At 33.3% G+C, this 121,896-nt stretch overlaps 12 protein-coding genes across 23 annotated transcripts; 6 read left to right on the plus strand and 6 right to left on the minus strand.

Annotated features, from left to right (window-relative positions):
- The first annotated feature begins 18,364 nt into the window (after positions 1–18,364).
- On the plus strand, positions 18,365–23,737 carry LOC110600235 (auxin response factor 2A). Of its 2 annotated transcripts, none has more exons than XM_043950233.1 (15): positions 18,365–18,950; positions 19,063–19,175; positions 19,434–19,529; positions 19,610–19,666; positions 19,777–19,929; positions 20,071–20,155; positions 20,313–20,403; positions 20,491–20,655; positions 20,943–21,083; positions 21,243–21,318; positions 21,401–21,572; positions 21,661–22,583; positions 22,665–22,855; positions 22,963–23,140; positions 23,289–23,737. In XM_043950233.1, the coding sequence occupies exons 1-14, from the start codon at positions 18,806–18,808 to the stop codon at positions 23,138–23,140; spliced, it is 2,586 nt and encodes an 861-aa protein (XP_043806168.1). In that variant the 5' UTR covers positions 18,365–18,805; the 3' UTR covers positions 23,289–23,737. The 2 variants fall into 2 exon arrangements, with proteins under 2 accessions (XP_043806168.1, XP_021592726.1); XM_021737034.2 differs by having other exon boundaries at positions 18,366–18,950; positions 20,943–21,062.
- A 642-nt stretch (positions 23,738–24,379) lies between these two features.
- LOC110600237 (transcription factor ICE1) lies at positions 24,380–28,308 on the minus strand. The gene is made up of 4 exons (XM_021737035.2): positions 26,965–28,308; positions 25,563–25,784; positions 25,286–25,456; positions 24,380–24,962 (listed from the first exon to the last, which is right to left on the minus strand). Exons 1-4 carry the CDS (start codon positions 28,066–28,068, stop codon positions 24,882–24,884), a joined length of 1,578 nt encoding a protein of 525 aa, XP_021592727.1. The 5' UTR covers positions 28,069–28,308; the 3' UTR covers positions 24,380–24,881.
- Positions 28,309–33,930: 5,622 nt separating this feature from the next.
- Positions 33,931–41,043, plus strand: LOC110600322 (chaperone protein ClpC, chloroplastic). 2 transcript variants are annotated; one of them, XM_021737154.2, is made up of 10 exons: positions 33,931–34,077; positions 35,228–35,816; positions 36,254–36,369; positions 36,462–36,584; positions 36,663–36,848; positions 37,410–37,625; positions 38,047–38,264; positions 39,037–39,112; positions 39,202–39,291; positions 39,487–41,043. In XM_021737154.2, exons 2-10 carry the CDS (start codon positions 35,249–35,251, stop codon positions 40,666–40,668), a joined length of 2,775 nt encoding a protein of 924 aa, XP_021592846.1. In that variant the 5' UTR covers positions 33,931–34,077; positions 35,228–35,248; the 3' UTR covers positions 40,669–41,043. The 2 variants fall into 2 exon arrangements, with proteins under 2 accessions (XP_021592846.1, XP_021592845.1); XM_021737153.2 differs by having other exon boundaries at positions 33,999–34,162.
- Positions 41,044–41,945: 902 nt separating this feature from the next.
- LOC110599805 (dual specificity protein phosphatase PHS1-like) lies at positions 41,946–44,459 on the minus strand. Its single transcript, XM_043950169.1, is given in 7 exon segments — positions 41,946–42,649; positions 42,652–42,722; positions 42,833–42,969; positions 42,971–42,991; positions 43,442–43,669; positions 43,840–43,986; positions 44,337–44,459. Coding segments are annotated over 7 exon segments (891 nt in total). The 5' UTR covers positions 44,346–44,459; the 3' UTR covers positions 41,946–42,371.
- A 2,676-nt stretch (positions 44,460–47,135) lies between these two features.
- Positions 47,136–50,069, minus strand: LOC110631292 (serine carboxypeptidase-like 45). 2 transcript variants are annotated; one of them, XM_021779062.2, is made up of 10 exons: positions 49,526–50,069; positions 49,279–49,380; positions 49,080–49,175; positions 48,721–48,813; positions 48,546–48,625; positions 48,163–48,444; positions 47,944–48,068; positions 47,736–47,861; positions 47,542–47,659; positions 47,136–47,452 (listed from the first exon to the last, which is right to left on the minus strand). In XM_021779062.2, the coding sequence occupies exons 1-10, from the start codon at positions 49,785–49,787 to the stop codon at positions 47,303–47,305; spliced, it is 1,434 nt and encodes a 477-aa protein (XP_021634754.1). In that variant the 5' UTR covers positions 49,788–50,069; the 3' UTR covers positions 47,136–47,302. The 2 variants fall into 2 exon arrangements, with proteins under 2 accessions (XP_021634754.1, XP_021634756.1); XM_021779064.2 differs by having other exon boundaries at positions 47,736–47,828; positions 49,526–50,051.
- A 5,043-nt stretch (positions 50,070–55,112) lies between these two features.
- LOC110600055 (coiled-coil domain-containing protein SCD2) lies at positions 55,113–62,165 on the minus strand. Of its 4 annotated transcripts, none has more exons than XM_021736750.2 (17): positions 61,596–62,165; positions 60,943–61,112; positions 60,250–60,325; positions 60,097–60,138; positions 59,950–60,012; positions 59,713–59,762; positions 59,609–59,636; positions 59,264–59,338; positions 59,068–59,178; positions 58,932–58,992; positions 58,322–58,438; positions 58,114–58,232; positions 57,876–57,921; positions 57,274–57,315; positions 57,146–57,186; positions 56,462–56,588; positions 55,113–55,595 (listed from the first exon to the last, which is right to left on the minus strand). In XM_021736750.2, exons 1-17 carry the CDS (start codon positions 61,956–61,958, stop codon positions 55,456–55,458), a joined length of 1,671 nt encoding a protein of 556 aa, XP_021592442.1. In that variant the 5' UTR covers positions 61,959–62,165; the 3' UTR covers positions 55,113–55,455. The 4 variants fall into 4 exon arrangements, with proteins under 4 accessions (XP_021592442.1, XP_021592444.1, XP_021592446.1 ...); XM_021736752.2 differs by having other exon boundaries at positions 60,943–61,167; positions 61,596–61,735; XM_021736754.2 differs by having other exon boundaries at positions 60,943–61,093; positions 61,596–61,734.
- A 9,282-nt stretch (positions 62,166–71,447) lies between these two features.
- LOC110599951 (mitochondrial phosphate carrier protein 3, mitochondrial) lies at positions 71,448–74,050 on the plus strand. Its single transcript, XM_021736596.2, has 6 exons — positions 71,448–71,913; positions 72,696–73,057; positions 73,142–73,185; positions 73,298–73,512; positions 73,589–73,713; positions 73,803–74,050. The coding sequence occupies exons 1-6, from the start codon at positions 71,581–71,583 to the stop codon at positions 73,846–73,848; spliced, it is 1,125 nt and encodes a 374-aa protein (XP_021592288.1). The 5' UTR covers positions 71,448–71,580; the 3' UTR covers positions 73,849–74,050.
- Positions 74,051–74,212: 162 nt separating this feature from the next.
- Positions 74,213–81,398, minus strand: LOC110599950 (poly(A) polymerase I). Of its 2 annotated transcripts, XM_021736594.2 has the most exons (14): positions 81,191–81,391; positions 81,029–81,107; positions 80,809–80,937; positions 80,537–80,634; positions 78,479–78,562; positions 78,119–78,252; positions 77,936–78,008; positions 77,799–77,844; positions 76,854–76,963; positions 76,646–76,753; positions 76,517–76,576; positions 75,942–76,003; positions 74,789–75,101; positions 74,213–74,572 (listed from the first exon to the last, which is right to left on the minus strand). In XM_021736594.2, the coding sequence occupies exons 1-14, from the start codon at positions 81,269–81,271 to the stop codon at positions 74,375–74,377; spliced, it is 1,575 nt and encodes a 524-aa protein (XP_021592286.1). In that variant the 5' UTR covers positions 81,272–81,391; the 3' UTR covers positions 74,213–74,374. The 2 variants fall into 2 exon arrangements, with proteins under 2 accessions (XP_021592286.1, XP_021592287.1); XM_021736595.2 differs by lacking the exons at positions 74,213–74,572; positions 74,789–75,101 and adding an exon at positions 75,113–75,200 and having other exon boundaries at positions 81,191–81,398.
- A 17,330-nt stretch (positions 81,399–98,728) lies between these two features.
- LOC110631241 (transcription factor bHLH137) lies at positions 98,729–101,225 on the plus strand. 2 transcript variants are annotated; one of them, XM_043950182.1, is made up of 8 exons: positions 98,729–99,234; positions 99,358–99,528; positions 99,611–99,676; positions 99,846–99,857; positions 99,952–100,035; positions 100,180–100,362; positions 100,455–100,580; positions 100,671–101,225. In XM_043950182.1, exons 1-7 carry the CDS (start codon positions 98,860–98,862, stop codon positions 100,545–100,547), a joined length of 984 nt encoding a protein of 327 aa, XP_043806117.1. In that variant the 5' UTR covers positions 98,729–98,859; the 3' UTR covers positions 100,548–100,580; positions 100,671–101,225. The 2 variants fall into 2 exon arrangements, with proteins under 2 accessions (XP_043806117.1, XP_021634687.1); XM_021778995.2 differs by having other exon boundaries at positions 98,730–99,234; positions 99,789–99,857.
- A 5,416-nt stretch (positions 101,226–106,641) lies between these two features.
- On the plus strand, positions 106,642–111,912 carry LOC110600094 (sialyltransferase-like protein 2). 2 transcript variants are annotated; one of them, XM_021736817.2, is made up of 13 exons: positions 106,887–106,901; positions 107,048–107,121; positions 107,247–107,280; positions 107,385–107,438; positions 107,556–107,633; positions 107,916–108,016; positions 108,480–108,672; positions 108,764–108,854; positions 108,934–108,998; positions 109,472–109,626; positions 109,727–109,808; positions 110,124–110,233; positions 111,368–111,912. In XM_021736817.2, exons 4-13 carry the CDS (start codon positions 107,400–107,402, stop codon positions 111,558–111,560), a joined length of 1,107 nt encoding a protein of 368 aa, XP_021592509.1. In that variant the 5' UTR covers positions 106,887–106,901; positions 107,048–107,121; positions 107,247–107,280; positions 107,385–107,399; the 3' UTR covers positions 111,561–111,912. The 2 variants fall into 2 exon arrangements, with proteins under 2 accessions (XP_021592508.1, XP_021592509.1); XM_021736816.2 differs by lacking the exon at positions 107,385–107,438 and having other exon boundaries at positions 106,642–106,901; positions 107,247–107,336.
- A 1,504-nt stretch (positions 111,913–113,416) lies between these two features.
- LOC110599640 lies at positions 113,417–114,879 on the plus strand. The gene has a single exon (XM_021736122.2). The coding sequence runs from the start codon at positions 113,712–113,714 to the stop codon at positions 114,663–114,665; it is 954 nt and encodes a 317-aa protein (XP_021591814.1). The 5' UTR covers positions 113,417–113,711; the 3' UTR covers positions 114,666–114,879.
- A 2,280-nt stretch (positions 114,880–117,159) lies between these two features.
- On the minus strand, positions 117,160–121,662 carry LOC110599639 (long chain base biosynthesis protein 2a). Of its 3 annotated transcripts, none has more exons than XM_043950394.1 (12): positions 121,322–121,662; positions 121,179–121,244; positions 120,510–120,598; positions 120,214–120,359; positions 119,981–120,105; positions 119,804–119,897; positions 119,554–119,717; positions 119,196–119,357; positions 118,387–118,513; positions 118,091–118,257; positions 117,829–117,936; positions 117,160–117,559 (listed from the first exon to the last, which is right to left on the minus strand). In XM_043950394.1, the coding sequence occupies exons 1-12, from the start codon at positions 121,445–121,447 to the stop codon at positions 117,443–117,445; spliced, it is 1,491 nt and encodes a 496-aa protein (XP_043806329.1). In that variant the 5' UTR covers positions 121,448–121,662; the 3' UTR covers positions 117,160–117,442. The 3 variants fall into 3 exon arrangements, with proteins under 3 accessions (XP_043806329.1, XP_021591813.1, XP_043806330.1); XM_021736121.2 differs by having other exon boundaries at positions 117,160–117,458; positions 121,322–121,659; XM_043950395.1 differs by lacking the exon at positions 117,829–117,936 and having other exon boundaries at positions 117,160–117,458.
- Positions 121,663–121,896: the final 234 nt, after the last annotated feature.

The raw sequence follows: 121,896 nt of genomic DNA on the forward strand, positions 1-121,896 counted from the left end.
TTTGCGGATGTGTGTAGATTATCGTGCTTTGAACAAAGTGACGATAAAGAACAAATATCCTGTGCCTCTTATCCAGGATCTGATGGACAGATTGAGTGGTGCTTGCTGGTTTACAAAGCTGGACCTACGGGCTGGGTATTGGCAGGTTCGGATTGCTGAGGGAGATGAAGCGAAGACTATGTGTGTCACTCGCTATGGGGCTTATGAATTTTTAGTTATGCCTTTTGGATTGACAAATGCTCCTGCTACATTTTGTAATCTCATGAATGATGTTCTGTATGATTTTCTTGATGATTTTGTAGTAGTGTACTTAGATGACATAGTTATCTATAGTAGGAACTTGAATGAGCATTTGATGCACCTAGGGTTGGTGTTGGAAAGGCTGCGGATGCACAAACTCTACATCAAGATGGAGAAGTGCGAATTCGCAAGACAGGAAGTCATGTTTTTGGGCCATCTTGTAGGCCAGGGTAGGGTGAGGATGGACCCAAGGAAGGTAGATGCCATTGTGGAGTGGCCTGTACCAACTGGAGTCTCGGAGTTGCGGTCATTTCTTGGGCTTGCAAACTATTACAGGAAGTTTGTGGCTGGGTACTCCAAGAAAGTTGCACCGTTGACAGATCTTCTACGGAAGAATGAGAAATGGCAGTGGGGGAGTCATTGCCAAAGTGCTTTTGAGAAGCTGAAAGCTGCTATATCTTCAGAACCTGTGCTAAAGTTGCCTGATTTTTATGCACCATTTGAAGTGCATACTGATGCTTCTGATAAGGCTATTGGAGGGGTGCTGGTCCAGGAGGGACATCCCGTTGCCTTTGAGAGCAGGAAGCTAAATGAAGCTGAGCAGAAATATTCTGCCCATGAGAAGGAGATGGTTGTTGTTGTCCATTGTCTCTATGTGTGGAGAGTTTACTTGCTGGGTATGAAGTTTGTTGTTAAAACTGACAACGTTGCTAACACCTTCTTCAAGACTCAGAAGAAGCTATCTCCCAAGCAGGCTCGTTGGCAAGAATTTCTGGCTGAATATGATTTTGTGTGGGAACACAAGCCAGGCAGGCATAATCAGGTTGCTGATGCCTTAAGCAGAAAAGAGGTAGTGGTTGCATTGTATAACACTACTCGTGTCCAGTCTGATATGATGGACAGGATTCGTAGCCATGGCATGGAGGATGCTGGTTACAAAAAGCTGGTTCAGCAGATTAAAGATGGAGTTGTGAGAAGATATTATCTGGAGGATGATTTCTTGATGGCTTCAGGTGGCAGATTGTTTGTTCCTAGTGTTGGTGGCCTAAGAAGGGAGATTCTTAGGGAGACACATGACCCTCAGTGGGCTGGACATCCAGGAGTGAGGAGGATGATGGCTCTTCTTGGTAGGAACTATTTCTGGCCGAAGATGGAGGAGGATGTTGTGGCTTACGTTCACACTTGTCTAGTGTGTCAACAAGACAAGAGTGAGCACCAGAAGCAGGCTAGTTTGCTTCAACCATTAGCTATTGCGGAGAAACCTTGGGAGTCCGTGTCTATGGACTTTATTGGGGGATTTCCTAAGGTAAGTGATATGCCTTCTGTTATGGTTGTGGTGGACCGATTCTCCGAGTACGCAGTGTTTATTCCTGCCCCTTCTGCCTGTCCATCCGATGTTGCTGCTGACTTGTTTTATAGAAATGTGGTGAAGTACTTTGGCTTGCCAAGAGACATTGTGAGTGACCGAGATGCACGGTTCACTGGGCGATTCTGGACTGCTCTATTCAACATGATGGGGACGGAGTTGAAATTCTCCACTGCCAATCATCCCCAAACTGATGGGCAGACTGAGAGAATCAATGGGTTGCTTGAGGAGTACCTTAGGCACTATGTGAGTGCAAGTCAAAGGAACTGGTTGGAACTGCTGGATAGTGCACAATTTTGTTATAATTTGCACAAATCTTCTTCTACAGAAGCGAGTCCATTTGAACTTGTTCTGGGGCATCAGCCCAACACTCCTGTGGAGATGGCCAAACAGGGGGCTGGTGGCAAGTGTCCTGCTGCGTATAAGTTCGCCAAAGGCAGACAGGAGTTACTAGAGGAAGCTGGTGATAGCCTGAGGAAAGCCTCGAGGAGAATGAAGAAATATGCAGATAGGAGAAGAAGGGACGTGGAGTTCGACATTGGTGAAAAGGTGTTGCTGAAGTTGACTCCGTAGATTTGGAAGAAGATAAGTAGTAAAACTGTGCATAGGGGATTGATCCCTAAGTACGATGGGCCATTTGAAATTGTGGCCAAGGTGGGCAAGGTTGCCTACAAGCTGAAATTGCCCGAGAGATTGAAAGTTCATCCAACTTTCCATGTGAGTTTCCTTAAGAAGTTTCACGAAGATGTCGCTGAATCTTCAAGGAGCCAAGCGAAGAGAGCTCCGCCGGTTGTGAGGAAACAGTTCGATGATCAGATTGGGGAGATTCTGGATCATAGGACACTGGGGCAAAGCAAAAAGAATAGGAGAACAGAGTTCCTTATTCAATGGAAGGACAAGCCAGTTTCAGAAGCTACTTGGGAAAGAGATACAACCTTGTGGCAGTTTGAAGAGCAAATAGAGGATTATTTGCGAGCCCTACCAACGAGGACGTTGGCTCCTTTTGGTGGGGGTGGTTTGTTAGACCCTTGAGCCGGTTGGCTTGAGTTGGGGTGAAGTTGGGCCTTGATTTCACCACAACTGGGAGTGTGCAGGGGTGCACTCAATTGGCAAGGCTGTGTACTTGGGCAGGCTGGAGGACTGCTGGGTGCAAGGGCTGGACTCTGGGTGTCAGTTTGGTCCATCACATTGGGATGCTGCTACAGTGGGGATTGGAAGTTACTGAATGCAATGGAGTGGCCTACAAACGTGGGGAAGTGATGCTAGAGTGGGGCATGTTCTCCTATGATGAGTAGTGGCCATGTTCTCCCAAGAGGGATAGTGGGTAGTTATAACTCCCATAATGGGAAGTGGGTAGTTATAACTCCCATTATCATTAGTGGGCGGTTATATAACTTCCATGATGAGTAGTGGGTAGTTATATAACTTCCATAATGAGTAGTGGGCGGATTTTTCTCCTTAGTAGTTGGGGGTGTCAACCACAACTTCTTGTAGGCTGTTGCTGTATCCTATATATACTCATACATATGTAAATGTGTGGGGGTTGGCTAGAGAGAGCTAAAAAGAGAGCACTGCTAGAACATTTTGGAAGAGTTCTGTGAGAGGTGTCTTGTATTGTTTCCTTTTAGTGAATGAAAGGTTGGGAAAGTTATTTCCTGTAAATACTGTTGTCTTGCACTTTGTTGATTGAGATTTTGTGTCTTTCGAACCTCACTTTGTGAGATTGTATGGCTGAGCCAAGTGGGATCTCTTGGTTGCCTAGCAGGTTTTCTAACAGTTTGGTCCACTGCGTGTGTTTCGACTTAGAACCCTGTGAAAATAGCAATGGTTGATGGTTGTTTCTGATCTTTTGGTATTTCTTATTTGTGGGTTCCTGTTGAATGTCCTCAACTATCGTTTCTGGCAGTGTAGTGGTCTGTTGGTATCCTTTACGGCACGACTATTTAGGTCTGTTGGTATCTTTCCCGGTAGATGCATATATTGCAATATGGTCGGCAGTGGTATGGGGTGTGCATGACGTTGCTTTCCAGCTGTCGCTTGAGGGATCATGTTGGAGTTGGAGGAGTGTTTCGGTAGGGCTGCTTTTGGGCTGGGTTCTTACTGGGTTGGGCTTTCTATGTTTGCAAATTGTGGACCTGGTCTGTGATATGAGGCTTTGTACTTTATGTTGATACTGTTTATTGTACTTACTGCTATTAATCCGTTTGAATAGAAATGGTCATGGTCCGGTTTCAATTTAAAATCAGTGGTTTGATTTATTTTTCAAATCAAATCAGAACTGATCTAGTAGTGGTTCAAAATGGTTTTATTTTTTTAATAGTTTCGATTCAATTTTTAATTTAATCAATTTAGTTTCACTTCAATTCATAGTCCGAATTAGACCGTGGCCATGTCTAGTTTGGGCTTTGTTAAAATGCAAATTCTTTATTGTACTTATTCCTTTTAGTCCGTTTAGATTTTGTTTGGTTAAAAAAAAAAATTGTTAAATAAATTAATCAATTTTAAAATTAAAAATTATTTTAAATCATAATCAATATTTAATTGATGGATTAAATTAATTTTTTTATTAAACCTAAAATTTAATCACTCCTATTTGAAATGGCTTATGCAATCAAAAAAATAAAACTTGGAAAAACGCAATGTGAAAGTAAAATCTATTTTCTTTTATTTTTTTTATTACTTTTAGTTTAAATATTTATAAGATTTCTAAGAATAATTTATTTATTTTGAAATTTTAATTAACGTTGCAGAGCACAACATTTAATGAATACAAATAAACTTGATCTCTTATAGGTTTTAAGTTTTGATTTTTGGAAGCAAAAGAATGGAATTGATTTTTTTTAAAAAAAAAATAAGTTATAAGGGGTAAATTGAATTTTAACATATAGTTCAATGATGGATTCATGCCTTCTAAATAACTCGTTTTCGAATGATATTTAGGAAATTTTAAAGGATTATATGGTAATTTTGGAGCATATAATTCTTCGAAAAAGTAACTAGTCTATTTAATAAAACAAATCTTTAATACTCCAATATGTATTATATAATTACCCAAATGCCTTTAACCTTCTTTAGTACATGTGGACAGAAGAAACACACTAACAGAAAAAAATAATAATAAAAAAAAAAATAAAAAAGGCAATTTATACATAAAATTTCCACGTTTACTTTTTTTTTCTTATGTTGAAAAGGAGATGAAGAAGAATTGAAAAAGGGTGTGATTATGTGCTAATAATTCTGATAATTATTAAATTAAACATTTATGTGTGAATTTATATATATATAGTTCAATTTTTAATAATATTTGTCCATACATAATTACAATATAGTCCTTGATTTATTTATTTATTCTAATATTAGAGGTTTCGATTTTTTATTATAGTTAAATAAATTGTTCAAGTCATGGACTGAACGTCATACTCATATGTACCATGTCTCAAGGAATCTTTGCATGCTTTTATTTAAATCTAGAACTCAGATTTTTTTTTTTTTAATTTAAAAATTTTCATTTTAGAAGAAATAAAAATTTTGTATAATTCTATAAAAATTTAATTTGAATTATTTTTTTTATAAAATAAATCATGTTAAATGAGAAATAAATGTTTTTACTTTCTGGACAGTATATATCATATTCATTATAATAGACACTACTAACACGCTTTTATCTTAAATTGAAATGTGTAGACTAAATTAAATAGAGAGTACTTTAAAAAAGTGAAATAAAATTATTTGCCCATTAAAATTGAACCCCAAACTTTTTTCATGTAAAAGGAAAAGCAAGAGAAAATATTTGATAAAATTATTATTCCAAGAAAGTGGGAAGATGTAACTGTTAGTGAGAATTGGTTCCTGTTTTCTCTCAAAAAGAGGTTGGTCATCGTCGGTGAATTTTATATTGGAATGTCAAAGCTTGATTATACCTAAATTCAACTACGCGAAACGAAAGGAATAAATCTATCCGCCCTACAAAAATATAATATTATTTTACTTTTTTTAATATTTTAAAATATAATTTATTTTATTAATTTAATAATATTAAAGAAAAGAGAGAAAAAGAAAGAATAATGGCAATGCTGTTCCAATGGAAATAAAGTTATAGTTGATTTCACTTCATAATGGCTCTTCCTTGTTTGTTTTAACTTTTCCTCACATCAATGAGGATTCCCTCCATCATTTCCTTTATTTATTTATTTTTTTATCATGTAATTTTTCATTATATATTATCTTTCAGCTTCGGTGGTTCATGGAGATGGAGACAAGGCGAAAGCTTGCCTCACAAGCACTCGTTACTGCTATTTTTATATTTATTAATTGATTATTAATTTAAATGGATAATTTAGTAAATTACTTAATTTTTTTTAATTTTTGTAAATTTGGAATATTATTCATATTATATATAAAAATAAAAAATAAAAATTTAATCACGGTCAAGGAACCTGCTTGGCGGACGTAATCAACTCTCCAAAAATCGTTTACAACAGCAATGTGGAGAATGGCCAAGTAAGTAAGGATCACGCTAAATTGCTTTGACGACGTACAACGTGTCAGGAATTGATTGCTCATATTGGGAACCAAGTTAAAGCCTCATTTGATTCAAAATAAATTATTTTTCAGAAAATTCATTTCTTAAAAAATATATTTATTAAGAAATTATTTCAAAAAAATATGATATAATTTATTTAATTGATATATTAAATTTATGAAAAGTAAAATGGTATTAATGGAAAGTGACAATAAAAATAATATAAATGCTTTTCAATACTAAATATTCATCAATTTTATATAATATATTTTATAATAAATTTAATATTTAAATTACACAATAATCAATATATATTATTTGAATTATCATAATTTCAGTAGAAGTATTTATATAAAATATTAATAAATTATAAATGAAATGAAAAAAAAAATAATTAAAACGAAATTGCAAAACAAAGAAAATTTTAAGTTTTAATAGTTCATAATATTAATCAAGAAATATTAGCTAAGATAGATCCTAAAACAAAATTATATACTTATACAAGAGAGGGATAATGAGTGTGGAAAAAAAAAAGAAAAAAATAAAAATAGATTTATTTTCACACTTCTAAAGAATTTCTACTTTTTTATCTAATTTTTTCCAAACAAACAAGGTTCTTGTTGTAATTGAATAAAATATTTTAAAACAACTATGAGCAGATGAAACGGCGGTTTGGATTCCGTACGCAAGTTGAAGAGAGCGCTGAGCTGGCAGGCAATGGAATTCGTTAAGACAATTTATTTATGAAAGAAAAAAAAAATTATAGAATAAGCGTCAACAAAAATACGCGTACACATGAGTATTTTTTTAATTTTTTTAATTATATTTATTTTAAATATATTAAATTTTATAAATAATTAAAAAGTATTTTAAAAAATTAAATAAAATTATAATAATTAATTTATATGTTATTATATTTTAAAAAATAAAAATAATAATAATTTTGAAATAATTAAGAAAATAAAAATTATCAGCCTGAAGGAGTAAATTTAAAGAGAAAGAGAGATCATGGGGTGTTGGTCTGTGGGTTAGGGACCAAAGAGAGAGAGAGATGAAGGGATAGTCCGAATTGCAGAGGACAGGGGAGGCAGAGAGAGGGTGGGTCCAGCGCTTCGATTACTGCAAGCTACACGAGGGACAATCACAATTTTGTGGGTCCTATTGAGTCGCTTCATAAAATATTTTCGGCTATTTCTTAGATTATTGATTATATTTTACTAGAAAAATTATTACCTCTAGTCAAATTAATTATTCAATTTATTTACTTTTAAAAATAAATAAATTAATTTTATTTTTTAATTTTAAATCATTAATTATTTAATTTATATATTTAAAATTAAAAAATCTATTTATACACATTTCACCTTATAATTTTTATTTATTTTACTTTTCACATATAAATATATTTTTATATTAATTTTTTAATTATATTATTATAGTCTAAAATAAAAAGTGATTAATACATATTTTAAAATAAATAAATAAAAATTATATTATTTTTAAACACACTATAATTACAATAAAAAAAATTACTAATAAAAAAATGATGGAGACTATTTACATGAAGGGTTATGTCTCTGCAATAATTAGCTGTGGCTTCTATATTAATATATTGTCAATAAAAAAATTTAAATAAATTTTTATAAAATTTTAATTTATTTTGAAATTAAATTTTTAAAATTAAAAGAATTAAATTTTTTTCATTTTAAATAATATAATAAAAAAATAAATCAATTAAATTAAATTATTAAGAAAAGGACGAATGAATGAGAAACGTGGTCCACGCTTTAATTAATTCCATTTTCTCTCTTTGTTTTGGCCGTGGCCTTTTATTTTTACATGCTTTTTAGCACGTTAAAGCAGGACATATCACTCGTTTGATATTCATTTAAAACGCGCCTTTTTTTCCCCTAAACGACAAATTCATTAAATCCGTTTAGGTGAGCATGGAAACAAAATGGTGCTGCTCTAAGGATTACAAAACGTTTAAAAGATGGACTTCAAGAAATTAGATTAAAAAGTAAAATGGTATTTACTTTCTTATTAAATTTAATTAAATAATTTTAAAATGCTCATAATTAAAATGTGTTTGAATTTAATTTTAGAATATTAATTATGAAAATTTAAATTTTATATAGGTTTTATTTAATCAGAATAATTCAATTAAAAATTCAAAATTTTTTATGTTATATATATTTTGTTCACATTTTCTCCTCACTTCCTACGAAGTCAAAGTCATTTAATTATTTAATAGAAGGAAATTAAGTTATTATCCACTAAATTATTTTTTAGGAAGCAAAATTTTCAAAAAAAATTATTTGAAACAAACAAGGTGGTCTTAATTTCATAGAAACTAACACCATGTTTGGATTAGAGGAGAAGGGCAAGAAGAAAATGGAGAGGAGGGAGTGAATTATTAAATTTATTTTTCAATTTAATATTTACTGTATATTTTTTTTATGTCACTTTACTTAAATTATTATTTTTGACAGTTATTAAATTTTAATTTATTTTAAAAAAATTATCAATATTTAAATAATTAATTGAAACATTCATTTGAATAAAATTTTCATTAAATTTCTTACGAAACATATTTATATTATGTCACATATAATTTAAAAATTTTTTAAATTAAATTATTTTGTTACATCATCACAAAATCTCTTTTTGCATGAGATTCACAAATCTTTTGATTTTTAAAATTTTTAAGCCACATATAACATGCCATAGATACATTTTGTCAAAAATTTAAATAAAAATTTATTCCGTGACTATTTCAATTAACCATTTAAATATTAATTATTTCTTCAAAATAAATTAAAATTCAATAATTGCCATTAAATAGTGTTTTATATTTAGTAACTATAAATAAAAATTACTCGATAAATATTGGATAAAAAACAAATTTAATAATTCACTCTCATTTTTTCTCTAACTTAAAAAGAGGGTGGAAATATTTAAAATTATAAATATATCTATATGTTTGTTATATTCTTTTAGAATATTTTGAGTTAAAGTTATAATTTTATTATTTTTTTAAAAAATATTATTTATACTTCCTATATTCCTTAGTAAATGTTTTTCTAATACAATTTTTATTACAATCTAAGTGTCCATCTATAATTTTAAGGAATTTTCTAATAATAATTTCCAAAAATATAATTTATTGATATTAGTACATACAATAATAAATTATGTAAATTTTCACATTTCATAAAAAGATATTTTAATAAAATATTAATTTATTATAATTATTATCCAAATAAAATTAATAAAAAACACTTATTAAAAAATAATATTTTTTATCTTAATATCTAAACCTATCAATAGCTTCTTTTTTTTTTTTCTAATCATTATTTTCTTTTATTTTCTTTCCGTCCAGTCTAAATAACAATTTTGGGTAACGTAAAAAGTTTTATGGGACAAAGGTTCCAGCATTGGTTGCTTCGGACCCTACACAACACAACTGCTAACAGACAACACGGGTGGGCCCCACCTACTTTCCACGGCTCCACCCTTGCTCTTACACGTGACTTGCTCTCTCTGCAACTTCTCGCTACGTCTTCTGCCCTTTCTCTCTCTTTCCCTTTTATCTTTTTCATTTCCTTTTGTTTTTCGTCGCCTAACATCCGGCTTTTTCCCGCGTTATTCATCCTCTTTCTCGTTGTGATTGGGAAGTATAGTTAGAAAAGAAAAGAAAAGAAAAGAAAAGAAAAGAAAAGAAAAAAAGATTAGGAAGTATAATTACAGTTTTTTAAACAATTCATGATTTTTTTTAATCAAACATAACACATATATAAAATATTGTTTTCAATATTACTGAAAACCAATATTATATACCATTTATGTATTATTATAATTAAAATAATTTTAAATAATTTCAAATTAATATTATTTTATAAAAATATATATTTTTTACCGCAGTATTTTGAGTGGTAGTTTTTAATTTTTAATTTTTAGTTATTTAACAATATCATTTAACAAAATAATGAAGAGGTATGGATTAATATTCACATGAACTATTTAACTTACTGTATTAAAATTAAATATATCATGTGAATATTTTATCTCATGAAATTAAATTTTAATTAATTAACAAGGAGATTTCCAAATCTATTAAACGGATAAATAATATCAACGTTCAATTACATTTTACTATTTTTCTTAAATAATTTTTTTATTAATAGTTAATTTTTTAAAATTTATAATTTCCAAAATTATACTTTCTCCGATGTGACACATCATTTCAATTGTTAATAGTTACTACAATACTGTTCATGGTGGAAATTACCTCCTAGGTTAATTTGACGCTTAATTATCCAAATTAAATTATCACACATGTATTTATTGATTTTTTTTTGAAATCAATAATTTTAATTTAATAGATTTTTTTACAACAATTATTTTGTTTGAAACAAAATAATTAAAAAAATTTAATTTAAAAAATTTATAATTGTTTTAAGTAAAATCTTATATAATATAATAATAATTTATTTAAAATTTGAAAATTAATTATGCCAAAGTAGAAGGTAAATAACTTAGTATGCCGGAAAGCTATGTGAACTTTAATAAAAAACATATTATAAAAAGCAATATAAAATATTATTTTAATTACATTAATTATATATTTTTTAATTTCACGTGAAAACAACAAAAATATTTACTTCATCGTTTTCAAAAACTTAAATAATAAATTTTTTTATATAATTATGGCCTTTATCTTAATTATACATAATAAATTAATATTATTATAAAATATAATTAAATATTACATAATGATAAAAAAAAAACACGTCTTGGCACTCGAAGACAGATCATATGATAAGTATTTGATCAAATGATATTCGGTACCATTTAGAAAAAAAAAACTCGAATACTTTAGATCAGTCTCAATATGGCTCTTACATAAAAAAATTCAGACGTTTTAAGTTGGTCTCGTTTCAACTCAATTCGTTAAGACTCGCTCTCTCAATTATAGGGCAATGACTTCATAGAAAGCTATCGCCAATAATTACGATCCAGTATATTTTTTTTACGACTATAATTACGAGATTTCCGACAAATTAGTTAGCGAAATCCCTTATCAATGAGCCGGTCACATTATTGCCGGATTTTCAAAAAATACTGCAATTAACTACACCTTATTTTATACAAGCTAATGATCATATAGACAAAAATATGCAATTCTTACACAATTACCGTTGAGTTTTAAACAATTCTTTATATTCTCCTTATTCTCTAATTTACTGACTTGAGCGTTATAGTGACTACTGTAGGCGTCAACCATCTCACATTATCTTTCTTGCAGGTTTAACCAATTACAATATAGTTTTATTTTTTTATTACATCATTTAGTTCTGCTGCTGGTAGTTCCATTAAATTCTCTATGTGCATTTGGATTAAAACCGGTATTTTATTTCATTTATCTTAAAAAAATATTTTTTTCTCTCTTAGAAAATAGCTCGTGATTCACAAGCTGCTGCTAAGATTACTACCAATAGCGGCAACTGCGGTCTTCATCAGATGGCCAGAGGTGATAATGAAGAGGCCGATTTTCTAACCAAAATAGCGACAACAAAGGAAGGAGAATCGTAGATAACATTCGTGTATAAATTTTTGACACAAGATGATCTGCCAATCGACAAATGGTCAGTTAAACAGAAAATAAATAAATCCTCTAAATATGCACTAATTAATGGTCGATAGTACAGAAGATCCTAAACTCAATCATGGTTACAATGTGTGATGGAAGATGAGAACCGAGAAATCCTTAAAGACATTCATGAAGGTAATCGTGGAAATCACGAAAGAGCTCGGACGATCGCCTATAAAGCATTCGAACAATGATACTACTGGTCCATGATAATACAAGATGTAAAAGAACTTGTCCAGAGGTTTATTAATGTCAAACGCATGCAAGCACCCCGAGATCTCAGACAATTCAGCAGTAGAGCCATGTCATGTGTTTTTAATGTAGGAGACTCGGTCCTTAAAAGAACAGATGTAACAAACACCGAGTCTGGTAAGTTCGATGAAAACAATAAAGGACCATTTAAGGTCCCAAAAGTTATTCGTTTGGGGTCTTATAAACTGGCCAAGTTAGATGGTCGAGTCATTCCCCACTCTCAAAATATTTGAGAAAATTTTATCAATAGTAGTTAACAATGTATTTTTTATGTGTTATGTTCTTCAGTGCCAATGAATGATTGGGGTTACCTTCTTCAAAAAGATCAAAAAGTATTCCTAAAAGGCCACAAGGCAGCTTCAGCTAGACCATCTAGGCATCATCCCTCATAACAAGACATCTTATGCCAGGTCACAATGCAAGAATTTACCGGGCTATCCGAGTGTTAGTCTCACTAAAAGGCCACAAGGACAAGGTAGCTTCAGCAAAGCCATCCAGGCATCGGTCGCACATAATAAGGCATCTCATGCGAGGCCACAAGGCAGAATCTGTCAGGCCATCTAGGTGTTAGTCCCACTAAAAGACCACAATGCAGCTTCAGCCATGCCATTCGGGTGTCAATCCTACATAACAAGGCATCTATGCCATGCCACAAAGCGGAAATCCGCCAGGCCATTCGAGTATTAGTCCCATCAAAAGGCCACAAGGCAACTTCAGCCAAGCCATCTGGGCGTCGATTCCGCATAACAAGGCATCTCATGCTAGGCCACAAGGAAGGAATCTGCCAGGCCATCCTGGTGTTAGTCCTACTAAAAGGCCACAAGACAAAAATCAGTCAGGCCATCCGGGCATCGATCCCACATAAAAATGCATCTTATGTCAGACCACAAGGTGGGTTCCAATAGGTCATCCAGGTATTAGTCCCACTAAAAGGCCACAAGGCAGATTCAGCCAGGCCATTCGGGCATTGGTCCCGCATAACAAGACATCTCATGGTAAGCCATAAGGCGGGAATCTGCTAGACTATCCAGGTGTTAGTCCCACTAAAAGGCCATAAGGCGAAAATCAGCAGGCCATCTGGGCATCAGTCCCTCATAAAAAGACATCTTATACCAAGCCACAAGGCAGGTTCCACTGGGCCACAATTCGGACATCGGTCCCACTAATCAAAGCAACTTATGCCAGGCCACAAGGCAGGTTCTGTCAGGCCAACTGAGTGTTAGTCTTGTTTCACAAAAAGTTTATAAGGCATCTCATGTTAGGTTCCAAGGCAGGTATACGCTAGGCAGACCAACTAGGTGTTAATTCCGTTTCACACTAAGTTTTTAAGGCTTTTGATGCCAGGCTATAAGGCGGGCTCCACCAGGTCACAATCCGGTCATCGGTTCCACGAATCAATGCAACTCATACTAGGCCATAAGGCGGGTTCTACCAAGCCAACTAGGTGCTAGTCCCGTTTCATAAAAAGTTTTTAAGGCATCTCATGTCAGGCCACAAGGCGGGTATTCGCCAGGTCGACCAACTGGGTGTTAGTCCTGTTTTGTAATAAGTTTCTGAGGCATTTGATGCCAGGCCACAAGGTGGGTATGCACCAGGACGACCAATCGGGTGTTAGTCTCGTTTCATAAGAAATTTCCAAGGCATTTGATGTGAGGCCATAAGGCGGGTATGCACCAGGCCGACCAACTGAGTTTTAGTCCCATTTCACAATAAGTTTCTAATGCATTTGATGTCAAGCCATAAGGTGGGTATACGCCAGGCTGACCAACCAAGTGTTAGTCCCATTTCACAATAAGTTTATTAGGCATTTGATGTTGGACACAAGGCGAGTATACTTCAGGTCGACCAACCAGGTGTTAGTCCCATTTTACAAAAAATTTAAGCATTTCATGCCCAGGCCACAAGGTGGATATGAGCCAAGCCACGTGACTGAGCATTGGTCCCATTTCACAAAAAGTCTCTAAGGCAATTTTCATTGCTCTTACAGCCACCCCCAAAAGTCCAAAACTTTTTGAAGGAAGAAGGCCCATTGACGATTGGCAAAGGTAGGACGGGCTGAGTGAGCGAATGAGGTTCACAAGGAGGAAAATGACCAGAAGCTCGTCAGGATTAGAAAATGCTCGGAAGCATACTAGGGCTAGATAATGCCCAGAAGCTCGCTAGGACTAGAGAATGCTCGGAAGCATACTAGGGCTAGATAATGCCCAGAAGCTCACCAAGGCTAAAGAATGCCTAGAAGCGCGCTAGGATTGGAAAATGCGTGGAAGCTCACCAGGGCTAGAAAATGCACGAAAGTTCGCCAAGGCTAGTTGAGGCAAGGAAAAGCCCAAAAACTCACCAGGGCGTTACCATATTGCTCGGATCAATTTTGGCCAGAAAATGGATAAGATCTTGGAACGAGCTGGTCGATAGGGGCAAGTAAGAAAAAAGTAAGGACAACGTGTGCTCAATCCAGATAGAAGCTGACTTAGCTCCACATACTGAACTAAGGCCGCGCGGTTCTACTTGGTATGATTTACACTCTAGACCATGACATATTTCACGAGCAGACCACTATAAGAGTATCTACAAGGTTAACGACTAGGTGTCAGTCCTAGTTTATAAAATTCTCAAATCATTATCATGACCAGGTGTTAAGTTCAGTTTGTTATTTTATTTTATAGCCACAAGGCAATTGTCATTTATGGGCAGGAGCAGACAAAGCGATGTGAGTATGGAATGCCAATCCAAACAAGCCATATGCCCCACATCATGAAGACGACTGTCACTTTCGAATCTAAATAATTGAAGACCAACGTGAGACTTCTGATATTATATAAAAATTGCCTAAAGAAGGCTATGTGCTGGCACTCGAAGATAAGACCACGTGGCAAGGGTCTGATGAGATGATGCTTGATTCTATCGAGAAAAAAGAAGACCGGGATACTTCGGGTCGACCTTAGTTCGACTCTTAGATAAAAGACCCATACGCTTCAGGTCAGCCCTAGTTCTACTCAGTTCGTCAAGGCTCGTCCTTTCAACTATAGGGCAAGACTCTATGGGAAGTTATCATTAATGGCTACGATCCAACAAATCTCTTTATATCTATAATCACGGAATCTCCGACCAATTAGCTGGTGAGATCTCTTATCATCGAACCGACCACATCATTGCTAGATTTCCAATAAATACTATAATTAACTCCATTTTCTTACAATATAAAAGTTAATGATTACAGAAATAAAGATACGCAATTCTTATAGAACTACTATTGGGTTATAAATAATTTCTTACACTATCCTTATTTTTCAGTTTATTGATTTGAGCGTAAAAATGACTGCCGTAGACAACAACCACTTCATATTCTATTCCTTGTAGGTTTAACTAATTACAGCACAATTCTATTTTCCAGTTACATTAATAATAATTTTAATATTATTATAAAAATTATAAAAATAATTATTATAAATATTATTTTTATCAATAAAATTATAACAAAATATATATTAATTAGATAAAATTCAATCCTTTTGCTTACTACATTATAATTAATCAAATTTATAATATTTTTTTTAAAAAAAATTATTAATCAATCCAAATTAAATATAATAAATAATAAAATAACATAATCTCATCGATTTGATTTCGTTATTCAATTATAACTGATGAACGCTGGATTTTACTACCCCGGTCTGAGGCCTGACCCATGACGACAGTTCTTTACCTGAAGGCTCTTAAGTCCCCCGCATGGATCAGGTCCAGCTCACTCGGCTTTAAGATCGGACTCCTTCTTAAACCTCTCAAATCGGGCCGGCCCAGTCTTTACGACCCTCAGCTCAGATCTCCCTTGGGCTTCAGTCCTAATCTCACCTTCCAGCCCAGTCCAGAGGACATAAGGTGGCCAGCCTATTCGCTTTGTGTGTAATACCCGGCTAGAATCCGGCACCGGAATTTCTGTTGTCTGGTGGAATCCGGGGTGTTGGGATTCTCTTTAAGGGTAGGAGTTATGGTTTCTAAGTGTTATGATGTATTTTATGGTTTTACAGTTCGATAGTTTTGAGTTGAAATGAACCAAGGCAGAGGAGCCACGTTCGGCCGCCGAAGATAAGTTCGGCCGCCGAAAGTGCCCAATGTTCGGCTTCCGAAGTTCAAGTTCGGCCCCCGAACGTTGCATGGTCTTGTAGGTGATTGGGCAGCCGAAGATGAGTTGTCCATCTAGCTGAGTCATGGCTTTTGACAGATGTTGGCCTCAGATTCTTGCCATGAAATAGGCCACGTCCCTCATGACTAATCTGCAAGTAGTCTTGAGCTGCTCATACAGAAGAGTGAAGTTTATGTTTTTTTTTTTTTTTTTCCAAGGTTTGAAAGTGTGGAACAAAAGCTTAAGGTGGTGAGAGTTTAAGAAGAGTTGGTCCGTTTTTCTTGTTCAGAGTGTTCATCTTCTTGTTACAGGAGGTAAGTGATGCTCTTGAACATGTTTTTATGTTGTCTGAAGGTTTTTATGGGATTTGTGGAAGGAGATGCATGTTTAGGTTATTAATGATAGTTTTGATGAGTTAAGATCATATTTTACTGAGATGTTTTACTATTCTACTCACTGGGCTATAGAGCTCATCCCACTCCCTTAACCCCAGTTTTGCAGGTTCAGTGTACAATGTACAGGGACAGTCCAGCAGAGTACAGGAAAAGTAAAGAGATCTGTAATAGCTTAGAGTGGACATGTAATATTAAAGAGATGTAATAGTTGTTGCTTGACCTAGTGATGTATGTTTTGTCCATGATCTATATATGTATATATGTTTCCTGTATGTGAAAACCAGGCTTAACAGGTATGAGTTAACCCTTCTAGAGCAAGCTCTAGTCAGGGATACAGAGTACAGAGTACATGAGTACAGAGTACAGAGATAGTGCATGCACAGGTTAAGCCTTGGTTCAGAAAAGAGTTTTATTTTCACAGAAAATGTATGATCATGTATGAGGTTTACAGGTACACAGAGAGTATAGCAGGCTTGCTACGGGTTCTGGCGGCCTTAAGCCGACCTGAATCCTAGCGCCGGTGACGGTCCATTTTGGGGTCGTTACATTGTGGGTCCATCCGCATGCGTACCAGGGGGAATTAAATGGCCGTTACGTATAAAGCAGAGATCTGATATTCTCATACGTCCGTATCCGTATGGCAGAGACAGGTGGCCCAATGGCAGTGAGGTCGTTGCACGGACAGATAAAAAGAAAAAAATAAAAGGAGAGAAGTATTCTCCTCCTAGATCAAACTTATACAATAATTGTACAACCCTATTTTTCTAGATATGATATCATCAATAACTAAACAATACTAATCTATAAGTGATTATAATACAAACTTAATCATATGGTACTAATGAACCAAGATTCCATTTAGTTATAGTTATCAGACAAAATTATTAAAATGTTATTTTTTTTATATTTAAATTATTAATAATATAAAATAATTATTATTTTATTTCAGTTATTTTAATTATACTGATAATTATATAATTGATTAAATATTTTAATTTTGATTAAATTTATTTATTTTTAAATATTCACATTTAGTCCAATTAACCTTTTTTAAGTGTCGATAAAATTTTAAATGGTTGAAAATGAATTTCAATGCAGCTTAGATTGATTGACCAAATATCACACAGCTTTGGAACCAAGAAAGAATATTCACACAGACTCACTCACGTGAAGCAAGTGTTACATTGGACAGTTTTTAAATGTGTTTTTCAAGTTGAAATTCAATTAGTTTTTTATAAAAAAACTCGAAATTCAATCAAAAAAATATATTCTTCGCGAAAAAACAGGAACTAATTGTTAGTACGGAAAAAACCACGAAGTTTTGGTTATATAACTTTCTAGCGGCCACTAAACGGGCGACAAGTGCAATGCTTATTGTACCCTTCTGCCGCAAGCGCATCGAAGCGAGGGTCACAGCCAAGTAAAAGAAATCACATACACAAAATGAATCATGCCTAACGCGAGCCGAGACGTGTTAGCTACGCACCCGGAGCCTCTTTGCCTCCCGAACCCACCTCACATCGTTAATAGCGCGACAAGGCCATTTCCCCATAAAAACCAAACAGCTTTCCCGCTAACGTCAAAGCAAACGGCCGTTACTTAAGCAAAGCTCTCATTGGTCACAACGAGGATAAACCTTAAACAGCGAAACAAACGTCGTTTATGATGAAAGCGGCCTTTATTAATTACCCGCGATCCTGTCGCTTTTATTTAATCTGGTCCAGAGTGCAGTGTACCGGCTAAAAAGGTTAAGTAACCGGTGAGTGCCGGTCTTGTAGAGAGACTGGTTAAAAATTGACCGCGGTTGAAATGATTGCAACACTGCAAGAAGTTCTGAATTCTGACCACACTGGTTAAGTCTCGACCCGGTTACACGGACAAGAATGATAGAGAAGAGAGAGACAATATACTGAAGAAGATAGAAGAGAGCAGAGGAGAAGTCTGGCTTCTGGTTCTGGCTACTGCGTGTACCTGCTGCTAAGCTGCAAATTGCAATAGCTAGGTGGAAGAAACCACTGTTCTGACACAGAAGTACGATAAAGTGACTGAAGGAGAGAGAGAAGGGGAAGCAAATTGGTGGTTGAAGCAGCAAGTTTGTCGGTGAAGTTGTATAAGCTTTGGTTCTAGGCTTCAGACTGAAGATTTGCTTCTATCACCAAGGTATAAATCTAGTGATGGTTGATTAGAGAGAGAATTTCTTAGGTTGTATGAAGTATAGCTTTTAAATGAGAGATCGGAGTTGAGGAAAGAGGGATTTATGGATTCTACGGAGATTTCAACAAAGGGTAACGGTGGAAACGCAAGGGGAGAAAGCTTCTCTTCGGGTCATAGCGAACCCAACGACCACAGGAACACCATGGAAGGGCAGAAAAGTCATTCTACTCGTCCCATCTCTGCAAGAGGTAGAAATTCATACCGATTTTCTTATGTTTGATGTGATCCGAGTCTTTTATTTCGTTTTTCCCATTGCCTTGCTTTATGTTCTCTGTCTATGTGGCGGCGCGTGTGGTTCAGACGCTGAAACAGCGCTCTACACGGAGTTGTGGCATGCCTGTGCCGGTCCTTTGGTAACCGTTCCTCGGGAAAGAGAGCGCGTATTCTACTTCCCTCAGGGACACATCGAACAGGTTTGATTCAATTTTCATCATCTGCTTTTACCATTCTTATTACTGAAGAATTTTCCTTTCACAGCTAAAAGTTAAGCGGATTGACCTGCAATTTATGGGCTGTTTTTGTTTATTGTTGGATTGCTGGCTTTTATTTTTCTTTTTAAGCTTCAATGTATAATGTAACCTGAAATTGGATGTACGATTGACAAAGAAATTTGTTTATTCCCCCAACTTTTTACTGATTTACGGCTTATTATCTTGTTATTAATGGGTTAGGTGGAGGCGTCCACAAATCAGTTGGCAGACCAACAAATGCCAGTTTATGATCTTCCATCTAAGATATTGTGTACTGTGATCAACGTCCAGTTGAAGGTAGGATGATGATATAGAGTAGGTTTTTAAGAGGGATTTTAGTATCTAGACTTAAGTTTTGGTGTAACTGTTGATTGTAGGCCGAACCAGACACCGATGAGGTATTCGCGCAAGTGACTTTGCTTCCTGATCCCAATGTAAGTGTTCTCTAATTATTGTTTTGTGGTTAAGGGTTATTTTAGAATAAAGGGAGCGATGTGGAATTGGATTTTACATATCTGACAGTCGAGTGGTTTCTTATTGTCAGCAAGACGAAAGTGCAATAGACAAAGAGGCTCCTCTACCTCCACCACGATTTCGTGTGCATTCATTTTGTAAAACCTTAACTGCCTCAGATACGAGCACCCATGGTGGGTTTTCTGTGCTTAGACGACATGCAGATGAATGTCTGCCGCCTCTGGTTAGTAACAATCAAGTCTGCTTGTGACCCTTGATCCTAGTGTGTCGTTCTTCTTTTTCTACTCTCTCTTATTCTCTCTTATGTAGTAACTTCTTCTAGTTGAAGTTGAATTCTGAGTTGATGTTTAATGGTTTACAATAGGATATGTCAAGGCAACCTCCCACGCAGGAATTGATGGCGAAGGATTTGCATGGAAATGAATGGCGTTTCAGGCATATCTTTCGGGGTAATGATCCTAATATGACTGAACACCCTGGTTATGAGTTCTTTTGTGCTGTGAACTGAACTGTTTATTTATGTTAAACAGAAAAGGAAAAGGATTATATTCTTCTTGTAGCTCTGTTTTATGCTTGTTTAATTCTTACGGTTATGTCAATTACTAGGTCAACCACGGAGGCACTTACTTCAGAGCGGATGGAGTGTATTTGTTAGCTCCAAAAGGCTTGTTGCTGGGGATGCCTTTATATTTTTAAGGTTTCCTTCTTACAGTTTATTGTGGTATTTTAACTTGGTAAAGTTTCTGGATGGGCGTGACATGTGGTTTTGTCATTTAACTTGTAGAGGTGAGAATGGGGAACTTCGAGTTGGTGTTAGACGTGCTATGAGGCAGCAGGGTAACGTTCCTTCATCTGTCATATCTAGTCATAGCATGCATCTAGGTGTGCTTGCTACAGCATGGCATGCCATCTCTACAGGAACCATGTTCACTGTTTATTATAAGCCAAGGTATGTGTTTTATTTGCTTCATTGCACTAAACATAGTTATCAAATTAAATGCAGGTTGGGTGATTTGTGATTTGATTGGCTGATAATGCAAATTTATGCTTTATCCATTGTCCTCTCGGTTTTGGCCAATCAGCTAATAAAACTGGTTCCATTATAAACTTATTGCAACACAATTGGAAGTATATTATCTATAACTCAATTGGTTGATGTTATGACAACCTAACTTGCAATGTCCTTTATTTATTTGATTTTAAATACCAATATAATTTGTTAATATGTTGTTACAGGACCAGCCCTGCTGAGTTCATTGTTCCAGTTGATCGGTACATGGAGTCTATCAAGAACAATTATTCAGTTGGAATGAGGTTTAAAATGAGATTTGAAGGGGAAGAAGCTCCCGAGCAAAGGTTCGGCTTGTTCTTGTTGAGGTTCTCCTGTGGAAGTTGCTGTCTTTTTTGGTTTTTTCAAATTTGTATTTCTATCCCCTCCTTCCTCCTCCAAACATCACTCCTCCTCTCCTCCTTTATTCCATGTATAAGTTGGGGCTTTTCTTTCCAATATAATCATCTGTGATCTTCTTATTGTAGATTTACAGGCACAATTGTTGGAATTGAAGATGGTGATCCCAAAAGGTGGCGAGAATCTAAATGGAGATGCCTGAAGGTAGCATCCAAAGTCATTATGAGGTGTCTTATATGTCTTTTTAAATTGCTAAATTAAATAGCCTTTTCATTGTTACCTCTAGGTGAAATGGGATGAAACTTCTACTATACCTCGTCCTGAGAGAGTTTCACCATGGAGTATAGAGCCTGCCTTGGCTCCTCCTGCACTGAATCCCCTTCCCATGCCCAGGCCTAAAAGACCCCGATCCAATATGGTTCCCTCATCCCCAGACTCCTCTGTTCTTACTAGAGAAGGTAAGGGTTTCCTCTAATACATTTTCATAGATCCTTGTGTATAGATCAACTGGCTTCTGATTTACAATTGATTCCTTTTATGGGTTAGGTTCATCCAAAGTGACTTTTGATCCTCAACCTCCAAGTGGATATTTGAGGGTCTTGCAAGGTCAAGAATTCCAGACCTTGAGAGGTAATTTTGCTGAGTGCAATGAATCGGACACTGTTGAAAAATCTGTGGTGTGGCCATCTTCTTTAGAAGATGAGAAGGTTGATTCTGTATCTGCTTCAAGTAGACATGGATCAGACTGGATTCTCTCTGGGGGACCAAAGCCAACATGCACAGATTTGTTATCAGGCTTTGGGACGCATGTTGATTCCTCCCACAGGTTTGGTGCACACATTGTTGATCAAACATCAACAGCTGCTAGTAGAAAACTTGTATTAGAACAGGAAGGCAAGTTTAACTTGCTTGCAAGCCCATGGTCCTTGATGTCATCTGGTCTCTCTCTCAAGTTATCAGATTCTAATACAAAGGTTCCTGAGAAAGATTGTGATATGGCTTTTGAAGCACGAGGAAATATCAGATGCAGTGCATTTAATGAGTATGCAATGCTTAATGGTCATAGAGTTGAGCAGTCTCATGGAAATTGGTTAATGCCTCCCCCACCATCTCATTTTGATAATCATGCTCATGCAAGAGAGCTAGGTCGAAAACCAATTTTGGTACGAGAGCACGAGATTGGGAAATCCACTGATGGAAAGTGCAAGCTGTTTGGCATTCGCTTGTTTAATAATCCCGTTATGCCAGAATCAGCAGCTTCACATAGAAACTTGGTCGATGATCCCATGAGTTGTATACATCCGCAGAGTCACCAGCTTCATGTACTGGACTCAGATAGGTCAGAACAATCCAAGGGTTCTAAAATGGCAGATGAAAATGAATATGAGAAACAATTGCAAGCTGGTCTCCTGCACACGAGTGTGAATCAAAGCAAAGTTCAAAGTGTTTCAACTAGGAGTTGTACTAAGGTAATTTTCTGCTTTTTTTTTTTTTTGTGGTTGTGTTGATATCAGTCAGGTTTAAAAAGTACTGAAGTTTGTTTACTTCAGGTTCACAAGCAGGGGATTGTACTAGGGAGATCTGTTGATCTTACCAAGTTCAACAACTATGACGAGTTGGTTGCTGAATTGGATCGCTTGTTTGAATTTGATGGTGAACTAATGGCTCCCAAAAAGAATTGGCTAATTGTATATACCGATGATGAGGGAGATATGATGCTTGTTGGTGATGATCCCTGGCAGTAAGGATTCTATTTTGTTCATTGTTTGTTCTTTCAATTCAGATACTATTTGCATATTCTTTTTCCTGATTGTCGCCTTGCTTATTTGTGAATGATGTGAAAATCAGGGAATTTGTTGGAATGGTTCGCAAGATCTTTATCTATACCAGGGAGGAGGTACAGAAGATGAATCCAGGGACCTTAAATTCAAAGGGTGATGAGAATCTCTTGGATGCGGAGGGTATGGATGCAAAAGAATTAAAATGTTTACCACTTCCTCCGGTGCATAATACTGAAATTTGTTAGGTTGGTTCCTCTGTTTTCTAAGTAACTTAATATGTTTATGAAAAAGTTGTTAATGCTCTGATGACTTTTTCCTATTACCAGAATTATTTTCTGGAATGTATCTTAGTGTCGGATGATTTTTGTGAATCGGTGTTTGTTCCTTTGCCAGGTTTTTGTCAAAAGCGAGCAGGCGAGTGTGTTATGCTTATTTCAACTGAAAAAGTTGGGATGGGTGCAAGTCTTCATCGTTTAAGATGGTAGGCTTGGTGGCGTTTCAGAAAAAGTTGGCAAGAATGATATGATGCCCGATTTTGGAACTGTTAATGGAGTTGGTATTTTGTGGTGTCCAGTTACAGAATATATATATATATATATATATAGATAGATAGATATATATACCCCTCTCATGCTATAAGCATGGCAATAGTAGCCCTGCGTATTTTTAAAGAATTCCACCCTGTACATAGTATGACCCTCTCCTCTGCCTACCTTTCAATGCAAGTTGATACATCGTCTAGTGGTTTTTTGCGCAGGCCTACAATGTTCTAATGTTCATTTTGTTGGTCTCGCTCTCTCTCTCTCGCTCGCTATATATATATCTCATCTGTTTTACTTGCTGATGCTGCTCATTTATTGGATATACAAGTAATTGTTTTGAAGTTACAATGAGTTGCAAAGAGAGTCATGAATTGTATTTTTTGTTCATATGGTAACCAGCGAGTGGTTGCATGAAAGAGTGACCCGTTCCTGTTTCCTATTGAAACCCCAGTTCTTATTTCCTTTTAAGTCCTCAACTACTTTTGCATGTGCGCTGTTCCCTTTGGTGGGGAGTCGCATTAATGGGGAATTAAGCTGTGGCCACTCATAGAGACACAAGACAGGGCTTTGTTGAACAGCGATTGGTTTGTTAATTAGTGTGTGTATATGTATATTTGCCCTCTAAATCTCAGGCTGATCCCAATTGCTTTCAAATCCACGGCAACAATTGCTTCTTAGCGGGTGATAACAGTATTAAAGTTGAACAAGGGTGATACAGGGTTTTAACTCCGTCAATTCCTTTATCTCCTTAATTTTAGGGTTTGAACCTGGAAGGTATTGATTGAAAAAGCGCAACAATTGCTTAATGCATCTGAAATTGAATTAGTTGTAGAATTTTTGGATTAGTTGTTCGGAATCTTTCTTTACATTTTTTTCCCTTTTGTTAGGAATTTTAAATTTATAAGATTTTAATTTAACTAAAACTTTTTCTATGTTTTTTTGGTTTAGAATCGAAGAATTTATTTTTTAGCTGAAAAAATTTTGTTGCCAAACAAGTTAAATTTTTATATAATTTTCCAACAATTCATTTGAAATTATTTCGGATTCAATGTTTTTCTCCTAAAATTCTTGTGACGGTCTCTATCAAAATTTTAGTTAGAAGTGGGTAAGTACGATCAACTTTGAATGCGTTCTTGCCTACTCTTACCCTTTGTCAAGTATTCTTCTTACTTGATTTGTTTTCATAGTATTGGATCGTCCGTTAATAAGATGAATGATATTCGTGCTAATTGGGCCATTACCAATCAACAGGAATAAGAGCATTTCATTTATAAGATTAAAACACAGAAATTGCAGAATTCTGATTTTTCCAATGAATTCTCGGCCACAAACTGCTATATTTAGTTGGTATTACAGCAGTCCTCTTGGCATGAGAAAGAAGGCAACTACTGCATGACCTCTCTCTCTGTCGAATAAAATATCAGCTCCAAATTCAGTAAGACCACTATATCATCCCATGGAAGCCTGCAGAGTCCAGGAGTATTGCTTTGATTTCTTCAGGATGCACATCTTGCCCTTTGATTTGCTGGGGAAAAAATAAATACCTCAGTAATCACGTGGCTCTGTGTGTATATATTTCCAGATGAGCTTAAAGGAAAATCACATCTTTATTTATGCGCATTTAAAAATTGTGGAGTTCAACTTGCAAAGACGCAAAGAATAAAGCCATGGAAAGAAATATATCGTTTACGTAAGGTTAATGCTGGAATCCAAATGGATCAGAAACAATTCAACATGTCAAATGCCTTGAAGTTTGACAGCCCACATACACATATAGGATTAGTGATTGCTTAGTAATGCTTTATAGTGTTAGCTTCGCTAAGGATTTGTTAAAGAAGGAAAATGTACCTCAGCTTGGAAGATATCCATGGCAAAACCGTTGAAACAACTGATGACAGCTTGCTGGATGTCTAGGCCGAGGTTGTCCAAGGCCCTCATGGTGGAAAGCAATACACCTGGTCTTCGTCCACAAAACATATGAATGTTTACAGCTCTTCCTTCTCTCACTCTCACTTCAACCTATAAACAAAAACCACATATTCAAGCTAACGTTGAAGATCAAAAAGAAACAAATACTTGCTTACTATACCAAAAATGTTTCCCTGAAGAAAAAAAAAATAATTACCCTTGCTGGTTGACCATTTGGGCTTGGCAATGAGCTGGGGCATAGTTTATCCTTGATATGGCTGGGCAGGGTTGATGGAGTAGGTGTCAAAGGGTGAAAGCTTGTGGGCGTCAAAGAAGAGCCAGGAGGAGTTGACTCCAATTCATTATGGAGGTCGTTGATCCTCTGCAGAAGTTCCTTCAAGTACTCAATTGCATCCCCAAGGATTGATGCCCTGTCCATCTGTCACCACAACAACGTTGTAACTCACATTATGTCATTTTAATGAAGCATAATCGGACGTTCAAAGCTCCACATGTGTTTATTCAGTAGCTCTTCTCAAACAGCAGCATGACACGGTCAACTAAAATAATTAACATTAAGTCCTTGATTCATGGTTTGTTTATGGAGTCAGTCTTGTCTGATTACTGCTGAAATTTTTAACTTTTTGTTAAGAATTCAGCAAGTTCTTTAACAATGGTCCACAGTTTCTATCATATCTGTACTGCCTCACAATACTCTCCTGTCCAAGCTGAAACTTGTCACAGATTTTGAGAAGAGGAGGCTAGTTTGAGTCAAATCAGATTCTGGGAAATAGATTTTTTTTTTTTTAAATGAGTTCTTCAGTAACTTGCCTGAATTTATATAATTATTTTAATAAAAAAACAAAATACATTTCCAGAAAAAATAAGCCATTTGGCATTATTTGAAGGTTAAAAAAATATATATATTTTAGAAGCTGTTGCAAAAAGTAGTTTTGAAAAGGTTGTTTTATTATTGAGAGAATTACTATCAACTCTCCAAGTTTTTAGGAAAACACACCTCTTTTCACAAAATGACTAAAGAGTTTGAGTTTATTGATCGAGTAATTTTGAAATAACGGCAAACTAGTGAAATTTTTAAAAATCTAGGGACTTTGATTAGAATTCTCTATTGTCTTTATGATTGACCAACATTTTAAGTGAGCAAAAACAATATGATGTCTAACTTAATCCTGGAACTTACCAAATGAACACTTGGCTATGCTTTATGATCTAACTTATAAAAAATTGAGGTTGTCCACTCTTTTTCTGATATGAGGAAACACTCTGGAAATTCATAGACATTAAGTGTAATCTCTTACTTTTGATGTTGAAACCAACTTGCTTTTTCATCTGTTCCAAGTTTCAACCCTCGTCCTATATGTCTTATAAACTAAAAACACAGCTGTGTCTAGCAGAGAAGAACTGTCGGGAGGAAGGAAGGAAAGGAGAACAAAGATAAAAAGATTGTGTAATGCCACAACTTCATTGATGAAGCGACTAGTATGTAATATTTATTCTATGCCAGTGACCCGACAAATAATGGAGAATGTGAAGTGTCTAAATGTAAGCAACACATTTACTTGGAATTCACAAGAAAATGGTGGAAAAGAAATTCTTACCTTGCTTATCTTTGGAACTACAGACCTTAGCATGTATAGTCTATCATTGAGCTTCTTCCGTCGTCTCCTTTCTGCCATCAAATTCTTAGCAGGAAGCCCTTTCTTCTTCCCCTTCTGATCCCCAACACCAACACCACAGCCAGTGATACTGCTATTTGCATTTGAGCTATTTCCTCCATTTTTACCAATCTCCTCCATTTTAGTATTCTCCGTCAACTCATCAGAATCATAATTCAAACCCGAACCATCAATGCTTACATCCTCCAGAACGTCATCTACGTTACCCAGTTTTCTCTTCTTCTCATTCTCTCCGCCAAACTGAGTCATTTCTCTTTTCCCTTTGTCAATCTCAATCCCACTTAAAGCCCCCAAGTTCTTCCTCAAAGCTGCTCTCTTTTGAAACAAAGTAGGCTGTGCACCTATTGAAGGGAAAGTTTCAAGAGGTCTCAACAACTTGGACCTACTTGAAAACAGCGTATTCCCTGAGCTCTCATCAAAACCCCTAAACCCTGTAAAGTCCGGACCATTTTGTGGCAATTGGAGCATGCGGGTAGTTGAAAAGGGTGGATCAGAGCATAAATTAGAAGTGTTAATTTGATTATTTGAGCTAAAACCTATGTAGTTGGCTAAGACCCCAGCAGCGTTTGTAGTTGTAGTAGTAGTTGCCTGGTTCTCGAGGAACCCAATTTCGCCCAAATCAAAGCCATGCTCTAAAGGGTTATTAGAGACTACGTTAAGGAGAGAAGATAAGGTAGGCTTCGAGTGCATAAAGTGGTGCACCTGAGATGGGTCCAGATTATTGAAAATAGAGGAAGTTGGAGAGCAAGAAGAGGAGGAATCCACAGAGTGAAGCAAGAGATTATCTGGGTCAGCAAGATTTGGTGAAAATGTGATGTCTCTGATGGTATCTTGATGATTGTGGATACTAGTATTAGTGACGTACCAGTCGTCTTCTACTTCGAGCATGGATTTGAAAGTAGAAAGCGAACCCATCTCTTGCTTGCTCTCTATCACATCACAGCCATTGTTAATGTTGTTGTTTGCGGTGGAGTCTTGTGCTTCTTTCTCTCCCATCCAGACCGTGCCGTTTAGTCCAGACAGCATTTTGGGTTCTGAATTTTCTGTTATGTTTTCTCTGGAAAGTGAGGGAAGCAAAACAAATTGCTGAGAAAAGGGTGAGATAAGGAAAAAGATTGAAGAGAGAGAGAGAGAGAGAGAGAGAGAGAGAGAGCAATGGAGAAGAGGACGTTGCAGAGGGAAAGGGAAATGGCTTTTTGTTGTAAGAAAATTGGGTTGTGAGAGCTGAGAAGGATGTGACGCGCTTCACTGACGCTTTGAACGTTACACTGATCACTGCTTTAAGCAAGCTTCGTTCTCACAAATTTTTGTGTTTTATCTGAATATACTTTCTTCTTATTATTAAATTAATAATGCATAAATTATTAAATATAAAAATTTTTATTAAATTGTTGTAAATAATATGAAACGTAAGAAATGAAAAGATTGTGGTGGTTGTCTTCCTCCACCAATCGTATGCCAATGAAGTATTCCAGCTGGTAGTTTGTGTGTATATATACAAATATTTAGTATAAGGAAGTGGGGCCCAAATCCCAATTGGCATTTGTCATATAACAGTAATCATCATGATTATTATATCTTAGTTTGTCTGATGTGGAAAATCAGCAAATAAACATGTTACGTGGATGTAATCCTTATTATTACCAAAACTACCATTAAAATTAATAATTACTGTGCTTAATAATGTTCAACTTTAACTAAAAAAGTTATAACTTTAATCATAAATATATGACAACCCAACTCATTATCCTATCCCTCTCTAAATTTTCCCCCTAATATTATAAAATTTTAATTTCTTTCCAATTTTAGCCTCCAGAATTTTTTAGAGAAAATAATTTCTAATATTTTTCATAAAAGATATTTTAAAAAACTTATTTTTATTATTTAATTTTAATTTAAAATATATATTAGTAAATTTATATACAAATGTAGTAATAAAATTTTTAAAATATAAAAAATTACTTAAATATTTTTTTTATGAAATAAACAGAAGCATAATGTTTAAGGTCATAGGCAAATCAGGGAATACCTTATCATTTGACATTTAAATGTAGAAAAATTGATTATTGAATCCCATAATTTAATGAAATAATTATTTAATTTATTTATTTTAAAAAACATATTAAATAGTCTTTGTTTTTTTAAATAGTTAACTATTTAATTTACATTTTTAAACTGTCAACTATTTAATTATTTTGTTTATTAAAACCATTAATAATGATTAAAACAATTAAAATATTATTTTTTCTAATTAATGTTTATAATTTCAAAGTATAATGATTATTCTACAATTTTAAAATTATAATTATTCAATAATTTTAAAATAATAATTAATTAGTGAGTATAATTTACATGAATAACTAAATAATTAATGATTTAAAAAATTAACAACTAACTAATATATTTTTCAAAATATAAATTAAATATCTAATTTTATTAAATAGTGACTTTCTCTTTTAATTTTTATAAAAAGAGAATTTCAGGAATTAATACCATTGTTCTTGTATCAGCAACCATATTATAGTTAAATTATGAGATATAAATAGCAAAATTTATAATAAAAATTAGCAAGCGAACTCGAAAGGAAAGGGATTAGAAAGAAATGTTAACATAGGAGAATAAAAAGATAATAGGAAAATTATTTAATCTATTATATGGTATGAAAAAATTAATTAATTAATTTTTTAATTTTAAAAATATATTTAATATTATTAAAAATTTAAAAAATCTATTAAAAATTTATTTCATCAATTTGATCCGTTAGAAAAGTAATAATAACGGTATTTCAAATTAACTTTTGAAATTTTTTAGTAGAATTTTTAAAATTATAGTGGTATTTTAATAAATTTTTAAAAATTAATTAATTTTTTTATATTATATAGATTATATAGTAATTTTAGCAAAATAAAAAGGCTGAGAAGTCGAGTATCTCGTGAAGCTTTTAACTTCGCCGCACCTAGAAACCCAATCAATACCTTAACTTTGTTTTTTCTTTTTAGGATTTGGTTGCTCAACCGTTACTTTCCCATCCCTACACTTCTCTCCTTTCCCTATTTTCTCTTACTTCATCCATCGCTGCCCCTCTCTCTCTCTCTTTTTTACATATATATAAATAAATAATAATTAATTAATTAATTAAATAAAGTTTGTCGTCGTGTCCAAATAAATATAAATTTTAATTTAGTGAATTGTCTACTTAATTCATTGAATTTTATTTATTTAACTTTATGTTTAAATTTGATAATTATGCACATATTTTAATAAAATATTCATTTTGTTTTATAGTTTTTTTATTTTTTAAATTTCTTTGAAATTATTATTTATTAGATGAAATGAAAATATAAAATATATTTAAAAAAGATTTAAAAGTTAGTACCGCGTGGGAAGGAGACGCCACACGAAGGCCAGACAATAAAGAAGAGGTGGACAAGAATCTTGAATAAGATGCAGTTGATTTGGGCATTTGTTTAATTACTGGCTTGGGAGTACTGAATGGCCTTTAATTTTTCTCGCGCAAACCCCGTGAATTTGGGACATTGAAAGCTACCCTTGATTTTGGGTTACCCCACCCTCCAATATTTACCATTTTATATACAAGCATTTAATGAATACCTTACATAAATATTTAATTTAATATTTTAAAAAATAAAAATAAATAATAATTTTAAGATCAATAAAAATTAATTATAAAATGGAGATAATATATAATAACAATATTAACGGAAAGGGTGGCATGAAAGGGAAATGCTTAGTTTTGATTTGGTGCAAATATCATTGGAGGAAATGGAACACTCTCGTGGAAATAAATATAGAAAATCTTGATGCCTATGCATATCATATTATCCAATTATGTGCTTGCGTGAATTAAAAATTCAAAGCACTGCTTGTAAGTGGATATTTATACAGAGGTTAGTGTTATTGAACACTGCTTTTGATCTTGTGAGGCAAATGCATACAAGGAATCTCTTGCAGTAGGGATTGAATTACTCGTCAATTATCAGGATTTGTTATTTGGATGTACAACTTACTTTCTCATGAATGGTCTAGATGCCCTCCAATGATCCCACCTTTGTTGTCTGTTTGGTTCAAGTAGCTTGGGAGATTTTGCCATCATTGTTGGGGAAGTGACGAGAATGGATGCATTTTAAGATTTGCAGAGCTTTACAATTGTGAGTAAGAAGAGGAAGGAAAGTGAGAGATTGAGATAAGTTAAGAACCTAAAAGATGGATAATGATATTACTGAAATTATTTTAATTATATGGTCGAAATGAATCTGTAATGTGATTGGTCCATTTACAAAATAGATAATATTAGGTGATTGGCGTTTACGGCAATCACTCTAACACTCTAATCAATAAATTAAATATAAGTGCGAATATAACGTTTAAAAGTTAAGAGTATTTGTGTGAGAATAATGTATTTTTGCATATATAAACTTTTATTTTTATATTGTAAGAGATGTTAATTATAATATTTTCTAATAATCCTATAATGATATGGTCGATTAATTGACGAAGGGTACTGTCGGTTAATCGATCGAAATTCTCGCGATTACTGACGTAATAGCAATCTGCTAAATTAACTTTAATGGTAACTTAATGTGAAAACTCGGTCTGTTTTAGAATATACGAGTTTTGATGAAAAATCGGACATTTCGGTCATCTAGACCTTCCATTTTTCAGATAGAATTTTATATTAATTTATAAGACGTTTGTCACGTGATCATGTTTTATGATAACAATTCATTGCTTATTTTGTGTCGTTACTAGAGAAATTTTTCATTCATTCTTTTATCAAAAGGGAAAATCTAGTTAAAAATGATAGAAGAGTATTTTCAAATCAAAAGCGAAAATTTAGTTAAAAATGATAGAAGAGTATTTTCAATGGTAAAATAAATAAAGAATTTTGATTTTGATAAAATTAAAATTTAAGGATTAAATAGTTTAATTTTTAAAATTAATGTATCAATTTATAATTAGTGACAGAATGGAGAGGTTAAGTAATAAATATTCATAAAAATAACAATATAGAAATATCTAAAGCAATTAAGCTACACAATGTGGATAGCCCATTAACAATCCTTAAAATTTTTCTTTGTTTAACTCCAGCTTTCGTCTAACGTCGAATGATTTGACTTTAGTTATAGAAACAAATCAAATTAAACATTTTTTTAATAAAAAAAACTCATACTTGTCTTCACTTCACCCAATAATTTCAACCATTTGATGTGTGGTAATGTTCAAACTCAAATCCTCACTTCAATGAGAAGATCAACAAAATTTGGTATAAGGCCAATATTTGGTCAAAAAAAGATTGTCAACCATTAGAAATTTAAATATTAGCAATCAAAACTAATAAGTTAAATTGTTAATCACCTGATAGAAAATTCATAATCGCTAAAACAATTGAGATTTTAATGGCAAATTGATATGGTTAATTAAAATAAAATAATGTCATATCAAAATAATTTCGAAATATATTAAAATAAATTATTCTATTTGTGTTTTATTGATTATATTTTTTTTAATAAAAGAGAAGTTATAATAAATTAGATATATATGATGGGATATTAAAAACACTACAATTAGTAAATTACAGAATGAGTGTAAATTTGAATGATACAATGAATAATAAGAAAATTTATTATATTCTAAATATATAGAATACTATGAATATAAATAAAATGTAAGCAAATTTTGCCTTTTTTTATTTTCCTTTCTTTTTTTTCCTTTTAATAAGAATATGTTAGAATTTAATATTATTATAATTAAATTGAGTTATAAAATATTAATAGCGGCAATTGAGTTAATTGCTATAATCATTTTAATGATTAAATCTTTTGATGATTAAATCAGTGAAGAAAAGTAAGTTGATATTAAAAATAGTCTTAGGGCTTTCAATTGCACTATGTTTGGTGTTATACTTTTTATCTACTTAGAATCATGTCAATAATTTATAATCATGATTTGGAATAATCAATATTTTGATTGTGTGGACTGTGAATCTTTGAATATTTGGAGTTCATCTTAAGGGGATGATTTTGCAATTAATTGAAATACCATCTGGAATATTCAGATGAATTTGGGGGAGAGAAGTTTCAAACTCCAAACATCGAAATTAAGTGTGACGATTCTGGTCATCAAATTACATAACCATTTAACGGAAGAGATTATAAAAACAGGAGATTCCGGTGGAGTTGCCAAACAAGGTCAAATATTGGCGGCCGATCCAATAATTATCAACAACTGGGACCCACCACCCATCTCATTCACTGACGTTTCCTAAAAATGTAAGGCCCTACTTCTTACAAGTTGCTCTTCTCTACCCCCACCTATAAGCTCACGTATCACTCATCCTTTTTTCTAGAAAACATATTTCAATACCCAATGTGATTTATGCTTTTAGCCTTTATTCTATTAAATACGAGCTAAATAGATGATAGATGAGAGAATTACAGATACTCGTAAGCATAATAATTTTTTATTTATTTATTTTAAACTATATATGAAAGATATATTATTAGTAATTTAACTAATTCGAGTAAATATAACGTCGTTTATGTCAAGGGAGATTCGGTTCACGTATCGTATACTACTAATCTACAGCGACGGAGCAAGAAAGGGCCAAATTAGGCACATATGGAAAACGTAAAAAATCTAGGGACTCGACGGGATTCCGGAACCTACCCGCTTTAATTATCGGCAATGGTTTAATCTATAAACCACGTGTAATATTCTACGAATCTGACGGTGTGGAGGCGCCAGTGACATTGCATCGAAGAAGCCAATGTGGCTTTTACCGGATGAAGGTCCTTGAAACGCTGATGGGATGGTATACGGTACGGATACGGAGGAGACTAAAATGGATAAAATGAAAAATGAAAAAATCTAGAGAGGAGAGTAACAAAAACAGCGTCTAATATTATAAACCACACCTATATATCTAATTATCTATCCTTCCTTCTCGGCCGACCATAAAAGAGGGGCCTCTCTCTTCAACGAAGGAAAAAAAAGAAAAAAGAAAGACCTCTTCAGGTCTCTCTCTCTCCCTCTGGATTTTTATTTTTACTTCTGTTCTTCTTGATCGTTCTTCTGATCGATTTAATTCTTGGAATTTTTGGTAAGCTTGTTTGATTTTTTGTACTTCTTGCATTTCTGCTCTGGAACTTAGGGTTTTTGACCTGCTGTTGATTAGATGTATCCCTGTTTCGATGCTCACAAATTTTTTTTTTTTCTCCCTCTTTTATTTTGTAATTAATCATGTTAGCTAAGTTTCCGATATATCTATCCTTATTATACTTGAGCTCGAAACTCTTTAGTTTTTGTTTTGCTATATTTCATCAGCAGGATATAAATTGGTGGATTTTCTTTCTGTTAGATTTTGCCTTCCGAATAGGCAGGTGGCACTTTTCTTTTTTATAAATTTTATCTTTACTGAAATGTTTGCGGGCTTGGTTTGATACTGGTTGCTTTTTAATATTGAATTTATAGTTTCAAAAGCTGATAGAAATGAATTCTGGTCATAATCATACCTGGGTTGTTCTCAAGAATTGAAATGAAGAATGTAAACCCCTTAGGTGCTTAGTGATGAAGAAGCTTCAGTTTATGTATTGGTAGTTATTCTATTAGAGTTCATAGTAATACCCTTTAAGGCCACTTGTGCTTTCTACTTTCTTATAGCCCCCTTTTGGGGCATGGCGGTCTATATGTCTTAGTCCTTTGATCAAAATTTGCATCTCGAACAAAATTTTCTTTTAACCCTGACTTGCATACCGTGCATGCACTTTTATAGCTGGATTTCTTGGCAAATTTATTTTTCTTTTGCTAACCGAGTATAGATAATGCGATAATTTTGTGTTTCTCTGTTGAAACTGATTAATGATGATGTAGTTCTTCTTTTTTTCATAGTTTTTTTTTATGTACTTCACTGAGTCCTGACATTGGAGTCTTGCTCTATGAATTTGTTATAACAAATATAATTAGCAACAAGGGAGAGTTCCCATTCTGAATAACATCTTTATTGAGGATTTTGTTGGTGTATTTTAGTGGTGCTCTTTTAATATAATTGCAGCAGGCCGACTGCTATTTCATATTTCACTTTTCACAATAATTAGGGGCCTGAGTTTTTCTTTATCTCTTCATATAAAGTGTTTTATTTGCTAAGATGCAAAATAATGCAATGCAGACTGTTCTTGTGGGATATCACATGGCAAGGCTTCTGGTTCATTCTACTAATATTCCTGCCATAGCTTCTGGTGTAAAGCATGGCCAATCTCAAGAATCTGAAACATCAAGAAGGGCAACCACTAAAATGATGTGTAGTTCACGATCACCAACATTGGTATTGAGAGGATTCTCAGGTCTGCGAAGTTCAAACTCTTTAGATATGTTGCTAAGATCCGGACAAGATTTCCATTCCAAGGTTGGAATCACAATGTCCCGCAGGCAACAGAAGGCAAAGCGGTTTTCACCTAGGGCAATGTTTGAACGCTTCACGGAAAAAGCAATTAAAGTAATCATGCTTGCCCAGGAGGAAGCAAGACGGCTTGGTCACAACTTTGTTGGCACGGAGCAAATTTTGCTGGGTCTTATTGGTGAAGGAACTGGTATTGCGGCAAAGGTGCTCAAATCTATGGGAATCAATCTCAAGGATGCACGTGTAGAAGTGGAGAAGATAATAGGGAGGGGCAGTGGATTTGTTGCTGTGGAAATTCCATTTACTCCTCGTGCAAAGCGTGTGCTGGAACTCTCACTTGAGGAAGCCCGCCAGCTTGGTAGGAATCATTTTCTTTCCTTCCTCTTTTCTGGCATGGACTTCAGAACTAGGGTTTAACATGTTGCAGAAACTAGGTGTTTGGCAATTATCATATGTTGCCCCCTGGATTGTAGTGCTTGCCTTTAAGTTGAAAACCTTGTTTAATTTTGCTGTGTGTTTTTATACACTGAATTCAGTAAATGTAAATCTCAAAATGTGACACGGGCATTCTTGGCATGTATGGTTCACTATATCCAATTCATGTATGAATTTTCAGTACTTTGTGGATTTGTTCTAATTTTTGCATAAATCTTCATACAAATGCTTGCATTCTGTTTATCTTTTTCTTTTTTTTTGAAAGGGTACAAATGCTTACTTTCAACTCTTTTTTATTTATTTTTCAATTTTTTTTAAACGTGGTTATCTTATCTAATCCAATTTCCACAAACCTTTCAGGTCACAACTATATTGGATCTGAGCACTTGCTTCTCGGGCTGCTACGTGAAGGTGAAGGTGTAGCAGCTCGTGTTCTTGAGAATTTAGGTGCTGACACTAGCAACATCCGCACACAGGTAAGAAATGCATATTTGATTGTTGTAGAATCCTGTGATTGCCTTGGCAAATTGAAAGTTAATTGAATTAAAAATCTTACCAATTCAATTAGGTCATTCGCATGGTGGGTGAAAGCACAGAAAATATTCCTGCTCCTGTTGGACCAGGAGGTGGCAGCAATAAGATGCCTACACTTGAAGAGTATGGGACTAATTTGACCAAGCTAGCAGAGGAGGTAAGTGAATGCTAATCTGTTTTGCTGACTACGTTACATTTTTGGAGTTGTTCTTAGTGGATTTTTTTCTCCTTTCAGGGTAAACTGGATCCAGTTGTTGGAAGACAGCCACAAATAGAACGTGTCGTCCAAATCTTGGGTCGGCGAACTAAAAACAACCCCTGTCTTATTGGAGAACCGGGTGTTGGAAAAACAGCAATTGCAGAAGGTCTCGCTCAACGTATAGCAAGTGGTGATGTTCCTGAAACAATCGAGAGAAAGAAGGTGAGTGTTGGTTCAATCTCTTCAAATGATTCATCTGCAGATATTTTCGTTTCATTTTTTTGGAACTATAACTTGGTTATTGATAAAAATGGTTCTGGTGTAGGCCTTGGTGACCTTATTTGCTAAAATACTAGGTTTAATTTGTTGTGCTATTTTCTGATTGAAAATTTCATTGTGGAAATTGGTTATTTTGTTTTTCTTTCACATCTTCATTGTATAGAATGATTCTATATTTCAAATTACCTGCTTTTGTTACCCTACAGTTGAGATGACTGCTGGTTCTAGTATCCGCACGTGGCTGTCAGTTAGAAAAATGCTTGAGATGGGTACCTGATTGTATTGGACATTAGGGATTAAACTAAGTGTGACATGAATTCTCTTTTCTCTTTGTGCATGTTCACGCACTGGCTTACTGCATGCATTCTCTATCTTTCCTACTCGTACAGTTCTAATAAAATTTTTTGGGAAATGTATTTTGTCCTTGTGGCAAAAAACTTATTAGCTATATATTTGTGGCTGTGTGTGTGCTTGTAATTGATTTATATGTATTTTGTGATGCAGGTCATTACCCTGGATATGGGTCTTCTTGTTGCTGGAACTAAGTACCGAGGAGAGTTTGAGGAAAGATTGAAGAAGCTAATGGAAGAAATCAAACAAAGTGATGAAATAATTCTTTTTATTGATGAAGTGCATACATTAATTGGAGCTGGAGCAGCAGAAGGTGCAATTGATGCAGCTAATATCTTGAAACCAGCGCTTGCGAGAGGTGAATTGCAGGTAACTTTAATATCTATGATTCCACGACTTGTTTTGGAAGGGGGGGGGGAATAATTTAACTATTTTTAAGCTGAAACTGTTTGGTTTTGTTGTAGTCTGTCCTATACTAGTATTTTTCTTCTGCTTTTCTCTCTTTTTTTTTTTTTTGGAAACATTAACTGGTAGCTCATTTTCCCAGAAGTCAATGAGTAATTTTTGGACTTGAATATGATGATTTCTTATTTTCATGCCTGATCAATTTGGACCAGTCACAGATAACCACAAATTATTTTTCTTTTACTTCACTGAATTGTTTTCTTGTTTAACTACAAGAAAAGAAAGTGATGTAACATTCTTCCTTCCAATTCTGTGGCCAAGTTGATGATCTGTTTGCAGTTGAAACCATGTCCAAAAAATTTCATATTTTTCTTAACTTCTCCAGTGTATTGGAGCTACCACATTGGATGAATACAGAAAGCACATTGAGAAGGACCCTGCTTTGGAAAGACGATTCCAGCCGGTCAAAGTGCCTGAGCCATCTGTTGATGAAACAATTGAGATTCTGAAAGGGCTGCGAGAGCGATATGAGATCCACCACAAGCTCCGTTACACAGATGAAGCACTAGTATCCGCTGCACAGTTGTCATATCAATACATCAGGTATGTGATCCATGTAATACATCTATTTTGACACCTCATCTTTCTTCTGATTCTATGCGATAAGTCTTGTTGTTTCCACAGATAGTTAATAAGAGAGAAGTAATAGCTTATGCTTTTGTGAACATAATAGTATGTATATGTTGATATTGTTTGCACTCTTTTGCGATATCATGAAGCCTCGCAAAGGAACTCAGATAAAGGATTAAAATAATTTGGGAGAAATCAAAATATTTGAAATCGCCATTGTTTTTAGGGACATCATTATTCATATGTATTGGCATTCTCTTGGATTGCGATTGTTGCTCATACCCTTATGATTTCCTGGTAGTCACTGTTGTTGTTCTTATGATTCTTATATGAGCATGTAGAACAAATAATGAGTTTCTTGGAATCTATTTTTCTAGCATATATAGCGTTAGTTCCAAGTTTGCAGTTGTGATGCAGTCCAAGGAAAAGAAATGTGGAAGTTATTTTGATTTATTTCTCAATTTTTTAATTTGTCATTTGTTGTTGGATTTATGAATGTTATGTAATTTCCTGTTTTAGGTAACCTGGGGTTTAATGTTATTTGGGAATAGGGATTCCCTTTTTAGTTTTTCTGTTCGTTCCTATTTGGTACGAATGTATATCTTCCAAATACATCATAATCCTTGGTATTTTTTTTTTCTCATTTCATCATCATTTTTTTTTCCTTTAATTTCTTTTTATATTGTTCAAAATTATTCTTCCAGAAGTTCTCTTCTTTTCTCATTTAATTTATTTGTTTCTTCAGTGATCGTTTTCTGCCTGATAAGGCAATTGACTTGATTGATGAAGCTGGTTCTCGGGTTCGCCTTCGTCATGCACAGGCATGAGCTTGTACTTCAGTTTTCCTGGAATCACCAATCTTTCTTTTTTTTTTTTTTCTGAGTTGCTCATTGTCCAATCTGTTTTGCAGGTTCCTGAGGAAGCTAGGGAGCTTGAGAAAGAGGTCAGGCAAATAACAAAGGAGAAGGATGAAGCTGTCCGTAGCCAAGACTTTGAAAAGGTAGTGTGTGCTTTGCTGCTTGCACCTTTTAGTTCTCGAGGAATCTGCCCATTTGTTTCTGTGGAGAAGAGTTAAGGTTTCCGACACATGCACCCACACCCTGAGTCCTCTCTGATCCACTTCCCTTTTTATCCATCTATGTAGCGGATATCTCCCATTCTATTCCATTGAATTACAATGCATAATCCTGAACAGGCTGGTGAATTACGGGATCGTGAAATGGACCTAAGGGCACAAATTGCAGCTATCGTGGAGAAAGGCAAGGAGATGAGTAAGGCTGAGACTGAGGCAGGGGATGTAGGTCCTATTGTCACTGAATCAGACATTCAGCACATTGTTTCTTCTTGGACCGGCATTCCTGTTGAGAAAGTTTCAACCGATGAATCTGATCGCCTCTTGAAGATGGAAGAGACCTTGCACAAGAGAGTCATCGGTCAGGATGAAGCTGTCAAAGCCATTAGCCGTGCTATTCGCCGAGCCCGTGTTGGACTCAAGAACCCCAATCGTCCAATTGCTAGCTTCATATTTTCTGGTCCAACTGGCGTAGGGAAGTCAGAACTGGCAAAAGCACTAGCTGCTTACTACTTTGGCTCTGAGGAAGCCATGATCCGCCTTGATATGAGTGAGTTCATGGAAAGGCACACCGTCTCCAAGCTCATAGGTTCACCCCCTGGTTATGTTGGTTACACCGAGGGAGGGCAGTTGACAGAGGCTGTTCGGCGTCGGCCTTACACTGTAATACTCTTTGATGAGATTGAGAAGGCCCATCCTGATGTCTTCAACATGATGCTTCAGATTCTTGAAGATGGAAGGTTGACAGACAGCAAGGGTAGAACAGTGGACTTCAAGAATACCCTTTTGATAATGACATCAAATGTTGGAAGCAGTGTTATCGAGAAGGGAGGAAGAAGGATAGGATTTGACCTTGATTATGATGAGAAGGATAGCAGTTACAATCGAATAAAGAGTCTGGTGACAGAGGAATTGAAGCAGTATTTCAGGCCAGAATTCTTAAATAGGTTGGATGAGATGATCGTGTTTCGGCAACTCACTAAGCTTGAGGTCAAGGAGATAGCTGATATAATGTTGAAGGAGGTATTTGACAGGCTGAAGGGCAAAGACATAGAACTTCAAGTGACAGAGAGATTTAGGGAGAGGGTGGTTGAAGAAGGATATAACCCAAGCTATGGGGCAAGGCCATTAAGAAGAGCCATAATGAGACTGCTGGAGGACAGCATGGCTGAGAAAATGCTTGCAGGAGATATCAAAGAGGGTGACTCGGTTATCGTAGATGTTGATTCTGATGGGAATGTTATTGTGCTCAATGGCAGCAGCGGATCTCCCGAGTCATTGCCAGATGTGTTGTCTATCGTGTAAGCCCAAAGCTCTGGCTCCCTTCTCGGAAACCTTTGCCCGTGTTTTGCCTGTACTGCATGGTTTAAACTTAAATTTGGCAATGTAGTTGTAGTCTGTTTAGGGAAATGGCCACTTGGCAGTGGAATTGAGCCGTTGATTAATCGCGGGCTGGGGTTTGAAGGCTGTAATCATATCAACCATGAATAGCATAAATAGTTAGGTTTGCAGATAAAGTGGAATCCTGGCATTTGGGTTGGCTCTTATAATAAACGGATATAGTCATGGGTGAGTCGTAATTTTCTTTTTCGTTTTTAAATTTATTTTTTTAATTGTGTCGTGTAACGGAAAATTGTGATATCAACATGCAATGCAATACAGTGTTTATTCCTTTTCCTAGATGCGAGGGGCGTAAGATTTATTTTGACCATTAAAATGTAATCTAATAGTTTGTATAGATTTTGAAATTTTTTGGGTTTAATAAGCTCTTTAAATATTAAAGTAGATTAATTAATATTTTAAAAATAAATTAAAATAAAATCTCTAAATTTTAATGTTTTAGTTTCTATACATATTAATTACAGTTTGTGATTAACATTATTTATTGATATCAGTTCAACTTATATTTTTTACTATATTTTAACAAACTAATTAAAATTATATCGTATTAAATCTTAGTAATGGTCCTATAATGAATGAAATAATTTTTTAAAGAAGTTTTTGAATCATTTAAACTGACTACAACTTATCAATTTCCTTAATTATAGGCTAAATGCTTATTATGATGTTGCAAGGATACATAAGGTAGTTGATGAGACTTTATACACAAAATTTATTCTGACTGAAGTAGAATTTCAAGCAAATTATAATGTAATTTTTTCAAGCTCCGTTTATCTCATACAAAATATTATTTTTTATCATTTGAAATATTTAAAAATTTTAATTAATAAAAATATTAAAAAATAATTAAAAATAATTTTTCATGCTTTTAATCCTTAATAGAATTTTTATATATAAATTTCATTTTTTAAAAAATAAATTATCTTTCAAGATTATATTTAATTCATTTTAATAAATTACCTAAAAATATTTATTAAAAAATATTTTTTAACAATATTTTTTAATATAAATTATTTTTCATAAATAAATGAAGACTTAATTTATTTTTAAAAGTTGAAAATTTTATTTATTCTATTTTAAAATTTAAAGGATATTTATCTTTCAAGATTATATTTAATTTATTTTAAATATTTTTTAATAAAAATATTTCTTAATTGTTTAAATATGTTCTTAATTATGCATACATTAAATAATTAATAAATATATTATATGGTAATATGACATAATATCAACGTATCGAAAATCAAAATCATTGAACCGAAACCACACGCTTCTATTCAACTGGAGGCGGAAGCTACCCAGCTGCTACCGACCAACAAAAGGCTCGTAGCATTTCAACGTCGCACTGCCTTAGGACAATTCTTTATGACAAGTGATGACGCAATGGCAAAAAGCATGTGAGATACGCCATCATCCGCATCCATTCCATTGTACAGTTGAGAAAGTGTTTCCATCAGAGAATAAGGTGTTTCTCATCTTCTTGATCTTGATCCTCTTGATGTTGAATAAAACAGAGGGTAGATTTTCCATTTGCCAGAACTCTGGGGCTTTAGAAACGTAATTTCTCATCGAATCCATCGCTTCAATATTCAAGGATTTGGATTTGCCTATTCCATAACTGAAGAAGACGGTGTAGGACTCGCACTCCCAACTCTAGTCCTTTTTAGAGCATCCAGAGCATTTTGTATCTCCATTCTCATGGCACTATCTACACTTCCTGAAGATAACCGCTTGTGAGATTTTTGCAAATGAAGCTTCAGCGAACTGCTGCTTAGACCAGCATTCCTCCCACAGATGGGACACACTTTCATTGTCGGCTTCCGCTGTTGCCACTCCATTGATACCTTCCCATGTAGTTTTCTGTCAAGATCCAATAAAATTCTTGAAATCCATCATTCGGCTGAGCTCGGCGATGCACTCGTCTGAGGGCATTCCATGCATCTAATAAAGTCAAGTTCCTGCATCAACCAGAAAATGCTCAGCGTGCAGAATATGTATAGGAGCAGCCAGAGTGGAAGTTGGACTTTCCGCCTGGCCACTTTATGTCTACCCAGCAAGTTTCTCTTACTTCTTAAGCGTCAAGTAAGCAAGAACCAATGTGGCACTTCTACTCTTGCCTTCAAAGCAATGGACTAGAACCCTCCTGCCTATTGATTCTACATGATCTATAAAATCAGAGGCTTCTTCAAAGATAGAGCTGATATTTTGTATCTTCGTTGTCACATATCTGTTCAGGTAAGATGATTACTACTATCAGTAAACAATTCCAAACATAGACCAGAACCTGCTAAATGAGGACTTCAAAAATATCAATGATCATTAACACCATATCAAAATCGTTAACCACCATATCTCATGCAATTTTCCTGAAAGGATGAGGAAAATTAAGGACTAAACAGGGTAAAAAAAGACCAAAACCAGAAGCTTTTCCATAAAGTATCAACTATTGGAGGGAAGTGTGCAAATAGTTACAAATTTACAAAGAAAAAGACTATAAGTACTGCAATTAGTTATTGTAGCTCTTATGTCTATTGATTTCTTTGCTTGATTGTTGTTGATGACAAAAAGGAATCTAACGAAACCATGATCCAGGGTTAAAAACATAAAATAAAGCAGCAACATTGCCCACTAAACTATAGACCTAGTGAAGTAATTGGAGGAAAAAAAAATCACTCACAGAATAATTTTGATAATCAAACAGATCAGGGTACTGAGAATCTGACTGTCCAATTTCATTGGCACACAGACACATTATATGAGTAATTCCTACATGTTGTAAAGTGTAAGTGGATCTAGCAGCTAGTGCCCCACCAATGAACAAGCTATTTGTGATTAATGATGGTTTCTCTGTATTTGCAGCATCAGAGATCAATGATATTCTCTCAAGGATGTGTTCTAGTCTGACCTGCAAATCAATTTAAATGACATGGGGTTTAGACTCGGGAAAAATAAGAAGGGAAACAAGAGGACAGAAAAGACCATCTTTTGTGAGATTAATAAACTATATTGCACATAGAATTTAAAGAAGTCCTGCATCTGTGTAGATATGCACCTATTTGTTAAGTGGATATTTACCTTCAACTCATAAGCATCAACAACAGAGTTGTCATCGCTGCCCTCAAAATATCCTGTATTGAAATTGTTCTCTTGACAGAGTTTGATAGCATCATTTCCTAGCATTTCATTCCATTGCTCCAGTTCTTTATTTGATTCAGCATCGACCTGGCATAATGGTAACAGTTCAAACAATAAGACATAGGCTTGTAATAGAATGTTTAATTAAGGAAAAAGCAACTACTTGATTACTCTTTCTTTCTATTTCTTTGTTTCTTTCTTTCTTTTTCAAATAGACTACAATTTTTGGTGGAATTTTGTATCTTGAATAAGAAGCAACTATATATACATAGACAAGTACTAGTTCCTCTAGCAGAGAACTGCTCCTCTGTTTGGGTCATGTTTGAAAGATCATGGAGTTACAGCTGTGCCACACAACATAACAAGACATAGCATGCAAGCAAGAAAACACACAGTATATTCTGTGGAAAAATGAAATATTTTGTTATGTATTATACCACAAGCATCCTTTCTTGCAAGCAGTTACTGGTCCATATTTAAACAAGTGGGAGATCAGTTGGAGACTGAAAAAAAAAATCCATGCATTACCTAGAAAAATCTCCAAATCAAGGGATATGAGACTTTCCAAACTAAAATCTGAAGCACTAGGAACTTGACTGCCAAAGTAAGAAGTTTCAAACGGAAACATTATGCCCTCGTTTGGTATGACTTTTTTAAGAAAAAAAATTGAATTCTATCAATAGAATTTAATTCATTTCTATTCAGAAAAAAATTCATTTGTTTTTAAATTGATTTAAATATAATAGAATTCAATTGTACTATTTTATATTAGACAAATTAATAATAAATTCAAATTCATTTAATTTTCATCATTCTTATTATTTTTAAACTAAATATAAATATTTATTCTTATAAACAACAATTATTTTTAACACATCCATTGAAAAATCATTATCAACATTTTTATAACATTTAAAATCTGAATTTTACATAGCTTTTTATCATTAAAATATAAAGATTATTTTTTTTAAATTAACAAAATAATATAATAAATTTTTTAATATTGATTATAAATGTATTAAATATTCATAGTCAATATTAAATTAAAATAATTTTTTAAAGAGAAATTATTAATTAAAAAATAAAAAATAAATTTAAAATTAAAACAAAAAAAAAAAGACTAAAAAAAAAGAGTTTATCACAACACTTTTATGGAAATGCACAGTGATAAGAGTAGAAAGATGGAAGACCCGGAGGATTTTCGAGCCCGTGAAGGCGGCGGGAACCCAGAGGCGCGAGTTTCCTGCTTCTTTTACGAACCAACTCCAGCCATTAAGCAAATCGATGAGCCGGACCCGTCGTTATATCTCCCAACACATACAATACCTGCATTTCCATAATTTCCCATTTCCAAATATGGAAAGTTATTCATTTAAAGCCACAGTTCAGTGGCTTCCTCCCTCTGCAAAGCAGAGAGTAACAAGGAAAAGAACACATATTTACCCGGGACGTAACGGTGAGAGGTAAAGCCGTGTCAGGCTCGTCGGATCCCAGGTCCAGTTCCCTCTCCTCCTCTTTGTCCTGCAATTTCCATGGATACAAATAAACCGTAAACTCCGCTCTTGGGATGAAAATGTGGGATGTTATCAATCCCCAATATTCCTAGATCCTTAAAACTCGAGGGCTTCCATCTACATTAACAATGAGAATTGCATGTATGCATAGGTGCAATGATGATTTATGCTCAGAGAAAAGGGTTTTACCTGGGCCTGTAGGGTGCTGTCGATGATTGATACAGAGCTTCCCTTTTGCTGTTTTGACATTTTATTTTTCTTGGGTTGTTTCGATTTTATATTTTCTTTTTGAAATTGGGATGGCGGATGGCATCCGAACTGATACCAGCAGCAGCTCGAGAGAAAAAGCAGGCACTTGCTTTGAAAAAATTATAACTTTATAAGAAGGTGAAATTCAATTAAAATTCGACCATATAATAATATTAATGAATTACTAAATAATGATGAATTAAATTAAATTATTAAAGTTAGCATAAATTATTAAAGAATTTAAAAATAATATCAACCCGATTCGGTTTAACATGGCCACGGTTCGGTCACCCTGAAAAACCAATTTGAGAAAAAAAGCAGCGCTATTGCTTTTTCTGTGTGGGGTGGGCAGTTGATTTTCGGATAAAGGAAAGAATTTTTCCTTACTGTGCACAGAAACCAGGCAGGGTCCACGAGAAATCATACAAGGGGAAGAAGATGTTAAAAAGAGAGAAGGGCTTTGTTTGGTTTTGTGCATTCATGACCATCACACTGTAGAATGGTCCATTGATGGTTTGCTGGTCTTGCTTATCAATGGTGACCTTGGTTTCCTACCCAAAACAAAAATTCCCCCCTCTATTTTTTTGGGGTTATTGGAGAGGATCGGCTTTGGCTCATTATGTTGTTATATTATTTTTGAGCAACTACTAATATCCTTATTTACTCTCTTACATGTTAATATGATATGCGATCGAGAATAAAATTAGTATATGTTTATGTGAATTTGGTTTCAATAATTCATTTTCTTTGCCTTTATTCTTTTTTTTATTTTGTCATTTCGTGATTTGTAATTGGCACTGACATGTATAATATGATATTATACTGTTATCATGAAATTTCGTTATTGTGCAGAGCCGTAGTCAAATAACTATTTAATTTCTTCTAGTGCCTATATTAGCACAATACTAGACATATGTGATCTGTTGTCTTATCGATTTATAAGTTAGCTGAATTGAATCCCTTCCTATTGAGCTCCGACACACAGATCTATTGGTATGAAACTCGGGCCATGTTCATGAGAGTAGACTGACGTGCTGGGCTGTTAGAAAGCTCAGACCTGACTTTTTCTGTGTTTGAGGTCTATCGGTTATCACACGTGATCAGCGTGACTATTATTCCTATTCCTTATAAACCGGTGAAGTTTGGAACTTCCAACTGATCTTGAAATTTACCATTACCTACGAGAGTTTGATATCTCTGCAATTCAATTGCATGGAGAACAATTGGCAATTTACACTGAGACAGTTGAGTAATGGATGGATCTGCTCGCTCACAAGTATTGCTTCTTGAATTTATTCAAGTTACCAATGCCTTTGCTATTACAGTGTTTCCAAATTCATACCAAATTAGTGGACAAACATGTGAGCCTCAAGCTGCTTGTGACTAAATCAGTTCACTATGGAATCATTTTACTTAATCCAATCTACTCTAGTTGCTAAAACAGAGCATTCATTTTAATAACACTCGCAGAAATTCTTCAATTCAAAGATCCTTTCTATTGAGAAAATCTCATGATCACACATACACTTTTCTTTCTCCAAGCCAAGACAAAGAATGCTTTGGTGACTACAGCAACTAATATATATGTTACTTGTACATACATCTCTCATCATTATACGACTTTGGGCCTCACCACAACATCAGAAAACTTCTGATAAATGTTGACCTTTCAGGAACGACTTGAATAGCACCAGTGATCTCTCAGGCTGCGAGTATGGAACCTCATGAGAAGCACCTCTGATTGTGGCAAATGAGAGGACGTCGCCATAAACTTGAGTCCATCCACCAACCTACAAGGTAGAATGGAGCCAATATCTATCTGATATGATTTCTCACCGCTTATGCTTGATTAGCTTTGTGTTATGAGATATTGTATTACCTGTTTTCCTGCAAACCAAGCTCTGTAAGGTACAGTTGTGTGGAGTCTTAAGTCCTTTGCCAGTCTATGAACAAGTGTGCGGCTACCAGTCAGTGGAACCACAGAATCTTGATCCCCACTGTATAATTTATGTTATAAGAATATGTTTAACACCTTAATAATCTAATTAAGAACTGAGTTAAGACTGAAGTTACCTGTAAACCAACACTCGAATTCCAGCCTTGACAAGTGATCCAACAATATGGATTGTGGGTATCTCTAGGTTAAGCACCTCATAATCCAGAATGCTGTGATTAAAAAGAAGAAGAAGAAATGAAGAACTAATGCTCAGGCAACTTTACAGAGGCAGCTAAAATGGTTGTTTTTTCAAAAAAAATACTGGCAAGGTACAAGAGAAATTACTTGCTACAAGCTTCCCATTTGCCAACTCCAACAAGCCGGGCATGGAAAGCCTTCTGCACATCCTTTCGATTCAGATAATTCATGGTTTCATCATCAACGCATACATCTATCCTCTCAGAAAATTGCTGCCATTGAAGAATTACAAGCAAGAGGTTGACTTTAGAAAGAGTAAATGGACAAGAAAGTTGGAAGAGAATTGATTTTGCAGGGAGGACTTACCTGTGGTCTTAACACCTTTGACTGTGAGAGAATGGATGGAATACAAACATCAAGGGTGACATCATATTTGTCCACAAACCTACTGGTTTCTTTGTTAACCAGGTGCATAACGCGCGAACAAATAGTTGAAACTGAGTCTCTGTAGTATTCACTCACATATCTTGAATAGTTACAAGCAGCAGTGAACATTCTATATGTTGAATCTGATATCAACCCATGAGACCACAAGTACTCAGCTCTTGAATTCAAATCTGTAGCAAATTCTAAAACAGGATTACCCAACTGCAACAATGGAGATAATATGTTAGTTCAAAGGCTTAAGCATTCTAAGTTGTCCTAATTTCAGTGGACCTAACAATCAAATGAAGAAGGCTGTTGCTTACTGCAATGCCTTTCAAGTGGAATAACTTTTCCTTTCTGTTAATTTCAATCATAAGCTTTGCAAGTTGAGGAATATAGTGACCTGGATGGTTGAAAAGAAATCAATCAGCAGCATAAAATCACTCATATGTCGATGGATTACAAAAGATGGAAATTGAAGTATACAGCTCTACGTACCTGCATAACTCTCTCCAGTTATAAACAAGTCCCTATGCCTATACTCGGGGAACTTCTTGAACCAGCGTTGCAGGAATACAACGTTGTCCCTGGCTTAAGAATATAAAAGGGAAAGTAACTTTAGAAGGTTCAGATACACTTGCAAATCAGGTATCCAAAACCTAAACCTCCCAAAGCGCAAAAGATTCTTTTACTGTGGGTGGGAAGTAACACTAAGGGACAAAACACTGTTTTATCAGTAATTTGATAACCATATTCAGGTGAAACGTTTGCTTTTTTGTCTCAGTGGGAAAAAGAAATGGGTAACAATTTGGCTACTGCCTCTGCTGCAAATGAAGGTGCTGAATTTGATGAGTTACCTGTTGCCTCGTCATCTACTGCAACATAGGAGGAGCTATCAATGGCGTAAGAGAATCCCACTCCAACTGGTGTCTCCACATATAACATATTTGCTTCTGAAATGTATAGTACATGCAAATTGGAAAATGTTGCTTTCTGATCAGTTTAAACAGCTGCATTTGCAAGAAAATAGAGGCTTGATTTGATAGAGTTTTATACCTCTGTTCCAGCTGTATTCATTTCTCACCAAAACCTTCCCACTTGGTCTAAAGGGTCCATTTTCAGAGAAAGCCCCTACTCCCAGAGAAGAACAGCCAGGCCCTGCAATAGCCAGAATTAGCTCATCAAACACCATTTCATAATTAATTGAAAATCCACATTTTCAATTCAAAGGATGTAACTTTGTTTTGTTTCTTAACACCACGTTTCTCTCGTTTGAGTGAATTTTGAACCCATAAATGCTAACCTCCATTCAACCAGAGAACCAAAGGCTTTGAAGCTGGACCTGTTTCTGCTTCAACAAAGTAATAGAAAAGAGCTCTATGCTTCTTGTCATCCACAGTGACATAACCTGAAAATTGTTGAAAACCCACATGGGGTTGTCCAGGAAGCCTGAAAATCTTATCAGAATGAGACAAAGACGATGAAGAAGATCCCTCCCCCATAGAAATGCATAGGTGAACCACCAGTGAGGCCACTGCCATGGCTCTCAATGCTTGAGAATACATAATTTCAGAAATCACTTGAACAAACCACTTTTGGAGAAGAAAGACCTGTTTAAAATGTTGCTCAGTGGAGGACACAGTGGAGTGAGAGTGGGGAGGCACTAAGTAAACACCTAGGCTTGTGATTTATTATCGTTATAGTTGTTGCTTTTTGTTTGCAGGCCAGGAGATGGTGTGTTGAAAGAGATGTGTGAGAGACTCAATGACTCAAGAGCCTTGGGTCTGAGCTTGCCAGGGTAAAAGCCGAGTCAGCATATATATGGTTGGCATTTTGAAAAGGAAAAGAGAGAATGGAATCTGAACCTGCTTTAAAAGAGACCCAAAAAAGAATTTTCACTCAGAAATCACAATTCTCTGGTAATTTTGTTTTATTGTGTTTTTTCATTAGTTCTAAACCAACCAGACAAATAGGCATCCACAAATACCACGTATCATTTTAGGTTGTAGTAAAAGGAGGGAGAAATGGTATGTTCTTACACTTGGAAAGTGGCCTTAAAAGATTTCTTCCATTTCTCAGGAAAAAAAAAATCTAAGAAAATGGCCAAATATTATATTATTTCTCAAAAGAAAAGAGAAGAAATCTTCTTTGAAAGAATATGGCAGCATCTTTCATGGGTATTGGCAGGATATGCAACTGTTTTCACAGTTAACTTTTTGTTTTTCCAAAAATGGAGTTGATTGATTTTTTATTTTTGAAAATTACAATCTAATCCCTATAGTATGATAAAATTAACTGATTAATTTCTATACTTTCAAAAAGATATACTAAATAATTCACCTAGTTCTAAAAGCTTAACTAAAATTTCTCTCCTATTATTTTTTTTTTGGCATTGTTTACAATTAGCATATACAGTAAAAAGTGAGAGAAAAGCTATAGATAACGTATAAAACTATATGTAATAGTATTAAAATTTAATGGGATGGATTTTTTAGTTGAATTTTTAAAAATATAAATATTATTTAACATATTTTTAAAAATTTAAAAATAAACTAAATTAATTTTATCCTATCACAAGAATTAAATAGTACTTTTTTTAAAAAAAATTTTCTTTTATCTCCAATTCAATATCAAACCTTGTTTTCTTTTTTTTCTTAGGCATATTTGGTGATCTGATGTTAAAATAGCTTTTGTTATTAAATGTGATAATTTTTAAAAAAAAAATCCCTTAATTTAATTTTTCTTAAAGCGAATGGGGTGCATTGATGAAAGGCAAAACCAATGATTAGAGGTTAGTTTTCTTTTTCTATACAGAAATCACACACTAGATGGTCTTTTCAAAAATTAAAACAACATCAACTCAAGGACCTCAGCCTCAGTCTTTTCTTGCTCTCTGTTTCTCACATTTTCTTTTTGTACTTATCCCACATTGGATTTTTTTTCTCTCATAGACCTTACACTGAAATGGGTTAGTGTTCTTAATATATAATACTCCCTCCTTACAATTTTTGTCCACCATCTTTAATATAAAATGGAGATATTAAATTTTATTAAATATAAAAAATAGTTTGAAAGAATTAATTAATTTATATATTAATTATTATAAAAAGAAATAGATAATATTTTAAAATAATTAAAGTTGAATAAAAGTAATGAAAGAAAGATTGTAATATATTCTCTCCTCTCATAATTTTTATTTATTTATTTTTATTATTTTAAAATTATTATTTATTTTCTTTTTCTATATTATAATATATAAATTGATTACATAATTTTATTTTATTTTATTTTTAATAAATTTTTTAAAATATTTTTTAGTATTTAATAAAATTTAATATTTTAAAATAAATATAATTAAAAAATTAATAAAAAATTATATTTTTTAATATATGTGAAAACTTAAGGTGCACAAAAATTTTATAAGGAGAGAGAAATACATTAAAGCCTCCAAATTTATTTGCTGCAAAATTTTATTAAAAAAAAATAAAAGAAAGGGTCCACAAACACACCACATGTTCCCCATCAAAGCTGCAATAACACCCCATCATAGATTGTTTATAATGGGGTCCTCCACCTTTCTTACATAACAAAAACAACTTAGCAATTTTTTGTCTAGAAATCATTGGTTGTTTTTTATATATAATTCACATGTATTTAGAAAAAAAAAAGACAGTTTCATAAGCTTGCAAGATATGGATCAAACTAGAAAATGTGAAAAACTCAAAGCTAACATGAATAATATCATATAATAATGTACAAAAAGAAAAATGAAATAGTAATGCTCATTGTTTGGAATTAGGACCACTCTCTGCTCACACAGAGAAGATAAAGAAAAGCTAAAGAAGAAGCCAACTAAGAAAGAGCAACAGGAACAGGACAAAATCCATTAATTCCCTTGTGTCATGTTTGGCATGGTCGTGCTGCTACCCAACTTGCAAGAAATGGACCCAAATTTTACAAAACACGAGGCCCTTCACCTTCATTTCTATCGTTACTTATCACTGTCTCTCTTCATTATATCTAAATAAAGTTAATTAAATTGTTGGCAAATTCTTTTCAATTTTTAATAATTTGGAATTGGGAAGAAGATATCCCAGTTTCAGCTCTTTCTTTCTTATCTTTCAGATTTATTTATAAAAACAAGACAGAATGTTTACTAGAAAAGAAATTTTATATTTACATAGTACTTATCATATAGTTTTTCCTGAGAAGAAATGAGATGTTGTCCTGTTTATGGTTGTAAAGATTTGGGTAAATGTATATTAAAAGTAAAATTATGGCTAAAAGAAAGGTTACTTAACGATTTGGGCCACTTTTTGAAAGTGTTGAACTATTTTTTTTTTTTTTTTCAAATGAAGAATGAGAAATGGTTGGGAGCATCAAGATTGGAAAATGTGTTATATAAGGGCTGAGAGTGGAAATTTATGCTGGCCTCTGAGTTCTTGCAGAGGAAGCAAAGGTTTACTTTTCTTCTTTCTTTCTTTCTTTCTTTTTTTTTAATCGTTTTTTACTTTGGTTCTCCTTACTCTCAGCTCCTCCTGATGTTAGTTTATATTCGTAGTGGGACAAAGCTCATCAACTTTTTTTATTTTATTGAAAAATTGTTGCCTTTACTGGGGTTGGCGTGGATGATTTCACATGCTACATTTGCCACCCGCATCAGAATGGATCTCCATCATCCATTATATTTTCTTACATATTTTTTTTAAAAAAAGTAGGCTCCTATGTTTTAAATAATTGAGATTACATCTTAACAAAATTTTCTTAAATAGGAAACTTCACAGAGATGAAAAGAGCAAAAGTTGTAAAATAAAGATATATCTATTCTGACACGCTTTTCAAATTTTAGGATTACATTAATTCATTACAATTGATGACAACTACTAAATGGGAGCAAATTTGAAATGATAATTACAGGTTTTAGCACCCAAATTGTTTGGCAAGCCAGAAACTTGTCTAAAAAAATTACAACTATTAGAAGCAAATTGTAATTTTTATAAGGGAAAGAGGATACTGTAGATTTATGTTAATATTGGACGATGATTCAATGTGCATGAATTTTTTTAGCCATTGAATCAACATTGATTTCTCACTTTATCTAACCATCAGACTTAATGTTACTAGCAGTTACCTATTTATTTTTTACTTCTGAGCAAGTAGGAATGGAAATACTTGTTTCAACCTCTAGCTGAAGACGTCAACAACAGAAATTTTAAACATGAGAATCATTTTCAAGTTTAATTCCTCGTATAACTATTAGCAAACATTTGTCTACTTTAACAGTTTGTTATGGTTATTGTCATTTATTTATTGAATCAGTAGATATGAGAGGAAATTTGATTATGAAAAACCCTGAAGCATGAAATGGCATTAGAGTTAGCATGTGACAATTAGATACGTGAAGAATATGAAAACTTCTTTTTAGGGAGTCATTATTGAACTGGCTCCCAAGTTCCATCACTTTTCATAAGTATGACTGGAATTTCGCCTTCATTATATCTTTGAAAGATCCTGAGGCACTTGCCCCATATTAAATAAAATCATATTTAATGTTAGCATTCAGCATTCAACTCGAGGAAGTGTTTGATATATTGAACCAAGACAGCTCCTTTTGGAACAATAACAATATGCAACATCTTTGTTTACCTCCTGCATGATCTAATATATATATATATTTCAGATGCTCAAAGTTTGTTTTTGAACGAAAATCACGGGAAATTCCTTCCGTCAAGACAAATAATAATAATAATAATGACACTTGCTCAAGAAAAGAGAATGCTCAATTTGCCCCATATTGGCCTCGAAATTTTTTGATTTCCCGTGCTGAAATTATTTTCCTCCAAAAAAGGAGTTCTTCAGCGGGGAAAGCATAATACATGTTACAAGGCTTCAAGACATGATTTTGCCACAAGCTTGGTCTGCAATAGGCTAGAAAAGAATATCTCAATCCAAGATATTCAAAAGCTCAAAGCTACAAACCTGCCAAGGAAGGCAAGAGAAATTCAGCAGAAAATCTTTCACCGTCTATGTCTCCAAGGTATAGCACCAGTCGGCAGAAGACCCCAAAGAGATCAAACTTGTTATGCAGTCCGGCATCAGAAGATTATAACCAAAGCTCATAACTCACCAACACCGAAGCATAATTGCGGTGTCCCAGAACCCAGATTAACCACAGCAGCCTTCCGCTAACTGGTGCTGTTATTTAGCTCATAACCTACGTTGCGACGCTAACTTATAATCTACCAACTGTTCCTTTCAGAAAAAATAATCTACCATCTGTTGGTTCTATGTTACGGCAGAGCACAAAACATATTATGGATCGACTATAGGACTCCAGAGTCGCCAAAGAGCAGCACAGAACCAACAATCCCAACTCACCGCTTCATATAGAAGCTACCAACAGATGTAGGCCAACAACTTGGGCCCAAGTCAGCCGGAACAAGTTAACTTAAGCCCCATAAACTAAAATCCAAGTGAAGAAATTCCCTGGAAACTAGAAAGCACAGGAAGACGTCGTCTTCAATCATATTCAGGCGATTATTTATATATATATTTCTTCCTCGACTGATGTCAAATGTTGATGAATTATTTCAAAGATTCAGTTGAACATAACTTTCTCTATAGTAACTCCAGGGTTTTTAATAGTTCTAGCCCTAGATATCCCATTATGCTGGAAGAATATACATTTCGAAATGGTCTCAATAGACTAAACAATAATTAAGTTTCGGACACAGCGTCACATAACCACGCACAAATCCTGAGCTCGGACGTAAAAAATTTTAGGAAATTACAAAGGGCAGCTTAATTTAACAAGAAGCGGGAGCAAAGTTGAGAAGAGGCACCGAAAGATATGCCTTTATAAACGAGTGGATCTAGACTTGTCTGCTTGATTGATCCTGTAAATATGAAAAATCTTTAAGAATAATCAAGAGTATTTCACTCCCCATATACAACCTGTCATATTAACATCTTTACGGGCCCCATGGCTCTGTCAAGAGATTACAGTAATTATAGCACTGATTCTAGCATAAAAAAATTAACTATATCGCCAAATATGGCATTGCCACGTGAAAGAAAAATTCCTATTTGAAGGAATTATATCAAGTTTGCAACAAAATTGAATGTGGAAAGAAATATGAAATACGGAAACTAAAGAAAAATTACAATCACAATATTGACACAAGCAAGCTACAAGGATGTAAAAGGGATATACGTAACTTGTGAAAGTGACAATCAATAAGAAGTCTCTGAATCTGCGGTAGGTTTATGATTAGAAAATAAGCTTGAAGAGGGCAGATCAATTTCTTTCCTAGATGCTTCCCAAAGTTGTTGCTCTATGCTCAACTTCCTCAGCTCTAACAAGCCTCGCTCAACTGCAACAATGACACCAAAATGAAACATCAAAACAGTGTAATTGTTTCTCTAGGGAAGAACAGAACTAAGAATTAGGTAGCATCCATCTCTATTCACATTCCATTTACAAATTGAACCAAACATGTCCTTAGTTCTTAAGGCTCATAAGACATTCAACATAAAGCATCCATTTCGTATATTATTTTTGTTAACTTTAGCAGTGATATATGAGATAGAAACATAAGATGGCAACACCTTTCTTTTTCCCTTTCATTTTCCACTGATCTAAATAACACACAGAATAAGCTAAGAGTGTCAAGCACATGTGATGAGAACCATGATCTGAGAGGTGATAACATAGTTGAGAACATTTTAATTTTCAAAATGAAGTGCTTTCTCTCTCTCTCTCTCTCTCTCTCAGAGTGTCAAGAACATGCAATGAGAACCATGATCTGAGAGATGATAACATAGTTGAGGACATTTTAATTTTCAAAATGAAGCGCTCGTATCCTTGAGTTTCTTCAAAGAAACAATAGGCACAAACTTCAGAATAAAACATCATAGATTGTCCAAATAAATTAATGTACCTCATAAAAAAATCAATTCACATTATGACCTAGTGAACATTATGGTATTATGTTCACAGCTACCATAGATAAGCTCTATTAAGTAGGTTAGCTGTGTTATGTAGGTTCTATCACTCCAACGCCTCACTTCACTGGAGATGCATGAAAGACAAGTGCATTTGACATAAAGAATCTTGGATTATATGTAGCTAACCAAAGCATCAAGGAGACGAGAAAATCCAATATTATTTGTGCTTGTTTACTTGAAATATTTTCTTTACCACAAGTAAATAGTAAGAAACATAAAAGGGAAGATTTACCATCTACAGCATCATGTGAAGTTGGTGACTGTCCACTGCGACTGGTCCAAAACTGAAGCCGCTCTTCTGCAATATCCTCTTCCACACCATGCACTTTGGCTCTTCTCCAAAAATATGTTAGCCACGCCTGCACGTATGGTCCTCATTAATCAACATAAATATAGTACTAATCAACTGCACAATGTACCAAGAATTCCATATCATTATTATACAGAAGCCATGCTGATGTAGACAAAGAAACAAAAGAATCAAAATAACAAATTCTCAAGAAAATATCATCAAATTTTTTATTAATTCTCAATCATAAACATAATAATAAGCTCCTAATAGAAAACCTAGGTATAGGTATCTTAGTTTATCAAATTAAAAATACTATAATTAAACTAGGAAAATAATAATAAACCCAGAGATTCCTAAATAATAGGAAACTTCCTAACTAATAAAATCCTAAACTGAATTATCTTGGACTTGCTTAACTGCATCACATGCTCACTAATGAAATCTTGTACTTTGCAACTAAATAATTTTAAAACATCATAAGCCACATAATCTGAGAAGTTGTCTGATGAGCAAATAAAGCAGAGCATTGCATTGCATGACACCATAACCATGTCCAATCGGTTTTATATCATGTCAACGATAACATTGCCAAGAAACAAAATGGAGAGTAACCAGGCGACTGACCTCTTTGAAAATAACATCTTCAGCCTCCTCGTCACTCAATTCTGCAATTAGGGAGGGGATCGAGGTATTAACAGGAATGATATTGATTCACAATGCATTTACAATCATAAAAAGATTATGCCTATTACCAAAGGCCTCCGTAAACTTGGGATCAACTGCTGACCTCAAACCTGAAAAAACCAAACAAAAAAAAAAAGAGAAGGTAAAATTTCATCCTAGTGGCTTCAGATTCTTTTGAAGCTAAAATTCAAGATATGAAAGAAATTCTTAAAAAGTGATAGGAACTCTCGAAACAAAAAAACACCATACTCCTTGTTGTCTGTGTAGTGTGTTATATGATATATGTTAGTGCATAAAATGTGTATCATATATATACACATTAGTAAATTTACGTATTATATATTATGTATAGTATATAGCACACAGTGTATAGACAATAAGGGGTATGATACCAGCATCTCGCTGATTAAACGTCTTATATTTTATCAATTAGTTCAAAACAAAATCCATCAATGATATTGCAGATATTAGAATAAATAACTAGAACAATCCAAGAGAGAAAAGCAAAAGAAGCATTCCATCAAAAGGAAAAGCGCACAACTTTAACAAAACATCTATAGTTCAAACATAAAAGTAAAGAAAAAAAATCCAGCGAACCAAATTGATCATAATGCAAAAAAAACCTATGGATGACAGGCACATATAACAGAGATGGACCATCAAACCATACTTGGTCGTCTGTGCAGGGCAAGTGCAAGCACAACAGCATCTTCAACCTTAAACAGAGGTAAGAAAAACATAATTAGAAAATGTTGAGGAAATACTATCCAAAAGAAATTTTGTGTGTGTGTGTTCTCAAGATTACTAAAGATATATGATACTTTCTAAAAATTAGGGTTCAAAAAATAATAGAACTAAGTACACATTAATAGAGTTTTTAGCTAAAACTTTTAAAGTTTATAAACAACCTTTAAAGAAGCCAATTCCCTCAATCCCATTTCAACAGAAAGCATACTCTCAATATTTCCTTCTCCTGTTAGGTCACCCATATCACGAGCAGGTTTACTCCTATCTGGATCATCACTACCTGTCCCATTCAATATAATATTTTAGCCTAACAGCCAGCTACAATGGACAATAACAGCAAATAAGTTAATAATAAATTAGTAAACTAACCTCTATCCAAAGACTCCTCCTTAACCTTTTGTCCAGCAGAAATGACAATTTCAAATGGAAGAGGAGCTAGAGCAGACCAATGCTCATGCTTTGCTACAGCCACATCAGCACAAATGCCTAACAGCCATAAAAGAAACTATCAGTAGAGAAGAAGGGTGCATAAATGTGTCTGCAATTAGAATAGAGCACTTTTTCCCCAAAACAACAAAGCTTGCATAATGAAAAATGAAGTTATCTGTCAGAGGTACAGGAAAGTCAAATTAATGGTGCCTAATAAATGTCATGATACCAGACCAAAAAAGTCAACAGACAAGCAACACATTGAATGACAATATTACATGTTAACAACAAAACAGGCAACAAAAGGATGATGACTCACTAGTATTAACCAAAAAGAGGGGGAAAAAATACTATTCAAAGTCAGTAAATCATATGCAGATCAGGTAGTTGGGAGATCTATCAAGTCACACACTTCACAGTTCTAACAAATTATGCAGAATTAATCATCACTTAATGTCACTACATCTAAGTGCCTCATCAAAGAAAGAAGCACAAACTAAAAGCACGCACTCATTCACTCTCTTAAATAAAAATGGATCAAGTTGATTACCCAGCTGTACAGCTAAGCCCCAGTAGCGAGCAAGCCAACATCTCTTCATGACAACTTCCTCCTAGAAGGCACATGAAGCACATTATCAATCTATACAGAAAATCATATATCTTACTTCAATTTCAATGCAACAAACCATCTCTTCCTGACTCAAAATCATTCTCTGTGTCATTGTTCGAAGAGCTTTTGCTTCAGATTCTGCTTCTTGGAACTGGTCCACAGCTGCAACAGCTCCCTCTTTCAAGCTCTGATTTAAGTAAAGAAGGCAATATATGACATTGTAAAACAAACTGACAAAACTGAACTAGAACAATGGTAATATCATAAATTACCTCAAGCTCAGCACGAAGGGCTGCAATTTCTTCATCTCTCCCATCTTTAGTTTGTTTTGCAGCCTTAAGAGCAGCCTGTGATAACAAATTTTAAATAGTTCAGTGAAACAGAAACAGGAAAAATAATCAAAATTTTAGTGCCAAAATATGAAAGAGTAGGAGGGGAGGAAGAATCAATGTTAACACAAAGCAGGAAAATTGTGTGAACATGGGGAAGAAAAGCTCTCATAATGGCCTATTATGATCCAGGTCATGTAAAATAAAACAATTGAAATATATATATACATATATGCACAATAGTGAAAATCACATTTATTCCACAGCGATATGGTAACCCCAGCTCACCTCTCTTTGACGAAGTGCTGCTTCCTTCCTGCAAAATATAATAAAAATTCAGAACCGGAACCTCAAAATAAACAGCAGCACAGATAAAACCAACTAAGCTGTACCTGCTCAACAGTTTAGCTTCCAGGGACACACCTTCTCCAAGTGCAGCAACCTATGGATATAATTGGACAAAGATCATATGAATATCCTATTTTATCATAGGAAAGGGACAATACCCTTTTTCACATCCATGGTTAAGACCCAAAACCAACATGCACTAATAAAGAAAAGAAACTTCAACAACTTTGCGAGTGTCAACATGATCCAGTAACAAAAACTTCATATTAACTGCCAATTACCTGTTTCTCAAGCTCCCTAGCTCTAGCTTCTGCCTCATCATGCCTTTGCTCTGCATGACGAAGCTGTGCAGCAAGCTCAGGCGTAAGTTTTAAACATCAAAGAACATGGTTAAAGCAACCAATTATATTTGGATGGAAATTGCTCACCTTATCAAGTAAAACTTCATTCTCTTCTTGTAACATATCAAGCTGCAAAACTTAGCTGTTAGCTTCAAGCATATCTCTTGGCTAACCCATCATAACTCCATTAAGGCACAGACATAGTATAAGTTCTCATGAATGATTTGTGACATGACATACCTCATCACGAAGTGCTGAAGCTTCACGCTGATCACCTGCATCTTTTGTCTTGAGTTGTCCCACATCTGAACTAAACCTGTAATAGTTGGCAATGAATTTTTTTTTCAATAAATAAATGCAGCACCAATTGAATGTGAAATTAAGCACATATAGAGGCTTGCTAACCTCACATCACACTGAAAATTAAAAAATTGACTGATGGATGACCTTGTTACACAAGCAAACACCTTTATGAAGGCCCAAGCACACATATGAATCCACAACTAATAAGCCATGCAAGGAAAATGTAGAAACTAATGGCATTTGTGGCATTGTGCATTAAAGATGCAGATTAGAAAACAATAAATTAACAGGACATAGTTTAGAAGTGCATTTTAAGATAACCCCTATTAATGGTCAAAAGTGCAATCAGAGATCAGCAGAGCTTTGGTTATTCAATGAAATTGCTCCAATTTAAAATATGCACTGTGGTAGAATTACACTAAGTGAACTTTGGTTCTCCTTCTGGACATTGTCACTAAAATTTCACCTCTCATTAGGAGCAGATGCCAACAAACACATCCATGCCTCCACACATGAAGTTAAAATCAAAACCAATTTCACAAAAAAGCCTTAAAGTAGGTGCAATAAGCTTCATCCACATCCAGTAGAGAAAAATATGAAGAAATAATTAAAGAGAGAGAGTTCGTTAACCTTTTTTCTTTATTCCTATTAGAAGGAGGCTCAATGGGAGGTATAGAAACGGGAGTTCTCAATGTCGGTTTACTCGGTGGTACCAATGTCGCCGTACGAACAGACATTGATGGCCTTCCAGCAGACGTGGAGCGCACAGAAGGAACATGTTCTGCAAAGTTTCGACCTAACTAATTAAAATACCAAAGCTCCAATTAGCCAGAATCAGGTCAACCGCAACACCATCTGTATAAGCAAATCATCTCAAACAAAATCTTCAAATTTAAACAAAAAAAATACAATGATAACAAAATTGTATCTCCAAATTCAAATATTATAGCACGATTAAACTTGGAAGTATATTTACATAGAAATATTATTATCTTTATTTTTTAACTTTTTTAGTTGGTCATAAAGTTAATAAATCCCCACAAAATACTTCAAATAGCCACAAAATGCCGAGATCTATATATTACTACTACAATTGCTGCTAGCACTACTACATAGATGTATCGTATATCTAGGATGTTTCAACCTATATCACCCAAAAATAAATAAATAAATAAAAAGAGAGGAAGAGGCCGCTACATTCAAATAGCATCAAACTATAATATTGACTTCTTTAATGACTATTCAAATTCAATGCTTATAAGGCTTTAAGCTCTCTCAATTACCGCAGGAGATGGAGATCTATTAGGTCTGGCAACCGAAATAGCTGGTGAAACATTATTACTTGCGCTGTGATTAAGACTGCTGCTAAAACTCGACGGCGCCGGGGGAGGCGGAGCGCTGAATCGGAATCCTAGATCGTCATCCTCCTCATCATCATCGGCGGTCTGCGACGCCATCACTCGAGCAAGCCGCTGAGCAGCGGCCTTCGCGGCAACGTTTTGAGTGCGCTTGATGGTAGACATACCTGTCCCAAGCCGCGAGCTAGGGTGAGCCGGAGACATCGCCGGCGAGGACGATCCCGTGCTGCTAGAACCACCACTCCACTGCCGCGAGTAGACCGGGCTCCCCGTCCTCCTACGATCCATGTGAAGATGTATTTATATATATATGTGTACAAATACGTGCGAGTACGCGACAGTGAAACGAGGTTTCGAAAAGCTAGATTTCTTATCGGGAAAATCGAAGGAGAATCAGGCAGAGAAAGTGGGGGAGAAAGAGACGGGTGGTGTGTTTTATGTTTTGAGTCGGAGTCAATAGGAAGAGGAGCCGAGCTGATGATGAAATGAATTGAAAAATGAAATGCGGAGGTTGCACCAACGGCGCGTCGTTTGATTCGGGGTTGAGGTGGGCTGATGAGAGTTTCGCGGGAGAGGATTTTGCCCGACTGTCTGCTGAGTGGAAAGTGGAGGGACCCAGTCGTTAGTAGATCTAAGCGAAAATGTGGTGACATGCCAGCATGCGCTCCTTGGAGAATTTATTTTATGCTGTTTGTAGGCAAATTTACATATAATTATTTTTACGTTCATATGGAAAGATAATTTAATAAAAATAAATAAATGTAAAGAAATAAAATTATGAAATTATATTACCCATATTATTCTTTTATTTTTAATAAAAATACTTCAAAATATAGTAGTTAATTTTATTTTTTTATATATTTTTAATGACCGATTATTAATGTATAAATTTTATATGGTTACTCAGTATAAAAAAATTATACGTTATCATTGTAATTGCATATTGACAATTTTATATAAAATAACAATTTAAATAGGTATAAATATATATATTAAGATACAATACATAAATTTATAATTTTATATTTTTATTCTTTTATTTATAACACAGTACTTTAATAATTTTTTAAAATAAAAAAATAATTATTTTTATTTATATAAATCCTTTTAGAATAAATTTAACATGAGAAGTTAATTTAAGAGTACAACGTGCCCTATAAAAATATAGAGTTCGAAGTACTGCTATCAATATATTATTTATATTTAAAAGTTACATATCAAGTATCTCATAAGTATGGTCACATAGTCTTACTATAACAGTTTTGTCTATGAGACCTACCATTTGATACCCTATACATACTATTATAACTTCTTATTTAGTTGACCTAATTAAGATGGACATGTAACCTCATAAACATGGACACAGAGGTTTGCTATCACAATTTTGACCTTTGAATCTACCGTTTGGCATCATGTACCTACCGTTATAACGCCTTATCTATCTAGTCGACCCTATTATGTGTTTATAAAAGCTGAGAACCTAATTAAAATTGATACTCGATTTTGTGAAATTATCAGTGAATGTTAACATGTCTATATCTATTGCATGTACTAAGTTACAGTGATTTGTTATAAATATAAGATGTGTAATAGTAGCAAAAGAAAATGTTTTTATTGAATATGAAGAAAATTCTTATCGAACACAATTATATATATGGTACTCATATCTCATATCAAGAAGTTTGACAAGTATCATATTAACTATACTTTTACATACTTGTAATCGTTTATTTAATTATTTATACATATGAATACACTTGCGTCATTTTATTATTTGTTTGCAATAACTCACCGAGTATTAACTCAGCGTGTTGGTTTTTATCCCATACAAATTGTAGATAAAGTAGGCACAACGGAGGTCGTCAGAGATTTACATCAGACTTCAAGACCATTATCATAACCGGTTATTTGAGTCTCGTGTAATAGTACAGTTATATTTTGGTATGTACATATTAAATAGTGGATTATAAGGGTTATATAAGTCAAAATACAACCATATATGGATAAAAAAAAAAAGAGTTATGCATTTGCACGTGATGATACCTATGAAAAAATAAGAGATGATATTGTTATGAAATGTATGCTAAATTAAAAAATAATAAGATATCAAATCAAAGTTGATAGTATAATCATAAATGTATTTTTTATATGTATTACAGGTTGAAATACGCATATAATAAAAGAAACTCTGTTAAAATTTTGATAAAATTTTACATTTATTTTAATCACTTTATAAAATTTATTTGAATTACCTAATTGGTAATTAGAAATTACTTAATTTTAATATATTTAAAAAACAATAGTTTGAGACAATCGTTAGTCTGTTTACAATTTGATAGATAAAAAGTGTTACAAAATTTTTCAAATTTCAATTGAGATATTGCATAATCTCATTTTTTAATTTAATTTTTATTAAATAACTCATATAATTGAGAGTAAAAATGATAAATTCAAATATTTTCTTTTCACTCTTTTTCTTATTGAAGAAGAGAAAAATAAATTTAAATTTTTTCTTCATTATTTAAAGTATCGAAATAGAAATATTTCCTTCAATCATTCTCATTTAAAAGGAAAATTATATTACTTAGATAATATTACAATTCCTTAGATAAGATTGCAATTATGTTGATGTAGAATTCAAATTTAAATTTGTGAAGAGATAAACTAGTATTTCACTCTCACCCTTTAAGCCTTCGAAAAGAAGGAAATAAAATTATTGTTTATTTATCTAATTTTTTAAAATTGTTCTTTCATCCAAATAATGCAATAAAAATAAATGATCTTTTTTTCATTTTTTTCCACTGAAAGTTTGCTAAATATAATGATAAGGGAGAATTAAAATAAGAAAAATAATTTAAATTTGTTTGTTAAGTTCATCTCCTTTATTTGGATTTAACAATGTAAAAGGAATTGAAAAGAAAGTTGTTATATCCTCTATATTTGAACCCAAGTTTAAAATTAAAAAAAAAACAACTAAATAATAAATTTCCTGCTTTATTAATTCTTATTTTATTCTAAAATCAAAAATAAAAAGTTGTATATATTTCCTTTTAGAATTCCCTTGCTAATGCGAAAATAACAATATTCCACTCGTTGTTTAGGCAACCTCAGCTTCCGTAATAAGCGTCATAGCCACTTGCAATTATCCGTTACTTCCGCAACCAATAAACAAAACTTGAAATCTAATCAACCTACCTACCTTTCTAAGCAAAGAAAGAGCGAGTAGGAAATAATTAACGCAACATAAACCCATTAAATTAATGATCCCAACACAATTTAGGCTCCAGCTTCTGCTTTCTTTTGGACAAGTTTGTCTATCAAATCTGCTGCTTCCTTGGTTGTTGTTATACTCCGGGAGCTTTCCTCCTCCACACTAATGTCAAATTCTTCCTCTAACCCCATCACTATCTCCATCTGCAGCAAAATAGTTTCCTTTTTAAAAACAGAAGTGGCTCAATAGCTAGGAGGTGATGAGTTTTAATTAAATTGAGCCACATAGACCAGAGGAAAAAGGGCTCACAGTGTCAAGGGAATAGAACCAAGTTTCGGGGTGAGCTAGATTTCGGGAGACAAGACCAGCGGTTTCCTTACAATATCCTAAACGTTTTGCACATTCTCTAATTTTGTCTGTTAATAATATATGTGATTATGTAGAATAAAGAATTTCACATAGCCAATACAAAAATAATAATAAAAAGAATGAAGGCGAGAAGATAGAATTACCGCACAAGAGACGCTAAATGGTGTGACCCTTAAAGAAGGGAAACCACTCTTTGTCCAACTAACTGAAACTAACTTGAAATTAATTGGCGCCCTATCTACAAAACATAATTGCTCAAATTCAAAATTCATATTTATAGTTTTGTCGATACATTCAGTTTTATATTTTTACCCTTTGATTTAAAATAAATATAGATATCAACTTAATAAAAGGAGATGAAAGCTACAAGCAAAGTAATGCTTCACTTGGTAGGTGTTGTTGGACCGGCAACGGCGAAGCAGAGGTTGGGAACTGAGACAAGAAGTTGATATTGAAGCATACAATCGACAGGAGGGTCAAGTAACTTACACCCAAGGAGAAGCTGATAGATAGAAAGAAAGAAAGATGCATTTAAAGGACTAATTTTAGATAGCAAAAAGCTGAAAGGGGGAATTCGGACATGCAAGGAAGTAAAGAAGTATGAGATGATTAGTGATTTTTCATTCTCAGTATCACAGGCCAATCTACTGTTACGTTGTGTGGGCTCTCAGGATTTGCAAGTGGATCGCGTGAAAGGGGAACTCTTTTCCTTTTTTTGTAATAGCCAACAGCCACTAGCCAGAAACAACCACTTTACCGTTTTGGAAGTCTTTACTTTTCAATGGCTAGGCTCTTTGATTAGAGAAAGAGCTGAACCCGCGAATCGTGTACAGCCCAATTCTTGATGTATTTACAAAATTGTATTTATAGGCTGGCGTACATGTAATTTTTTCCCTGAGCAGGACATGAGCATACGTTCTTTTTATATTTGTTTGTTATAATTAGTCATTTAATGGTTAGACGGTGCGTGGATATTAAAATATTTTATATTATTATTATATAAAATATAATAAAATTATTTTATTTTATATAAAATTATTTTATAAAATAATATATTTTTTAAAAAATTTAAAGAGTTTAAATAATAATAAATATAAAATTATATATCAATAAATTTAATTATATAAAAAATTAAAAATTTTAGTACATATTATTAATATTCAATAATAGATTTTATTTAAAAATTATATTTTTAAAAAAATAAAATTTATTAAATTTCAATAGTGATGAATAACGCTCACAGCGGTTATTACGGTGCAGAAAAAAATCACTCAACTTTTATCTATTTAAAAAAAATAAAAATATATAATTATTTTTTATTTAATAATTTTAATTGATTATATATATTTATTTTATATAATCATTCATATTAAAAAAAATAAAAATATATAACATTTATTAATTAAATTATATTAGATATAATTTCAAAAAATTATCAAAACAAAAAACTAACACATGGTAAAAAAAATTTTATATAATATTTTGTATGAACTTATATACATACTTATTTATTGACAGTGAATAATTATTTTATACTTAATAATTTTAATTGATTATATATATTTATTTTATATAATCATTTATATTAAAGAAACAAAAATATATAACATTTATTAATTAGATTATATTAAATATAATTTCAAAAAATTATCAAAACAATAAACTAACACATGGTAAAAATTTCTTATATAATATTTTGTATGAACTTATATATATACTTATTTATTGATAGTGATTTATTTTTATTATTTACATATCTTTTTATATGGTATATTTAATTTTTATAAATATATTTTAATATTATATTTATTAGTAAAATAAAAATATAATATTAATAATATATTATATTAAAAGGTATGTAAAAAATTAAAAGATTATAAAAAATAAAAAGATTAGTAACAATTAAATATTTATTATATTAAAAAGTAGAAAATCAAAAAGTCACATATTAATATGGATGATAAAAATAATAAATTATATTTAATATATATATATATATATAATATTTATTGCTTAAATAAATATTAAAAAAATTTATATTTCTAAATAGAAGGCTGTTCTATTAATTGATTAGGATTTAAGAGATTATAATAAAGTAATTTCAGCTGCATATATTACACTACGGCAATTTCTTATTAGATTTGTGAACTCTTTATTTTTTTTTTTCATCATCAATTCTGTAAATACGTAATGATTACAATATTTTATATATGTAGAGTACTAAACTCATGACACTCGTTATTTTAATTTGTATATTATTTTTAAAATTTTATATATAATATTTAATTTTTTAATTTTTAGTATTAATATCACTATGAAAGAAAATAAAATAACGGAAAAAACATACAACGATAATTTTAATTATAACTTGCAAGCAGGGCAAAAGGAGTCGAGTATCAAATGATTGTAGTATCAAATTATTGATTTTTTAAAAGTAGAAGAGGCCAATTAAGAAAATTAATGTTGACATGATATTCTATATTTAATTTTTATTTCATGATTTATATAATTTTTTTTATAGGTAATTAAAATTGAAACCGTAATATTTAATAATACTGTTGAAATATTCAAAGATTTCTTTAATACAGAAAATACTTATACTGTAACTAATCGTGTGGTTAAGGGAATTAATATTGTTTAGAATAATAGAATTTCCCTAATGTCTTTAAATCTTTAAATTATTTAAAATATAATTATTTAAGTAGTGGATAATTTCATTATTTAAAATTTAACTTTTAAAAGTAGATGATAATTATATTTTTTAAATTAATTTTAGTTAGTTAAAAAAAATTAAAAGATATATAAAAATATAATAAGATTATATTTTTTAATTAAGGTATATATTAAATTATAATTTTATTATTTTAAATTAATTTTAGAGTTTATTAAGAAAATTTAAAGTAAAAAATTTAAACTAATTTAAATACCACTAAATTATTTTAAAATTAAAAATTATTAAAATTATATGTTTAAATATTAGATAAATATAAGAAGAGTATTCAAATAATAAATTCATATCTTTAAAGTAGAAATTAAAATAAAAATTTAAGTTTAATTAATGAATATTAAAAATATTAATGAAATAAAAAAAATAAAATAAGAAGTACATAAAATCACTAATTTTTTTGATGAATTAATAATTTAAAAATGATTTTACATAAATATCTTTAATTTTTTAAATCTTTATAATTTATCTATACTATATATTAAAATGAGGAATTTTTTATTTGTTAAATTAATTTTAGAAATTAATAAAAAATAATAAGATATATAAATTTATTAATATTTAAAATTTTAAATTAAATAGATTACTTTTTATTTGATTATTTTAAATATTTTTTATTTGAATTTAAAATCTATTATACCATAAAACTTAATAATATATAAATTAAAATTATAATATTAACCATAAAAAGAAATTTTTATGATTAAAATTTTATCCGATAAATTTTACAATTATTATTGATGCGGCGGAGATGCATATATGATTAGTTTGAAAAAGGAGATGTAAGTGAAAATTTATTGAATTATTTCGGTAACTTTACATACTCAGTCTATTTGAGGGTGAGTTTTAGTGAATATTTGGGTGTTAATGGATCGATCTATAAAGTTTTATGAAAAAATTAAAAATATTATAAAAAATTAAAAATTTTATGAAAAAATTAAAAATAAATTGAATATTATTCAATTTTTAATTTAATTGATTTTTTATTTAAATTTAATAAGAAAATATGATCAGATTTATTAAATAATTTTTATAATCTATAAATTAGATTAATTATATATTTAGATCAAATTAACACTATATTTAAATCATATCAATTTTTTCATTATTTATATATATATCATTTTTAAATATAAATACCAATATAATAACTATACTATATGGTATCTCTATTTTATGATTTGAATGATAACCAGAGATTTATAATGAAAATTTTATATTAAATAATAAGATATTAAAAAAAATTATGTATAGCTACAAAAAAAAGAAGATATGCATTACTATAATATAAAAAAAATGTATTACTATAAAATCAACAATAACATTTTTTTAAAATTATTTTAATATATAAAATTATATTTTTTATTATTTTTTAATAAATTATTTTTTATTTATATTTTTAAAATTTTTATTATTACAAGTTAAATTATTATTTATAAATAATAAATTAAAATTGATTGAGTAAACTTTATATTAAATTATTTTATATATCACATTATAATTTTAATATTTGATTATAAAATTAAATTATAAAATATAATTTACCGTTAATGCATGTAAAAGAGCTCGTTAAAAATTTGAAGTTACATAATATGATGATAAGTATATCTGAATAAATATGAAATATCTCACGTTGTACTCTCGATCTTTAATTTTCAATATTCAATATTCAATTTTCATTGAAAAAAAAAAATTTTGAAGTTTTTGATGGCAAAAAAAAACAATAAAAAGGACAATTAACAAGCCAAATCTTAAATACACAATTTCAAATTATTACCATTAATAAACTTATTTTCAGAATAATAAAATCTATAAAACATTATTGATGTATGAACTATTAATAAGTAGACTCATATAGATGGTGAATAATTAGCCAATCTAATGTCTTATTTTTATTTCTTTTAGCTATGATGATTTATTTTCGGTTTAAGGCCTTATGTGTGTATATATATATAATTTTTTGTATATAAAATTAATAATATTTAATTAAATTTACATTTTTTATATTCATTATTTAAAAATTAATATCAAAATTATATTTATTATATGTATTTTTCTTATTTTTTTCATGGTACAAATAAAATCGACTCATTTACAAAAATTTTCTTAACTATAAATTAGTTATTGAATAAAATTAGTATAAAATTAATTTTTCTTTATATAAAAATAAAAGTTTTTAAAATACTCTTACTTAAGTTTAATAATTACTAATTGTTTTAATTTTAATTAGTTGATAAATAATATAAAAATTTTATTATTTTAAAAGTTCAATTTATTTGAAAATTAATTTTTATTTAAATTTAAAATTATTGTTCATATATTCAAATTCTAATTTTATTATATTTTTATATAAAATTATATAAAAAAATAAGTTATATAAAAATTAAAATTCCATTATTTATAAAATAAATTATGAGTATAACGAGTATAAAAACAGACCACACACATTAAATAAAAGCTAGTTATATAAAAAAGTCACACGTTAATAACGATAATAAAAATAATAAATTATATTTAATATATATATTAATTATTATTTTATATAAAAATAAAATTAAAAATTATAAAAAATACTTTTTTATCATAATATATTTTCTTTTTTAATTGCTTTAAAATTATAAATCGATTATTATAATATAATATAATATAATATAATTTTATGTTTAAAAAACTTTTCAAAATATATTTTAGTATTTAATATTTAAAATGGATATAACTAAAAATTAATAAAAATAATTATATTTCTTAATATGTATAAAAAATAAAATGAATAAAAATTATAAAATAAAAAAATATAAATTTATACTATAAGATATAATTATGTAGGATTAATTGTATATTTAACAATCTCTCGCATATTTATTATTATTTACATAAGAGATGAAAAATATGTAGTATTAATTAATTAATAATATTAATTATAATTTTTTTCAATTTATTTATTATTAAAAATATAAATTTATTATTATTTAAATAAGAGATGAAAAATATGTATTATTAATTAATTAATAATGTTGATTATTCATAATTTTTTTCAGTTTATTTATTATTAAAAATAAAAATAAAATATATACGATTAAAATTTTTATTTTATTATCCTTAATATATTATATTAAAAAATTATAAAAAATTAAAAAATCACACAATAAGAATAATAATAATAGAAAATTAAAAGGTTACATATTAATGGTAATTATAAAAAATTAAAAATTTATATATAAATTATAATAATAAAAATAATAAATTGTATTTATTATAAATATATTAATTAATAATATTATTAAATATGAAAATATAATTTAAAAATAAAAATAATAAAAATAAACATATTAAGTATTCAGTTAACACACATATGTGTCACTTAATATAACTAAATCACTTCTAATTTTTGTATGGCTATTTTAGAATTTAAATTTTTATTATATATATATATAAAAGCAGCGCGCAAATGGAGGGCTTTCTTTCAAAAGCAGATATTTTCGACTAAACTTTCTACGTTCCCTTCCTAACCAGCCACAATTCTTCCACTTTCCTCGCTCCATTTCTCAAATACTAGTTACTTTGAGAAAGACAAGAACGAAACGATTTAATTCTAAACCCAAATAATGCTCTATACGATAATGGCTGTCGCCGATAACTCATCTCGCCAATCTCTCATCCCTAGCTTTCTCTACTCTCCTTCTATATCCTCCAAAAGACTATTTGATTTTGATGTTCCGGTGAATACTAACCATGGCTTGTATCATTCAATGTTCAACATTTCTAAACCTTCGTCATCCAACAACCAATCGAGGACTTTCATGATTCCAGCACCGAATGAGAAGATCGAAATGTTCTCGCCGGCTTACTATGCCGCGTGTACCGCCGGTGGGATTTTTAGCTGCGGCCTCACTCACATGACTGTCACTCCTCTTGATCTCGTCAAGTGCAATATGCAGGTGCCTGATTTCATCCCTCTAAGACTTACCTGTCTTTATTCATATATTTTTATATATATATATATTTCAAATGCATGAGGAAGTTTATTAAAAATTTTGAAATATTTCCGGATTTCAAAAGTTTTACATGGTCGATTATCTTCATTCAAGAAGTTTTCTCTTCTTAATTACATGATTTTTAATTTTCAAAACGAATATTTTGGTACATGGTCCGGCAACTATTTAAACCAAAATTTAAATTCTCTAAAAATTAATATGGTAATCGATGGCTAAAAATCATATAGTATTGTTTTTTTTTTTAATAAATTTCTTAGTTATATTTTTTGAAATGGGATTGGGGATGGAACTGGGGACAGCAAATAGAACTGAGACCTCTCACATGTATTGATACACTTATAACTAAGTCTGTGAGTTTAAATTTTTTAATTATTTAAAATTAATAAAATATATGATTTATAAAAAATATTATGTTTTTTTTAGATAATAGTGTAATTTATAAATATTTATTAATGATAATAACTAGTCTGGGCATCTCCATGTTTAATTCTGAGTCTGCCCTCCTCTTTATTTCCTTCTAGATTATCAATGATCTCCAACCAACACGTTCTACACAGCGAAACTCGAAACTATATAAATCACTGATTAATGACATTGCTTTAGCTATATCTGGTTGGTTTATTAAACATTAACTATCTGCCTATGTGAATTTGGTTTATTAAACATTAAATATCTGCCTATGTGAATTCCAAGGCCAAATCATATGATTGTTATTGATATTTCAGATTGACCCATCTAAGTACAAGAGCATCACATCTGGATTTGGGATCTTGCTCAAGGAGCAGGGAGTTAAAGGTTTCTTCAGAGGATGGGTGCCTACCCTGCTTGGTTACAGTGCACAGGGTGCTTGCAAATTTGGATTTTACGAATTCTTTAAGAAGTATTATTCCGACATTGCTGGGCCTGAATATGCAGCTAAGTACAAGACCTTGATTTATCTTGCTGGTTCTGCATCAGCTGAAGTCATTGCTGATATTGCTCTCTGCCCTATGGAGGCAGTGAAAGTTCGAGTGCAAACTCAGCCTGGTTTCGCCCGAGGCTTGGCTGATGGCTTGCCCAAGTTTATCAGATCTGAAGGCTATGTTGGGTATGCCATCTTTATCATTGCTAAATAAAATTCTCGGTGTTTCTTATAGAATAAATTATGCGATCAATGCTTTAATGCTCGTAGGTTATACAAAGGGCTTGTTCCTCTCTGGGGACGTCAGATTCCATGTAAGCTGAAAACATTGTCAACTATGTGTTCCATGCTGCATATGGGCTTTGAAGAATTCCAATAATCCCATTTCATTATGAACTGATGATGATCGAAATTTGTATGTAACAGATACAATGATGAAATTTGCATCATTTGAGACCATAGTTGTGTTGCTATACAAGCATGCTATTCCAACACCAAAAGAGCAGTGCAGTAAAAGTTTGCAGCTCGGAGTCAGCTTTGCAGGTGGATACATTGCTGGTGTTTTCTGTGCCATTGTCTCGCACCCTGCTGACAACTTGGTGTCTTTCCTCAATAATGCCCAAGGAGCAACCGCTGGAGATGTGAGTCTAAGTAACTAATTCACTCCCATTTGTTCTCTTCACCTGCATGCTTTGGTAATGCTTTGGTTTGCTGCAGGCTATCAAGAAGCTAGGATTGTGGGGCCTCTTTACCCGTGGCCTTCCTCTACGCATTGTCATGATTGGAACCCTTACCGGAGCCCAATGGGGTATCTATGATGCTTTCAAAGTGTTTGTTGGGCTGTAAGTTTCCTCGTCTGACGCTTTCATTGATATTTAGGCCTTTCCCAGATTCAATCAGATGACTAATGGGGACTGTTTTTCTTTTATAGGCCAACTACTGGGGGCGTTTCTCCTCCACCTGCAGCTAAGGCTTGAACTTGGAGCTGCTGGGCAACGAAGATAACCTTTTGTAGGAATTTGAGTAAATAATAGCGATTGGCTGATGCCCAGCTCCCATAATAGCATCAGAAGAATTTCATTAATTTCTTTTATAACATTTTTGCTTGATTCGTAAGAGGGTTTTGATTTCGTCCTCTACTTTTGATTAAAGACTTCTCCTGTGGCTTGACTCTGTTGATATGCCTGCTTCAGAATGCTTTTTACAAAACTTGATTAATTTTTTTTAAAAAAAATTCATTGATAAATATCACTGTTTTTAGCTTGAATCATGAAATCAATAATCACAGTTTACTAATCAAAATGCAATTCGGATAAAATAAAAATAACAATCGAACCACAATTTAATAAGGATTTTCTTCTTTTTTACTTTTCTTGTACTACCGTAATTTACATGAATGAACCAGAACCAAAATCAAAACAAAATAATAAGGAAAATTTTAAGAATTCATAAAAATTTCAGCTCTTAATGCACATTATTGTATAGGATTACACAATCCTGTGTTTACGTTAAATTAAGGGGATAGACAGTATCAAAGACAATCCTTGCAAAAGTGTGCCGAACTTCCTGCAGGCTTCCTAAAGCTAACATCTCGTAATTTATCTCGCTACCTTGTTTTGGGACGAATCCCTTCTCTGCACCATGTCTTACACAATCGAACATCCTACACACTTTTAAATATAGGGGCAACGGAATGAACACCTGCACATTAGAGACAACAACGGAAATATGAAGATAGCAAATTGTAGTAAAATACAAGTCTCTCACATCGCTAGGGTCACGCTTTCTAGCACAATCGGAAATAAAAATAAAATAAAACTGAGACCAAACTTTTCAATTAGATATTGGCTACAAGTCAGTTATTCACCACTTCCAACATAAAAGCATTCTGGTTAGAAAAGAGAGAAAAGTGCTTACTAGATCTGAATGCGGGGCTTGCGGATACTTTGCCATAGCTTGCGAGACACAATACTCATCAGTCATCATACTTAGTACCCGTTTAACAGACACTGCAAAATCCTTAACCTCATCATTCAATGACTCTGAATCCTTATCCCCAGGCTCTGACAATTCATGGAATCTAATATCATGTGGCTTAGTGATCCTCCTTGCGATGTTTAGTGCTTCTGACATATCTCCACCATTGTGTACAGCAAGACAAAATATAGCAACCACCAAAGGATCCCTTGGTCGGTCAGACAATGCTTTATGAAATGCTAATATCCCAAGCCTGAAAGTGTGAGCCTCATATGAGTCTTACTTGGATGGTCCAACATGCAAGCTTCCAATATATTTTTCCATGTAGTTTGATCTCTTTGCATTCAGTAGGCTATATCATAATATATGCAGAAAAAAGGCCAAAGATATATTGAAACTTGAAATTAATCGGATAAATTTAGACTGACTTCAACTGGTGAATGAATCAGGAAACGGAAGAAATTCATCAAATAATGAATTTCACGTGATAATGTTTTAAAATGCTAGAGAAACAATGAAGAGAACAACAATCCAGCGTGATAAAATTAATAACTGAAACCTGAACTTGCATTTTATGACAAAATTCTATATACAGGAAAATTTCATGAAATCTAAAATGTGCACTTGTGTGTGTTACTTTATTTATCTTCTTACTTATCTATTACATAGACTTTTAAATAAATTAAAAAAAAAGACATGACAAGTATAATTAAAATTAAAACATATAATTGATAGATGTAGAATTCTTAGTCTGACAAATTACCCGTGAAAAAGATGGAATTAAGGGCTGGACCTACTGAACTGAAGACATATCTAGTTTCTAGATCATCCTCAACAGGCACCAATAATTGCTTCAACATTTCTCACAAGTTCACTAAAAGAGAGTTTGTGAAATGCATCATCAGCAAAGCCACATGTTTTTCTTAACCGAGAAACCACAAATACATCGCATGCAAAAAAGCAATGTGAAGCTGCCTTAATGGAATTATATCGTTAATGATTGTCATTTTGAAAAGAGCTAGTGACGGTCTTCTGGCATTATGTAGCATACAATTAACAATTTAACATCATTATTAAATTATGACAAACTTACCATAAGCTGCTGTGGCATGGCCTGTCAGGTGCAAGAAGCTTATCCAGGTTTGAAAGCAGAGACTGCAGACGGAACCACACACTTCAAATCACTTGCTAATTAAACTAGCCAATCAGATAACCTGATATTACTTAAACTAAAGAAACAGTGGTTATAAATGCAGAATGATTATTATGACTGGCAGCAAAATAATAAATCAACTTCAATAATCAAATACTATAATGAGCATTTTCAGATCTGCCCACTGCATCTGACACATTCATGTCCAATGGAAAATATATGGACAAATAAGAAACATAGCTGTGAAGAGGATAACCATCTTGTTAAATAAAATATATTTGCAGACATCAATGATGGGTTAGCATACATTTTAGAACATTGTTAGGACTACTATAATGAACTAAAACAGGTCCAACTTTTTAATTGTCTTTCCCAATACTAAAAAGATCAATGAGCTATTCATGCTTTGGCAGACACTTGGTCTCCTATACAACTCATTAATACTTGATCTAACAGGTATGTTAAAATGTTTCTAAATCTCTTGATGAGCACAAAATGAGAATGCATTATATTACCAAAAGCATATTTGTTCCCTTGTCACGTCTCCTAAAACCATGATGAACAAAATACGCTGCCTGCATGATGAATCAATGTTAGACCTGCAAGACAATTGTCAAATGAAACTTAAAATATCAAATGGAAACCTGAATGGGCAGAAGTACTTCAAGAAGTCCAAATTTCCATAATAATCTCAAAGAAGCTTCAGCAGAGCCATATGCTAGCATGTAGTTCATTTCCATCAAAAGCCTTCCCTATAAATTTTTTGTGCTAGAGTTAAGTTAGCCAAGGACAAAAAATGTAAATTGAATGTATGCAGAACTCTAGAAGAGTAAGAATGAGCTGCTAGAATACCTTATCAAGTCTCAAAATTGAGCAAGCAAAATTTTTAAGAAAATGAGCTGTTTCTCTTGAAAAGCGGAATCCTAAACGGGCAGCAATTCTTACTGCACGTAGAATGCGAGCTGCAAAGAAAATGGAATCATATATAACTTTTTGAGGTAAATACAAGTGTTAACCATGAGCATGTGTGTTAGCAGGCTCTTGCTTATATACAAACGGTTTACTCAATGAAAGAAGAAAGGGATGCAAGACAGCCAGGTCAGCAAGATCAATGACAGTTGAGATGCTACTGCCATGAACTTAGTGCTGAAACAATCATGTTACTGCTACTGGTTAGTTACTGCCATGTTCTCCATGTTTTAATCGTTAGTCATGATGTTAATTGTGGTGTTAGCACCTTAGCGGTGTCTTTCAGTAATTAGACCATGTTCTCCATGTTTTAATTGTTAGCCATGATGTAAATAGTGGTGTCTTTCAGTTATTTGAATTCCACAGCTGTAGGAGGGTGATCCTCCATGTTTATTTCCATTCCCCATTTGTAAGAGAATTTCTCCATTATGTATTTAAATTCAGCAGATCAATAAAGGAGACATGAACAAAATTTTCCAATTAGTGGCTGAGTACTCAACTTAAGAGATTCTTAAGTTCTCTCTGATGAGCTTATATTTATTTCACCATAGGTAGAAATGAGAAAATTCTCAACCCACCTTCCTCCACAGAATCCACCTCCACCCCAAAGGCCCATAACCAGATCCATTGCATGGGACTCTCTCAATTTGTTATCAAAACCAATATGGTAAATGATCTAATAGTTTGTGCAGAGTGTAAATATAAATTGCGAGGTAAATATAAGTGTTAACCATAAGCATGTGCAATCAAAACCAATATGGTAATCGATCTAATGATTTGTGCAGCATGTAAATGGGGAAATTAACCAAAATACATTAAAAAGCTCACCACAGTCATCCTGGAAAGAAGCACTGGCAGGGACCACAGTTTTCACCTTTGTCCGCAAAAAGATGATGTTAGGGCAATATACATTGTGACAAATCCAAAATAATTACAAACCAATAAAGCTAGAGATACATGCACACTTTAGCCTTTTTAATATCTTCCAGCCCTCCAATGTAATCATACACTATTTTTGCATATGGATCAAACAACAGCCTACATGAAATGAAAAGCATGATCAGAAATACTACACACACAAAATATATATATATATAGAAACAACTGAAGCTGCAAATATCAGAAACATTGAATTTTCACTTACTGACCCATTAATGGTGAAGTCCCTTTGCAGACAATTCCTCCAACGAATATAATCCTTCTCATCGCAGTCAATGGGACTTTGAACATCATAGCTCACATTCCCATTGAACTTTCGTCCAGTGGTGCTAAAACTTGAAACCTGTAATTATAGTGAATACTAAATAATCAAACGAAAGTCTACTGTAATTTGAACATGATACAATAGCCATTACCAAAATATTGGTTTAAGAAATTTCTCAATGAGCTATCATCGACAATCTCAAAGATTTTTAAAAAAAAAGAAGATAATGTCTGCATGTTTTTTTTGGATGGCATGTCCCCCCTTTTTTGGGGGGGGCGGGGAGGTGGGGGGAAGGGGGGCCTACCTCCACTATAGTAGTTCCGATATGTACATGACATATAGGGAACCGTTTGCCAACTATCTCGCATCGCGAAAATGCCCTCACTACCTGCAAAAAGATAACTAGGTATGTGAATGGATCGAGTAGTAAGTTTTACTCTGCAGTTGTACAGTTGTACTTTAAGGTCTGTAACCAACATTACTCTCTCCCTTTTTCCATTGACTGGGAAACAAAGTAAATCCTAGGGTAACAAGACAAAAATAATCAGGGAACTTCAAAATAATGATTTTGAAACAAAGTATCTACAATGAACAAAAAAGAGATGAATAAAAAACAAATAAGTATATATTCAGCTCTGAAATAAGACTAGTCCCATGAACAACAACAGTGATCAGGCGGGACAGCACCACTCCCAAATGACTAAATCTACTTCTGTCTTATAAAGTCTCCTTGCAAAGCATCATAATAGACTAGAAATTTTAAAATGAGAACTACCCTAAGGTCCTAGGCATTACCAGTAATTGCTAGTTCATCCCCAGATTCTTACAATTACATCAGTTAATTCGTAAGTTCCTATTCCACCTAAGAAATGGTCTGTCCATCTATTTTTCTCACATTTAGCTGTTAGCCATGAATGAAAATACTCAGATACCCTCACCATCAATATACTCAAGTCTTCTCTTTCCTTGTCCCTTTCACCTCCTCGAATCCTCCTAAACCCAACTCACCAAAACCCAATGCTTTCTGTGAACACACCAAAAACCTCCCCACCAAACTTCCAACCACAGCAGCCAACATCCTCCCTCTTCAACCCACCCAATCCCTAACCACAAAGCGAACCCAGTTTGTTGTCCTCTCTCTCTCTCTCTCTCTCTCTCTCTCTCTCTCTCTCTTTCTCTCTCTCTCTAGTCTTCATCTCGACAAAATGGATGAACAGACCATTTTAGAGTCAAAATAGAACTTTAAGAATTAACTACTGTAATTGTTAAATCCAAGGATCAACTTGCGAATAATGCAATACCTAGAGATCTCAGAATAATTCAATTTTAAATGTCTTAAGTTGTCTACCTTATTCATAACACACCATTCAACAGTTCTCAGCCCAATTCCAGGTCTTCAGACTGTCATCTGCACTTAAAAATGATAAATAAATCCAAATATAAACAATATATCATATTTCCCATATTTAACATTTATAAATGCATAGCAGCTCTAGTACTTTTTTTTTCCCTGTTTCCATTTAATGGTATCCTTATCATTTTCCTACCAAAATTATTGATTTGGTCATTAATGCAACTAACTAAGCCAGACAAGGCAGACATTTTTCCTTCAAGAAAGAAATGAACTTTTGCTAAACATATGAACTATGAATTCCTTAAAGTTCAAGTCCAAAATATAGACAAACACCGATGTCAAATTCCACATCGGTTGTGAAAAGGGGTAAAGTGCCCCTTATATGAGCCATAAGCAATCCTCTCCTTTGAACTAGCTTTTGGGTGAGTTAGGCCTTACCCAAATTTAACATGGTATTAGAGCCTCCCCATCCGATGTTGGACCTCCCATAAATATGTCACGCACACATCGGTTGTGAAAAGGGGTAACTTATATGAGCCATAGGCAATCCTCGGAGTTAGTTTTTAGGGTGAGTTAGGCTTGTTCCAAATTTAACAACCAACATGTCGAAAACTGAGAAACTAGGAGGGAGAAAAAACTCCGCACTCTTAATTTCACAAAAAAATATCCATTGCATTATCTAACATAATAGTTAGGGGTGGCCACAAGCCCAAATTCATGCAGGATCTAGTATAAGATTCAGGGGACCAGGAAAAAGACTTGACGGCTGGGTCCCCTCATTCCAATTCTGGTTCGATTTTGGCTTGAATCCAGACAGACCAATTCTGATCTTTCCAGTTCAAGGCCAATTTTCCTCAATTCATTGTTGACCAATTTCAATTTCAATTCAGGATTTCAGACCAACGATGGCTGGATCTAATAGTAATTATATGTTGTAAAAGATATGCAGCGAAATCAAAGAGTTGAAACCTGAAAGAAATACATATTGCCTTAAGAGTAGTAATTCACCTCTTTAAGTTCAGCCGATGTTATTATGTCGAAATCCTTTGGTATTCTCTTTAAGATAAGATCCCGGACACAACCTCCAACAAGGTAAACCTCATATCCTACAGCATAAAAGATAAAGAATTGGTTAAAGCAAACAACACTAAAGATTTGATAAGAAATCAATTTTTCATAAAACTAAAGGAACCAGATTTATTGTCAAATTATAAGCCACAAAAGGCTAGGAATCTTCGAATAAATTATGGTAAACAAAAACCCAGCTACAAAGTTAGTACCTCTTTGCTTAAGCCCATTAAGGACCTTTTTCGTAGGTTTTGCTATCATGGAAGTACTAATTCCAAGTTCCTTGGAATTCAATTTCTTCCACTCCGGTACCTTATGATCCTTTTTCCCCACTCGTTCTCCTTCAGAATTAAAAAAAAAAAAAAAAAACAGAATCAACATTAACAGAGCGAACCTAAGTTAGCACTTATCAGTATCGCAAGAAAGAAGCACCTAAACTGTGTCTCTTTTCATCGATGATACGGTCTGGCTCATCTAGCGTCTCAATTGCTGCAACAGCGCCAAATCGAGGCTGAGAAAAAAGAGAATAATTCGTTAAAATGAAGAAATTTAGTCTGCACCTAATTGAGACTGCATAGACAGATATTGAAATACCTTGCGAATGCAGTGAAAGAGAGGGAGGCGAAGAGAGAAATGCGGTCTGCAAGCGAATCCGTTTAGACCTGAAATCGTCATGAATAACTTAGCAGGATGATTCGCCTCTCACCATGTGATGAAATGCTTAAACCCTTGTTGTTGACGGATAAGTTGAAGAATCAGGTCTCAGGGTTTTAGAACCTCAAGTGATAAAATCTGATGAAAGTAGTATCTGGATGCTGCACCGTGCTCCGACATGTAAAGAGATCGGCCCATGGACTTGGACATTATCTGCAGACGGGGCCTTTTGGGCGTTGTTCTGTTGGGCCGAAGTTTCCAGTAAGATTACTATTTTCTAATATCATGTTTGGCAAGTTGGAAAGTGCGCGGGAAAATAAGAGATAATAAAAGGTATTTTTTTTAGAAAAAATGGATGAAAAATAGGTAATAAGACCGCAATTCATTCTACGTCTGAAAATGAGAAGAATTACTACTTAAAAGGAAAAGGTCTTCGGATAGAGAAAAACCGAACAAAGAGAGAAAAAAGGTGAATGGGCGAGCGGTGGTAGTTTTATCATGGGATGGGAGACTTTTGTCTTCAGATCTCCTCTCTGCCTATCTGTTCTGCTATATTCTTAGCACTTTGGTATTTTATTGTGAAATTAGATATTTATTTTTGTTTGTATTTCAGGTGTTTATTTGTTTAGTTTTAAATTTTGGTGGGTAAAGCTTAATACTCTCGGCTAACTCTATCACATCATCTCTTTTGAGTGGTAATCCTCCCGTTAGAAATTCAACTTTCTTGTTATTTTTGGGCTGTTGGTTAATGGTAAGGAGTTAGTCAGGTTTTGAATCTCAATTTATCTTAATTTTTTACTATTTAATTATGTTATTTTTTATATAAATTTGAATTTATCTTTTTATAATTTATCGTCTGGATTGTCATTTATATATTGATATTAGTTGTGTAATTTGCATTTTGACTGCGCTTTTTTTTTTTTTTTTTCATTCCCTTTTGCAACTTACTGCCTAGATCAGTGCTTCCATGTTGATTTTGGATGTATGAGATGTGCATGTTGTTTTTCTCCCATTGATCTCTTATTTCTAGTGAATTGATGGTGAATCGACATCATTCTGTAATTCTGTGTTTTAGAGAGATTTTTTAGATTAGATCGGATTTAATTAATTAAAGGGATTATTTGTTGAATTTATAATTGTAGACTTATATTTATTATCCTTTGGCCCAATAAGCCTTTTAATGCAATTTTCAGAAGATATACTACTAAATAATTTATTTTTAAAAAATAATAATTAAGTAATTTTACATAATATTCATTAAATAATTTAATATTATTTTTTATTGTATTCAAATACAATCACTTAGTTTGAAATTAAAATTTTCATAATAATTTAATTTAATTGTGATAATTTTTTTAAATAAAAAATAATTTCATTTTAAAATAATTAAAATTTTTATATAATTTTATATTGAATTTATTATTTTTTTCCAAATGAATCATATCAAATAAATAAAATATAAATGGTGGTGGGCTTAATATGAAACCCACAAACTTTGGGCTTCAGAGTCCATCATGATAAACAAATATAGATTTTTTTTTTGTTTATAATTTTCTTTATCTGTTTGCATTTCTTTAATATTTGAGATATTTTCAAAAAAATTAATTAATAAAAATATTTTATTGATTAAAAAATTAATATGACTTTCTCATATCAAAAGAATAAATTATTTTATGTATTTTAAATTTTTTATTAGTATCTATACAATAATTATATTAATAGATTTTCTTTCAAAATTGCAATAAAAAAAGTGAAAACAATTTATTTTTTTTGGAAAAAAATTTTAAAAAATTTACACATAAATTGTTTTTGAATATTTATATTTTATTTTTTAAATATGAGTGTTATTAGAATTTTAATCATTTATTATATCACAAGATAAATAACCGCAATGAACTAGCTACTGGCCCAATGTGAATCATATGTATGGAAGTGATTTGATTTAGAATTAATTTATGAAAAAAAACTCATTTTGCATTCAAATCATTGGTAGTTTTAGATCCAGTACAAGAGAAACTAATGCTGGGAATTTATGGAAACCATTTAATTCTTTTTTTTTTTTTTTTTAAAAAAAACTAATTTGACTATAGAAATAATTGTTTTAACCCGTTTTTCATTCATATATAATAAAAAATTTCATGTGATTTATTGCTTTATTATTTAGTTGATAATGTAAAAAGCTAAGGAAGTTCTCTTTTTCAGGTGTGAATATTTTGGTAATTATATATTGAAACAAACGTATAGAAACATCACATAATTATTGTTGATAAGTTAGCGAGAATAGCCTCTACTTGTGCTCCTAGTCTGATCGTGTTACAGACCACTTCATGATGATTTACTGTTTTGGCTAGATCGTGATTCAATGGGAGGCGGTGTGTGCCTCGCTTGGGATTGGCTTGAGCTCTGAGCTCTTTTTAACAAAAATAATACTAATCAAATCAACTAAATATTATTTGACGTGATCTTGAAAGGGGCCCAGTTCATTGATGGAAAATTAGATCAGAGTTCCTTCAATAACGCGTATTGAGATAATGAAAATTACAAGTTTAAACTACCAGGACCAACTTGCAAAATCTTTAGTTCACGTCAAACCAAATTGATAAATGAAAACACATACCTAAAGATATCATGATATTGTTAATTATAATTGCTCATCTAGCCTTTCCAAGCTGTTAGCTGTCATCCTTTAAGGAAACTTAAGCAGGCTTGTTCTGGTCTTCCCTTGCTATTTTCAGAAATTGACAAGTAAACCTTTGATCTGTCCCTTCAGCTTGAAATTGATTTCCTGAAAGAACCCCAGCGCAACTTCGTGGTAGAGCCGTAACCAAGTGAAAAAAGCCTCCCCCCAGTAGTTACATATAAATCTGGGAAGGCAAAGATCATATTGGATTCGCTTACTTATCTTAATTAGAGTTGACAGATTGTTTCCATCTAAAAATTGCAGCAAATTAACTCTTTTTAGAGAGAGCACTTACTGTAGAACAATCGAGACAGCACTTGAATAACAGACAACATACTTTAACCACATCTATGCTGGGGTCGTAAGCCGTACATGTTGAGATATGGCCGGCTCGATTCATATATGCGTACAAAGATTGCAGACAGGTTGGAAGGATAATGACATAATATTTTCCGATCAAATGATCAAAATGCAATGCTTGGAGTTAATTAATATATCATAATCACCCATTTGTCTCCACATCACGAAATTGTTTGATAATGCAGGTTATGATCGATCTTCCAATACACAACCTTTTCGACTGGTTTCTGAAATCAAAAGCAAGCTGGCATGCAATCACTTGCTCAATTTAGAGATATATGGAGGCCAAGGGCTTATCTACTGGTATAGTAGATGTCTGTCAAGTGTCTATCCATCAAGAAAACCAACATATATATTTTCCATTTTAGACAATTTTCTTGAAGAATCTGCTCACAAGCTTTTCAACTAAAGATTGGAAAGTTAAAACAGCTAACTTGCAAGACCCACCATGTCATTTATTATTATTAACTTAACTTGCCGCGTACATTTTTTACTGTGCGCCCTCAAATTTCTTTGTACGCATTGTGAAACAGTGCGTAACTTGTAAGCTTCTGCCCTAGTTCCTAACCATTTTAGCTACGACTACACTTCAGGCATGGGCCACGAGTACGTACTCTCGGTTTAAAAGATTACAGTGCCGTTTAAATTGCTTCGATACGTGTGAACGTGGAAGCCTCATAAATTAAGAGAGAAGAATTTCACAATTTGCATATTGAATGTATAAATTCAATAATCCTGGTGCTTCCCCCCTACCAACCTCCTGATGATCAGGGACAATTCAAAAGGTTGATCCAGCAGTAAGCATATCCGCCAGGGGGACCGAACTAACACATATCACTTAAGATGTTCAATATTTGATCAGGGTCCTCTTGTTATCGAGGCTGATTGTGGTGGAAACAAATCAAACAAATTAAGAATGATATTGAAAACGTGAAAAAAAATGAAAAGATTTCATATATGTGGACAGAAACTACCAAAAGGGCCTACAAACATAGTTGACACTATATGTCGGTAAATTACAAAGCACCACGGGACAGATGAATTTTTGAAATATTAACCAGTACTAGTGATGTGATTTATGAAAATTAAATAATACATCAATTTATCTGGTTTGAATTTTCAACTATGAAGAAACACGTTTATGGCATATATATGCTAAAAGATGAATTTTTCTATTTTAATAAATGGATTTTTATATTTTAAAATTAACAGCTTGCACAATGAAGGGGGGCCGTTTAATTTGAATGGTTGTTTTCACAGTAGAGAATGGACCCTGAACTCAAACTAAAAGATACACTAATCCATCAGTCTCCTCTTTACCTTTATCTGCATTAAGTTCAGAGTTCCGATTGGTGAATCACAGTCCATCACTCGCATTGGAGAAGATTGCTCGTCCTCCTCGTGACTCTCTGATCACAAAACCCTCAATGTATACGTGTCGCATTGACGTGGGAGGGGAGTTGTGTGGGGGACGTGGTCTTTTCAGGAAATGACCTTTCTATGCTGGAATCTAACCTGCAGGCATTTAAGTTTGAGGTTGCATGCTCTGTCTATTAGAGTTAACGTCAACTTTATTTACCTGCGTTGTGCGTACATGTACATTCACTGGACATGTTTTTTTTTTCTTTTTAGGTTTGGCTTTAATTTATGGTGAACTGAATTTAAGTACGAAAATTTGTTTTCCCTGTTGAATGGTAAAAGATGGAAGAACATTTTATGAACTTATGTCCGCATTTGCATGGCTTCTTGTTTGTTACTCTATTGATGCTTTCTTGAGCTTAACCTGCTGAGATGCTCAAATATTAATTAATTTATTTTTATATTCATTTTTTTCCACACTAATCAACTTAATTTCTAAGCCTAATAAATATGTAATCTTGATCCGGTGGTTTATATAAACATATTAGAAAACTGATAAGTTGATTAAATGTAGCATAAAATATTTTTAAAATATAAAGAAAAAAATTTTAATAAAATTAAATGGAACCTTAATTATTTAAATAGAATAAATAAGTCCAGTGCTGGTGGGTATGTGTGATTAATTTGAGCGCCTTGTGCAGTGAATATGTAAAATTAATGAATGGACCCCATTAAGCACTGGGAAACCACGCATGATCTAGTACAATTTCCGCATTCATGCATGCTTCATTTCATCACTACACATCTATTTACTTGGACGTATGTGCTAGGGAACCCTAACCTATAGGGATTACAACTTTCAACAGTTGGAAAGTTTACCTGTATTATATTCGATTAATCAAAGCATATATCTAATATGTTAAAATTATAGTAGATTAATATATATTTTTTATTTATCTATTTTTCTTTTTTTTTTTAAATTTTTATTTTTAAATTCAAAATGAGATTCGAATCTTTTTTATAACAGGAGTCTATTTGGTTTAACAGTCGAAAATAATTAATAATTAATAGGTAATAACCGATAGCAGATTATGATCGATAACTAATAATCGATATTAGTTGATATAATAACCGGTACTATTTTTTCTTTTTGAAAATAAAATGGCAAAACTAAATAACCTTTCTAGTTGAGATCTGTGATAGTACCAGCACTAACTTGAGCATCTAAGTCCTCCGCCTGTCAAACCATTTAACCATGTAGTATTATTATTATCAAAATTGAGTACATCATACAAAAATGAAGAGGATATAATCCCATGAAAAACCAGACATTGAACAAGCTGCTCTAGCTACAGTATGAGTGATTTGGTTCATTGATCTTTTAACAAAAGAGAAATAAATTCCATCTAGCTCATGAATAAGAGTAATACGATCCTAAATAAGCATTGAAAAATAATATTTATTATCTTGTTTTGATCTTAAAGCTTGAATCATAGCAAGACAATAAGATTCTACACAAATAGGAAAAAAAAATAATGCCTTTAACCAACTTAAAGCCTCCCGAAAACATAAGTCTCACTTAAAGTTGGATCATTAACACCTAATTAGACAATCAATTTTCCAGCACAACACAAGCTACTGCTGTTTTGCACAATCATACCAAAACCAAAGTTGCCATTAGGTTGAACTGAAACATCTACATTGCATTTATAATGATCCATTACAGGAGCCTTCCATAAAACTTCACTCACTTCACCACGATGTTGTTTGTCCATTTGGTTTGCCACCTGCCACTCATTCAAGGCATAACAAGCTCTAGATAATATAAAATGAGTATCATTCATCTTTTGATTTCATACTGCATCATTTCTATTCATCCATAAATTCCATGAAATTATAATGACTTTCTCCTTCTCCTTTGATCGACATTACTGTAATATAAAAATCAACCATTGAGAAATGGTTTGAATTGGATTCCATCCAACCAAAAATAAAAGCCATACCTGTTTAGCAGTAGAACAATTGTGGAGAAGATGAATTTCAAATTCTGATTCTTGATAACAAAATATACAGATTTCATCAACATCAACATGACACCTTCTAAAATTTACTTTACATAGAAGGACCTGTCATAAAATTCACCAAATTAATATCTAAACCTTTCTTGAAACCTGCACTTTCCATATTTTTTCCCAAGGAAATGTTTGATCAAGTATCTGTAACTCAAAATATTTCGTTGCTAGCTTGTATCCCTCCTTGACTGAATACTGCCAATTTCGATTAGATTTTCAATACCACTCATCCCTTCTTGCAACACGTGAAAGTGGTATCTGTAAAGTACATGAAACATCTCTTGCATTAAAATGATTTTGAATGAGCTATACATTCCATCCATTGTTGACTAGCAAATCTGAAACTTTAACAAGTTACTCAGAATTTTCAGGTTCTGTTTATATATACGGCATTTGGGAATCTAATAACTAGAGATCTTTCCAAATATTAATATCTATGCCATCTCCAATTCTTCTTATACAGCCCTCCATTAAAATATGTATTGACTCTAAATAGCTATCCATATTTGACTTGGGTTATGGCCAAGTTCAGCTTGAAAAAAGGATGTATCACGAAAATATCTTGACTTTAAAACTTGTGAAGTCAAAGTATTTAGTTGTTGTAAAATTCGTCATCCTTGTTCGCAATAACAGATGACATACCAATAACAATAATAATATTAACATTAGGAGTAATATTATCTGTAATCAAAATAAATGCGCTTTGAGATTCAGAAATGACTAAGGGTAATACCTATTTTAACCGATTAGCAATAACTTTACACATAACCCAATCAATTACGTTGCTAAGGAAAATCAGTCTTAAATCCTGAACTCTCTCTGGTGTGACTTTTTTTGGAATTAGAACAACATTCATTTTATTACTTTCAGGAAGGCTTCCATTTTCATTCAAACAATCCAGGCATTCTATAACAATTGCATCCCTCACAATATTCCAATATGATTAAAAGAATCTCATATTTAAGCCATCCGATCCAGGTGATTTATTCGGATGCATAGAAAATAAGGCGTCTTTAACTTCTTCCCTTGTATACGATTCAAGCAGAAAATCATTCTGATCCTCATAAACTAAAATTTTATCCATATACTCTTGTGAAGAAGTAAATAGATTTTTATAAAAATCTATTATCAAATCTGAAGAGAGAGAAGGAGAAGCATGCCTTTTTCCTTTTATTCAAGATGTAATGAGTTTTTACAAGAGTAAGAGAGAAAAGAAACCTAGCTTTAGAGGAGCTTATATACTCCTCACGTGGAGCGTAACATGTGCTCAGACTATAAAAAAGACAATTATGCCCATGAGACAGCAAAGAATAAAAATAAAATAATATAGCAACTAAACTATGATTATCTTGCATTCTCTACACGCCCTCTGCAAGTTGGAACTGGGATGGAGACCAGGGGCAACTTGGAACAAAGGTGGTGATGCTGATCAGAAGATAAAGGCTTGGTGAGCAGGTCTGCAAGTTGAGCAGTGGTGGAAACATGCGAAGGGTGAATGAAGCCCCGCTGAAGCTGCTCACGGACAATGTGGCAATCAATCGAAATGTGTTTTGTACGTTCGTGAAACACCGGGTTAGCAGCGATATGCAAGGCAACCTGATTGTCACAATGGAGAGGGATGGGCAGCTGAGTAGGTACCTGCAAGTCTTGAAGAATATAAGAAATCCATAATAATTCACAAACAGTACTGGCCATAGCACGATATTCCGCCTCAGCGGATGATTTTGAGACAGTGGGTTGTTTCTTGGTTTTCCAAGAAACCAATGAGGAGCCAAAAAAAATGCAGAATCCAGTGAGAGATTTGCGCGAAAAGGGGCAGGAGGCCCAATCAGAGTCACAGTAAGCTGTGAGAGGCATGGTGGCAGTAACAGGAAAGCATAGCCCTTGATGTATAGTGCCTTTCAAGTAGTGAAGGACATGCATGGCAGCCTCCCAATGAGGCTTGCGGGGTTGATGCATGAACTGGCTCAGATGCTGGACAGCATAACTGAGGTCAGGCCGTGTAAGATTAACATATAGCAACCTCCCAATTAGGCGTCTGTAAACATGGGGTTCAGGGAGAATATCTCCTGTGTCCAGAGAGAGATGCAGGCCTTTAGGCAAGGGAAAGGAGGCTGGTTTGCATGAGTGCATACCAGCATCCCTCAAAATATCAGAAATATACTTGGTTTGGCTTAAAAGAGTAGCAGTAGATGATCTGGCCACTTCTAGGCCAAGAAAGTATTTTAGAAACCCCAAGTCTTTAATGGTGAACTTGGAATGTAAAGCATTTTTAACCTCAGTCATAGCAACAGTAGAGGTACCAGTAAGAAGAATGTCATCCACATATATTAACAAGGCCAAAAAATAGTCAGTAGTGCATTTAACAAACAGACAATAGTCATGGGTAGATTGGGTGAAACCTAGTGTCTGCAGAAAACTTGTAAACTCAAGATTCCATTGCCGAGAAGCCTGTTTAAGTCCATATAAAGACTTCTGGAGGAGGCAGACTTGCCCGGGCAGAGCCTTATCATATCCCTGTGGTGGAAGCATATAGACTTCCTCATCTAAGGTGCCATGCAAGAAAGCATTGTTTATGTCAAGTTGAAACACAGGCCATTGTTTATGAGTAGCAAGGGCTATGAGAATACGAACTGTAGCCAATTTGGCAACAGGAGAAAACCGGTCTTTATAGTCGAGACCTTCAATTTGATTGTAACCCTTGGCGACCAACCGTGCTTTGAATCTATCAATGTCACCATTTGGTTTACATTTGACCTTATAGACCCATTTACAACCTATGGCTTTCTTGCCTTTAGGAAGGGTTGTAAGGGTCCAGGTGTTATTCTGTTCGAGGGCATGCAATTCAAGTTGCATTGCATTAACCCAATCTGTATTTTGGGATGCCTGAATGTAGGTGGTAGGTTCTAGAATGCGAGAAATGTTCAGGACATATGTTTGATATGAAGGTGAAAGGTGAATGGTGGAAATGGGAGGATGGACAGTGGTGATTGCCGAGGCAACAAAGTCATCCAGCCACGATGGTGGTTTAATGACTCTGGAAGACCTTCGGAGGCCAGAGAGATCAGGAGAAGGCTGAGAAGGTGAGGATATAGATGTGACAGGCTCTGAATCAGGTATGGGAATAGGCAGCATCACAGGGGGTTGCGGAGATTGTGTGCTAAAGGGAAAAATGTGTTCATAGAACACAACATCACGACTAACAAAGATAGTACCAGTAGCTAGATCATAGAGTTTGTAAGCTTTGTGATTACTGGCAAAACCAATAAAGGCTGCCTTAATGGACTTGGTACCAAATTTGTCTTTGTGAGTGTTTGTTTTGGTGGCAAAACAAAGGCATTCAAATTTTTTCAGATGGAAATAATCAGGGGCTTTCCCATAGAGACGCTCATAAGGGCTCTGCCACCCAAATTGGGCCATAGGAAGTCTGTTTATTAGATAGGTGGCAGTAAGGACACATTCGGACCAAAAGGTGGACATGAGAGTGTATTTTGATAGCTCTAGCCATGTCTAAAAGATGTCTGTGCTTTCTCTCAACCACTCCATTTTGTTGAGGAGTGTGAGGACAAGATATTTGATGGATTATGCCCTTTTGATTTAACAGTCTAGAGCATTCATTACTAAGAAATTCACATCTGTTATCTGTCCTTATTGTCTTGACAGAGGTATTGAAGTGAGTTTGCACCATATTCAGAAATGTAGATAAGATATGAACAGTTTGACTTTTAAGGTGCATTAAGAAGGTCCAGGTGGCCCTGGTATTGTCATCAACTAAAGTGAGAAAGTATTTTGCTCCTGTGACACTTTCTATGTTATAAGGGCCCCAAATATCTATGTGGAGGAGATCAAAGGGGTCCTTAGCAACAGTGGTACTAAGGGAAAAGGGTAACCTGGCCTGCTTGGCTTGGGGACAGGTTTGGCACTGTAAAGGAGTAGCCTTAGTATGTTTAAGCACATCAATATGTTTGAGTTTCCCAAAGGATGCATGCCCTAGTCTATCATGCCAATCAACAATATTACTAGCAGACATACAAGATTCAGTTCTAAAAGTGTGGCTTTCTTTATTTATTGAATGTGTAGAAAGCATGGTATTTACAAAGGAATGTAATCCAGACATAGTATTCAGAATAGCAACTAATTGTTTATCAATTTCAATGGGCATAAAACTCATATGATTCAATCTGTATAATCCTGCTTCTTCTTTGCCCACAGCAATCACTTTCTTAGTCATTTGGTCCTGAATAATACAAGTAGGAAGAAAAAAACAGCTTAGCTTACAATCTTTGATTAATTTGCTAACAGAAAGAAGATTATAATTGAACTTTGGAACAAATAAGACATTTTTCAGGTGCATACAATCTGAAAGTGTGATAGAACCAGTGTAGCAAACTTTCATAGTATTGCCATCAGGTAAGTAGACTAAAACTTGCTTATTTAATAGCTCTAACTCATTAAAGAATGATTGATTCGAAGACATGTGGTCAGTGGCACCAGTGTCAAGAATCCAATTATAATGCTTATGAATAAATGCACAAGTCATAGACTTAGAGTTAGAGGTACCTGCAAAGATAACTGGATCTGAGTCTGAATGATATTCATTGTTGTAGTCAAATTGATGAGTATTTGCTGTGAGCACAGCCTTTTCTTTCATCAGTTTGCTTACCTCCTGTTGTAAGGAGTTCATCATGATATTGAGGTCATTTATCTGAGTAGATGTGTTAGGCATGTCAAGAGGTGTGTCCCTTTTATGTGGGGTGCCCTCAACAGCTGCCACAACCTTTCGTTCATGTCCTATGGTTCTATTTGCTTTAGAGGACTGTCCATTATTCTTAATTTTCGTTTTAAACCACTCAGGGTATCCTATCAACTTGAAACAGCCCTCTCTGACATGTCCATCCATGTCACAGTAGGAGCAATGCCCCCTTTTTTGGCCAGGTCCCCTTTGTTTTCCTTGATATTGTTTATATGTCCTATTCATCAAGGCTAGAGGTTCAGTGTTCCCATTAATGTTTCCCAGAATATCCTTCTGAGACTCAAATTTCAGTACCATAGAATAGGCTTTATTTACAGAGGGCAGAGGATCCATCCCCAGGATCTGATCTCTTATTGTTCCGTAGGCATCACTCAAGCCCATAAGAAATTGCATTAGCCTATTTCTATTGTTAATTTCATCAATTGCCTTTGATGCTCCACAGGTGCAAGGAGGAAGGGTCTCCATTGATCCCAATTCATCCCAAAACCCTTTCAATTTAGTGAAATAGACAGATGCAGAGGCATTGTCTTGAGATATCAAGGATATTTTCCTTCGCAACTCATAGATCATGGTTCCATTACACTCACCGAATCTTTCGGTAATTTCAAGCCAGAGATCCCTAGCTGAGGCTGTGTAAATGAAGCCATCGACTAACTCTCTGGATATAGAATTTAAAATCCAGGATGTGACCATGAAGTCACATCGCTTCCATTGTTCATACGAATCAGATCCTTTATCAGGTATTGTAACGGTGCCTTCTATAAATTCGAGTTTCTGTTTGGCTCCTAAGGCTATCCTAATGGCTCTACACCAAGACCTAAAATTTGTCCCTATCAGAGGAGCAGATACTAAAACCATACCTGGATGGTCCGAAGACTGGAGAGTCAGAGGATCTCCAAGATTCTGAGTTCCGATCTGGATTTTGTCCTTCGCCTCCGTGATTTTGCTTTCTTTACTGGTATTCCCTCGTTCTGCCATGATCGACAAGATTTGTCCGTTTTAGCCACAGATCGTGGTGTAAGCTTGTAGATCTGACTGAGTTGAGGCCGTCTTGAAGGAAAGCGGAATGATTAACGAGATCTGCTTGTCATGCAAGCCAGATTTGGTGTAGGACCAGTGATGGCGTTCACCTGGCGTATAAGCCGGCTCTTTTCGGTAAACGTTGTTTTAAAAGAGAAATGGCAGAGGATGAACGGAAGAGACAGGGAAAGGTGCAAACCCTAACCTGCTCTGATACCATGAAGAGAGAGAAGGAGAAGCATGCTTTTTTCCTTTTATTCAAGATGTAATGAGTTTTTACAAGAGTAAGAGAGAAAAGAAACCTAGCTTTAGAGGAGCTTATATACTCCTCACGTGGAGCGTAACATGTGCTCAGACTATAAAAAAGATAATTATACCCATGAGACAGCAAAGAATAAAAATAAAATAATATAGCAACTAAACTATGATTATCTTGCATTCTCTACAAAATCTGGTAATCTTGAATCCAAAAAAGTCATGAGGAAGACTGATTAAAGTATTTGATAAATTATATCTAACCGTTATTGATATATTAGCTTATTATATAAATAAAATAAATATAAAAGTATTAAATTATTATAAAACATATAATAATAAAAAATAATTTTTAATTAATAAATTGTAAGAGGTATTAAGATTTAAATAAAAAAATAAAATTAAAAACCGCTAATGATGGATAGAAACAACACTCTAAAATTGGGACTGATTCAAAATATAATCGATAAACATCATATAAGCTATTATTTAATTTTTTAAAATTTTATTAAATATTTAGTTTAGTGGTCTATTATCAACAATCAGCTCTATAAAAAATTAAATCAAACTTCTAATCCAGTGGTAGTTTGGGGTATCAATAAAATTTTTCTTCTCTGCCAAAGGGAAAAGAATTCAAATTAATCAGAAAAAGTATCATTACAGAAAAAGAATAATACAGTCTTAATAGTTTGAATTTGAATCAAGTTTGAGTTGAGCCTAACCACCACTCAATAATTATTACAGCTACTGTACCAGTCCTAGCCACTATTACGCATCTAGGCATTGTCCTGGTCTAATTAGAGACGTATGGCCACACCAAAGACTTCTATTAATTTCCGTCATAATTTCAATTTGATTTATTACGATTCATTTGTTTTAATCCTTTTTAATCAAATATATATGATGGTATTATTTAAAAAAAACGATAAATCAAATTTGTGATTTGAAACCAAACCGTACTTGTCAAAATTGATTTAGCCCGGTTCAAGATGATTTCGGTAAATCTGAGTTTGGCCAGCTCCTATATCTAGTTTGATTGATTTCAATTCAAACCGGACGAAGTACACATGCACCGTCTAGACTCAATTAAGGCCCTATTTTTATTTTTTATTTTTTAAAACTTTTTTATTTAGGTTTTGGCCCATTAATTTGAGGTCCAACTATCTACATGATTTTCAATTCTTACTAGATCCAAAATTTTCAATATTTCTATTTTTTAAAAAATAAAAAATTTTGCTGAATCAGATTAAAAGCAACATTGATTTGGTTTAAGAAAGAGAGAAAATGGGTATGATTTTGATTCAGATCCTTCAACTCAAGTTAGACTGGGCCGGTTCTTGTTAAATTATCGATCAAAATCAAATCGCAATTGAATCTATCGCCATTATTGCTCAGTCACCGATTATCACGACTATTACCTCTTGTTTATTATTACATAAAAAAACAAACTAAATCTTATCACTTATGTTTTTTTTTTTTTTTTTCTTTTTATTATTATATTTTTTCCATTATATAATTAATTGTATTCAATCAAATTATGTTTTTTTTTTTGAAAAAAAAAATCAAGTTATCTACAGGCTAACGGAATTAACACCGCCTAATAGATTTAGTAACAATGCTAAGAAAATATAAAAATTGGCTCAATCATTTATATATAAAATTTATTTGATGCAATTATTCTATAAATAAAAAATATACTTTAATTATTAATTTTCATAAAATTTATCATTACTAAATAATTGTATTATAAAATTTGTCATATTTTCAAAAACATGATTCAAGATAAAATAAAAAGAGGAGACTTTATTTTTTTTTTTTATTTATCATTTCAAAGTTCGAAAAACATAAATCCTGTAATTGTTATCTAATCAAATTTTTTATAAATTCAAGATATAAATACAAAGATTTTAATTACTTTCGTGTCAATTTTATTATGTATTTACGTCTTTAAACAATTTTTTTTTCAGTCATAAACTATTCGAATGTAAGCAATGATCTCTAATAATGTGATCAGAAGTGGCCCTGGGCTGGCTTCGGTCCATCTCATCAGATCTCAAAAGAAACGAAGTTTCATATATTTGTAGGAAAGTGCCATGCATGTGTCTGTAATCGCCTGTATGCGTAGCTTGCGGATTTGGTTTCGTTGACTGCTGCTGCATTTTCATTACATGTTCGTGTTCTTCCACGGGGAAAAAATTTATCTAAATTTAATACATTATTATAAAAATTATTAAAATATAAATAAATAAGTCTCAAGAACACATTATATATCTTGTACACCACACACAACGTTTAAACAATACGTTTATTGTTATAAATGTGATAATTTAAAAAAAATTTAAAATTTCAATTCGATATTGATGATCGCCGGATTTCTGACACCCGAGTTAAAATCGGAATTTAAAAAAGAAAACCGATCTAAAATTCATAAGAGCCCACTAAACAAACCGACCCATCAATGCGTTACCCAACTCGTGACCAAAGTAAATCGGACTGGCTTAAGGTATGAATCTATAAGAGAAAAATCTAACTCGTGTGATATAATAAGAGGTACGAGAGCAGGCTGAGCTACACCACTACTCTATCAGCATGCGCGCCGAAAATAAATTAAATAACCGCTTGACAAGAATGGATAAATAAGTACATTCATACGTACGGGTCTGTGTGACATGAACACGAAACACTGTAACAAGATAACAGTTATACGTCACTAGAAAATTAAAAAAAAAGAATAAATGAGAATATATGATATTTTTGAATCAAATTAACAAACTCTTATAAACTCTATTTTTTCTTTTTTATCTCAAAACATGAGATGTTAATTGAAATTTATATATAAATAGCTACAACAAATGTACAGTGTTTATATCAAAATATAATATACTAAATAAACGTTCTTATATCCGATTTAGGTCATTTCTATAAATTACATTGATTCCTGGATATTATTAAGAAGCATGAACTCTTTGATATTAATGCACCAACTAGCTATAATATCAAGAATCCAAATATGGGATTCTATTTGAAATATATATGAAAATAAAATAAAATAAATTTTCGTACATTTACACAAATGTTAAATAAGTTTATTTTTATTTTTAAAAAAAACTTTATTTTCTTTATCAATTAAATTATTGTACTTTGACGGCATATAAATTATGTTCTAATATAATATTTTTTGATGATAAAGTATTGTTTTTTTAATTACAAAAATTATTTACTATTTCTATATATATTTTTTTAAAAATATATTAATTAAAATACTAATTTTTTGATATTTCAAATTAAAAAAAATATTTAATTATAAAAAATAAAATTATATTAAATCAGGATTTAATTAGCCCTTATAAAAAATACTGAGTCCAATTACTAAAAAAATAAATTTAACTTATTCAATCATTGAACAAAAGGATAAAAAGTTAATTAAACTTATTTTTAAATATATATACATTGAGGTTTATTTGAAATGATTAATTTTGTAAAAAAAGATAAAATTTAAATAAATTTTTATAAAATTATATTAAATTCCATTTCATTTAAAATAGATTTACTTAAGTTAAAAAAAAATTATTTTTTATTTTAACTAGAGTAATTAATATAAAAGAAGTTAATCCAATTAAATTTATTTTAAAACGGAAAAATAAGGTTTTAATGATACTGCTTAAAATCCAACATGGGGACCAAACTAAGGAACTTGAATTGCTTCTCAGCCGTAATGATTGTGTAATCCAATTGGATCAAGCTTATCTCTACCCTCTCTATCTTCTGGATCTAATCCATTTTGTTTTGGAGCTCCGGCAGCTAAAATTTTAAGTTCTGTAATAACCTTGAAATGAATTAATGCACATGTTATTTTCTAATGAATTCATATAAAAAATAATTGATAATTTTTTTTAATTTTCTTTATTATCAGAAGGTTTTAATTTAATTGTAATTAATTATTCTCATTTCAATTAGTAGAGTTTGATTATTGCTGAATTCATTATTCGAGAGACTATCATGAAAATAAATAAAAAAAAAAATCCCTCTTTTAGTAATGAATTTTAGATTATTAGCATTGAAGTAATTTTTAAAATTGAAAAAATTGAATTTAAATTTTAGTCGGAATCCATTAAAATAAAAAACGAAAAACAAAAAAAATCCTCATTTTAAAGCGCAGTGGAAATTTATCAAACAGTGAATACAGACGTAGAAAAGCCACACTCATCAGTCTTCATCTTCTTCCTCTGTATAGCAATTAAATTCTGTTCTTTTCCTCTGATAGAGACCTTTATCCCAGTCTGATGGTACCTATCGGCTGCTGTGAATTGCAGTCAAAATAGAAGCTAAGGTTCATTCACAACACCAAATTTCGAAATTACCCTTGGAAATTAATAACTCCTACCAAATCAAACAGTATCAATCAAGTATAATCAAATGTGATTCTGACTTTGATATATAATTAAGCATCTGATTATCAGATTTAGTTTATTAAGCAAGTGCAATACGCAGAGCTTGAAGCTCCTTTCTTTTGCCTCCGTCCGTCTCTTTACAAGTCAAACCGGAGATTTTTCAGACACTGAAAAGTAGCTTCGGAAAGTCACCATGATTTTACAGCGGAACAAGTACTATGTTTTTAATGATTTTTCAAAGAAAAAGAAAAAGAATCATGCAACATCACTATGTAGCAGCTCCTTTGAAATGTAAAGTCATTTGATATTTGATCTTTTTGTTTTATCTTCAATATAAAAATTTCATTAGTTGAATTGTTTATCCATTTTTTATTCATGGGGCTGAGAGTATTTATTACTTATTAGTTATTAGTCTGTTATGGAGACAGCGAGAGAGAGAGAGATAAGATAAGACCAGTCAAATGAACAAAAAACATTGCATATGAATTTTTAATTTTTTTTGGCATTTTAGTTTTTTCTTTTTTGAATTTAAGAAAATTATTAAAAAAAAAAAACTTTCTCGATCTTTATATAAGCCTGGGAGCCTCTTAGTTTGTCACAACCCGCTTTTCTTGACTGCTACTTCTGGCTTCCTCAAAGTATCATAGTCTCAGCACTCTTCTATCACTTTCTTGAAAACTTGCAATTTTCAATTCCAAAGCTCTCTCTCTCTCTCTCAAATGGCAGCCTTTTCATATCAACACTACCCTTTTCATCTTGACTCCGTTTTTCTGCCAAGCACTTCCTTTAAGAATCTGTCTGGCTTTATGGAGGAAGGGAGCATCAATACCAACTGTTTTTCCCAATTTTACCCTCCTGAACTTCCCCTTCAAACTCCTCTTGATGTTAGTTTTCATGACACTAGTCGTCTTGATCACAGCTCTATGCTTGCTCTTAGTGATAATGAAACTTCTGTGACCAAGAAACAGAGCACAGACTCCTCCACCGTGGTGGACAAGCTTGAAAGCGGCGAGCAAGTTACACAGAAGCTGCCTCCTATGGACAAGAAGAGGAAGCGTGCAAATGAGTCATCTTTGAATTCTGCTCAATCAAAGGTATTTCATCTCCACAGTGCAGTTAGTAAAAAAAGGGATTTGCTTGGATTAGCAGAACTTCTACTGATTCACAAATATCAACTTTGTTAGATCATATGGTAATTAATTGTGTTTATGGATCAGGATGCTAGAGATGCAAGAAGCAAGAAACAAAAGAAATGCAATAGTGAACTGAAAGAAGAAGAGAAGAGGCCTAAAGCTGAGAAGAAAGTTCCTGAAGAACCCCCAACAGGCTACATTCATGTAAGAGCAAGGCGGGGCCAAGCAACAGACAGCCACAGTCTTGCAGAGAGGGTACCCTATTAATTTCACTTAAGATAGCATATTCCCATTTTACCCCCACAAAAATTAATTAATTTCTGTAAATGCATTTCAGGTGAGAAGAGAGAAAATCAGTGAGAGGATGAAGATTTTACAGCGTCTTGTTCCTGGCTGTGACAAGGTGCAGTAGTGCGCAGTTTATTGTCTTAATTTCCTTTTTTATCTCTCCTGGAAAAAAACAACAACTGTCTTCTATATATCTGATGGCTTCATGTGGCCTGGTTTGAAAACAGGTAACTGGAAAAGCCCTCATGTTGGATGAAATTATTAATTATGTCCAATCTCTGCAGAATCAAGTGGAGGTAAACACTAATCAAACACATTCAGAAACAGTGTTTTGTATCTATATTTAATTATGCTTGAACATGATGGAGATTTCATTTGTCATGCCCCCAGTTCCTGTCTATGAAGCTTGCTTCTGTTAATCCTTTGTTCTATGACTTTGGAATGGATCTAGATGCAATGATTGTCAGACCAGAGGTAAAATTTTTTTTTAAAAAAAATCAGTTGAAAACAAAAACTATATATATTCTATTATAATTTTTATTATGATGGTCCAACTTTAAAAACTGCGTTTATGATTAAAGCTGATGAGATCTTTGTCTCTGACACGAATTTATGCAGGGATTGAGTAGCTTGGCATCATCACTGCCACCTATGCAACAATGCACCCCTACACAGCCCACAGGTATTGCTGATGCAGCCACAGCAAACACCCCCACCCCCACCCCCACCTTTGCGTATCCTCTCTTTGATAGTTCGGCAGGATCACTTTTAACTCAAGGGCAAGGAGAATTCATTCATCAGGTAAGCAGTCCAGGGTCTAGGTGTTGAGATAATAATTAAATAAATTAATTACCTGACCATTTTTGTAAAAATGACAAAAACATCATTTTCAGGATAATGGTAGTCTATTGTGGGACGTAGATGAACAAAGACAAAAGTTTCTTAATCCATCTGGGTTCAGCAACAACTTGTGTTCTTTCCATTAAAATAATACCAGATAGCTGCCCTACAAACATCTGGTAAGCCCTCATGTCCTGTCTCATATAAATATTATAATAATCACAAATATTATATATTAATTATGTGCATGGATTTATCTTAATTTCCAGCAATGGGGATCGATGTCAATGCCAGAGAGAAAGAAACAAAGACATGATAAAAGTCAAAAAGTAGGAAGCTTCAGCAAATTGTTGTTGCAAGTGATCCCATGTAGAAGGCTTCTGCTTCGGCTTCTGCTACTTTTCAATCAAAAGCTCTGGTTCCATGTTCAATAACAGTAAAAAAGTGGTTAAAATAAAGGGGCAGCAAAATCAATGCATGAAGATCACAAAGGCATATAATACAACCGACCAATAAGACCACAGATCTTTCCCTAGATTCCTTGTTCCCGTCCCAACTCTCGCCTTCCTCTACACAAATACCAAGACCTCTCGCTGTTTGCTGGTTAATCCTCTAGCTCTAGGATTTAACTATTTTACATGTAAAGTTATTGTATTGGAATTTAATTTTTTTTTTGCTACAGTTATTCTGTTATTACAGTTATTTTACTGTTGCATCCTGCCTCTTGGGTTGGAGAGATGGGTTATGGAGATGCTTTCACTGTAATTGACGTTGACTAGTTATGCAATTCCTGTGGTTAGCGTTGGCTTATTAATTCTTGCAGTGGAATCTTCTGTGTTTGGCATTTTTTAAGTTTACCTTCATCCCTCCTCTGTCTCGAGGGTTGTGGACAAACCATCTAGTTGGTTTTCTTTAATATAATATTATGAACTTTGTTTGATCTAACAGTTTGCTTGATTTAACAGTTGAATATAAAAAATTATTTACAGATAATAACTGATTATATAAATTATTATTATTAACATATAAAATGATTAATAATTAATTTATTATATTAATAGTAAATATAAAAATATTAATTTATTATATAATATATAATAATTAAAAAAATTTAAAATATATTTATTTTTTAGATATATTATAATATAATAATAAATATTATAAGTTTTAAAAATAAATATTATAATAAATATTATTATTTATTTTGTTCTATAATTTTTATTCACATTTTATTTTTTTAATATTTTAAAATTATTATCTATTTCTTTTTTTATAATATAATAATATATAAATCGACTATTATAATTCTATTTATTTTATTAATTTAATATTTTTAAAATGAATATATTTAAAAAATTAATAAAAAATATTATTTTTTAATATTTATGAAAAATATAGTGGATAAAAATTATGAGATAAAGTAAATATATTTTTAATTTATTATTATGTCCTGTAAAAATTAATTTAAAAAATTATAATTAATAAATTTTAAAAGAGTAATATGATATAAATAAAAAATAAAATTAAAATAATTATCAACTAATGAAAAACTGCTCTAATTGTGGAGTTTATCCAACATAAAACTAATAGATCTTATATCAGAGTTTTTCTTGAAACTTATAAAAAAGATTTAATTATTTAACTCCATTCAACATTTAAACCACACTATATATATTAAGAAAAATTCTTTTATAATGAATTTAAAATATAAATAAGTAAATTTTATTTAAGTTTTATATGAGTTTAAACACTTTTTTTAGTTTATCATCAGTAGATAGGAATCGTAAAAATTATTTATACATAGAACTAAAATTATGGAGAAAGAGATTATTTTTCAGACAATTTTTATTGGAAATAACTAAAAGCATGTCTAGCTATGGACTGGCCATCAGATAGCAGGAATTTGACATCTCACTGGCCAGTGTTTCACAGCTTCATGATCAAATCTACTTGGAAATGAAAAAATATTAATGAAATAAATGAACCTATCTATGGCAATTATTATATCAAATCAAAAGAGACAACAAAACATGTACTTTCATATATAGCAATTCATTATATGAAACTATTTTCTTCCATAATTAAAGTGGGCTATAAGCTGGAGGCCCTCCAAGACAGCCACTTGTCACTTGTGGACTCTCCTAGCTTGATTAGCTAAAGATCTCAGATTAATTCAAAGTCTAATTACATAATTATGAACAGACAAATCTAACGGCATTTCTTAATTACTTCAAATGATTGCAATATGGTATAGAATGATTAAAAGATGAAAGAAGGATTAGCTTGCTCTCATATATATCTACATCTGCAGCTGGTGGACACAGAAAGTGATAATAACCCTTTGATTAATGTTTCATTTGTAATAATTTTGAGCTTGCTACAGCAGTAAATACAGACAATCCATGTGGATTTGTCTGCTTTTAGCGTTGACCCACAAGTTGATTTCTTGCATAATAACTGGCTCATATTGTATCTAAGCTCCAAGCAGACAATTCAATATTTCCTTTATAGCTTCTAGTACCATCCATCTCATGCATGCATTGGATTGCTTCTTCTTTCAGATCCTATAATCTTCCAGCAGCTAGCTTTGAGTGGTGTCCATCAAACCATCATGCATATGTTAAAGGAAGTGCTCTCAAAAGTTCACCTATAACTCATACAAACATATGGTATAGCAATCAATGATGACCAATCAAATGGGAGATTGTGGCCCACTGAAACTCATGAGTTTTGGTTTAACATTTATAGATAGGCTAGCCACTTGGCTTTTTAAACCTAGATGCTAAATTTTGATCTTTGCTTTGTGCCTTTGTCCTCGTCATTTCTTCACTACAACTACAAGTTGAACTCTCAAAAATTTGATTTCAAAGTACATGGTGCTGCCAACTGGATGAAATTAGCAGCTGGATATCAGACATGTTTGTAGCTCACCAACTGATCAATTTTCCAATTCATGGTCCCCTATGCTTGGAGTTCCTTTCTGTTCTTTTATTTATTTTTTGGGGTCTCTATGTTGATTGCTCAAGAGACACCTCCATCCCTTCATTTATTAATATATCTATTTTCCTATCCCATTGGTTCTTTTGATTATAAGTACATTGTTTCTTTCTTCTGTCAATGTCAAATAATCTTTAATTCGTCATTGAATCGTCACCGGCTACTACATCGAAACAAGAGAAATTATATAATTATATGGGGTTATTAAAAAAAAATTAGTTTTATCCATTGATGGTTTGTAAAACCCCATCAACATTTACGTACTAAAAATTTATAAACCCTAGATGGAATTTACGTACTAAAAATTTAATTGGTTTGCCATAAACCCTAGATGGAATTGCAGTATCATGTAATTTTCACTCCAATCTGATGGCATGTGAAAGGAACAATGGTTTTAGTTAATCGGTGGGGGCGGCCCGACATCTATGTATGGTCACCTTGGCTTTCTGTTTGGCCTGTCCTTCCCTGACTATGAAATTCCACCATCAATAGTTTGACCTCCCTCTTATAAAGTCACACACTTCTTTTTTTTTTTTTTTTTTTGGAGAAGTTTACAAGATCAGAAATGTGAATAACATTTTTATTATGATATATAACATAATTCAATGTCAATAAGTTTTCTAATATATATATATAATTTTAAATGCCATTAATTTCATCACAAAATATAAAGCATTATTAAATTTTGAATATGTGGTTTTCTTAATCTAATCTCTTGAACTTGAATTGATTTTGAGATTAATTTATAAGGAGATAATTAGCAAGCTGGCGGCATGAGAGTTGCCGGAAACATCACCGAAACGATAGCGAACACGTCCGATAAATGTTTCCGGGTCTCTGTATACTGGATAATTGGACCCAAATTATATATATTCTCTTAGCAACTAAAGGATAAGGGCGAGGCTTATCCCATGCCATGGCCTTAGCTCTTAAATATGGAGGTCAGTGGCCTATTGGGGGCAGGACCATTTGGGGGAAGATGGTTTGGGCGGTGCAGCTATGGCTGCGCTCGTTGAGGACGAGGTCCCACTAGGGTCCGCTTGGCAATAGAGGAACAATCCTGCAAGGCAGCTTGGGGAAGGCCCCATGGCCAATTGAATTGCCTTGTCTCTTTTGTTTGTGGGTGAGGCTAAAAATCACCCATTTTTATGGATATTAATTTTTCAATTATTAATTGTAAATGAGATTAACATATTTAAGAAAAGAAATATTTTTTAAAATTTTTATATAGGATTAATAATGGAAAAGTTAGTCTAAGTAGTAGGCTTTTGAGACAGTCATCCATGCTGCAGAAATAGACTGGTATCACAACTATACATTCAATTAGTTTTTCATATATAATAACATATTACTTGGATAAGCCAAAAAAAGATGTATCATTTAATGAAGTTGGCAGATACTATTGATTCATGAGTGGGACAAGCTCCCGTATTATGATTCATGCTGCCGGTATTGAATTAGGCCATTCATGCTAATGCATTTGAGTATATGGCAAGTGGTATTCAATCAATTCCATCCTCTGTTTCTTAACTTTCATTTGGCAGTGAAATCTAAGGAATCATTATCTCAGACAATGAGACGTGGGTGTATGTTATTTTTATCTAATTATTTATTTCATTTAAACAAATTGTTGTCAACTTTTTTTATAAACACAGCTCTCTGTCAAATGAATGCATATATTGTTTGTCCCATTTAAGAATTTATACTCTAGAATCTATCTCATAATAGAAGAAACTGGAGATTTAATTACTAATAATCCCATTCTTTTATAAAAAAATATATCTATTTCAACCATGCTACTTCATCACCTATGTCACTATGGGCAATATTTGTGAGATTCTCTCATTAATCATGGACCAATATCAACCATTAATCATGGTAGAATTTAAAATCCTTGTATATACAATTATTGTATTGTAAAATATCTGTACAAGAAGAGCCTAAACTCAGTTGCACAATAATCTTAGAAGACCAAAAACTCTTGCACAGCACTTCCGAATCTCCCAGAGGAGGAACTGGAAACAGCAGAATTGAGAGATAAGAAAATGGAAACTTTAACAGCTACAACCGAGGCTGCATGCTAGCCAAAATAATATATGAAAAGCATAAACTCAGTAACATTAAATTTATGAAATTTATGCTTAGTGGCAATTAGTACCTTGAAATGGCTTTTAGCTCTAGAATACAGAATATTTAATGTCGACCCCAGCAGTCCTTTACAAGGAGCAAATTCAAGCTCATTGCTGCAACAAGAATCATGGGTCCATAACCTCAGCAACTGTCTACTTTCGACATAAAACATAGTATCGTGGGTTGTTTTGTTTCTTCTATGAATACAAACAATTCAAGAGTAAAAAAGAGACATTATTGGAGGGCAAATGTGAAGTGAAAACCATGCCTCTTGGACAATAAATATTTACGTACAGAATGCAAAGATTTTGAAGATGGTCCCCTCCATGGTCTTTAATCTTTTGGGCCGAGGCCATGGCCGTGGCTTGGACTAAAGTATTGTCATGGATGATGGTGCTTGTTAACTGGAAATTTCGAGTGATTCCATTAGTGAAAGTGACATAATTAAGGTCTCAAAATGAAAAATTTATTGTGAAAAGGACCAGAGAATGAGCAGTGTCATCACCTCCAAAGACTGCCCATTCCGTCTAAATTTCGATTACCATGCATGCACTAAATTTAAATCATGCAATTTAATCTTTAAGACTTGATATTGATGGCAGAGGAACAATGGTCCTGCCTGAGACTATCATCACTATATAGTCTAAATCATTCCTCTCTTGCCGCTGAAAAATATTTGACTCGCATGCCACCATACAATTATTCGTTTTTTCTATGTTTTCATCTCCATGGATAGTATGAATTACACATAAAAATTGTCCATCTGAAAAGCGAAGTAAAACTTTTTTTTTTTCTTGAGAAACTTAAAAAGTTTGAACTGATGAAGAGATACACTTGTTGTCTGCGGAAGTTTATCCCTTGAATAATTTTTTTTATAAGGTATCGCTTACATAATTAATATAAAAAATTAAAGTTATTATAACTCACAAAAGTTTAGCCCAATAGAAACGAAGTGTCCAAGTGACCAGAAAATTATATTGGGCTCAATAGATCCTGGGTCGGCTGACTAAAGTTGGGCTTCTTCTGAGTCTTGAAATAAATGGGCCCACAGATCCAAGCGACCGAAACAAGCCGGGATTGAACTAAAACGACGTTGTTTCTTTTGATGTAAAATAACGCGCAAATGATTTCCCAGGAATTGTGGTTAGTTCCTGGTTCCGACTTCTCAGGTGTTCGTAGAAAGCTCACTGTTGCTTTGGTCTGTGGAGTGTAGATAGATCCCCCTTTCACTCTTAATAACCTATCATCTTCCTTTTCGAGTTTTGAGGTTACAAATTTCGTTTAGATGAGGCTCTTGCAGTTTGGTTTTTTGGTTGCTTTGGCATCTGGCCTCTCGGCGATCCTCATCTATATCGCCGGCGTCTCCAATCTAAGTGCGTCTCTCTCTCTCTCTTTCTCTCTCTCTCTCTCTGTGTGTGTGTGTGTGTGTGTGTGTGTGTGTGTGTGTGTGTGTGTCTATATATGTATGTGTATATATAATTGTTGTTAATCGATTTTTAATTTTTTTTTTTTTGTATAGATGCGATCCACCAGCTATCGCATGAAGATGTAGAAGCATTGGAATCTCTGCAGAGCAGTTTCCGGAAGTGCGTGGTAATTCTTCGGTGCTCTTGAGCTCTACGCTATTGTATAATTTTTAATGGATCTTCAGTAGTATAAAGTAAGCCATGCCTTTTGTATTGGTTTTTAATTTTTTCTGCATCTTGTTATTTGTGCAGAATGCAAATGGATTAGGTTTACAAGCAGTTACTGGTAATGATTATTGCCAAGTCATAATAAACTTTCCTAGTGATACTGTTCCTAAGTGGGTATGTTTCTGCTTCAAGAATTTAATGGGTCTACTTTTTTTATTTTAGTTGGTTGCAAGTCGTATGCACATTGAGATGCATCAGTTTCATATTTTAGAGAATGTAAGAAACTTGGATGTATTTATTTTGAGTTGACTTTCCTTTTTATGAAATACTATGGTCCTCAACTAATATGTTGCCCTGAGATTTAAGTTTGTTTTACATTTCACTTGAAAACAGAAAGATCCAAAAACTGGAGAACTTGAAGGATTATCGTTTGAATTTAATCTTTGTGAAGCTGTGGCTACATGGGAGCAGGTGAGGTTGCTGTTTTGTGGTTAATGTTCTGATTCTATTTGTGTGGAAGCCTACTAATTATTACTATCTATCTTCTTAAAGGGTCTAGATTTTGAACCCATGACCACCCAGTATTGCCCACAATTGTGTCAGCTGGGCTAATCCCTGTTTATTTCTTTTATTGAATACTGAAAATGATATGATCGGCTTCCTGTCTCTTGCATAAATTGATTGAAAAGTCTATTTTTCCCCAGTTTTCTTATGCTTTACAATTGATTTATTATTCAGTGAGTTGATTGTCAGGTGCGGAATAGCACTACTGTACTCACAAGGGAGTTCATTGATGCTTTACCAAATGGATGGGAGGACTATGCGTGGCGCAGGATTAATAAGGGAATACTTCTGTATGTATTTACTGGAAATTATTATAAATAAATGATTATCATTGAGGGGACAAATAACAGCTGAAGGAATAGACATAAGAAAATGGCATTTACTAATAAAACAGATAAAGATGATGTGGCTGATATTACATACTCCTGGCAGGAGAGTATGTAGAGAAGTTGTCAAATCCTGCCCATCATAGTAATTATGCCTTAACATAAGCTTTTATTTGACAAAGAAGTAATGAGCTTTTCTGAGCTTTTCATGAGATCAAAAGTTTGTAATGGTAGCAGATATAATCTTTAATCCAAATATACTTCAGATAAGGAAGCTGGGAAATCTTTCTTGTTGTCCTATTCTTTCAGGAAAAGTCTCGAGAAGTCATTATTTTCTTTGGCTGTTGTACTTCGATTCATAAAATTGAATTGTTGGGGACTATCAATAGCTAGTTGATATTTTAATGTGGTTCTTTGTGTACTGCAGTAACCACTGTCAAAATAAAACTTTATGCGTGGAGAAATTATCATTGGTTCTCCCTGAGACACCACCATATGTTCCAAGACAGTTTGACCGCTGTGCTGTTATTGGTAATTCGGGTGATCTTTTAAAGACAAGATTTGGGAAGGAAATAGATGGTTACGATGCTGTTGTCAGAGAAAATGGTGCCCCCACGCAGGTTAAGCTTTATATTTGTTGTGTTGAATCCTAAACTTCCTTATTTTCACTGTAAAGACCTGACTTTCTTTTTCTGTTCTGTTTTATGGCAGAACTATACAGATTATGTTGGTAAGAAAAGTACATTTCGTCTTCTTAACAGAGGATCTGCCAAAGCCCTTGATAAAGTTGTGGAATTAGATGGTATAGTGCATCCTGCATCTTACAAGGCTATCAGTTATCTCATATTACTATAATAATGCTGATTATATGGATTCTGCAGAAACAAGGACGGAGACCCTGATAATCAAAACAACAATACATGACATCATGAACAAGATGATTCAGGTTTGTATTCTTATCTGGCATATCCTTTGTGTAAACTTAATTTATTTGTTTTTTCCAAGTCAGTTGCTTGGGGCAGCTGTATTACTCAACTTAAGATCTTCTGCTTCCTGTGTTCTTGAAAATTTACAAGTATATGTAATTTAAAAACTTGGAATTGGCTAATGATTAGGTTTTGAATTATGGCAATACAGGCCAAAACCTTGAAATCAATTTCCTGAGCATTTCTCTTTCTTTAGATTATGAAAAACATCCTTATCTAGTTTGTCCAGTGCTTTGTGTTTCTTTTTGCATGCACATCTTCTGAATGTAATTTTCTCAAAATGACCTTAACTTGCTATCAGTTGACTTCTTAAATTATTGAAAACAAAGGTTTCGAAATGTTCATCTTGTCTGGACGTTTAAGTGCTTTCAAACTATCTTCACTTTTTTTTGGCTAGTTAATATAATTTAATGTTTTCTTTTGTCTTCTGCAGGAAGTTCCAATAAACAATCCTGTGTATCTCATGTTAGGTGCATCCTTTGGTTCAGCAGCAAAGGGAACTGGCCTCAAGGCACTTGAATTTGCACTTTCTATTTGTGAGTCAGTTGATATGTATGGTTTTACTGTGGATCCAGGATACAAGGAATGGTATAAAATTTTCAAGAATTATTATTCCAATTTATTCTTGCATGGCCAATGAACTTTAAAATAGATTGTCTGACCAATGAACTTTAAATTATTCTTTCAGGACCAGATATTTCTCAGAGTCTCGACAAGGTCATACTCCTCTGCATGGAAGGGCTTATTACCAGATGATGGAGTGTTTGGGCGTAAGTATGAAAGAATGCTCACCATTTTTTTCCCATGGACTAAAACCTTCTAATCTCTGTTAATCTCACAACCATAAGGAACTAAGGATATACAACCACTGTTTATTTTCCTAGATGGTCATACTATATGAAAGGGCTGAGACTTAGATTATGTTCACTTCTAAGCTTACTAGCTTATACTATTAGAATCTCAATTTTTTTTCCTAACTTCCTACACTTCTCTCCACAATTGAAGTAAATCATCGTACTACTTACTAGCTGCTGTATGCACTCAGTAACATCAATTTTTTATTTTTATTTTTGGGTTTTGTTAAGCTCATTAAAATCCATTCTCCAATGCGAGCTGATCCGGACCGTGTTGTGAAATGGGTGCCAAGCTCAACCACAATTCGAGCTGCTAGAGTTGCATCAGAGAAATTGTTGAGGTATCCTGTAACTTTTTTATATAGTTTTGTTTTGTATTAAATTTTTTCTATGAAATAGCTAGAAATGTGTGACAGATGAACCATGTAGTTTGTTTTTTCCTTATAACCTGATCCACATGCACAGTTATTAATCCTGCCATGCAAACTCCTATATGATGCTTGGAGAACCTAGGCTGCTATTACTTAATGATCATTTGAGTTTTAACAATTTCAACCAGTGGATGATGTATTAGAATTGTTGTTGGGATATATTTTTTATGAAATGGTCTTATTATTAGGGACTTACTGAAGAGAAATCTAGTGATGGCTGAAAAAGAATAATTTTTCCTTGGGCAGTGTTCTTGAAAACTTCTGAGCTTTCCGAGATGGTATGTTATAGGGAAGAAAGCTAGGAGAGAACTTCTAATGGTTGATAATTTCTAAATGATAGGGAATATCCTGCTCAATAGATGCTCTCTTTTTTTTAATGGATATGGAACGTACGAAAGAAAAGTTGCATATATGGAACGTACGAAAGAAAAGTTGCATACTGTCATGTGAGGATACTGTCAGTGGAGGTGGCTTGGTTGTGGATGAGAATTTGGCTTGGAGGGGTAACTTGCTCTTACATAGGTAGGGAAAAAAATATGTTTTAGTGATCTAGTTGGAGGTGGAAGTATAAGAGAGCTTTTGAGTGTTATAATTAATTATCCTATCTCTAGCATCTAGAGAATTTAATATTTTTGCTGGTATCCACTCGACTTTTTGAATGCTTTGCAAAATCCACTGCTTGAATTTCCTTTGCATAAATGGTTTGACTTGGTGTTGGTGCCTTTACTTCTAACGTCTGTTTATATATATAAATTTCATGACTGTTGGCTTTATTAAGTTTTTCCTTATAAAGGATGATGTTTAGCAGAGAAAACATTCATTACTTCCTGGTTACTTGCAAGGGAACTCTGCCCCTATGTCAGCCTCATTATTACAGGATTATCGTGTTTTTACTTTCTCCTACGATGACTGTGGTCATATATCCTTGGCGTCCATCATAAACATCTCCACTGTTCTGTGTATTCTTCTCATTATGAAGTATTTAGATCTTGTTAGTTAAACTTGCTCCTTTGTTGAGCAGCAATTGCCTTGTTTGAGTTGCAGGAGGGTTGGAGCAGGATCTGAAGACCCACTGGCCGCATGTTCCATTAGAAAAAAGCAGGTTAGAAGGTCCACAGTTATTTCAAGTCTCAGAAAAGCGGCTGTTGAACATCGAAAGTTTGTTAAAGGCACAACATTGTATCCCTTGGAGCACAGTCTTGGACATGGTATGGTCTGCACTCTCCCAACAGATTGAAACTGAGCTAATTTAGCGTTGTGCGAGCTGATTGAGAATTGTCAAGTTATTGATTCATGTACACCATGCGATAGCTACTAGATCAGGGAGGGAGTTTTATGAGAATTATCCCGGAGGCAGAAACAATTGAGCTGCACTATTGGGATTTCTTGCTTAATAGCTTTGTATACTCTTCTGGCTCTGTCTAGTTTCACAAAATTTTGGTTTTGCAAAGTTAGAACTTAGAAGGCGAACGTTGGTGAAGAAATCTCTTTTTTTTTTCACAGATTCCAAGTGTATTTTAATCATTCTGAGTCAAAGCAGTGTTAATCAAATTCACCTTGATATTATTATTCTGCAAGGGGTCCTTCCAGCACAGGTCTTTATGATTTTTTTTTTGGAAGAATGATATGTTTATTTCTGTTGATATTGGAAACCTGCATATACTTTTGCATCTGTTTATGGGCTCGGTAGGGCTTAGCTGACCGGTACAGTTCCATCCGTGTAATAAAGTGATGCACGCCAGGTCTCAAAATTAGATTGAGAATAGTATTGTCAAAGCTTTTAGAAATGAAGTTAAAATTTTAACATATAATTAAAAGAGAAGATTTAGAAGATGTTAAAAATATTAAAACTCATTAATCATTCTATTGTTGAATTTTACCGTATATAGTGATGTATTTAATTGGATTTTAATATATAAATGAGCTTTTAGGTGGTGGATATGGTGATGTGGAGTTACAGTGGTGATCCCCAAAGTTATGGTTTTAGCGGTTTTACGTAGCTATTATTATAGTGGATATATTAGGAGTAGGAAATGAGGGGAGAGAGAGCAGGGAGGGAATCGTTTGGTGGGGGAGAGGAAAGTGAGGAAGATTGTGCAGTCCACAGCCCTCAAAGGAAAAACAGATGGAGAAGGAAATAGAGGCCAGGAGAGTATCGGGGAGAGAGGCACCCTATTCTGAACTTCTTAAATTTTTTTTAATAATTATATTTTATTTTTAAAAGACTTATTATTTAGTCCATAAATTTTATCTCTAATTACGATTTTATTTTTCTATTTTAAAAATTATACTATTTAATCTCTTAATAATATTTTCTGTCATTTTTTGCAAAGTATATTAAAATAAATTATGATATAGTCCCTAAATATAATAATTATTTATAATTCATCCTCAATTTTATCTATTATTTTTATTTTTTTCTCATGTATAATAGGAAAAAAATTCTGTGAGAAATAGAGAAACGGAGAAAGATAAACAAAAAGTGAAAAATGAATATATAAATATGAAGGTGAAATTATAATTAATTGTGAAATTGAGAGGCAAAATTTTAAATAATTACAATATTCAATGGTTAAATTTAAAGGTAATATCAAAGTGGATTGAAGGGTAAAAGGTGTGATGGAAGTAAAATCAAGGAATTGCATAGCTTCATTTTTTGAACATAAAGATTAAGGTTGTAATTAATAGTAAAATTGAAAGATGAAATAATATTTTTTTTATTTTTTAAGTGATACTTATTTTCTAATTTAATGCGATAGAAAAATTTAATAATAAAAAAAGAAACAAAAATAAGTTAAATGAAGCTCTTATATTTTTATTTAAAAAATAAATAAGATCAATTTATTTATTTTTACTTAATAATGTTATATTATAACAAAATTTATTTTATCTTTAAATAAAAATATAAAAAATTTAATTGAAAGAAATTAAATTAATTTTATTTAACTTTTAAAAAAGAATATTGGATCCTTCATAATTTGTCCCTCATTACCAACTGATGGAGACACACGTGATCAGCGTGTGAGAAAAAAAACAGAAAAATTGGAAAAGGGGACACGGGTAGAGCTAAGAACAAAAAACAATTTAAAAGAAATTAAAAAAAAAAAAAAAAAAAAAAGAGAGAGAAGAAGAAATCCGTTCACTCAGCACCTGGGTTTCATCACCCCCTTCTCGCACAATCGCGCTCGCTCACTTCCTCTCTCTCGATCAAAAAACTTCTCCGTCCTTTTCCCTCTTCGATTCTCCTCTTGCTTATCGTGCGCACATCCATATAAGATATGCTCGCGTACATATATTAATTAACCCTAGAGGGAAACAGATTAGTGTGGACCGAAGTTATTTGCCACCGGGAATTTTGCCTGAGGATCTGAAAACCTTTGCTTGGAAAATGGCGGACTTGTCTCCACCGGAGGGCCAGCTAAACGGCGGAAGCTCTGCAGGAGAAAGAGGAGGCCCTGCAATTGCAGTTACATCATCCGAAACCGTCGGCTCCAAGCGCCAGCGGAGGCCCAGCGTCCGTTTAGGTGAAATCGGTGGCGAACAGCTCTATGATACTCATTCGCGGAGGACCGCCAATAATAAGCAATGGAAGCATCATCAGCTCCTGTCTCTTGATCACAAAAAGGACCCCGGTACTTCTAATAAAGGCTCAAAGACCCGTGCTTTAACCAATTTAACTACTAGCGGTGAGTTTGCTGAAACCCTAGATGAAGACAAAGATGTCAATTTGGATTCCGTCGCAATTGGTAGCTGGAGAGTCAAGGATTCGAAGAAGCGGGCTTCCACTGCCACTACCAAGCGAGTCAGATCCAATTGGGTCTCCAAAATCGACGATGCTGGCGGTGGCGGTGCCAACAACAATGTCGAAGGCGATGAGAAATACAGCGGTGGTGAAGATGTGGATGATACTTATCGCGGATTCGATATGGAAAATTCAGAAAGTCCGTTAAAAGAACAGAGTCCTGTTCACTCCCTTGAGAATTTGGGAGACGGGAACGAGAGAAACGAAAGGGAAATTTATTATAATAGACGGACAAGTAGAGCAAGGGATAATCATAATCATCATCAGGATGGGGTTGAATTATCGGGCCCATCTGATACTGACGCCAGAGACTACAGGAACAATGGGACGTGTGTTGGTGGAGGAGAGGATGGGGTGAGGATTTGGCTGAATAGTATAGGGTTAGGGCGATATGCACCAGTTTTTGAAATCCATGAGGTGGATGATGAGGTTTTGCCAATGTTAACGCTGGAGGATTTGAAAGATATGGGGATTAACGCAGTTGGATCAAGGAGAAAGATGTTTTGTGCAATTCAAAAGCTTGGTAAAGGTTTTTCTTGACTGTCTTCGATGAGGTAGTAGTTTTGGTATTCAACAGAGGATTTATGTCTCAGTCATGGTAATTCAAGCTGCATCATGTCTGACCTTAATTTGAGTCATTTCGTTTTATCTAGTAGTAGCAGTAGTAATAGTTTTTGGTATGAGTAGGATATTTTGGCTTAGTGTTTCTTATTGCACTATATGAATGCATTTTTAATTCAGTGCAATTTTCTAATACATGGAATTCTTATGATTTAGTTCATGTAGTAGTTCTAATTCATGAGCCTAAAAGCTCTTATTTGACTTTTTAAATGATCAAAGAAAATGATTTTGATGTGCTCCAGAAAAGAATTCATAATCCAAATTTAAGTGTGTTGCCTTTGTTTGTCCTTCTGTCAGTGAAAAGTGTATGCTTAATATCTTTCATGTCAGTGATTGTGAAAAGAAATGTTCTAACATTTTATGCATACCATAATTCTATACTTAAAGTTTTTTTTTTCCTTTGCTGATGGTATCCTATCTATGCTAACTTACCTTAGAAACTGGTGGTTTTGTGTTTTTGAGGACTGTTTGTGAGCTATGAGCAGTAGTTCTCATGGTTCATTTGTTCACCGATATTCATTAACTTTAGGTTGAATTCTAGAAGAGTACTTGTTATGGACAGGACATGTTTCAGCGGTGCAAATCATCTTCTTGATCAGGGTCGTCCATCTTGTTATGTTGTGCTCATGCTGTTAGAAGTTGAAGTTTTGTTTTTTTAATTGTGGTTAAGTTCTTTAATTAAGTGTCTCACAATATTTAACCTTTAAAGATGCATTTGAGTTGTTTCTGGGTTAGTTACTGTTTGGCAAAAGAAAGCCACAGAGTGGGTTACTAAAACTAAATAATTTGTTACATGGCTTGCTTGATTATATGGAAGGCCTTGACCTTCATCCACTTGGTTACTTCCCTTATCAGGAACTGTATGACAGCATAAATCAGCCTAATCATCTCAAGTATGACAATTTAAAGCTCGTCTTAGTTTAATTATAGATCAATTGATATTTGATGCTTTACTGCCTTAAATTTAATATAGTGACTTATGGACAGTGCATAGTGGAATCACATCATCATTAATATACTTCTTTCTTTCTGTATAATTTTTTATTTTGATTTACAACTCTTAATCAGATTGATTTTTTTCTTTGTGTAAAAAGGATTTATATTGTTGCAATGATATTATTGTATATTGCTTGGTTCTTTGGATCCACATAATTTATATTATTAGTTAATATGCTTACACGTATTAATTCATAGTATGCCTCAATCCTTTTCTAACCCCAACTCTAAAAATCAATTATATCAAATTATCAATTGAAATTTTTTTTTTATTCACCCAATAGAAATAAATTTAGAATTGCTTCATTTTCCTTTTTTTTTATTAAATAAACACAAAAAAGAATGAAAGAGCCTATCAATGGATAGATGTAATGTCAATTCAAGTAAGGATTTATTATTTCTTATATGTAAATGTCCAAATTTTTGTCTGATACCCTATAAATAGTTTTAACAGTATACTAACAATAATCAATTTTAGCTCTAATGATTGGTAGAGAAACTATCCTCTTTAATCCATTCACGCATGCAATTTATTTTTAGATGCTGGAAAATTATTTCTGAAGGCTGATGATTCTGCAAATTGGTGTTTGATTGTGTATTTTCATTAAAGTGCAGTAATGGTAGCCGTCGCACAAACTTGTAATGCTATGTAATGTACAACCTCTCGTCCTTATTGGATCTCAGTTATGCTAGAAAGTGAATGTTCATCTCAATGTCCCATTGTGTGTTTTCTCATTTGACATGGGGCACAGGTTGCTGGAGGTAATATTGAACTAGTTCATTCTTCATTTAGAGGTCAATAAGGGAGTAAGGCTTCTTTGCTTGATTGAAAATGGATGTGAGGAATTTAAGCTGACGGTAATTTATTGTAGTGTTTTTTTTTTTCCAAGGATTTATTGCTCCAGTTTTGCGTTAGAGAGCCGTTTAGATGCACTTGATTTAGAGATCATGCCTTCTTATTGTAAAAGCTGCTGACCTTTAATCAACTTGCATCTGCATGTATATTTTAATATATGTACCAGTCAGAGTACATGTGCACATTAATAGCATGTAGTTTGAACTCTTTCCCGTTCTTTTGGCTGTTGAAATGCAATCTTTGCAAGCTCCGGCAGTCCAGTTAGTATGATTCAGCTGACTAGGGTAGAGGCTATATCCACACAGCATGGTATAGTATATCTACATCCTGGGCAGGAAGCATTTTTAATCAAAATAATAATAATTATAACAATAACAATAATAGTTGTCGACGCAAATACCATGTTCTCTTTGGGTTTGGAGGTTTTGATGCTATTATAAAGGTGAATATCAGCGATTTTTTTTCAATTGTCATCCCCTTTAGTAATTGACCATCAAAGCAACTGGATTGCTGTCCAATATATTGGAACAACTAACGCTACTCGATCAATCCTCTATGGCATAACTCAAAAGGATATGAATTCTTTATAGGTAAGTGGGAAAAATACTTGAATAAATTTCGTTTGTATCTGTACAATGAGTCCAAACCAATAGCAGATTACATAAACGGAAACAAGCCAAACGACCGACAAACTTACGCCACTCGGATCAAGCTTACAGCTTCCAGGCGCCACACAATTTTTCACCAAAACAAAATTAAAATGCTCACTCCAACTTCATCGTGCTTGGCTCCTGTTGCTGCTTGTTTGGTTCAGCAGGGAAGTACTTTATGCCCACAAGGTCACCTACCCGACCGATGACCTGCCAGAAGAGAAGAGAAGAATTACCATTTCTTGCCTGGTCTTTAAAAGCATTAGCCTGTCATATTCTGCTTGGCTAACTATGTGGTTGATTGTTGGGTACTAGCCAAGAAAAGGTACAAAATCAATTCAAGAAATCTGACAAATTGCAAGCTGAAAGAATTCAAAAGTTACAATATCAAAGCCATGGCTTTCCCATCGCTCTAGCTTGGACAATTGGATACCTAATCCAAAGATTAATGTCCGTCTGATAACTATGTAGCCTCAATAGGATATTGCACAAGTTAACAAACACTAGTTCATGTACATAAATCTTCAGTCTTTTAGGGATTAAAAATACAGGAAAGAAGTTATACTAACAGGCTATTTACCTCTAAAGCTTTGACAAGGTCTTCCTTAGTATGAGAGGCAGATATGCAAATACGTGCTCTAGCTAAAAGTAAAGGGGTAGCTGGAAAAGCAACCGTAACAACAGCTACCTGTAGGTGATATCAATTGATCTTAATAATTAGCAGCAACAACAAGAACTATCAAATGATTAAGCAGGTAAAAAATAACATACCGACACAAGAAGTAGATAAATCCATGATCAACATGAAAATAACAGAAAAAAAAAAACATTAAGTCGCTCACATTCTGTTTTAAGCACTCCCGTGAAAATGCAGGGATTTTTGCAGGATTGTAAAGCATTATGGGCATTACGGGAGAATCATTATCTCCAAGAACCTCAAAGCCCATCTTCTGCAGCTCTGACCTGAAAAAATTGCTGTTTTCACGTATTCTTGCAAGTTTTTGAGCCCCTAAAGTGACAAAAAGACACTCAAAAGTCATAATAAAACAATAGAGGAATTCAATATGAATTCAAATGATTATCACAATATGAAAACTGAACTTCAAAGACAAGAACAACGGAGTTATTTTTCAAATACCTCTACTGGAACCATCTTCTCCAAGAATGACTCGTATGGAAGATATAATTTGTTGAGCAGCCGGTGGTGATATTGATGTTGCATACAGATGAGCTGGACAGGTGTACTTGAGATATTGTATAACCTCCTGAAAGAACAAGCAAACTTCAGCCATGACCATCTGGCAAACACATAATATTCACAACTCCTGCAATCAACAGGAACCACGTATATATATGCTGCAATATAGGAAAAATGAAAATAAAAAGTATGAAAGCCCGGTGCCCATAATTGACAGTCTTTGCAACACCTAAAACTAGTGGAAATAACCAAATCATACCAGTGATGAAACTTTATTGAAAAAATTAACAGGCCAACAAGGAATCAAGGATCAGTCAAGATAAGCTCAAAATATATATGAGACTCAATGATCATGCAATTATTTCCACTTGGTGTGTATAGTAAAAACTAAACATGGTGAAAGATGGTGCTTAAGGGGCACAAGGGGAAGACAATATTGTTGCCTGTTGTTTAACATTTAACTAAAGGCAAAGTCCTGAAGCAAAAAAATCTTGCTGTCACCTTTCTGGTTAACAATTTTCAGTCTGTCCACGCATTACATAATAATGAAACAATTTACAAGAGAAAATGTAAATAAACCAATACAATGAACACTGATTAAGATTTTGGCTAAAACAATTTAATGCTAAGGAAAGCTGAATAAAATATTGCTAACAAAAATGCCATTGTAACATATTCCCCCTGATAACCTGGATTTGCATTACACGATACTTCTACTAAGACTAAGGATAAATAAATGATCAACAAACCTTGGATCCAGCAATATAGCCGCCACATGATCCAAATGATTTTGTAAAAGTTCCCATCATAATATCCACATCAGCAGTATCCACTCCTAACAATTCACAAACACCTCTTCCTGTTTTTCCAACAGCACCAATGCTATGAGCCTCATCCAAGTAAACATATGCCTAAAACAAACAGAAAGAAATTTTATTTTATTTTATTTTTTAAGCATAGAGAGGAGTTTATATGTTTTGAAGTATGCAAATTTTCACAAATTATTACTGATAACAGCAAGTTGTGCTTTTCATTAATTCTTCCATGTGAGAAAGCATAGACTAAAAAGATTCAACATGTATAATTATTATATATTAAATGCATCACCTTATATTTCTTGCAAATTGCAACAATCTCAGGAAGTTTGCAGAGTTCCCCTTCCATACTATAGATGCCCTCAACAATGACAATGATCTTCTTCCAAGGCCTATGTGTCCTAGGTTGTCCATCAGCAATTTGTTCTCTCAAAACTTTCTCCAAGTGAGATGGTGCTAAAACAATGATTATAGATATATAGGCATGAGAATGCTTAAATATTCCTTCCAGAAACCAAAATAAGCAACTATACACAACTTACTATTATGTTGGAAAACTCGAATTGTTGCTCCCGATCCTCGAGCACCATTTACAATTGAGTTGTGGTTCAATGAATCACTAATTATCAACCCTCCCTTTTGAGAAACATGATGGAAATAAGTAATTCATAAATGATAGTCACAGATTAAGACACTTGCAACAAAGATCATCTGCATACTTTTCCAATCAGGACAGGAAGGATGGCAGAGTTTGTTGCATAGCCCATGCCAAAGACAATGGCAGCTGGCTTTCCAACAAAGTTTGCAACACACTCCTCCAATTCAGTGTGGACTGTTGTAGTTCCTGTGGAAAAAATTAAAAATAATTTTTAAAAAAAACAAACTGTATTTTGTGGATACCAACCACTAGAAAATAATGAAGATACAAATTCCAGTAAATTAATATGCTTACCTCCATCAACACGAGCACTACAAGTACTTGGAGAAAATCTATTCAATGATTCAATAACACGTGGTGTACAATACTCATCAGCAGCAGCAAAGCCAAGGTAATTGTAGGATCCCAAGTTAAGACACCTAGCTAACTTTGTGGTTCGTCTGCACAAGATATGATTATGAAAAATAATCCACAAATTGCTTACAAATTAGCCAGTATCTAAATTCTCTCCAAACAATTATGCCAGAAGTTAAAATTGCTTTCAAATGCCAAGGATATAAATTTCTGAGCAAAATGATTAAAGGACTCACTTCAGTGTCTTATTATTGTCATTGGAGTAACGTTCCACCACATCAAACCAAGCATCAGGAGCACTTGATATAGGTCGTCCAAAACAGTCCTGCATGTGAAGAAAATACAACGAACGCTAACTATTAAGCCAGTTGCAGCAAATCATTGTGCAAAAGCAGAATATCAAACCATATCCTGGTTACAACCACACATTAACATGTAATTCTAAAATTCAACATAAGAAGTCCAAATAATCATACAACGAATGCCATAGAATTCTAGAGAATGGATTATAAATCCATGCATGCATGCGTCAACCGAAGAGAAATGAACCTTGTTGTAATATTGATTCAACACTTAGGAACTACACTCTAAAAGCTACTCATTGGAGTGGGAGTGGGAGAGCTCAAGTCCATAACCCCCCCACCAGAATCCCATACCTCTGAGGTGAGATCCAAGTTCACGTACTGCAATTTAGCACACTGCAACTTTTAAACCACAACACCCCAAAATTACAGGCATCCGGCTCAACTTAACATAAAATGAGTCCAACACAACAATGCACAAGTTGAAATATTCGTCAGAAATCAGCTCACTTCAGACTTCCGATCATATTGCAGGAAACTCGAGTAAAAAATAATGTCGAATTAGAAAAGAATAAAGAGTAAAGCATGCCAAGAAAATTAAACCTGAATTCGAAGATAGAGACGTCGAATATAGAAGTCTTCAAGCCCTAAGCAGATCGGTGCATATCCCTAGGATTCGAAGTGAAACAGGTCATTATGTGAAAGAGAAAAGGAGGCTGTAGAAATTATGGATAAGCAAGAAAGACCTGGAGATTGCTGGTACGCCACCAATCGAAAATTTTTCTGAAAAAATCTCTTAATTGGCCAAAAGCGAAGAGCAATCCGTAGCTGAAGTATGTGGTCAAAGCGGTCAGATAGGGAATCGTTATCATTGCTTACAGGCGAACTGCTAGATCTGGTAAACGAGATTGAGAGGTAACACCGGATAAATTCAATAAATAAATTATTATCTATCGCTTCGATCGATCCAAATTCCAATTCCTCTCCTCCCGTTCGGTTTGATTATTCAAGTTTCCATAACATGGTCATAGAGATCCTGTTCAGGAATCTCCAAAAGCATATGTGGGCTTCGTTGTAACCCACCACCCGATTCAAGCCCTTTTGCACTCGGGTTGATGCGGATAAGATTCTTTATAAGATATTTTTTCGGAAAACTATTATATAATGCACATAGTAGGAAAAAATCTATTAATGATTTTTTAATTAAAATAATATATTAAAATATTTTTAAAATTTAAAATGTCTAGTGGTCATTGTTTTCCTTTGGTGGTTGAAAGTCGGAGAGAAGTTAAAATATCCTCAATTTAGTATTACTCTTCAA

The sequence above is a fragment of the Manihot esculenta genome, chromosome 14 (genome assembly GCF_001659605.2).
Source record: "Manihot esculenta cultivar AM560-2 chromosome 14, M.esculenta_v8, whole genome shotgun sequence".
Taxonomy (NCBI): domain Eukaryota; kingdom Viridiplantae; phylum Streptophyta; class Magnoliopsida; order Malpighiales; family Euphorbiaceae; genus Manihot; species Manihot esculenta.

Bases quoted from the DNA above. Each gene is read 5' to 3' on its own strand.
- LOC110600235 (XM_043950233.1), top strand. From the start codon at position 18,806: ATGGATTCTACGGAGATTTCAACAAAGGGTAACGGTGGAAACGCAAGG. The intron at 19,176-19,433 runs GTTTGATTCAAT...TTAATGGGTTAG, and splicing joins CTCAGGGACACATCGAACAG to GTGGAGGCGTCCACAAATCA. The intron at 20,656-20,942 runs GTATGTGTTTTA...ATGTTGTTACAG, and splicing joins ACTGTTTATTATAAGCCAAG to GACCAGCCCTGCTGAGTTCA.
- LOC110600237 (XM_021737035.2), bottom strand. From the start codon at position 28,068: ATGCTGTCTGGACTAAACGGCACGGTCTGGATGGGAGAGAAAGAAGCA. The intron at 25,785-26,964 runs GTAAGAATTTCT...TTGTGGTGACAG, and splicing joins TAGTTCCAAAGATAAGCAAG to ATGGACAGGGCATCAATCCT. The intron at 24,963-25,285 runs GTACATTTTCCT...TTTTTTCCCCAG, and splicing joins TGGATATCTTCCAAGCTGAG to CAAATCAAAGGGCAAGATGT.
- LOC110600322 (XM_021737154.2), top strand. From the start codon at position 35,249: ATGGCAAGGCTTCTGGTTCATTCTACTAATATTCCTGCCATAGCTTCT. The intron at 35,817-36,253 runs GTAGGAATCATT...CAAACCTTTCAG, and splicing joins TGAGGAAGCCCGCCAGCTTG to GTCACAACTATATTGGATCT. The intron at 36,585-36,662 runs GTAAGTGAATGC...TTCTCCTTTCAG, and splicing joins TGACCAAGCTAGCAGAGGAG to GGTAAACTGGATCCAGTTGT.
- LOC110631292 (XM_021779062.2), bottom strand. From the start codon at position 49,787: ATGTATTCTCAAGCATTGAGAGCCATGGCAGTGGCCTCACTGGTGGTT. The intron at 48,626-48,720 runs GTACGTAGAGCT...TCAACCATCCAG, and splicing joins AACTGGAGAGAGTTATGCAG to GTCACTATATTCCTCAACTT. The intron at 48,069-48,162 runs GTAAGTCCTCCC...CTTCAATGGCAG, and splicing joins CAAAGGTGTTAAGACCACAG to CAATTTTCTGAGAGGATAGA.
- LOC110600055 (XM_021736750.2), bottom strand. From the start codon at position 61,958: ATGGATCGTAGGAGGACGGGGAGCCCGGTCTACTCGCGGCAGTGGAGT. The intron at 58,439-58,931 runs GTAATCAACTTG...TATGGCTGTTAG, and splicing joins GGGCTTAGCTGTACAGCTGG to GCATTTGTGCTGATGTGGCT. The intron at 56,589-57,145 runs GTCAGTCGCCTG...CCATACGTGCAG, and splicing joins AAGATGTTATTTTCAAAGAG to GCGTGGCTAACATATTTTTG.
- LOC110599951 (XM_021736596.2), top strand. From the start codon at position 71,581: ATGCTCTATACGATAATGGCTGTCGCCGATAACTCATCTCGCCAATCT. The intron at 73,058-73,141 runs GTATGCCATCTT...TAATGCTCGTAG, and splicing joins AGATCTGAAGGCTATGTTGG to GTTATACAAAGGGCTTGTTC. The intron at 73,513-73,588 runs GTGAGTCTAAGT...GGTTTGCTGCAG, and splicing joins AAGGAGCAACCGCTGGAGAT to GCTATCAAGAAGCTAGGATT.
- LOC110599950 (XM_021736594.2), bottom strand. From the start codon at position 81,271: ATGACGATTTCAGGTCTAAACGGATTCGCTTGCAGACCGCATTTCTCT. The intron at 76,964-77,798 runs GTGAGCTTTTTA...TTTTCTTTGCAG, and splicing joins TTCTTTCCAGGATGACTGTG to CTCGCATTCTACGTGCAGTA. The intron at 75,102-75,941 runs GTAAGTTTGTCA...TCACACTTTCAG, and splicing joins CCATGCCACAGCAGCTTATG to GCTTGGGATATTAGCATTTC.
- LOC110631241 (XM_021778995.2), top strand. From the start codon at position 98,860: ATGGCAGCCTTTTCATATCAACACTACCCTTTTCATCTTGACTCCGTT. The intron at 99,235-99,357 runs GTATTTCATCTC...TTTATGGATCAG, and splicing joins TGAATTCTGCTCAATCAAAG to GATGCTAGAGATGCAAGAAG. The intron at 99,677-99,788 runs GTGCAGTAGTGC...GTTTGAAAACAG, and splicing joins TTGTTCCTGGCTGTGACAAG to GTAACTGGAAAAGCCCTCAT.
- LOC110600094 (XM_021736816.2), top strand. From the start codon at position 106,814: ATGAGGCTCTTGCAGTTTGGTTTTTTGGTTGCTTTGGCATCTGGCCTC. The intron at 106,902-107,047 runs GTGCGTCTCTCT...TTTTTTGTATAG, and splicing joins CGCCGGCGTCTCCAATCTAA to ATGCGATCCACCAGCTATCG. The intron at 108,855-108,933 runs GTATAGTGCATC...TGGATTCTGCAG, and splicing joins TAAAGTTGTGGAATTAGATG to AAACAAGGACGGAGACCCTG.
- LOC110599640 (XM_021736122.2), top strand. From the start codon at position 113,712: ATGGCGGACTTGTCTCCACCGGAGGGCCAGCTAAACGGCGGAAGCTCT.
- LOC110599639 (XM_043950394.1), bottom strand. From the start codon at position 121,447: ATGATAACGATTCCCTATCTGACCGCTTTGACCACATACTTCAGCTAC. The intron at 119,718-119,803 runs GTAAGTTGTGTA...TCATTGTTTTAG, and splicing joins TCGAGTTTTCCAACATAATA to CACCATCTCACTTGGAGAAA. The intron at 118,258-118,386 runs GTATTTGAAAAA...TTGTCACTTTAG, and splicing joins AGAAGATGGTTCCAGTAGAG to GGGCTCAAAAACTTGCAAGA.